This window comes from Phyllostomus discolor, chromosome 4 (genome assembly GCF_004126475.2).
Source record: "Phyllostomus discolor isolate MPI-MPIP mPhyDis1 chromosome 4, mPhyDis1.pri.v3, whole genome shotgun sequence".
Lineage (NCBI taxonomy): Eukaryota > Metazoa > Chordata > Mammalia > Chiroptera > Phyllostomidae > Phyllostomus > Phyllostomus discolor.
Genome location: NC_040906.2, coordinates 37010690 through 37114831, shown reverse-complemented (window position 1 = coordinate 37114831; position 104142 = coordinate 37010690). Strand labels below are relative to the sequence as shown.

Genomic DNA, 104142 nt, shown 5'->3' with positions numbered 1-104142 from the left:
TAAAAACCTGAACTTCTCTTAGTTTCTAAGGGGTTCATGATGAAGGAAAAACTATACAAGTTACAAAATAAATGATAAACTGGTCCTGAACATAAAATTATTCTTACCTAGACTTTAAGGTCCCAAGTCTCAAATACCTTGCAGTTTCTTGTGTACCTTTAAAAAACCTTATTTTGTCAACAATACCAACTACTAAAGGATTTACTTCATTTTAAATTCCTCTTTTCATTTTCCCTTCCTGATTTGAACTGTGTAAAGGCAAGTTAACAGTTATCATAAAAAAGTTTGATGTAAATTGCAGAAAACTATCACAGCGATTAGAGTTTCCTAATCCATCATTCTACCAGATTAATGAATACCTCAAACAGCAAAAAATAATGCTTTCACTTTCACCACAAGAAGGGATTGTGGCTAACTTAAGAAAATGCTGAGGCTGAGTTAATAATACTGAAAAAACAACTTTATAAAAATCTTTCTTTGCCTAAGATTTCTAATGTTACAAAAGGAACACTTCTGCTATAGTAACTCATAATTATTTTTAAACATTTATATATCAAGAAAATTCTATGAGGCATTAACACATCCAAAAACATTCCTGTTTTTATTTTTTATAATCTATACACAGATTTACTTAATCAACATATTAACCACTACCCAAAGCCAAAACTTGAAGCTCCCATTTGAATTAGATCCACTAACTCAAGAATCTCTAGAGACCTTCAAATTTCCCATCTTCTAAATCAGGGGTTGGCAATTTTTTTCTGAAAAGGACCAGACAGTAAATATTTCAGGCTTTGCAGGTCTTACAGTCTCTGCTGTAATTGCTCAAAGCAGCCATAAATAATATGTAAATGGATGCATACAGCTATGTTCCAATAAAGCTTTATTTAGGAATACTAGTATTGGAATCTCATGCAATTTTCACAGGTCATTAAATATTAGCCTTTGATTTCTTTCCCCAACCATTTAAAAATGCAGAAACCATTCCCAGCTTGTGGAATATATAAACAACAGGCAGCAGGCCAGATTTGGGCTATGTGCCATAGTTTGCTAACCCCTGCTCCAAAATACCTTCCAAGTCCAGTCACTTCAAAATTTCAAATCATTGCTTCCCAGAGATTTGAAGAAATTATTTAAATCTTCATCAGTAACTTCTTTTAGAGTGGCTGGTTTCCACTTTGGACTCTGGTCTTTATCTATTAAAACTGTCAAATGAAGACATAAAAAATGTTAGTTTATTTCTTTCTGGTATTGCCAGATTTTAATTACTGAACTGACAAGCTCCCTTGTACCAGGCATATTTTTCTATAGCACTTTTCTGAAAAGTGTGCGTTTTTATGTGTTCTATTTTTCATATAAATTAAGCCCCCACAGATTTTGAAGGGATAGCAATGTAGTGATGATGAGCATGTGGTTATTTTCTAACCTGCTCAGCCTGATTGATGCCTCTAGATTGAATACAGCCTACTGAACGAGTCCAGTGGTTTAAAGCCTAGAACTCTTTTCTCCTTCAAACAAAATAGTAAATGAAATCCCCCCCTCATAAAACAGCTAAAACCAGAGTTGGTGTGGTTTAAAGGGAAGGCAGGAAAAGGTGGAGGGTACAGATCTGCCTTCTAACCTCCTCCACAATGAGCTGAGAGGAAAATTACTTGAAGTAGAGGAAAGCGGGGCTTTGGCATAGTTAAATGTGGACACTGCCATTTTGCTGAGTCCCCTAGTTCACAGAGCTCTGAATTAAAATACCAGACCATCTTCAAGGTTATCATGAGAAACCCTTCTTCTCCTGTTTCAATGTAGTCATCATTTAGTGCAGCCATATAGTAGCCCCACAGGATTAAATTAAGTATGAGACAATCTGTATACTCTCCTTTAAAAAGGGAGAGGAATGTCAGTTTCCTGGCTGTGACAGTATACTGTAGCTATATAAACGCTACCAGGTGGGAAACTGGATAGAGGGTGTGCGGGATCTCTCTTTAACAGCCATTTTCAACCCTTAATCTCATGGCACACATAAACTGATTACTAAAACTCTACAGCACACCAAAAGTATTACTTTTTGTGTCAGTAAAAAACATAATTTTGCTTCATTAACACTGGACAGATCAAGTTGGCTGTTGTCATTTTTATATTTGACAATCTAAGGGAAAAGAGGTCAGGTATTGTATGTTTTATAACTTCCTGTAGCACACCAGTTGAAAATTGCTGCTCTTACAACTGCATGTGAATCTACAGTTACCTCAAAAAAACTTTTTTTTTAAGGGAAGGGGGCTCTATTTAGTATGGCTGTGGTACGGTATTTTAATGTTTAAAATGTGCTTAGTTCTTGTGAAGAATGCAAATTATTTAAACATACAAACTCTACAGTGAACCTAAAAAACTACATTTAGCATTAAAAGGCTAAATAGCTAAAGAAGCAATCTGGGCACCAAGGGAGCAGGCCGTCTCAAGAAGTAGAGGGAAGGGAGCTTCGAGCATAATTAAATATGGACACAGGAGATTTTCCAGGTTTGGCTGCCCAGCTTCAGGATTCCAGTACCATCAGATTGAACACTGACGTTACAATCCCTGCCAACTTGAAAGTTTTACCTTCTCTGAACCGTGCAAGTAAAAATCCTGGAACGTTTTTTCTACAAGGATCCCTTTTAAGCCCTTTAGCCAGTGCTATCTACCTCTCTGACAGTCCAATGAAAGGCAGAAGGACAGGGAATAATAAAATCTAAGTGTTATTTTATTTCAAACAAAATCCTGCCTAGCACAGATATCACAAGCTCTTGCCCTATGGGCAGCTCAGGTTTTTCAGGTCTCATCAGACACCCACTCAAATTCCAGTTGGTAGCTCTCTAGCTCTGAGATAATCTTTTTATTTTCTTCTACAACCAAGAAGTTTGTTCAAGATGTTAAGAATAAAACTTTCTGACAACTACTCATCTAATTTGCTAGTTTATTTAATTGGCTAACATTATTTTATAATTAACAAATTGAAGCAAACATTTGGTTATGCAAAACACCAGTTTTACCCAGAATAAGTACTGCCTTCTGAATGAAAAGGTTATGCTGAAAAATGAGGTAATATACTTTCCCTATATTAAAAAGCTTGATAAGAACATGCATTGTATATCAGAACTTTGATGCTCTTCGGTTTTAACTATTGTTCTTTAAAATCATCAACAGTATACCTAAAACTAAGTTTGAGAAGGATTGCTATAACATATACTGAATACTTGATCAACACAACTCACACAGATCCTCCTAAAATCAGAAATCTAGGCTGATCCACATGCAGTAAGAATTTGCTGGTAATTAGTGGGGAAAATGCATACTTCACTTGGTTTCTGTAAAACATATAGTTATCTCCTCTGACTCAGTTCCATGTGTCCTCTGAAAGGGTTTGAACCTACTGCTTATTTCTGATATTGTATCATGCCATCGATTAAGAAAATTCCACAAATAGTGATCAGTGTATATTGAAGCTTCTATCTCAGAGAACATAACCTTTTATTCAGATAAAGTATATCCAGAGTCTTTACTATATTAAAGTGATCAATAGAAAATATATAAGAAAATTAGATATGCAAAGTACATGCATAAAACATACAACAGAAATAATAGCTATTATTTTTAGGGATATGGGCATATACATAAAAAATTATTGCACATTTGCTAAGAACAAAAAATATCAACCACTTCACTTGCTTTTTCTAAATATGCTGACTCTGAAGATGATAAAAAGAAACTAATAAAACATTAGCGAGTTTTACTAATGATGTCGTATGGTTTTTCTCCACATCAGTGTCTAATTGCTCAGGTACAGGCGAGGAGGGGGATGGGAGGCTGGCCACCGCTGGGCTCTGCCGGGTCTGCACAAAAGGGAGAGGGAGGATGGAGGACCTGAGGGCTTTCTGCAAGGGCATAAATGCACCTTTCAAAGGCCTCAGCAGCCAAATGAGTTTATGAGCTCATATTGCGTCTGCATGTGACCATTAGAAGCAGGACTGCCTCTTACACAGAAATTAGGGAGCTGTGACCAGGTTGTGTGAACTTTTTAAACAATATTGGATGCAAAGATTTATCTCCCCTTATATGCCAGTTGGTAATATTTTTAAATACTTCACAACCTTCACACACGTCTAATTTTCGCTAATAAAACAACTATCATCTTTGATTAACGGTGTGTACCCATAAATTCCATTTCCATAACAGCCAGGAGGGGAACAACTGTCACTTACCTGCCCTAACGCCTTCATGAAAGTCATGTCCTCTCTGAAAGAAAATCGAGATTAAATGGAGAGTTTCTAAGTATCCTCTTTCCTGGTGATCTCTGTCTGCCCCCACGTCAGCCTCCCACTCCCATGGCCACAACCTGAACCACGACAGCAGAGACTGGACCAACTCTGCCAGCCCGCGCTAGTCACCACCCCATCTCTACCTGCTCAAGTGTGTCCACTGCTGCAAATCCCTCATCTGACTCTGGGCTCCACTGGTCCTACCACTTTCTCGCCATTCGTTCTGGCTTCACTTCGCTCTTCATCCAGCCCTGTCCCCCCAGTCCATTAATGTGGTCACTTTTCCTTGAAAGTGTCCTCATCTCCCCCACGCCTTTTTCTTCCTTTTATTCTGTCCTGGCAAAATTCCAACATCAGCTGAACCCTACCATTCGACTGTGCCTGCACTCCAGCAGCTAAATCTCACAGCAGTAAAATCGTACAACTGTGACTTGTTTCATTTAAAATTAATGAGCATAAATCTCAAGCATGGAAAACTGCTCAATGGTCCATGTTCTCTTCCCCATTCCCCAAGATAATGATTTAAACTATCTTCTGTTTCCTCAACCTCTACCCCCAACAAACTCTACGCTCACTACATTCTTAGCTAATGAGTTAACCTTCTACTTCCTTAAAAAAAAGAAAGAAAGAAAGAAAGAAAAGAAAAGAAGCCCTAACACGTGTAATTCCCTTCTTCCTACCACCAAAATGCCTGTAGCCCAACTGCAGCCGCCTGCACCATGATGTCCCTTTCCTGACGCTGGAAGAAGGGACCATCCTCTTTCAAAGGCCAACCCTCCCCTGCATTCACATTCCCACTCCCTCTTACCTCCTCAAGGGCTTTGCTTGAGAAGGTTACCATCTCTTTTTCTTTTCCTGGCCTCATTAATGTAGGCAGTGTAACTTAGTGGCCGAGTGCATGTCAGGGCTCACCTCCTGGTTCCACTACATAGTAACTATGTGATCTTGGCATAGTAAATTCCCTAACTCCCAACTTCCTGAAATGGCAATATCAACACATCCATCATAGGATTATCTGGATCCCAGCACAGTGCCTGATACATAGTAAATGTTCAGTAAATATTAACTATTATATTTATCAGTTCATCAACATAATATGCATTCTCTATTGGATCACTATCAGTCATTTATAAATATGATCTATATCTTCCACCATACAAGATAAAGCAGCCTCACTTGATTCCACAGTCCCAGCTTCTACCCTGTTTCTGCTTCCCCTCCCATTTACTCCTTTCTTCTCCAAGTTACCACACTACCACCTCTGCCCCAGCACTCTGCTGAAACGGCTTGTCCAAATCACCCATAATTTCAGGAGATGGGATGCCTGTATCCTCATCTACTCGATGCTTCGGCAGGATTCTCTCCTCCTTGAGACACTACTGTGTTGCTTTCGTGACACCTCACTCCTGGTTCTCCCACCTCTGCCCCTCCTCATCACTGCTCTTTCCCCTCCAGCCCACTTCAAAATGCTGGAGCTCCCTGGGGCTCGGATCAGTCCTCTCTTGTTTTCCTTCTCTATGACCTTATCCATTCTATACTCAACACATCAGCAGCTGAATGGTCAATTCTGTTAAAACATAAGGTCATGTCATTCCTCTACTCAGAACATCCAGTGGCTTCCCCCTCTACTCAGAACAAAAGCCAAAGTCTCATAAAGACCATCAAGGCCATACATGCTCTAGGCAGCCCCACCCTATTATCTCTGACCTCCCCACCCTCTCACTCATCAACCACCCCCAGCCCACCCATCCACAGCGCCTCCTCAGGGCCTCTAAAACAGGCAGGCCTACCCCTGCATCTGAGCTCTTACCTCCAGGGCCCTCGGCCTGGAAGCTCTTCCTCCAGACACTTGCACAGCTCGCTCCCTCACTTCTTTCAGGTTTTTATGCAACATCTCAGCAAGGTCCTCTCTGGTCAACACATCTACAGTTTCAAACCCCTCCTCTACCCCAATAACCCATATCCCCTTTCCACCCTACGTTTTTCTCCTTAGTATTTATAATCAGTGTATTTTACAAGCTTCTCTGTTTATAATCTATCTCCCCCAACAAAGTAAGTTCCGTGAGGGTTGGGATTTTGTCTGTTTTGTTTACCTATGTATTCTTGGTGCCTCAAACCGTGCCTAGCATATGGTAAGTACTCTAATTTGTTAAGTAAATAAATAAATCTCTACAGGTTTTTTAAATTTTGTGCTCTTGTCTTCCAGATTTAAACCTCTAAGCCACTCTCAGACCTCTAAGCTCCAACTCCTAAATGCATTCTCTCCCTCGCATCCATCATCAAGGCCTATCAATCCTATCTCCTACATTTGCCTCAAATCCATTTATTTCTCTGTTGCCACTAGCCAAGTCTGCGCCACTGCTATTTTGCACCTGGATTATTGCAATAAACTATCTGGCCTCTACATCCACTCTTGAGCCCCTGCAACGCCATCTCCATTTAGCAGCATAATTACCTTAAAACAAATGGAAACAAATCACCACCTGCTGAAACCCAAGAGGCTTCCCAACATACTCATTTCTCACCCTTCAGGTCACAGATGAGCTAACGCCTCAGAGATGTCCTCCCCGACCTACCCATCTAAAGCGGGCTAACCTTTGTCTCCTCACTCCCTCCTGTCTCCGCATCATTCCCTTGTATCATCAACCCATTATATTTCTTTAAGAGCACTTACCACAATTTGTAATTATATTACTTACCTTGTTTACTTGTTCTTTATAGTCTCAGGAGACTATAAATTCCTTAAGAACAAGGGCAGTGTCATTCTTTCAACAATGTAACACTTAGCACCGTCCCTAGCACACAGCTAACACACTTGCTGAGAGAATGAAGGAAGGAGGGAGTCAATTGATCTAGGCAGTGCACTTAGTGTACGGTGGAAAACAGGCACTGTGGGAGGTACACCAGACAGTGGTCAAGAATGCAGACCCTGGAGTAAAACCACCTGGTTTCGTACTCCATGTCTCTCTACCACCTTTGGCAGGGTACTCCCCTATGCCACCGTTTCCTCGTCTGTAAAATGGAGACAGTAGAGTACCTATCCTTCTAGAGATAGTGTAAGATTTAGTAGAGAGAATGCATGTACAAGTACCTAGTACAGTACTTACTCATAATAACAATAGACCTCAACTGCCAGGAGTGACTTTACAACATGACTAATAGATATTAGGGTTAGAGGAGCTACTTTGAATATCTTAATACCTATTTCAGCACATTGGAAGTCCATTAGGGATGTCTTTTTTCTAGTTATTAAAGAAAATATTTTCTTTAGACCATATAATAATCTAAAGGCCTTCTATACATAACACAAAAAGGATGACTCTGCTTTTAAAGAATTTATCATCTGCAAAAAGAAATCACTATGACTCTAAATGTTTCAGAAACCAATAATATTCCATGTGATTACTACCTATTTTAAGTGTTCTTACAATGAGGCTTTCAATGCTAATCAATTAAAACATGTATCAAAGTAATAACGTCCATTTGTCATTATGCGTACATACAAGCATTCCTCATTTCACCAATGCTGGAATTCAGATTTAGAAAGTTTATGCCTTTTGCCCAAGGTCAGAGACCATGCCTGAAAAATGGTTAATTCCCATTTTGAATTCCTTACAAGGTTAGAGGCCTTACACTTACATACTAATGTAACTGCTGTTTCATAAAGGCTTGGTAACAACCTGAGAGCAACACCTCCACACACCTTAAGGCAACTGTCCCATTGTGTTTCACAGAGTACATTTATAGGTAATTTCAGTTTTCTTATTTTTAGTTTTCTGTATTTTACATGTTCTACAATGACCATATATTATGTTCATAACTGTAAAATGATAATACGTTTTTTAAAAAGTCTTACCATACAAGCTTGACTCAGCCGATATTCCATAGTTAATACTTCTTGCAAGGTCTTTGAAGACCCCTCTATGAGTTGCCTTAATGCGATCTTTAGAGATGTTGGAGACATTTTATTAATTACCTATTAAGAAAAAATGTTTACTAGTTTTAGACCAATAGTTCCTTTATTGTCTACAATAAACCAGCTGAGTTTATTGGTTTTTGATATAAATCATATTTAACTTTGCTCCTTAATAGCAGTTTCATATGGCAAACTTCTATAAAAGTGAGATTACACCTTACACTAATCCTGCCAAAGCACCAAACAAAAGATTTCTAGTCCATTATGATAAAAAAACAGATCATACCACCAGTGGAGTAAATTTTATACCTATAACCTAAGTAAAAAGATAAATCTACATTTTGTAGCTTACCTGATATAAATTATGATCCCAACTGGGTAAGCAGAGATTATGCTTAAACAAATGTAATAATGCACATCTTAGAAACCACTGATACATCAGAGGACATTTCACTTTACAATATAAAGAAGGTGAAGGAGTAGAAATACAGTAGCTCTTCCTTCCCATTTTGTGTCTAAACTTCTTTAGAAGTGTCTAAACTTCATCTTCAACTATAAATAAATCCTCTTATCTTAAAAGTAAAGAGAGAAAACTATTCGTGGTATCATGAGGTACTCTTCTCTAGTATTTAAACATTTAATAAAATGAGGATTATAGGCTTAACTCCTTAGCTACAATGCCATCTCACTGCCATCTGAATTTATAGATGCTGGTACCAGCGCTCCAATGCACGTGCTCGGCTGGGGCTACAACGGCTGCTGCCAGAGGCCCATCCCATGCTGTTTAAATCTGATGTCTGCCCTTTCCTTTGTCATTGGAATATACAGTTTGCAGGTGTATTGCTGAGTGACTGTCCCAGAAATATCAATTTCACTTTTGAATTCAAAGAATTCCCCAAGTCAAGACTCCACATTCTTTGGAGCATCCTCAAGTCTGGCACACAGATTCAGAGAACAGACTGAGTGGATAGGAGAGCATCTTAGTTGTCACAGCTTAACTAGATGATTACTGCACAGAGAAATTTCAGGGAAGAAGAGTATCCTTCCTATCTACAACCACATGCAGCTGAAAAGAAGGGAGAAATGACTAAGGCTTTTTGTATCAGGTTCATCTTCTCAGAAACTCATTCTTCTGCCCTTGGTGCTATGTGGAAACCTCATATAATGCCCCGAATAGCAATCCTACTCCATGGTCTTGCCTTTTCGGTTGCAAGCCAAGAGGATGACGGCACAGTATGTCTGGATACTGTGCTAGGAGGCCCCTCCTTTCCACAGGCAACGAGGACAATGGGTCCATTTTGCTAACAAAACCACTAAGTTTCTCTAGCCAGAATAATGTCCATTATTATCACAGATGAAATCCTGTAGGTACCTCACAGTGCTAAAAGGGGTACTTCAAGGAGTGACAGAGCCACCTTCTATCCTGCCAAACCACCTGCAACATCCATGCTGCTGCAAGTTCCCTTCCAACAGTGCTGCGCTGTGTGAGCCCACAGTCGTGCCTGAGTGTCACAGGTGCAGTTACTGCTGGTGTCTCGTTTCTGGGTTTGGCACTTTACTGTCTTACAATACCAAAACATAAAACTCCATCTCTTGCTACCCTTCTTCAGTTGGCTGCCAATTAATTTCCTTTTAAAAAGCCAGTTAAGGGCCCCAGTTGTTTGCTTTGTATCACACACACATACTAGGTAAAAATGGGAAGAAAATTTCAACCAAAAAGGTCCACTGGCTCAGACATTTTGTGAAATAAGTTGACGCTTGAACAACAGTGGGGTTAGGGCTCCCACCCCACCATGCAGTCGAAAATCTGCATATAAGTTTTGACTCCCCCAAAACATAGCTACAGTTGGCTCTTCGTATCAGCAGGTTTTGCACCCACAGGTTCAACTAACTGTGGACTGAAGTCAGTGTTTCTGATCTGCACTTGGGAATGTGCTGATGCAGAGGGCCAGCAGTGCTAAGAGCCTACTGTGGACCAGAAGCATTCCTGATAAACAGGCAGTGAACACATATTTTTGTATGTATTATATACCATATTCTTACAATAAAGTTAGCTAGAGATAAGAGTGTCTTTAAGAAAATCATAAGGAAAATACATTTACTGTATTTATTGAAAAATGCTTGTGTATAAATGGACCCATGCAGTTCCAACCTGTCTTGTTCAAGGGTCAATTATATTAATTAAATATATTTTCATCAGACAGACATACAGGGTGGGGCAAAAGTCAGTTTACAGTTGTTTGTATGGAAAATAATACAATAAAAATTATAAAAGAATAAACTGTTTCACATACAACTGTGAACCTGCATTTGCCCCACCCTGTACAAGGAGAAACAGGTGTAATGACAACCCAAAGAAACTGCAGTTTCCAACAGCTCTATGTACATTGGCAACTGAGCACAGAGACGCAGGTTTAGACGCAGAGTCAGATGGCGCTGGGGTGCAGTCCCAGCAGCACCACTTCCTACGAGATCTTCGTTTCCTTGCTTGTAAAATGGGGATGGTAATACGGCCCACTTCATAAACGGTACGGCAGTACAGGATAGTGCACTGCGTCAGACACCACACAAAACAAGGATGATAGGATGGAACACTTATCGAGCACATTTCCTTGTCTCTAAGGCAAGTACTTAGAGATAAGGCACGTAGGTGTCTTTTACAAATGAGGAAACCAGACTCAGACATGAATTGTCCAAGGTCACACAGAGCAGGAATCCAAACCTGAGCCCGCCTACTCCAAAACCTACCTCCTTCTGCTACAGAGGCTATGAAAGTAGTCGAGAATGTCAAAGGCCGAAGAAAAGGAAAACACAACAAAGATAAAAATAGTAAATTGTGTCAGGTGGAAAAGAGAAAAAGTGAATAAAAACTTAATTTTGATGGCAAGAGGAAAACAAAAGATGGTAGCCCAAGAAAAAAAGAGTCAAGGAAAGGCTTTTCGTTGGGTGAAAGGTTTGAAAATAATGCTAATGTGCCACTAACTCAAGAACGTAGAATTGAAGACACTCCAAGTCAGAGATACTGACACAGTCAGTTCCCGGAGGAGGCAGGAAAACACGGAATGAGAGCACAGCGGGGACATGTCCATACAAGGTAGTGAGATGCGACACAGGCTAGAGGAATCAAAGGGGATGATGGAAGAGAGTGAAAGTTGCTCATCTAATATAGCTTGTTCATTAACAAGGGAGCACCGAGACTGTTCTTAAAGTGTTGATAAATGATTAGGACTTCAGTCTTCAGCTATGCTAGAAATGTATGTGGATATAATCCCGCACCCAAACACTCTAGTGACACAGTGCTACTTCTTGGTAGAATACTGGTCAGTGTGCTAACCAATTTATCTGACACTTTAAATTTTAGTTGTCCCCTGTAGGTCAAAGAACCTTCTTTTTCCTTTATCTTTTATCAAATGATTCACATTCTCATCTTAATTCAACAATATTACACGTCTATTATGCATTAGACACCTCAGGGAAGACAATAATAAACAGGACATGGTCCTTGTGCTCAAAGAGCATTTTCAACAAAAGGCAAACTCAGGATACTGCCTCTGCCTCTCACCTCAGGAATCTACCACAACACCCAATAATATACAGTCTGACTTGCATTATCAAGAGAAAAACAATATCCAACAAGACTGCTGATACAAGTAGAAGAATTATATTCAACAAGCCTATTGATACTATTAGAAGAATTCTACCAAGTAGAGCCACAGGGTTGACAAAGGGCTATATAGACAATAAGCCCCAGCTCTTTCTCCAATTCACTGTAGTCTTAGTGAATTTTTTTTCTTTATAAAGAAAGATGTCATTTATAACCCTCTGAAAGTCTAGGCTCTGCCATACTTAATCACCCCCAAAAGGAACTAGCAGTTAGGAATTCATGTATACTTGTATCATTTTACTTTTTTAAATGCATTTAAAAATAGAGCTGATGCTGACTTAAAGAGGGGGTGGAGACAATGAACAGGAAATGAGCACAGGAAACTAATTAGAGAAAACAAATCAGCTTGTTCTTCACCTAATATAAAAGAATACATAAAGGTATAGGGTAAATATAAGTGGGTGTAAATTTGCTCTCCTCTGAAGGCCACAGTATATTTCAGATCTGCTAACATGCTATGAGAGAACTTTCTAATCCTTCCATTAAAAAACCAAACACTATTTCTAAAAACTTTCTCTGAACTAGTAAAAATGCCATTGAGCAAAAAGTTTAAGCAAGCCACACAGCAGCCACTTAAAAAGTACACAATGTAGTTTCCACATTATAGAAGGCAAGAGGGAAAGGATAAATTATTTGTTCACATCATACGGCAAAAATTGCTTAATTTGAGTTGCAGATACTTTAACGTTTGCAAGGCACAAGAGAAATCAGTGCAAAACAGGTCAAAACAAATTACTTGTAAGAGTATAGAAATTGTTTTTATTAGAAACAATGCTTTCTACAAGAGCAAATGGTGGTTAGAAAATAAAGATAAACTGAGGGATGCTATAGGTAGAAATACCTTATACCACTGGATTTATTTTCTAAAGGAAAAATCTAAAATAGTGTATCTGATCACTTTTAAGTCCATAAAAACATAACAGTTAAATGAACGGGTATCAAAACCCCCAAATAACAAACTCCTGCTTTACATTACAGTTGGTTAATGTGAAGAGTTTATTATTAAATCTACCATTTTGGCTGACCCCAACCTTCTGCACACCTTCTCCACAACTGGACAGTTCCCTCAGTGTCAGTTCTACCTTTCTAGTAGATGAAATTGAATAAACATTTTCTGTGTAGGTATCCCAAAGGTTTTGTGGACTATCTATCCCCATAATAAAGCTCTTTCTTCTTAGAGTACCTGGAGTGGACTGTTTTCTGCAACAAGAATTCTGACCAGTAAAGAACCTGGAACTATAAAGGGAAAAAAAATAAAATACATGGGGATGGTAGGTCAGGGAAAATAAAAGAGGAATTAGTAGCACCAGTTAAAAAGGAGGAACTATAGGTAGTACAAACATTAAAAAATACCATGAATAACTTTCCAATAAATTTGACAATTTAAATGAAAGTGTCATATGCTTTGAAAGATAGTATCAAATCTGACCCAAGAAGCAAATACATCTAAATAGTCTTATATCTATTTTTTTAATCCACAAGTACAAACCCTCTCACAAAGAAAACTCCAGGTCCAGATGGCTTCACTGATTAAAAAAATTAACAGAAACTCTTCCAAAAATTAGAGAAAAGGGGAATATTCCCCAACTTATTTTATGAGTCTGGAATAACCTAATTATCAAAATCTGACATGGAAATTACAAGAAAAATTATAGATCAATAGCTCTCATATATAATGCAAAAATCCTAAACAAGTATTAGTAAGTCAAATCCAGCTTCATATAAAAAGAATTAATACATCATGATCAAATGGGGCTTATTTCAGGGAAATGCAAAATTAGTTCAATATTTAAAAAGTAGTCATTGTCCCTGAAATAGATCCCTGTCTATATGAGCACTTGATCTTTGACAAAAGGCACCAATGCAATCCAACATCTTGCATTGAAATTCTTTTCAACAAATTGTGCTAGAACAATTTTATAACACTATGTGAAAAAATTAACCTGGACCCCAGGGTTTTTATTAAAAAATTAATTTGAGATGGACCTAGCTATACCGAAGCAAAAAAGTGAAAACTAAGAGCTTTTAGAAGAAAGCATAGGAGGATATTTTTGAAGTTGGGAACAGGTAAAGATTTCTTAGGATACAGAAACTACCCATGAAAGAAAAATAAGTTAATTTAGACTTAATTAACAGCTTTTGATCATCAAAAAGTTAATTATTGTAATTACCCCATTAATGAAGGTAAAAGAAAAAAATCATATGATCATCTCAATACAGGCAGGAAAAACACCTATAATAAAATCCAACAGTTACTCAAAATAATTACATACATTGCCCCAACACACCAAGGTTGTGGGCTCAATATCCTGTCAGGACAAATACCAGAATCAACAAATGAATGCATTAAAAAAAAAAATGGAACAAAATGATGTCTCTCTCTCTCTCTCTCTCCCCCACCGCTTCCCTTGGTCTCTTTAAAAATCAATAACTAAAAAAAAAAAAAAAAATTTTTTTAATTATATAACATGGCCCTGGCTGGTGTAGCTCAGTGAGTGCCAGCCCGCAAAACAAAGGGTCACCAGTTTGATTTCGAGTCAGGGCACATGCTTGGGTTGCAGGCTAGGTCCACAGTTGGGGGTGCGCATAAGGCAACCACACATTGATGTTTCTCTCCCTCCCTTCTTCTCTCTAAAAATAAATTAAATCTTTAAAAAAATTGAATCTAAAAACAAAATAAATGAACAAATAGGCAGAAATAGACATACATGCAGAGAATATTTTGATGGTTATCACATGGGAGGGAGGGGGAAAAGAAGTAAAGGTAATGATTAAGAAGTATTGATACAAATACAAATTGATGGTAACAGAATAGTCACAGGGATGTAAAGTATACCACAAGGAACATAGTTAATAATATTTAATAATTATGTGTGGTGTCTAATGGGTCGGAGATTATTGGGATGATCACTTAGCATGTTATGTCTAATCACTGGGGCATACACTGGAAACTAATAAAATATTGCATGCCAACTGTAAATGAGAAATACAAAATGATTAAAAAGAATGTTAGCTAATGTGACCATATTGGAAAGCTATTTGACAATAGCTACTAAGATGAATATACACATTGTTAAACTAATTTAAAAAGGAAGCCATTAGACTGAGGTGACTTTCATGCTTTAGTGGCCTACAGGCAAACCAGAATCTACGCATATAATGACTCAAGGTTAAGAAACTGAAACCTAAGGACGATCAACCACAAATAGCCAACTAGGCTTTCCCAAATAATCCAACCACTTAAGCTATAACTAATCAAATAATTTCTTTGCTTTGTTTCTACTTCTTCTCTATAAAAGTCTTTCTCCAGCTTCTATCAGTGGAGCTTTCCTAACCACTTTTGGTTTGGCCCTGCCTGATTCCAAACAGTTTTTGCATAAATGAACTATTCAAATTTTTAATATGCTTCAGTTTATCTTTTCAACAACATACATGATGACTCTGCAGTACTAGTCCTGGGTACATATAAAAATGTGTATCTGTGTTGCCAAAAGAGGTGGACAAAAATGTTTATAGCAGCACTAACAGTAAAAGCCTCAAAATAGCCCCAAAGTCTATCAACAGTGGAAATGAATGAATAAAACGTGATGTATCACACAATGGAATACCTTGCAGCAATGAGAACAAACTAACTACTGCTGTATACAACATGGGTGAATCTCACAAATACAGTGTTCAGCACAGACACACAAAACTACAGACTTCATTTATATAAAACTTGAAAACAAAATCTATGCTGTTAAGTCAGTGTCATGGTTGCATTAGGGCAAAGGTGGTCACTGGGAATAAACACAAGTGGGACATCTGGAGTGCTTGATGATTGATTCTGGGTGTTGGTTATACTTATGTTGTAATATATTTTTTAATATTTTATTTATTTTAGCCCTGGCTGGAGTAGCTCAATGGACTGAGCGCGGGCTGTGAACCAAAGTGTCGCAGGTTCAATTCCCAGTCAGGGTACATACCTGGGTTGCAGGCCATGACCCTCAGCAACCGCACATTGATGTTTCTCTCTCTCTCGTCTCTCTCTCTCTCTCTCCCCCCCTCCCTTCCCTCTCTAAAAATAAATAAATAAAATCTTTAAAAAATAATTTAGTTCTAAAAAAAAGATTTTATTTATTTTTAGAGAGAAGGGAAGGGAGGGACAAACAGAGGGAGAGAAACAACTGGTTGCCCCTAGCATGTCTCCAACTGGGTGGGAACCTGGCCCGCAACCCAGGCCACTGTGCCCTGACTGGAAACAAACAGGTGACCTTTCGGTTTGTGGGACAATGCCCAACCCATTGAGCCACACCAGTCAGGGTTGCAGTGAAAATTTTTGAGCTATACATGATTTATTTTTCTGTACTTCAAAAATGAATTCTTAAAATACACTCATAAAAACTGATTGCAAGCTCTTTAGCATAACATCAAGAACCTTCACAATCTGGCACTAATCTGCTTTGGGGCCATATTTCTGAAACTTTACTTCTTGTTCCTGGCTCTGCATTTTCCAAATATCTGTCCTTTGAGTATGTGTTTTGCACTGCCTGGACTACCCTTTGCTGCTTGGCCTCTCATTCCCATCTTTTATTCTGTTCAGATATCTCCTCTGTGAAGCCTTTCTGACTCACTCCAATCACTGTCTGGATTCCCACAGTAACTTGTAAAATCTTCTATTTTAGCATCACTTACCATACTCTAATACTTGCATATGTGTTTAGTCCACTAGAGTGTGAACTGCCTGTGAAATGCCTGGGAACAAGTGCTGGGTTGTCATTTCTGTGCCTCAGTGGAAGCATAGTACCTTATTCATTTATCATACCGATCCTGTGAAATGCTCTGTGACAGGTGTCTGGAAATACAGAAGTGAGCTTCTCAAGAGCTTATGATCTGCCAAAGATAGCACTCAATAAAGCAAAAAGACAGAAGATACACAAAGGAACACATAATAGGATAGGCACAAGCATTTTTTTAAAAGAATTAGCTTTACTAAGGTATAATTTACCTATGATAAAATTCACTCTCTTAAGTGCATGTTTCTGTAAGTTTTTTCCTCCCAGCCAAAAACCAGCTTTATTACTGATGCTGGAGTCTTTGAAGACCATACAGTGCACCTGGACCGTTCCCCAGGGCTCCGAGGACTGCCCCCAGGAGTCAGGGACAATACAGTGCAGCACTTACACTGGAATGATGTAAATACAGCTTAGGTGTACACATTTTCAGGAGGACAGACTAACACCTTGAGACAAATACTGGACATAACACCAGCTCTCAGCAGGGACTGGGTTTTTGGCCGAGATGGGTAACTTCTAAGTGATTAGTGCTGGGGCTGCAGCAGCCCGGTGGCAGGGCGCAGCATGTGGGGCCAAGGCTCTGCTTGGCCCAGTCCTTCCGCCTCCTCAATCATCTTCAGGATGGTTTCTCTGTGCACACTGCTAGCCACGTTGGTGTCATCTGGCCGCATCATCCGGCAGATCTGGATGGCGGACTACAGGTTGCCGGCTAATCGGTGGCTGGCTGCTGAAGGAGAGGGCAGGTGTCTGGCCTAGTTCTACAAGTTTTGACAACTGTTTACAGTTGTGCAGCTACCCTCACAATTAAAAATAGAACAAGAGTTCTTCTCTCAACTCCACCCCTAGGAAGCTGATCTGTTTTCTGTCCCTGTAGTTGTGCCTTTTCTAGAATTTCATAAAAATAAAAGCATACAGTAGGTAGTCCATGTCTGCCTTTTTTCACTTGCTTCTCAAATTCATAAAACTTCTGAGATTTATCCATGTTGTTTTATGTATCAGTAGCTAATCCCTTCCTATAGTTGAGTAGTATTCTACTGCGTGACAATCTGGAAGAAGATCTACGAAAGGACATGAGAACCCATAAAATAAAGTACTATGAAAATTCTATAATTATAAAGAATTTACAACTTCATATATATTTTAACCCCCTGTTATCCTAGAGTGGTTAGCAATAAAAACTTTAAAAACCTAAACAAAGGATAAAAAAGAATCCTATGTTTTTATTTAATGATTAGAAAGTATGTTGGAAAAAACTGTCTTTCCCTACAGACAATCCAGGAGACAAAGAAACCCCTAAGACACAGAGCACACGGTTGCAACTTGGAACATGAATGTAGACTGAATTCTTGGGACCTGAGGAAAGAAGACAGGAATCCCTAAAGAGCCCCTACAGGGGTTAGAAGCAATACTAGGGGCTTACTGAAACAAATATTGGAATCTCCTTAACATGTTTTTAAAACATTTCTTTCACCTACAAACCTTTTACCTAAGCACTAACAACTATGTTCTCCTTCAGGATCGTGTTTTGGTGTGTTTCTGATTGACATAATTAAAAGTAATCCTGTATCTAAGTTCCCACTTCAGTGGGAAATTTTTGATTCCCACCTCATGTTACTTGCAGCAGATACTAGTATTTTGGAGCCATGTTCATTCACTAGAGCTAAAGAGAAACTGAATAAAAACGAAAATTTGTCCTTTCAAGGAAGGTACTTACGGGGATCTTAGCTGTGATGGGTGGCTTGCCAAGAGTCCTTTTCTGGGTGCAGATAATCATATTGCCAGAGGAATGGAAGGAAAACTGGAAGACCATCTGCATCCTACCTCAGTGTTTTTAAAATAGCATGGTTAGCTGCATATCTTTACTGGTTTAAAGTGACACCATATAGCTTATTTGGTAAAGTGCTGCATGACTGTTTTCAAATGGAATTGCTAAATGCATACTTAATTGGGCCATATTGCTGAAAGAAAAATAACAGAAATGCTAGTTTTTACATTGTTCTGGAAACAAGAGAATCAAAGTCAGAATCCTTGAAATATAAAATAATTACCTACATTTATGCAAACATTCCTAAAAGTAGTTAATAATGACATTAATTACTTTTGTGAGTTCTACCTATTCTATTTTTTTAAGATTTTATTTATTTATTTTTAGACAGGGGAAGAGGGGAGAGAGAGAGGGAGAGAAACATCCACGTGTGGTTGCCTCTCGGGTGCCCCCTACTGGGAACCTGGCCCCTCAACTCAGGCATGTGCCCTAGACTGAGAATTGAACCTGTGACCTTGGTTCACAGGCTGGCACTCAATCCACTGAGCCACACCAGCCAGGGCTCTACTTATTCTAATGTATGCTTATCCTTAAAAGTTAATAGAATTCTAATACTGAGTAAAAGCCTAAGAGACAAATTAACTTGGGATTTCCTGTTAAGGATACAGTAACAATGGTTTTCATCTTCACAGGAAAGACTTTATCTAAATTTTCTTGTCAAGTTTCCTGACAACTGAAAGGCTATAATCATACCAATAAAATGAAAAAAGGTGCTAGATAAAGACAAACTAAAACAACTTTTCTATTAAGTGTAAGTATACATGTTTTTTTTTTCTTTCCTTTGTCTAGAAGTCTGAAAAACCACGTTTCATAATCATATGATAGCTCTAAGAATGTCAGTACCCAATGTGCAGTCCATTAATACAAAATAGCTTTTCTGCTGTTACCAGTTGAGTCATGCTGTGGAAACGATCAAAGTGTACCTAACCATGGGAAACACTGCTTAAGATTCAGCTATGGCTGTAGATGGAATCTCTGGTTAGTTTAAAAAGGATCACTTTTTTTATTGTTATTATTAAACCTACTGCTTAGATCATATATTGAGCTCCTGCATTTTTTTTAAAGATTTAATTTATTTATTTTTAGAGAGGGAAGGGAGAGAGAGAGAGACAGAGACAGACAGACATCAATGTGTGGTTGCTGGGGGCCATGGCCTGCAACCCAGGCATGTGCCCTGACTGGGAATTGAACCTGCGACACTTTGGTTCGCAGCCCACACTCAATCCACTGAGCTACACCAGACAGGGCGAGCTCCTGCATTTTAATAGAACTTAGATGATCACAACAGCAATATACTGCAAAGTGACTATCCCACAGTTACCCACCCCTTCTAATAAAACCGTCCTGCTGTCTCTCCCACAGGACAAGGCAGACTACTGGAGATGAGACACTCTGACTGAAGTCCTCCATACAATCAAACGGCTTAGCATCACCTTCAGCATCCAGCAGGTAGACAAGACATTTGGGTTTTGGTAAGGTTTTGTGAAACTTATTTCTGAGTTTCAACTGAGTTCAGGAAAACAAAAAACTAACAACAACAACAAAAACCAGTGTGCTATGTGACACCACGGAGCTCTGACACCCCTCAGTGAGGCTTCCCTGTCATAAGAATTCTCCATGCTCAGGACAGAAATGACCCATATATTACCTTTAATTGCTCTAGGGCAAAAGATGAACCATCCCGCTGTAAATTTTCAATAATCTGTTCCACAGTATTGGCGGAGAACCAACTATAAGAAAGGAAGCACGTGATTTCACCAGTATAATATTTCTTCTTTCTGAGATAGCAATAAACCTAAACATAGAGACGTCCCCCACTCCATTTCAAAAATGAAAAATTTTCCAACCTATTTTACAGGATGATGAAATAAAATATTGCTTCTCTGGGTGTTTTCAGTCTATCTCCACTAATATAAAATAAAGCCTAAATTTTCTCTTTTGCTCTCTTGCATCTATTATTTATAAATAAATGATATCTTAACTGTGAAAAATTGAGACCTCTAAAACGTGGAGACAGTTGTCTTATTTTCCAATAGTTTGTCTCTTCTGTGTTCCTTAAGCCAGTCTGTCAATCTCTCAAATCACTGCACAAAACCATTGGCAGATGGGCTTGATAAGACCTTCAGAGAAGATGACTTTACAAAGATAAAAGGTAAGTTAATTCAATTATTTTCTAGCCTCTCTACCCCACTTGGAAAAAAAGACTTTTTTAAAAAAATATAATGGATTTGTTTCCCCTGAAAGAGTGGTCAAGAAGCTATTTTCCAAAGTAAGTGAAAATAAAAGTACTATGCTATTTGACTTCAGAATTAGGTACATTATCAAACACAATGTAATTACAATGTTAGCAAGTTCCAATTAATACAGAATTTCCAAAGAAACAGACATAACTGAGATCTCTCTTTAAGTACCTGTTTATTTTGTCCATGTGTTCCTCAAGTACGAAAGACTTGCCTTGATCAATCTTGGACTGTTTGAAAAGAAAAATCTTTAATTTGAAGTAACATAAATCTTTTTAAAATTCCTTAATAATTCTATATTTAATGATACACTTTGTGACAGATTATCACCTTCACTCAAATTACACCCAACAGTCTCAAATTACTACTACCATATGTTCAAAATTCAGACATATTTTTCAAACTAGCACTTGAAAGTGTCAAAGGCCAAAAATGTTCTTGTATTTTTATTTTCATATCATTATATACACTATATTATCATTAAAGTGTGTCAATAAATTTAAGAACCGTAAAAGGCCTGAGAAGTCACCCTGCCCAAACTTGCATGTGATGTGAAAACTCCAACCACGTCCCTGATACCCCTGGCAGCACTGACCTTCAGGGGAAACCAGGACCTCAGGAAGAAACTCAAAAGTGCTTGAAAACTATAATTAGAACTTCTTTAAAATTCTGAGCCAAAAATAAGGCCTCTCATATTTCTAGTTCTGGTTAATCCTTCTTCTACCTTAATCTTCTCACATAGTGCAGTTTTGTGCCCGGTCACAATCCAGGTCCTTCTTATTCCAGTTTATCAAGGTCACTGTTAAAGTGTGGAACACGTACCTTTCCTGCAGGTGTGGCTGAATCATAAGAAAGTACAACAGGACTGCACATATCCTTGTTTGTTTTGGATACAATGCTTTTACTAATAGAACTAATTCTGGGTTAGTTTGGGGGCAGTCCTATTAGGCTGCTGATTTACACTAAACATTACAACTTTTTTTAACCTGTGCCATTGTAAGCTACATTTTTCCTATCCAGTGCTTAAGAATTTGGTATTTTGGACTAAAATCCAAAATTTTCACTTATCTCTATTGTGATACTGTGATTTAAAATAAACATGTACTTCATCTTTTGTTCATAGCTCACAGCTCCCCAAACCCTTGGAATATCGTAGGCAGAGCATCTTTTGTTTTAATATTTGGCCTTTCATCTTCAGTTCCTGAAATAAGTGTGAAGTGGGTATCTTATTATTCTTAACAAGTCCCTTCCAACCGCACCGCTGTTTATGTGAATGAGGTGACTTTTGGAAAGTCCCACAGGAAGGGGGCTGTTGCCAGGGGAACCAAACTTGTATTAGAGAATTGGAAGTTTCAGTCCCATCCCCCACCATCATCACCCCCACCTCTCCACTTCCCTCCTGTCACCTCCAACTGGGAAAGGAACTGAAGACTGAACTCAATCACCAATATCCAATGACTTTATCAATCATGCCTGTGTAATGAAGCCTCCATAAAAACTCAGACAGGATGAGTTTGGAGAGCTTCCAGGGTTGGTGAGCACAATCACATTCAGGGAGAGAGTGCACCTCAACTGCATGGGGGGGACAGAGCCCCTGCACTTGAGACCCTTCTAGATCTTGCACTTCATCTGGCTATTAATTCATGTCCCTTTCTATACCATTTATAATAAACTAATAAATGTGAAGTGTTTCCCTATTTTTAGGAGCCATCCTGGGACATGGGACTGCCATCTGAAGTGGGGTCAGTCTTGGGGGACTGGGTCCCTAAGCTGGGTGATCTGGTGCTAACTCCAGGTAGATGGTGTTAGCATGAAATGAATTAAAGGACACCCAGATGGTGTCACAGAGAACTGCCCAATGGGTGGAAAACTCACACTTCTGGTGTCAGAAGTGAATGTGGGAGTACAGTGCTAGTAAAGAAAAACACAGGGTGTGTTTTCCTCATAAATCCATTAAATTTCACATTTGTCGCTATTAGATCACTCTAAACTCAAAGGGTTGTTTTTAATCCATAGTCTTTTACCTAATTTAATTTATATTTTTAGTTTGAAGTCAATTTGATCCAAAACGCTGTCAACACTCTCATGCAAATCACGGAAGAAAACACTGAATAAAACAAGGCTGGCACGACTTTTCTTACAGACTAATAGCTACAGATTTAACAGAATCCTTTGGTAAGGCTGTTCAGCCCCCACACACTGCAGTCCACCCCAGGTTTACCCAACTTGCCAGCAGGACAGGCTGTCAAGTGCCTGACAAAACTCGGAAGAAACCCTCACCTGCTGTGCTCATAGAACTACACTGAGCATTCAGGGCCCTGTCTGTGGGGGACGGAGAAGGCTGGCTTCATGCAGCCGGAGCCCGAGGGGGCTGAACAGGAAGGAGATAGATAACTGCAAGCCTCAGCTGAATGCAACTATAACTATTGCAGAAGACACATGTATCAGTTAGCCTGAGAACAGAATGATCTGAGCCTGCAGCATCTCCCTAAGTTTGCAAAACATCCTTGAGCTGTATCTAACCCACCCCTATAAAATAAACGTGGAGACCATGTTCAGGACTCATTCTCTCTCCATCAGAGGACAACGTCCCACCCAGTCCCTGCTCTTCCCTAAACTATCTGTGTTGTCTTTCTTCATCTCCCGCCGACCCCACTCAGGTACCCCGACTCCACACTGGTTCTGGCACCTGTCGATCAGTACTCATATGTGTTTCATTTCTGGGTAAGTTTTTGGTACTATTTCTCTAGATATTTCCACCCCTCTACCTTCTTCTTATGAATTCCTAATAAGTATGTATTAGACCTCATGGAATAATACCTCTAACTTTCCTTTCTCTCCAATTTCCATTTTATTATTCTTTTTGTCCTCAGAGTTTCCCTCAACCATCAATTTCAATCTAATCGGTTGAAGATTATTCCCCCCACTTGCCATCCTATTTTAAATTTTTGTTCTTTGATTACTTCTTTGCATAACATCTGTTCTTAATCATATATGAAATATTTTCCTCTTATCTGATGATAACAATGGTAAGAAATTTCCTTCTTCTTCCTACATCGTCTGCTTCTTTCAAGTCCCTTTTTTGTTCACTTTGGTCAATCTCTGGTTTTTTGCACCTGGCAATCCTGGTTTTTCTATGTAAAGCACTAAAGTTAGGAAGCTTTGTGTGTGTCAACTGCAGTTATAGGATTGTCAATTGTCTGATGCATTGAAGATGTTCAGGCAAGGACCTGGATATTGCACTAGAAGATCCTCAAATGTCAGGATCTACAGGTTTCTTCTTTTTCTTCTAATGTACTGCTTGAGAGCAGGATGATGCTATGGACTGGATGTTTGTGACCCCTCCCCCCCAAAATTCACGTTGAAACCCTAATCGCCAGTGTGATGGTATTTGGAAGCAGGGACCTCGGGAGGTCATCGGGTCAGGAGGCTAGAGCCCTCACGAAGGCTGCTGCTGTTCGTGCTCTGCTGTGTGGGGATACAGCAAGGTGGCTTCCACTCCCAAACCAGGAAGAGGATCCTCACCAGGAACCTACCTGGTTGGCGTATTGATCTTGGATTTTCCAGCCTTCAGAACTGTGAGAAATAAGATTCTGATGTTTAAGCCACCTGGTCTCTGGTATTTTTGTTATAGCTGTCCAAACTGACTAAGGCAGATGGTATGTAATGGTTCTGGAAGCCACCAGGGAGAGAGGCTAGAAGTCTTCCCATTTGGTATGTTTCGCTTCAGTAGATCACCTCACCTGCCCCTGCCCCAGCTGCGCCTGTCTGATTCCGTCTCTTTAAGGGGTCTCTACTCTCCTGCCAGGCTATAAGAGGACAGCTGCTGCTTAGAAAAATGTGCAGAGATCCTCCTATTTTTCTGCCCTGTTCCACAGCCCTGTCTTCAGAGTGAGGTGGTACCTTACAAAGGGTCTACGGCAACAACTGGCTTCCCTCTTATTGGCTTCCCCCACTAAAGGATACGATTTTAGTGTTCTCCCTCTAAAGTCGCTGCCCTCAACCTTCTTTCAGGGATCCAAAATATTGGTGACTCATGCCTGCCATTGTTTCCTCTTCTATTCTATTTGTCTTTGTGGATTCATGACCATTTTATTTCTTATTACTATTTAAGTGGGGTTTTAGGAGACAGTATATATTCCATCCATCATGTTTAACTAGAAGTCATGTAGCATTTTAATAGATTCTTGGCACTTAAAGGTAGATAACATAACTAAGGAATTAAAAGTAAACACTGCAATATACTGTATTATATTTATTTATATACCAGAGTGTCACTTTAGCATCTCCCCAGACAATGTCAGCATTGAACCTCCATTACAGAAATGCCACAGCGTGTTGCAAAAAAACCCTGCAAGGGCCAATCACAAGGCTATGCACTGAAATTCACAAGCAGTGAGAAGACAAGCTGTGTAGTTGCCCAGCAGTATATTCTTGGATGGCTATTGTAACAATCCTTCCATCAAGCTTGGAAGTAAATAAATCCCAGTACATTTATTTACACCCACAAACCATAATGTTCATTAATTGCTATTTTTCAATCACTTACCCTTCCCCATGAATTAAAATCTGAGTTTAGAATATCGTATTACCTTTGTATGGTATGTTTCTAAGACATCTGCAATATTTTCTTTTGAAGGAGATTTCAAGGCTAACAAATCTTCTTCTAACATGCCCAACTAAAGGTAAAAAAAAAAAAGGTGGGGACAGATTTGAAACACCACAGTAACACAAAAACAATTTTTTAGAAACCTTATATTATTATTTTTTATATTATTTTTTAAAACCCCTGTCTTAAAATGATGATGCTCACTCTCCTCAGCTGAGTCCAAGAAGGACATGTTCCCTGAAGATGTGCACACACAGCCCCACACAGCAGATGTTGTCTTGCAAGGAATGAATAAAGGTGGGGAAATGAAAGAGGACAAGTAAAGACATTTGCCTTTGTTTCTCTCTGGTTATCGAGCACTTGAAGTGTGGTAATGCAACCAAAGATCTGAATTATAATGATGTTACCTACAATTACCATGTGTGACTAATGACTACTAGAATCACACAGCTCTATATCATAGCCACACTTAAATCTCCATTTATACCCCTCACATACCTATCCTATGCTCAGCCAAGTGGGGTTTTTTACTGTTCCAAAACATAGCTAATGCCTTCCTGCCCCGTGCGCTTGCTGATTAAATGTTTCCTCTATCCAGAATGCCTTTTCCTGACCATACACATCTTAAAACCCAGCTGAACTGCAACTCTTTGAGAAAATATCCAGTCCTTCAAGTAAGTCCTTCTTCCTCTCAATAACTGCTGAGTACTTGCTTTATATTGTCTTTACACTTGTCATATTTTACTCTGTCCTATGAGACAGATGGTTATTTGCATTTTGGACCCACCTCTGTCCAGCCCCATCCCCAGCGTGTATTGTGTATTACTCATTTCTGTTATCCTCCATAGACCCTGTGAATGGCAATCTACTCACTGCAGATATTACGACTGGGCAAGCTAACAAAGAAGGAACAGGCTGCCAATCAGTGTTCTCTGCCATCCTTAACTAAACTCCACTATAATCAAGAGTGTCTCCGCGGAGTAGATAATGGAGTGCCCATGTTTGTTTCCTGTTACAGTTCAAGAGAAGGATGAGATAGTCACCCACTCAGTGTGACTGAGGATGCCAAACATGGAGCAAGATCTGAAACTTCAGGCAAATGTGATGGAAGGCACTCATAGCAGTGCATAGGGGACAATCTTCAACTTTGTCGACTTCGTTCATTCTTACAGCATTCCTTCTGCTATCCCAAAACACCCCTCCCTCAGGAGCAGATACTCATTAGGAGATCTATATGCTTCCTGAAAAGCTGAGTCCACCCCATAGTTACAGGGATGGAGCACGTTAGCTAGGACAAGCTAGTCAGTGTACTCCACCCGCCATGTGGTTTAAGGGTGATATAAACCAGTCCAATCAGAGTGAGCTAAGTCAGCTAAAGCAGAATAAATCCCAAACACCTTTCTGGGAATTCTGAGACAAAGTCACCTTGAATTGGGTTTTCTGTTATATTTAACACAAGTAGTTTCAACTACTGTGATAAAACCGGTGCCCCCATTTTGGAAATGGGAAAACGCAGGCTGAAGATGTTAAATGCAATCTAGGATTTAAATCCAGGTTGGCTGGCTACATATTCTTCACCACTGTGCTAAGAAAATTGGAACACTATTTTTTTAAAAAAGACAAAGTAACACTGTCCCCTGCAACAGATATCCTTTAGGAAAGTTTTTAAGACAGTATTTTACAAATGCACCAGGGAAACTAAAAACCAAAAGAAACTTTCAAAAATGTTTTTATGAAACAAAAACCTAGCCCTGGCTGGTGTGGCCCAGTGGACTGAGCACCAGCTTACAAACCAAAAGGTTGCTGGTTCGATTCCCAGTCAGGGAACATGCCTGGGTTGTGGTCCAGGTCCCCAGTTGGGATGAGTGAGAGACAACTGATTGATGTTTCTCTCACACACTGATGTTTCCCTCTCTTTCTACCCCCCTCTCCTTCTCTCTAAAAATAAATAAATAAAAAATCTTTAAGAAAATAAAAGCCTATCTTTTATATAACTCTAGATTTTATTTATTAGACTTCCTTAAAGTGTGTGTTTTTTACAGAATGTAATTATTCATTAAAAAACATTCACTGACAGCACTAGACAAAACAGCTCTGAATCTAGATAAAATCATCTCCATTTTGTGTATGAAAAAAATGAAGCCCTGGCTGGTGTAGCTCAGTGGATTGGGGCCTGGGTCCCAGTAGCAGGTGCATGAGAGGCAACCGCGCATTGATGTTTCTTTCCCTCTCTTTCTCCTTCCCTTCCGTCTATAAAAATAAGTAAAATATTTTTTAAAAAATAAAAGAAAATGAAGACTGAAGAGCTTAAGAACCTTCCCTAAGCTCACAGAGTTTTAAGCAGCAGATCCAGGATTCGGACTCATATCTACCAAAGGCCTATGATCTCAACCACTCATACTGCCCCCCATGTAACAGGAGTTATTCCAACAATACCAAATGCAACCATCCAAGTAATTACCTTTTCAGAATCTACAAAGTGTGTAGCAATCCCTGCTGTGTACACATCTCTTCCTTTCAGCCTGAATCCTGTTAATGCAAGTAAGTAACCAAGTTTTCCTTGAAGTCTTGGCAAAAAATAACCTCCACCAACATCAGGGAATAGTCCTGTAATTAAATAACAAAAAAAGATAGCAATGATTCAAATGAAGGATATGAACATAACTTTCTTTACTTTAGATCAGATTGGTATCAAACAATACCTACATATGGGGAAACTACGTGAGGCTAGGGCAAGAACCATAAAAAAGGATTACAGACAAGAGTAGTAGGAGCCCACATAAAGCTGGGAATAGCCCCTGTTCCCACCAGTCAGATTAGAAAGACTCATGATTCATGGAGCACTGAGTAGAATACAAAATGGAAAATAATTTGCACTAGCCTGATTCTCACACAAGATTCTATCAATTTCTTCAACAACAATAGAATCTGAAATGTATCAAAATAAGATGATTTAAAAGTAATTATGAAAAATTTTGGGGTTTTTTATACCTATTGCAGTTTCTGGCATTGCAAAAAGAGACTTTTCAGTAGCCACTCGGAAGTGCCCATGAATCGAGACTCCAACTCCCTAGGGAAATAAGACAAAAAAATGTTTTAAAATACTATGAAAAAAACAAACTCACACACTCACAATACTATAAACCAAGTAAATTATAATCCACGGGAATTTCTTTCAGGAGATAGACTGAAGAGAAACCCTACACCACACAATTTCAGAAAATCTTACTAGGCAAAAAAATCTGTGGGTATCCCTGGTACCTGGAATAGATCTGCTTTAGTTAAGACATTTTTAGTCAGTATTTCTGTGTTACGCTTCATGGCCTCTTCCCCAGGTCCCTCTCACTTCAACCAGAGGCAGCACCAGAGAATACTGACTTCTCAGAACTACTGAGTGTTATTAGTGGGACCAATCTTCAACCAAGCTATTCTGGAAAATTCCAGTAGCTTTAAGTAGAATACTAACACATTTATTCATATATTTTATCAAAAACAATTAGCAACATCATTTTTTCATATACAATGGGGCCAACTATATAACTCTTTAAAAATGGTTACTAAAACACAAGTTTCAGAAACAAAATGAATGGCTGAAAATTCTCTGTCTCTGATTTGTTGAATGTAACTGAAAAGGACAAACTTGATGATCATCTCTGAATAAAAACATATTTGAATGAACATACTTGAATAAACAGACATTTGAATAAAATAAGAGGTATGCAAATAACAAAGTATCCAAATTTATGCCACATTATAACATACATTTCCTATGTTCTTTTCACACTATTCACAGAACTTCTGTTACATTCAGTTCTCACCCTTAACTACCCATTCACACAGTTAAATTAGTTAAAACATAAAATATTTTAAACAATGTCAGGCTTTAAGAGTTTTGCAAGAGTGAGCTCAATAGAAAGCTCAATAGAAAGGGAAATAAAGGGTTATCAGGTCTTCAAGTTTCTCTCAAATGGTTCAGGAAAAAAGTATTCATAGATAGATGTGGGAGAGAAGAAGAGAGAAAAAACAAACGTGGAAAATGAGAACAAGGAACGTGGATGAAAGATATACAGGAGAGTTTTTTTTACACTATTCTTGCATCTTTTCTGAAAGTTTGAAATTGTTTCACAATAAAAAGTTTTTAAAAATTAAAAACAAATGTCCCAAAGTGAACAGAGCCTACAACCACAGTTAAGAAAACAAACTCAGAAAGGTACTCAGTGGGGAGATGTGATGAATGCTCACACAGAGTCATGGATTTAAATTCAAGTCAGAGAGAATGTGTAAGCTCCTGCTCAGAAGAGTACTGCATCAGCATCAGAGAGTATGTGAGAGACTTTCCTCATCATCATTTACAGTCATAAATGGTGCATTATTTTACTAAGCTATAAAATTAAATATCACAAGTTTCATACTGTATCTCTGGAATGCTAATCTAGTCAGCAGGCTCCACAGTAAAAACAAGTAACTTTACTATGCATCACACATTAATGTTAATAAGCTAATACTGAACATAATAACATTAATATATTATATAAATAGTAATGTATTTGCATAAACTAATATACAGAGATCAGCAGGAAACACATTTTTATCCCACATTAAATGCCTATACCAAGGTCTGTCCAAAAAAAGGCCGGCCATTGTTAGTATAACAAGAATAGTTTGCGTGACAGATATAACCTGGTAGCCAAGGAGAGTGAACTGGAACACACGTGTTTAAACAATGACAATTTCACTGTACTAGTCAGTGGGGGCGATAGACACTGCTGAGTGAGCATGTGTACTCTGTGGCCATCACATTCTAAATGAGCAAGTGGAGCAACAAATCTGCATCAAAGTTTGCCTTAGGCTTCAACATTCCTCCACAGAAAGTATTCAGATGATTCCAAAGGCTTTCAGGGATGATGCAATGAGTGCAGTGCAAATAAAAGTATGGCACAAAAGCTTCAACGATGGTCAAGAATCTGTTGAAAGTGATTCATGCTCTGGAAGGTCTGCAACAAGCAGAACACCTGAGAATGTTGAACATGTACAGGCTGCAATCAACGAAGATCAGCGACTGACAATGCAAGAACTAGAAGCTGATCTGGGGCTTCCAAAAATACTGTGTCCGAGATTTTGACACAGGATCTTGACATGAAATGTGTTGTCGAAAAATTTGTTCCATGGCTTCTGCTACCAGAGCAGAAGAGACATCATGCTACATTTGTTCATGACTTGTTAAACTGCTACCAATGAATCACATTTCCACAAGGTCATAAATGGAGATGAATCATGGGTCTACAGCTGTGATCTGGAAACAAAGGCCCAATTGTCCCAGTCATCCCAATGGAAGTTGCCTGGTTCTCCATGCCTGAAGGAAGAAGGCCCGGCAAAGTCACAGCAAGATCAAGACCATGTTAACTGTGTGTTTTGATTGGGAAGGTGTTGTCCATCATGAGTACGTTCCTCCAAGCCAAACAATTAGTAAGGAGTACTACTTCAATGTTCTTCATCATTTGAGAGATGCAATATGACAAAAATGGTTGGTCACAGCTATGGACAACTGGTGACTGGCAGCTTCATTATGACAATGTGCCTGCTCATGCATTGTATCTTGTTGGGGACCACCCTGCCTGGTTTCAGAAGCTGTAACCGCCCCCCCCACCCCTGCCATGGCTAAGGCTGAGTGAGCAACCTTCGGACCAGAATCCACTAAGGAGACCAAGCTTATCTCCCTGGCAGGAGACGCTTCTGCTCCTTTTACTGGCCCCCAATGCTTGGTCAGTGAGCCAATGACAGGCAAGATTTCCCAACGGGGGAAGGATCTAAGACAGGCATGATCACGTGGAGGCCCTCAGGGAAGGACTTGGGGGGCTATGGAGAAAGGGGGTAATGGACCCTCACCCCTTGGCTTTGACAAAGCCTGAGTCTTCATCCTGTCTTCGAGAAGTCTCCTAATCTCTTGGCTGCCTTACTACCTTTGCCTGACTTAAGCCTGAGACAATGCCTTAAGCCTGAAACAATGCTGCTGGTGGGTACCACCCTGTGCTGTAAAGGGCGGGTTCCCTAGGGCAATCAGGCCTAAGAAAGAATATGTAAAATCCTGTGAAATCTGCTTTGTTTAGAGTGCTGTCAATTAAATGATAAGGGTCCAAGCAAGAAGGGAGTTTGTTCCTCAAAGTTTTATTGCTCTTTAGCTATCAGACCCTAACTCAAAATAGGCCCTCAGAGTTCTTTGTTATCTGTTGTTTGACTCTTACTGCCTGACAATGATTAATGAGCTTTACCTGTATTCTTGTGCAAACAAACCCAATAAAAGCCCATTGATGAAAAGGCTCTTGGCCCTTCTCCTTTGAGAGATTGGCTACCTTTCCTCCCCAAGCAGATCACGTCTTGGTAGACTTATTCTCATCCGTGGTGGCTGGGGGGGCCCTGCAGGTGGAGCCCCCCCACAGTATCTTATGCAGAGTTTTTGGCAAAACATCGAATCACCCAGGTGACTCAACCTCCCCACAGCCCACATTTGGCACCCTGTGAATTCTGGCTTTCCCCAAAACTAAAATCACCTTTGAAAGGGAAGAGATTTCAGTTCCTCAGTGAGATTCAGGAAAATACAATGGGGCAGCTGGTGGTAATTCCAACAAAGGACTTTGCAGATGTTTTTAACAGTGGAAGAGACACTGAGAGAACTGTGTGAGGTCCCAAGGTAACTACTTTGAAGGGAACTGGAGTGTCATTGTCCTATGCATAATGTTTCTTGTATGTTCTTCAATAAATGTTTCTTTTTTCATATTAAATGGATATTTTCTGGGCAGGGCTCATGATTCACATTATTTTTGGACAAAAATTATATTCAACAGAAACAAATAATTGAGGCAGAAATATTTACATATAACTGTCTATCATTCTTGAAGGTATCATTTTACTTTAAACAAAAGAACCAGGAAGATATTTGAAAGTTCTTAAGAGAGTAAAACTTAATTTTCATTATAAGAAAAAAAAACTATTAACTATGTGTGGTGATGGATGTGAACTAAGCTTACTGTGGTAATCATTTTACTACATACACATATATGAAATCATTATGTTTTATACTTAAGACTAATACAATGTTATATGTTCATTATATCTCAATTTTTAAAAGGCAAGGGATTAAAAATCTGAATTTCACTGTCCAATGTAGAAACCTGGAAATAATCCTTGCCTCCTTCTCCCCTTTCTCCCTCATATTCAATATCATCAAATCCCACCAAGTCTACTCCTAAATATCTCCCTTAAATCTGTCTAGTTTCCTGCCCCTTCATTATCTCCAACCCAACATGGTGCAAATGGAATGGAGGCAGGGTGAGGATGGCACAAGGGAGAGCAGGGGTCCTGCCACTTCACCAAGGACCTAGGATGCTTTCACAGTTAAAAACAAAATGAACCAGAATCCTGACCAACCTATCTACAGGAAATGGCCAAAGAGAAAGGAAAAGAACTTCTATAGATCTGATCTTTAAAGTGAATCTGTAAGTCATAAAGTTGCCAAGACTACCCATTACCCTAGAAAGTCAAAGTTCTATTTCCCAGAATTCAATACCTTATAAGAGCAATTATCAACTGGTGTGCCACAAGAATTTTTAAAGCATGTAATACTTGACTATTTAGTCATGGGCACTGACCTCTTTTTGCTTAGATTGTCAAATAAAACATGGCAAGAACCAACATGACGATAGCCACCCAATGTGAACAAGTCAAAATTATACCTATTTGTAAGTCAAAATAATATATTTTTTTGGTGTGCCATAGATTTTTAGTAATCAGTTTATGTGTACATGAGATGAATAAGATTGAAAATTGCTGCCTTATAACAAAGGTGGGGGCTGGAGGGTGGCAGCAGGCAATGAAGCCAATTTCCTATTAAGGAAATAGAAGCACATCCCAATTCTGTATTTAGATATCCCTGGGCTAAAAGTCAGGGGGGAAAGAGTAGAGGAAAATGAAAAGTAAAAGGCTCTACCTAATAAGAGAGAGCAGGGTGAGATGGAGTTGAACACCACAGGATTATCTGTTAAAGATAATTATCTGTTAACCATCTGTTAAAGATAATTCATTGCATTTTGAAAAATATAACATCATGCTTACTATGCAAAAGGTTCACTGTGAAAATAAATGACCCCAAAAATTTACTATGAGAAATCCTGCAACTAAAAGCAATTCTAACTCTCCCCTGATATGGCAGAAGGAAATCTAATTAGAGAGAATCCCATCGAAGAAAGGGAGACCTATCCCTCTCTATCAAGAAAAAGAAGATATCCATCCACAGTTGGAGAAAGTTCAACAGTGAACACATAAAAATGAATGGGTATAACCACATTCTCCATACACTTAGAAATCCAAGGGAAATTTCTTCTGTATTCTTCTTTTCATAGTTCCTGTTCTGTTACTAATATTTCAGTCCTAAAGAAGACTATTCTTCATATCCTCCTTTGTCTGATTATTCTTCCTCTTGTCAAAGAACTATGGAGCTGGAGCTCCCATGCCAGAAGAACTGCCTTGCACCTCTTATGCCTCAAACTTTTGGAACATTAAAACAGCAAAATAACTTTGGATTGGACCTAAAGCAAAACTGTATTTGCAAAGATAACAAGAGAGCAGATATTACGACCACCAGACTGATGACTACAGGTTTGAAAAAATTTTTAATTGTCTAGAATTAGCATCACTGTGTTATGTTTTGGGTACCAATAGAAATGCCTTCCTTCTGCTGATGTAATTGCTCCCCTTCCCTTTCTCATAAATAACCATTACCTTCATTTCCTAATCAGAACATTATTTGGGCTTCTATCTGAATCAATGATTTCTGAATAGCTATTCTTACTCTTTTTTTAATCTCAAATAAATGCTTGTTGCCTCTCACTTTGAAAGGCCTTTTCATTTTGTGATTGCACTGCAGTACCTTTCTTTAGTCTCTGACTGGTCACCCTTTATCACTGCACATCCACTTCCAGTCTAGTTTCATCACACTTACGACTGGCAGCTTCCACCCTAAACCTGCAAAGGATCACAGAGCTCACCTCATATATGACATATTCCTGTATCTGAAATCAGATCACCTTGATCTACACAACCAGGTTTAGCAACAATAATGTCTATTAACAGACATGCACACTGCAAGAAAATTATAGGCTAATGTTCCTGATGAACACAGATGAGAAAATCCTCAACAAATTATTAGTAAATCATATTCAATAATACATTAAAAGCACCATACACCATGATTAAGTAGAATTTATTCCTGTGATGCCAGGATGATTCAAAATATGCAAATCATGGAAAACAGTATGCAATTTCCTCAAAAAACTAAAAATGGAACTGCTTTTTGACCCAGCAATTCCGCTGCTAGGATTATATCGTAAGAACCCTGAAACACCAATCCAAAAGAACCTATGCACCTCAATGTTCATAGCAACACAATTTATAATAGCCAAGTGCTGGAAGCAACCTCAGTGCCCATCTGTAAATGAGAGGATCAGAAAACTATGGTACATTTACACAATGGAATTCTACACAGCAGAAAGAAAGAGGGAGCTCCTACCCTGTGCAACAGCATGGCTGGAACTGGAGAGCATTATGCTAAGTGAAATAAACCAGGGGGTGAAAGACAAATACCACATGATCTCACCTTTAACAGCAACCTAATCAACAAAACAAACAAGCAAGCAAAATATAACCAAAGACAATGCAATAGAGAACAGGCTGACAGTGATCAGCGGGGAGAGGGGAGGGGATTACAGGGGAAAAGGGTGAAAGGCTTGCGGGAACAACTATAAAGGACACATGGACAATAACAAGCTGGGGTGAAAACAAGAGGGAGGTGGGGAGGACTGGAGTGGAGGGGAGGGGTGGTGGGAAAAGGCAGAAAACTGTACTTGAGCAACAATAAAAACAGTTAAAAAATAAAAATAAAAATATGAAATCAATGTGATAATGTGACTAGATTAACAAAATGAAGAATAAAAATCATATAATAATTTCAATAGATGCACAAAAAGCATTTAACAAAATCCACTATCCTTTTAGGACAAAAACACTAAACAAATCTGTTACATAGTCATGGACCACATCTCTTATGTTTCTGTCAATGACAGACCTCATATACCACAGCGGTTCCATAAGATTAAAATGGAGCTGAAAATTTCCTGTCGTCTAGTAACGCTGTAGCACATTACTCATGTCTGTGGTGATAGGATAAACAAACCTACAATTGCATGAAAATATAGCACACACTACCAGGTACAGTACATAACACTTGATAAAAGTGATAAATGACTTGAGAAAAGTCAGCAGTTGATAAAACACTTAATTACTTAACACATTTCTAATAAGGCTCACATATTAATGATTAGAAAAAAAGAGTCTACTTACCCCACCCATCGTAATTCCATGAATAAATGCAACATATGGTTTCTGGCAAGAACCTAAAAGAAACAGAGCTGTAATTAGTTGCAATGTTTAATAATTCTTCTTTTTTGTTCTTCAAAAATTACAGGTCACATGAACTCTATTTTCCCAGAGAAATTTTTTTAAAGGTTATTTATTTATTTGTTTATTTATAGAGAGAGGGGATTGCAGGGAGAAAGAGAGAGAAACATCAATGTGTGGTTGCTTCTCACGTGGCCCCCACTGGGGACCTGGCCCACAACCCACACATGTACCCTGAGTGGGAATCGAACCAGCAACCCTTTGATTCGCAGCCTGCACTCAGTCCACTGATCTACATCAGCCAGGGCATCCCAGGGAAATTTTTGCAAGAGATATCAAGGCAGACTAAAGGTATGGCTTGTAAAATGTTCTTTTTAAAACATCAGTCCATAAACAATCCTGATCATCTATCTGTTCATTATCATTTAACAACTCAACACTTCCATGAAACAAATGAAAGCCTTGTTTAATTCAGCTGGTAAGAAATATAGTTAACTACTCTGTAAGCCACTGATGTTTATATACACAGTTGTATTTTAAAGAACATAATTTGTTTTCTAAACAAATAGTAGCTGGGTCCAAAAAGAAGTGTAGCCTAAAGGAAAAAGCATGGACTGGAAGTCGGACAGAAGCCCCAGACTGTAGTCTCAGCTTTGTCATTAACTAGCACTTCAACTATATTCAATAGACATACTAACACTAGGCATAAATATACATATTTACATGTGTGTATAAACACACATAAGTTACATGCATGTCATATTAAGTACAGAGCATATACATAATATATGTTTCCTCATCTATTACATGACAATATATGGACTCAGAAGCCTCTTCCAGCTCAAGAATTCTATAAACATTTACTCTGTTCCTTTTCCTTCCTACCCCCGTTGAGAGAGGGAATTGCTCACAATGTAACAAAAATGTCAAGAGCTGAGCTTCTGTTATAGTTTGTTAGCAATATTACTTCCTTACCAAAGATAAATATAAAACTGCAGTTTTGATCCATCTAGCACTTCTATAAATATTTTCAATTTACTGAACAGACTACCAAAGCACAAATCTAACTTCATATTCACAAGGACATCCATAGCCTTCAATTTTGAACTATAATTCCCTAGAAACTACGTAAAGAAATTTTTATTAAAACAAATTTTTTATTGATTTTTTAGAAAGAGAGGGAGAGAGAGTGAAACATCGATTTGTTGTTTCACTTATTTTATGCATGCATTTATTGTTTCTTGTCTATTCCCTGACCAAGATCAAACCTGTAACCTTGGTATACTGGGAATGATGCTCTAACCAACTAAGCCTCCTGGCCAGGGTAGAAAAAATTTCTCTATTGATTATAGATACATATATTTCAGATATAAAATATCAAAATTGATGTAAGACATGAAGCCAGAATTTGTCAAGTTCCTTATTGACTTAACTGTCATTACAATGTACAGAAATATATTTATTTTTCAGACTATAAGAAGCACCGTCCCAACACCCCCATATTTGGGAGGAAAATGCAGCAGCGATCCTGCTCCTGCTTCCTGTGATTCCGCTCCACTGCCACCTCCCCCCACAATGAGCCATGTTAGCTACATTCAGAGTATAAGATGCATCCGCACTTCCCTCCCAAGTTGGGGGGCGGGGAATGTGTGTTTTATAGTCTGAAAAATATAGTACCTTGAAGGCTTTCTCTCTGTACATTAACAGTTTACCAAACTCTTTTCAAACTACTTAGAGCTCTGTTTTTTTCATCTCCTTTTGTTTAGTACAGTCTACACTGTCAAAAATAGTAGCCTCTAGCTAAAATTAGCTATTTTTATTTAATTACTTATGATTAAATAAAATTTAAACTTCAGTTTCTTGATCACACTTGCCTCCTGTCAAGTGTTCATTAGCCACATGTGGCTAATGGATGTCATATTGCACAGCACACACAGAATATTTTATCACTGCAGAAGGTCCTAATGGACAGTACTGGTACACATTTATAGAATGAAGAAAACATTCTAAGTAAATTTGATAAATACAATTTTAGACTTAAAGAAGTGAGAAATGTTCATTCAATTAGGCCACAAGCAAAAATGGGAAACAGCCTCTTTCTTCCATTCCTTCTCCAAAGACATAGAAATTCCAGAAAAAAGAATGTATAATCAAGTTCAAAGCAAAACAAGGGAAATCCCTACATGCCAGAAATAAATAAGAAACTCAAATCAATAGCTGAGTAGAAGCTATAGCCACAGATTATGAGTTTGATTTTTCAGCTGGGAATAAATTTTGGGCCACATATTTTATGCAATGAGCCACCCACACAAAGCTTCATGTTAGGAAGAGCTATTCAATATGTAAAACATGACTAAAAAAAAGTCATGCCAGTAGAAGAGAGAAAAGTCAGAGAAAGTAGATGCTCAAAACTGGATAACAACCACCTCCACCAGTGCATCTGAACAAACAAAACAAAACATCCCTAACAAATCTAGAATCAAAGTAACACCCATAACCTAGTAAAAAGTATCTACCAAAAGATTACACTAAAGAATGAAATTCTAAATGCTTTCGCATAGACATCAAAAATAAGACAACACTACAATTCTTGAACATTATAAAAGAAGTCCTAGTCAAAACAACACAAGAAAAATCACAAACATAAAAATTGGAAAGATGAGAAAAAATTATGTGCATGTGGTAGAACTGCCTAGGAGAAAAGCCAAATCTACAGAAATACTGGAATCAATAAATTTCAGCAGGGTTACTGAATATAAGGATAAATATTAAAATCAAAGGCATTTCTATATGTCATACATAGTCAATTAGTAAATGTAACAGGAATATTACCATTAAATTAAGTAACAAAAAAATAAGATACTAAGAATAAAACTGTTTTAAAAAAGAAGATCTTCATGGAGAAAATCACAAAACATTATAAAAGGACATGAAAGTCAACCTGATGAAAATGTTCTAAAACTGGTTTATGGTGATGGCTGCACAAGTTTACTAAAAATTATTGAATTTTGCACTTAAAATGGTTGAATTTTATAGTGTGTGAGTTATAATTCATAATTTTAAGTATTCTACATGAATAAGCAGAGATATGCCACATTCATGGGTGAGGAGACTCAATATAAGAAATGTTAATTTCCCCAAAATTAATAAAAAATTCATTATCATTTCAATCAAAATCTCAATAGAATCTTTTGTGGAATCAGACAAAATAATTCTAAAATTCACATGGAAGCTCTAAAGTGCAAGAGCAACCAAGACAATTCTAAAAGAAAACAAGGGCCAATTGTCCTAGCACATAGAGACATATATTAAAGCTGTAATAATTTTGACCCTGTAGTTTCAACTAACGTACAAACAGATCAATGAAAAAGCAGCCCAGCCCAGACACAGACCTGGTTTTATATAAGAACTTGATATATGACAAAGAAATTGTGGGGGTCTCTGCCCACAGAGCCCTCCCAGCCGCCACGGATGAGAATAAGTCTACCAAAACATGATCTTCTTGGGGAGGAAAGGTGGCTGATTTCTCAAAGGAGAAGGGCCAGGAACCTGTTTCTCAATGGGCTTTTACTGGGTTCAATTTGCACAGGAAGTTAGCTAAAGGGCTATAAAACTTTGGGAACCAAACTCATTTCATGCTTGGACCCTTATCAGAAAACTGAGGGCATTCTTAACAAAGCAGGTTTCACAGGATTTTATGCATTCTTTCTTAGTCCTGATTGCCCCAGGGAAACCTGCCCTTTCCAGCACAGGACTGTACCACCCTCTGTCAGTGTTTCAGGCTTAAGTCAGGCACAGTAAGTAAGGCAGCCAAGAGATTAGGAGACTTCTTGCAGACAGAATGAGGACTCAGGCTATGTCAAAGCCAAGGGACAAGGATCCATCACCCCCTTTTCTATAGCCCCCCAAGTCTTTCCCTGAGGGTCCCTTCATGACTGTGCCTGTCTTAGGTCATTTCTCCCTTGAGGAATCTTACCCATCATTGGCTAACTGGTCATCTGCTTGGGGCCAAGCAGGGTGAAATAAAGGGGGCAGAAGTGGCAGGCCCTGCCAGGGAGAAAAGCTTTGTCTCCTTAGTGGCTTAGGGTCCCAAGGTCTCTCACTCATCCTTAGCCATGGTGGTTACAGCTTCTGAAACCAGGCAGGGCAGTTTCCAAAAAGGTATCATTAAAATTAGTGAGGAAGGGATATACTTTTTAATAAAAGATATTGAAACATCTGGCTTTCTAGCTGGAATATAAAGGTTAGATGTCATGTGCAAAAATACTTCAAGTAAATTAAAGACTTGCAGTATAAAGAAACAAAATAGTCAAACTATTAGAAGAAAATATGAGAGAACATCTTAACTTCAGTATTAAGTGCTTTTTTAATGTAAAAAGCAGAAATCGCAAGGGAAAAAAATGGGTACATTTCATCCCATCAAATGTTGATAAACACTCATGTATACCAAAAGGTAACTTAAAGCAACAGACTCAGAGATATGGACTTATAGTAGGTATAGTCTATAAATGTGAAGAATCCAGAATACTTAAAGACCTACAAAGTCAGAAAGACAAGAAATCCAAAAGAAAGATGAATAAGGAATAAAACTGAAAATAAAATCTAAATGCTAATTAACATAACGTTCCATCTAGCTATTGTTCAGTGAAATACAAATTAAAGGCACAATAAAATATTAAACATGCAAGTTTAACCACACACAAAAAATGAAAAGGATGCATAGAAAATAAAGTCTTGGAGTATAGTGAAGAGTTTGGAAACAAACTGAAGATGTATGAACTCTAAGATCCATTCATTCTGCTTCCATTATTTTCTAGAGAAACTTTTGCACATGGGCATGAAGAGGACATATTTAAAGATACAACAATCTGTACTGGTAAAAAAATTGAAATCTAATTGTCCATTATCTCAGAATAAATGATGTGGGATATATGCATAATACTGAATGCTAAAGAACAGATACATTCCACGTTATTAAAAATTTAAGAAATGATATATACAGTAAGATAGTATTTATGTAAATTTCAAAAAGTAATACTATTTTTACTCATAAATATATATAGTAAAAATATAGACTATGGTCTAACAGGATAAACTATAAATTAATGACAATGGTTGCTTCTGAGGAGGGATAATGGTTGTGGGGAGAGAAAGAAATGGCACTGAGGAAAGCAACAAGGTAAGTTCAACTATAATTTTAAAACTTGTAGAATTTCTTTTATATAAATTATAAAACTTCAAGCAAAAATAAAATACTGATGTCTGTTCATTCTGTGCTGGTGGGTACACAAGTATTTATTATATTATGTCTTGTAATTTAACATTTGAAACATGTACTTGGTAAAACTACTGTTTCACTTCCAATCAAATCTGGAACATCAACTATAAAGAAATTTTCATCCCAAAATTTTGCAAGTATTAGGAAATGGTACTCCATTTTACAGAGAAAACTGGGACCCACATTTTTCCCCCCAAGAAAGCCAGCCACAGGATCAGATTCATGTTTTCATATTGACTAAATGACAAATAGTTCATAAGGATAGCCTAGTAATATTAATAATATTAAAGTGTGAACTGTTTTGGAATAAGCAATCAGAATAGACTAGTCAAATATATTTATACCTGAAACATATTATATAAAACATTAAATAAGGGTGTCTATTGATTGCATTTTTAATAATTCATACTGTGGCTGCTTTTCTTGATTCCATTTTCAAAGCTCTCAACAGAGCACACATACCAATGGCATTGTTTAGCATATATTCTTCTCTGAAGAAATTCTGAGATATCTTCTGGTTTCCCTTTACAATTTCTGAGATTGTTAGCAAAAAGAAAAAAAAGAAAGAAGGATTACAATTTTTTTAAAAAAGTGTTTTCCAGTCAATTATAATCAAATAAATAAATTTAAAATATTGTAACACTCAGTACCCGGAGAAACTCTAGAATGATCTGTTAATGTCTTGAAGTTGCCCATGCTACAGATATATTATAATTAGCCCCAGATTCACAGTCCAATGTCAAAACTTCAAAGCAAAAATTCTTAAGAACTTCTTACGAATTGTTACACTTAAATTAGAAGTTATATATTGCTACAAAATACATTTTCTTTTAACTATTTTCTGTAGCACCTGAATAAACATTTGCTGGATATACATTTTCTTTGGTAATACATCTTCATACAAAATATACCTACAGAGAAATATATGTATTCCATGTAGTTAAATATTTGTCACATTCACTTCACCATGACACATTTCCTGAGCATCTACTGAGCATCATGCTCTGTTTTAGATGCTGTAGATAACAAGATAGCAATATAAAATGGCTGCCTTGAAGTTCAGACTAATGAGAAAAAAGATTATTAAAATACAGTCTTAGTGCTATCCTCACTATAAGGCTGGGTACTGTGGAAACAGGCACAGAAGTTAATTAAAAGAAGTCTTCCCAAAGCAACTTGCAGCCCCAGCATTGTGATTAGTGATGATGAACCAGGTTATGACCTAAATTTATTCTGTATACCTAATCATTACGCTACGGATTTGGAAACAGTGTTTACTCTTCATGGACTGATTACAGACAGGACCAAACGATTTGCCCAGTATGTGATGAAGGAGACGGGAGGCCATCACATTGTAGCCCTCTGCGTGCTCAAGGAGGGGCTGTATATTCTTTGCTAATCTACTGGATTACATCAAAGCCCTAAACAGAAATGGTGATAGATACATCGCTATGACTGTAGATTTTCTCAGACTGGAGAGCTACTGTAATGATCAATCACCAGGGAACACAAAAGAAATTGGTGGAGATATCTCTCAACTTTAACTAGAAAGAATGTCTTGACTGTTCAAGGTATAACTGACACTGGCAAAACAATGCAAACTTTGCTTTCCTTGGCCAAGCAGCATAATCCAAAGATGGTCAAGGTTGCAAGCTTATTGGTAAAAAGGACCCCCGAACTGTTGGATACAGACCAAGCTTTGTTGGGTTTGAAATTCCAGACAAGTTTATTGTAGGATATGCCCTTGACTATAATGAATACTTCAGGGATCTGAATCATATTTATGTTATTAGTGAAAATGGAAAAGCACAATACAAAGCCTAAGATGAGAGTTCAAGTTGAGTTTGGAAATGTCAGGAATCCTACTGAAACCACCAATTATCAAATGTTCTAGTTCTGTGGCCAGTTGCTTAGTAGAGCTTGCTGGATGTATCTTCTCAGAATTTTCTGTTTTGTATTTTAGGAAAGTACAGAGTGATTGAATATTGTTAATTATCCCACTGTATGTTTAAGTAAAAAAACAGTCAGGTTTTGTATCAATGACAGCATCTAAGAGATATTGTATCAGATAAACTATAGGTCCTGGAATTATTTTAGTAGTGTTTCAGTATTAACTGTACTTTTCCACCAGTTCAGATTATTTTCAGTGACTCTTTGTCAAGAGTCAGTTCCTTTTAAATACCTATCGATTAATTTAAAAAAAAAAAACTTTTAAAAAAGAAATCTTCCCAGAAGACAGTCTGAGCCAAATTTAAACAATAGATAGATATTTCCTAGAAAATGATGGCGGCAAAGATTTCAGTAGAGAAAGGAGTACCTACACAGGCACACAGGCAAGGAGGAGTAAAACCAAGGAGAATGGTAAAAGGTGAGGCTAGAGAGGTATAATAATATAAAGGAAATACATCTTCTCAAAAATGTTGCTACAGCATACTACTTACTTACTGCCTTAATTAAAAGGTGCTCAGTAAGTATCTGAATTAGAATTACTATCAAATGGTTTCATTTCTATTGCAATTGCCCATTGCAATTGAAAGTTCACATCTACTGTATTGTTACTGCAGTCAATGTCAATATATTATCAGACCATTCTCTTCCATATACATACTACAAGCACATATGCCTTTTCCTATCTTTTAGTAGTAAGAGAATTATCTATTAAAATACAAATCGAATGTATAATATATGCATGTTTCTTCTTTTATGAGAAAGAGTTATGCAAAAAATTGTTGACTATTTATAGAGTTTTAGATTAACTCTAGCACTCTGATATTATCTTCCTTTAAAATGTCCCAAATGTTGACTTCTTTTCCTGGCTTTTAAAAGAAAGATTTACCATCTTTTGTCATTCTGAAGCTCTCCCTGATATATGCCCCTCCCTCAAAAAAACCCTCTCATTTACTGTCTTTTATGCAGTCCTCATCACTACTTCCCAATTCTAAAAAGAAAGGAGTATAAATTGCATTGTATGTTGAAACTCTTTTACCTAGAAAATCTTCTTAAATTTCCTACTAATCTTATTCTAATCAACTGTTTCCATATAAATTAAAATTAAATGATGTTCATAATATCATTTAAAATTTTTTGAGTGTCCACTTATCATCTTCAACTATGATCTTTAAAGAAACTAAATTTCCTGAAATTGAAGTCCACTGCTTTATTTCATGTAAACTAGAATAATTCTAGAATTTGTGACAGTATTTCCAAACATGAAGTTAGACCTTTCAATATGAAGTTAGACCTTTCTACAAAAATAGCTCACAGTCACAAGAAGCTAAAATCAATACCTAAGGCTCTGCCCATCTTTAAGCTGACAAAGATCATAAGCTCAGCTCCAAAGGAAAGGTTAATTCCAGGCTGAAAAACAATGTTTTAAAAATATTCATTTTGTGGGCAAATAAATGTCAAAAGCAATTCAGTTAACAAATCAATCTAAGCTATCAAAGAATGTTAAACTATAGCTTTAAGACTTACTTTTTTCTTTCAATTTAATAAGATATTTGAAACTATGTCCTGAATCAGTCTTGTTTCTTCCTATTCCAAATGTAATGCTTTACAAAAACTTGTAAATTTAGTAACTAGATCAAACATGAGTGTCTTAACACAATACAAAACACAAATATACAAAATAAAAATGCAAGGAAAAACCATCCTTGGACCCCACCAACTCTGTAAGAAACAAAATACAAAATGTAAAAGCAGTTTTTAATATATATAAAATATTGAAAACCAGTTGTGACAGTAAGTACATGACGTTGTTCCTGAGAGCAAACATTTCATCTCTTCTATCTTTAATAGTTAAAAGTGTAAGACAGATTGACCTAAACAATTAGAAAGGAAAATTAATCTCCTTATTATATCATATTTATTTAAACATACATAATATATTAAAAATATATAGGAAAACACTATAATTAAGTACATTCTGGCTTTAGAATCATGAACAGTGGGAAAGTACAGGCAAAGTCATGGAAATATGTGAGAGCATGTCATGCCTGGAGAGTGGCAAGTCACTCGCCCTGGCCAGGTTGTCAGGTTATGTGACATACTGAACTGCTTAATATCTGCTATTCTGAAATAGAAAGTGGACTCACATACCATAACTGGACATTTTGTGTGGGATGACTCAGGGAAAGAGACAAGATATCTGAAGGGCATATGTACAGTATTTATTTTATTTTTTAATCATTTTTTATTTTCCAATTATAGTTGACATACAATCTTATATTAGTTTCAGCTGTATACCTCAGTGACCAGACACTGCATAACTTACTAAGTGATCATCCCGATAAACCTCGCACCTGTCTGACATCTCACAAAGTTATTAGAATATTACTGACTATAGTCCCTACGCTGTCCTTTACAGCCCCATGACTGTTCTAACAATGTGCATGTCTTAATCCCCTCACCTTTTCCCCCATTCCCCCAATCCCCCTCCCACCTGGCAACCATCAAAATGTTCTCTGTATCTATGAGTCTGATTTGTGCAGTATTTTTTATTCACTCTTTCCTATTTTTCTAATATAAACTACAAAAGGTAAGTCTTTAAATTTTTCCTTTTTCTAAGTTAACTATACAAGAATATAACAAAACAAAAAAATTCTAAAAAGTAATACAAACTATGAAGTACTACAAAAACACGTTAATACTTTATCTGATTTAATGAGGAAGAAAAAAACTTTGGGTGAGAGGAAAACGGTTTTTACCTATGATATCACCCCCAGCACAAAAAGCCTTTGCACCAGTTCCCTTTATAATGATCAGGAAAGTTTCAGGATCTTGTTCCCACGTCTGAAAAGAAGATGGTATAAGCATATTATGACAACACAACTCATTAAACAAATATCCACTTGCACAGCTACACATATATACATCTCTGTGTGAATAGACAGATATAGTATATGGATAGGCTACTTCTGCCCCACCCCATGTATACGTATATACGTATATACACATATATGTAAAGCACAGCTTTATAACACATATCCAGAAGAATGAATCCCAACTTCATTTTCTTTCCTGACATAAATTAGAGGCTATTCCAATAAAGTTGCTACATGACTGTATTCTATGATCCAAATTTAATGATGGTATCTGAAATCTTCGCCATGACAACTTTTAGACTAAAGTAAAAGAAAAAATATGGGCTTAATAATAGTACATACTACATAAGCTTAGAAACCCGGTGAACAAATCAAACCAAAGATTGTTGACAAACAGAGCAATAACCTTTTTTCTACTGTGGTAACATAGGGCTCTTTCCTATTTATTAAAAACATTTAAGTAACAGTAACATAGATCAAATCTTGAAGTAATGTGGGGTTGGTAAGAACAGCTAATAATATAATAATTAAGTAGGATGAAAGAATCAAGAGCCAATGTCAATTCTAAAGTCTAGAACAATGGACCAATAAAAAATTAGTTAACAAGAGACAGAAATATTAACAAGGGCTCTATAAATTCTACATTTGAGAATAAAAATATAAATGCACAAGGAAGAAATGTCACTGGACAGTTGTGGTTGTCCAAAAGGTTCATACATGCCCTAGCCGAGTAGCTCAGTTGGCAAGAGTGCCATCCTGATATGCCAAGGTTGTGGGTTCGATCCTGTCAGAGCACACACTAGCAGCAACTAACGAATGCATAAATAAGTGGAACAACAAATCAATGTGCCTGTCTGCCTGTCTGTCCCTTCCCCTCTCAAATCAACAAAATTTTTTAACAGTACAAAAGGTTAATGCAATACTGGACTACACTAGTAGGAATCTGGCATTCTAACATGGAAGTTTCTGCTTTCTTCCACTCTGGCCCAACTCTAATCTGGAACACCTGGTTTATGTCTCGGAATCACTTTTAAAGATATATGAGGTATTCCAAACAGACACAGCAAAATGGGAGAGAGACTCATCAAATGAACAACTAAGAAATAGGTGACTAGGAGAGAACTAGATTTTGTGTAACATCTCTGGGGCTATTAGGTACACTATTTTACTTCATCTTCACCGTCCTATGATATATTATCATCCCTACTGCACAGCTGAGGAAAGACAGACACACAGTGACTGGCACTCCCAATCTACACAGTTAATAAACAGAAACCCAAGTTTCATACACAAGTAGTCCACTGCACCTGCAGTTCACATAGAAAAGCTTATGGCCTTCTCTAATAAAGGCTGGCCAAAGAGTTAAAAAACAGTTGTCTTCAAATCAAGAAGCTGCCATGTGGAAGCAGATTAGATTTGTACATTCATACCCCAAGAGACAGCACCAACATCACTGGTTAAAAGGTCAGAGAAATAAGGAGTGGCAGAACACCAGAAGAAACTTAGAGCCATGTACAAGTGGAAGAGGCTGTCTCATGAGGCAATGAACTCCCTTTCACTAGGGGTGCTTCGGGTTAACCACATAGGGAAAGGACTGAAGACTCAAGAATCGATGGGGCTTGGGAGCTGATCCCAGACAGTCCAATGGTGCAATGGGAGACAATGTCAGAAATGTACTATCAAGATATACATTTAAAATAATCCATACACTTGCTTTAGGAAAATTACAAACCTTTAACTGTGGATAAATTTGCCGGATCATATTCAGATTCAATGCATTTAGGTTCTTTGGTCTGTTCAGTGTTATCACTCCTGCACAACCTTTTCTTTCCAATAGTACTTCTTGTTCTGCATCTGTGTGGTTACTCATTCTCTGTGTAAACATATAACATTAAAATTCATTAAGTTTTTGTCACAAGCCAACATCAAAACATACATATAAAATATACATCTTTCATACGTTAATGGCAGCTAGTCAAATGAATAGCTAAGTACATTTGACAAAGATTTCTGAAGTTAGATTCCAAAACAAACTCTACATACCTCTTAAATCTTTTAATTTTTATTTCTAAGCAAACTAAGTCAACCTAAACTATAAAACCTTAAATCCTCTAATTTATTACTGTATACCAAGCAATATATTAGGTACTTAGAAAGTAAAAATGAATAGAGAGCAAATAATACTACAGTAGGTACCAACAACTTGGGGGGGAAAAAAGATGATACTGGAACTCAGCCTTCATATATATCAAGAAAAACAAGGGTGAGAATCCTAGAGAATAGAACATGCAAAAATATAGCAATAAATATTTGAAAATATTAAGATGTTAAACCTAAGCAGAATAAAGGCTGGTTGAAGAAATGAGTGATGGGTAAATAGGAAGAATAAGTAGTGTAAAGCCAGATTATAAAACGACAGACTTATATGTCACACAGTTGTGAAGAACTTGCCTAGTATGTTTACATAAGGGCCTCACACACCATAACTTAATCATCAGGCCTCACGGCTCATGTCATATAGTACTAATATAATACCTGGAAGTAACATGTTTTAAACTACACAGCCATTTCCCAGGGCTCTGCTATATACAGCTATCAGGGCTAATGGCACAACCTACTTAATACATTCCTTTAAGGACAATGCTTTAAAACTTCACATGGGAATAACATACAATATAAAATTGAAAGCTTAAACTGGAAATTTTTAACTGGAGAATGCATTCTTATTAACAGAAATCTAATAAAACCTTAAAGTCCATATTTTGACAGCATTAAGCAGTATCTTTACATGCTGTTTAAGTCCTCCATTATAAAATCATGTTGTATATTTAATGTTGGAGTTAATTTTACTAACATTAATTACCAGAAAAAGTAATAATTTATATTCACTTAAAGGGGTTACAAGAAAGGCTATTAAACAACAAAAAATAATTGCATCTTTTCAAATTAAAACAAAACTATAACTATTTTAAGATATATATTTTTTAAGATTTTATCTATTTATATTTTAGAGAGGGGAGGGGAAGAGAAAGTGAGGGAGAGAAACATCAATGTGTGGTTGCCTCTTGTGTCCCCCTTCCGGGGACCTGGACCGTAACCCAGGCATGTGCCCTAGACTGGGAATTGAACCCGCAACCCCTTGATTCACAGGGTGCCACTCAACCACTGAGCCACACCAGCCAGGGCTTAAGACATATTTTTAAACAAATTCACAAGTATCAAGAAGCTTGATATCCTCTGATATTTAGAGTATAAGGAAACAGACATACTGCAGGAGCATAAACTACTATAGCCTAGGAAAAAGCCTGATGACACATATTTTAAAAGATTTTATTTATTTATTTTGAGAAAGAAGGGAAGGGAAGGGAGATCAGTGTGAGAGAGAAACATCAATTGGTTGCCTCTTGCATGCCCCCACAGGTCCAGGCATGTGTCCTGCCCAGAATGGAACTGGCAATCATTCCCTTTGCAGGATGACACCCAACCACTGAGCTCCACCAGTCAGGGCTGACAACACATTTTTTTAAAGCATTATTTGAACCAAGTCAGATTTGTCAGCCAAAAAAAAAACTTTTGTGACTGTTTTAATTGAACAATTTAACATAAATTATCACTCAGTGCCAGAAGCAATCTATTAAAACTCTATTATTTGGTTTCAGCTCAGAAATATTGAGAGTAGAAAAGATTCTCCTTCTGATTTTATAGCACGAAGGCAGGGAACTGAACAGACTACAAATTAATGACTTTTGGTGAACTCAATCAGAAAACTGTCACAGGAGCTAACAGGCCTCATAAAATCTGAAGAGAGGTGCCTTCAGAGAGAGACAAAGGACCAGAATATTCGAACACCTCAGGCAGAAGCCTTTAGTATAGTTAAGCAGAATTTTTGATTACTTGCTGGAGGCCAAGTGTGGGCAAATGTGATAGTATGAAGTTCCTGGGAGTCACAGTCAGGAAGAGTTCTCAATCTGGCTGGCTTTTCCTCTGGAATCCAATCAGGCTTCCCCAGGGAAGACTGGAGCAAGCTTCCCTGCATAGTGCTGGGTGGGGGAGGGAAAAAATAAATACAGCTAAATCCTTCCCCCTCATTTTCTATCCAGAACAAAAGGCTAAATATGCAGGGAAATGAGGGAGGCAACGGAGGCCTACAGGGGTGACATAGAAGGCCCAGATGGATGCCTGCATATGCACTGGGCTGTATTATAGGACAGTAGTACTGAATTTGAGGAACCTGCCTGTTCACAGCAAGCTGTAAGCAAGCCTAAGCTCTGTCCCAGAGGGAGGCTGAGACAAATGAATCTTAACTGAGCTACACATATATGACATAACCTCACTGTAATGACTGCAGTGGTAGTGGCAGTATAGTTGACCTAATAATGATTTGATGGGAAACTGTAAGGATAAATACAAAATGAACTATAAAGCAGCATCGTGCTCTAGTTGGTAAATTTGTTTCTCATGGGGGGTGGTTAACAATTTTAAAACTGCTTTGCATGCATACTGGAATTCAACAATCAACAGTGAGAACCACTGTCAGGAGGACAGGTACACAGAGGCAAGTAGAGATAGCTAAAATGAACCCTGCCTTGTGGTACTAAATTAAAGTCAGAGACATCGGTATGAACTCATGACTCATGTTTATACACACATACACAGAACAAATACAGAAACAATTATAGACATGCATGCACACATGGATTAGGATATAGTGTGTATATGTGCCGCTATACATACATTACCCTAGCTCTATCCCTCAAGAGAAAGTCATGACACCTCAGTAGCAAAGAACACTCCCAGAGCTTAGCTCTTGATTTCTAAATGCCATTCACATATAAAGAAAACCAGGGCTCCTTGGAGAAATGGCTGATTCCATGGCTGGGATAGGGAAAACCTGAGAGGAGCACAAGCACATCTTCTAGTACCTTGTCTCCAAATTTCCCCCTTTTATAAGGACAACAGTCATACTGAATTACCCCAGTAATCCTTACTCCAGTATGACCTCATCTTAACTAACTAAATCTGCAACGAGCCCATATCCAACTTGGTGGAAGAAGCCATCTGTCACGTGCCCTGAGGTTCCCTGCACTTCATTGCTGGGCATGCCATGAACCCAAGGGCCTGATCACTCTTTGCCTGGGTCACTTTGCAGGGTTGTATTTGCTCAAGCAACTGAGGAAAAGGTAAGACCTGATTCTGGGACAGAGAGTAGGCTTGCTTACAGCTTGCTGTGAACAGGCAGGTTCCTCAAATTCATTATTACTGTCCTGTAATATAGCTCACTGCACATGCAGGCAACCATCTGGGCCTTCTACGTCACCCCCTGGGACTTGGGGAACATGGAGAGGCAATAAAAACATGATGTTCAATGCTGCTCATTGTGCCACTAATAGCAAAGTCCTTTGTCTCAAACTCAAGAGTTTCATGTCCTCTGCCAGCATGCATGAAATAGTAACAGGCTAACTATTAGCTTGTAACTGGGGTAAAATCGGACCCCAAAGCTGTCCAGCTAGCCCAAAAGCCCTCCACTTGCCCCATTCCAATCACAGCCCTTTCCCTCCCTACAAAAGCAATAACTGTCCTGATTTTTATAATAAATGCAAAATGTGCATCCATAAACATAATCTGTCCATTTTTAAAAAACTGGATATATCTTTCAAGTCTTTTAATCTATAGGTACTCCCTCTATCACTTTGTTTTCCTTACAACTTGTTAGGAAAAAAAACAGGCCATATAATCTGTAAAATTTCCCAGTATGGATTTGCCACATATGACACATATTTATTCTTAACAGCCATGTATTCTTACATATCAATTTATCAGTCCCCTACTCATAATTTCCACTTTTTGCTATTACAATGATGCACAAATATCTTTAAGCACAGATCTTCAAGCACTTAGGCCAAGCATTTTTGCGGGACATTTACAGAGGGTCAGACTTGGAGTAAAGGATATTACAGGATCTTCTACTGTTAATGCCACTAGAATGATGTAAATGAATGAATGAACAGACTTGTTCCTCCTTCTAAAACTCATGTCCTTCTAAAAACCTTCAAACTACTGGTTCATTAATCAAAATCATGCATGCAAAGGTCAGAAGGGAAAAAATGGAAATCTCCACTATATTTGTCATTTATGTGCATTAGTTAATTCTACAAAAAATTAACTCTCTTTTCAGAAAACATCACGAACTTTTAACTAAAAGCTAGAAAAGTTTCCTATGAAGAAAATTTATCATCTTAGGAAAGACACAGAGACTAGAGTCAGAAATTAACTTCTCATATAATCCAAAGTGTGTGGGGGGTGGAGGGACAGAAGGGGTAAGGATAACAGAGAAAGGAAAGAAATGTTTCTAGCCCAGAGCCAGAAAGATTTAATGTGAAAAATTAAGACTTTCTTAAATCTTTATTATACATCCAGAAAAGACAAGAGGATCACAGTTTATTTATATTTGTGAATACTTTAAGCAATTAGAAAAAACTGTTTTTTAATATATTTTATTGATTATGCTATTACAGTTGTCCCATTTTTGCCCCCTTTATTCTCCTCTGCCCTGTACCTGCATTCCCCCACCTCAGTTCATGTCCATGGGTCATAAATACAAGTTCTTTGGCTTCTCCAATTCCCATGCTAGTCTTAACCTCCCCCTGTACCTACAGGTATTTTGTACCTACAATTTATGCTTATTTCCTGTACCTTTCCACCCATTCTCCACCCTCCCCCACCCCACTGATAACCCTCCATGTGATCTCCATTTCTCTGGTTCTGTTCCTGTTCTAGTTGTTTGTTTAGTTTGTTTTTGCTTTTTTCAGGTTCAGTTGTTAATAGTTGTGAGTCTGTTGTCATTTTACTGTTCATATTTTTAATCTTCTTTTTCTTAGATAAGTCCCTTAACATTTCATATAATAAGGGCTTGGTGATGATGAACTCCTTTAGCTTTACCTCGTCTGGGAAGCACTTTATCTGGCCTTCCATTCTAAGTGATAGTTTTGCTGAATAGAGTAATCTTGGATGTAGGTCCTTGCCTTTCATGACTTCAAATACTTTTTCCAGCCCTTTCTTGCCAGCAAGATTTCTTTTGAGAAATCAGCTGATAGTCTTATGGGAACTTCTTTAGAGTAGGTAACTATCTCCTTTCCTATTACATAGTTAGGGGCAGAGCCTTAGGTATTCTCCAGGGTGAGGCAACCCACCTGGCTGCATTGTGGCGCTATATGTGGGGGAGGGGTCCCAGAGGGAACAGTGTTGCTTACTTGACTCTCAGTTGGCTTTCACCCACTTCCTCTGCTACCCACAAACAAATTGGATCCTTCTGGTGCTGATTCCCAGGTGGGTGGGTTTGTGCATGTTCTGGGATTCTGTGGGTCTCCCCAGTAAACTCTCCTATGAAGCTGGGAATTTCTCCTGCCACTGCAACCCCCACACATGTTTTCAGTCAGAGGTTTTGAGGCTTTATTTCCCCATGCTGGAACCCTGGGTTGTGCAGTCTGTCTTGCTCCCCAGTTTTTCCTCCCAGTTTATCTGTACGCAAATGTGGGACCACCCAGTCCACCAGCCACAGCCTCGCCCAGTCTGTCATCAGCCACCTCACTGGTGCAGGTCTTCCAGCCATGTCTCTGCCCCTCCTACCGGTCTGGATGAATGTTTCTTTAACTCCTTGGTTGTCAGACTTCCATACAGTTCGATTTTCCGGGAGTTTTGGTTGTTTTTTTGTTTTTAAATTTGTTGTTGTCCTTCTTTTCATTGCGCAAGGAGGCACATTGTATCTACCTATGCCTCCACCTTGGCTGAAAGTCCAGAAAAAACTGTTCTTTATTTTAACTTACCAGTTAAGGTTTCCATGGGCACTATGTTAAGCAGTTGAAAAACTTTTCACTTAATCCTCAAAACAACCCCATGAGTCAAGTACTGAGAGTTCCTTTCCAAGATATGAAAACTCAGGCCTGGAAAAGTTAGATTACTTGCCAGGAATCACACAGCTCTGGGACAGGACTAAGATTCAAACTTCATTTATTTCATTTCAAAGCCCATGTTCTAACCACTATGCTTCCTAAACTGACTCTCCTAGTCATCTTCTTCAAGTTATATACCACATTTTGCCATGTATAATGTGCAACTTTTTTTGCCAAATTTTTTGAGGGAAAAATAAAGATGCACATTATACATGAGTATAATGACTACATACCATGGGTATAATAACCCCATGTATAATGCACATAAAAACATGAGTCCACATTATACACGGCAAATATGGTAATCCCACCCATTTTAACCCACTACAAAAGTCTTCTGCAGTCCTGCAATGACTGGGTGACCCATCAATTCCATCCACTCAAAGGACAAATGTGAAGGACACTTACTAACGTATCTGGACACCAAATACCACACAGCTCTGTGCTAAACTGAATGCATGAAGTCTGCCCAAATAAAACCCAGGAGACACACATGACTTGGAATATCTGCTCTGCTGGAATGTGGAACTACTCTGGCAAAATTCACAGCAGCATTTTCCAAAGTGTGCAAAAGAGATGTTTATTTCTGCTATGTCAAGGAGAAAATGGCCACTGGTCAAATTAGTTTGGGAAAAACTTAAAACAATATAAACAAATTTCACTTCTATAAGACTTTCTATCTTTGATGCGCAAATACACAATGGAAACTTTTAAAATACAATAAGCAGCAGATTTCTTACTTGATTAAAGAGGTTGTGTGTGTGTGTGTTTTCATGCACTATCTCTTGGGACTTATTTTGCAGACTACATTTTTGGAAAACACTTTACAGCCTTCATAAACATTCTGAGAAATGACCCTTTCCTTTGAGGAAAGTCCAGTGCCTAATACATAGCAGGTATCTCAAAAATGTTTAGTGCGTTTAATAAATAATCCATTATTCTACTGATGCAGTTTTGCTGTAACAGTGGCCTAGGACAAGCTTCACACTGTGGATACCCGAGTTCGAATCTTAACTAAGCATTCACCTTTTACTGTGACATCCTCTGCCATTGAACAGGGTTGCGACTCAAAGACATGCCCAGGGAGGTATTCTACCATTAGCAGAACATGATTCTTTTGATACACTCTGCTGACATTCCTCTTTATCCAGTCTCATATCCTTCCCATTCCTAAGATTTTTACCAATTTCCAGACAACACTGAAGAATGCCATTTAAATTATTATAACACAAATATGATTCAAAGCACAATACAACCACAATTCTTAGCATCAAAAAACATTTAATAAATGCTAATTACTCAAGCATCATTTGAATTATTTCACTCTGGGTCAGTAAATTCCTCTACATATCAATAGTTTAGGGTCCCTCAAATCATCTTTAGCTGTGCTCTATTCTCTCACCTTTTGTGAGGATATCTATTTTCCATCTACAATTGTTACCTCTAAGTAGCCGAATCAAACCTGCACCTGTACCTTTACTGCTCCAGAGGCCCAGGCCCTTATTTCCAAATGAATGCCTACTACACAGGATTTTCTTATCACAGGAGTTAACTACAATACATGGCACCCAAAACTCAACTTGTTAAAAATCAAATTTACCAAAAATCTCCAACAAATCTACCTCTCCTATCCTCTCCACTTCTCCTAACTATCTACAGTACTGCCACCAGTGACATATTTCCATCACTCTTCTCTTTATTGGCTGTATTATTAGAAGGGTCCCAGATGGACTGCTTTGGATACAGCCTCTCTGCCTTTAAAGCACAGTTGTAAAAGCCAACAATGGGACCTCCAACCATTCAGCCCTCAATCTTCATAAACCCATCAGCACTTAGACTTAACTGAGAAACACTGTGCCAGAGGCTGTAGAGTGAAGCAGGTTCAGTCTATGGAGCCAGATGGCCTGGATTTAAATTTCACCTCCTATTTTTCAGCTGTATGACATTAGGGTATATTACTTAGCCTCTCTGTCCCTCCTCCATGTCTAATCCACTAAATAGGAATAAGGCCATGATCCCTTAATCAAAAACCCTTAATTCCAGATATGTTTCAGAATTCAGAAAATTTTCCAGATTTTGGAAAGGTAACAAAGTACATATTAGGTACTATATGAGACATCCCAAGATGAGTTAGTCAGTACACTCTAATCAAACACTTCCGCACCAAACCGTATACATTTGCACTAGTTAGGTTAAAAACAAAAACAGCTTCAGGTCATATTTTGTCACTAAAAGCAATTACCACAAACTTTTGGTTCTGAGGTTTCAGAATTGCAGATAGAATCAACTTAGCTAACACATATCAAGTACTTAGAATAGCACCTGGCATGCAGTAAGTACTACATCAGAGTAACATGTCGTTTTTATATGTGAGGTGCTTTTCAGGCTCTATAAAGGTGCCTTAGTCTGTTCAGGCTGCTATATCAAAAATACCATAGACTGGGTGGCTTACACAACCAAACATTTATGTCTCACAGTTCTAAAGGCTGGCAAGTTCAAGATAAAGGCATCTGCATATTCGGTGTCTGCTGATATCTCATTTCCTGGTTCACAGATGGCAACCTTCTCACTGAGTTCTCCTTCCAAGGCAGTAGAGATGGGAAGCTCTCTCGAGTCTCTTTGTAAGGACACTGATACCATTCATGAGAGTTCCACCCTCCTGACCTGTCCACATCCCATAGGCCCCCACCTCCAATTACTATCACAATGGGGATAGATTTCAACATGAATTTGGGGGTGACACAAACATTCAGTCTATGTAGAGAGGTATAAATATGAATAAAAATTGTTTTCCTTGCAATGTGATAAAGACATAAGCTCTGGAAGGGAACTATTAGTACAATAGTAGTTAACATGTATAAAATTATTATATACCAAGAACTAGGCTAGATTTTTAAATGAAAAAATCTATTCATAAGCACTCTAAGGCGGACATCATTATCCCCATTTTATATAAGTCAAAAAGGAGGATAAGAAAACAAGTAATCTGCCCAAGGTTAAGTAGTGGACCCATTAAACCAGGCATTCCTATTCAAACTTGACTATCCATGCTCTTATCCAAAACCCTATGCTACCTCCTGCAAATTGTATTTGTCAAGTCCAGACACTATAAAATTGGGAGCCATGATATGCCAAGGTCAATGACACCTGCCAGTATTTCTCTACTTCCCAAACAACGACATTTTTAAGTTATATATCATAATCTAATAATGCCAGCAAAACAAAATACAAACTTACCAAATGATGCAGTGTGATATTAATCCTTTTGAAGGAATTAAACCTGAAACAAATGTAGAATACAATGAACAAAGTAATGTGATTAGTCATGTTTAATATATAAATACTTATTCCTGTTTGCTTTAGCCTCTTCTAAAAAGTATAAGAACAAGCCCTGGCTGGTGTGGCTCAGTGGATTGAGCACAAGCCTGCAAACCAAAGGGTCACTGGTTCCATTCCCAGTCAGGGCACATGCCTGGGTTGCAGGTCAGGTCCCCAGTAGGGGACATGCGAGAGGCAACCACACATTGATGTTTCTCTATCTTTCTCCCTCCCCTCCCCACTCTGAGTAAATAAAAACAATCTTTAAAAAAAAAAAGTATTAGAACAAAAAAATTAGAAAAAAAGGTTTAGGTAGAAGAGGGCAGTGAATCTATTCTGTAATAGTAAAGGAAGTGGCTTAATTTTAAGTTAAAACAAGATTTAAGTCATCCAATAAGATCTATTAAATTGATTCAGAAAAAGCTCTCTCTGCATCCAGATACATCCAGATGTCCGGCAGCAAACATTTCATCGCCACTAAAATAATGACTCATTCATCAGAAAGGAACAATTCAGTGAAGAATTTGAGAAAGAAGGAAGCAACTTCAAGGGGTAATCTTAGCTCCTTGACATTTAAGAAGATACTGTCAAGTCTTAAATCAAAAATTACTTTTCTAACCTAGGTCAAATATAATTCCCAAATACACACTCAACAGAGGACAGAGAAAAGGCATCACAGCAGGAATTCCTGATTAGCAAATTAATTTAGCTTGCTTTTTATAACTTATGTTAGGAGATGTGAGGGGCTAGAAATACCAGAAGGAACAAAGAGCAAATGAACCTTTTTCAACTTTGCCAAAGCCATAAGGCAAGACACTAACCTACAATCTCATTGGTCCCTACCTCAAGGCTTTGAGTGTGGTGATTTCAGGGAACCCATTTAGCCAGCACCAACCACAGGATGGACAGAGAGTAGACCCCTGTGGCAAGTCCCAGGTTATCTTCCCAAACAAAAGAAATTGGGTCATACAACTAGAAGCCAAGAAGTAAAACATCACTCACTATTTTTAACAATAGGTGTAGAAAATAGACCTTGCTCCAGTGACTCTAGAGGACAATGTTGATCTCAAATTACAGATCCCCAAAGGGTATCAACACCCTCTCTTAAGTGGAACAAGGTGGGGACTATGAGATACTACTGTATGGCCTGTGACCCAGCAGCATATCTCTTAAGGCATTTTCTCCTTTGTACTATAGGCATGGACTCCAAGGTTTTGGAGTTGCCCAGGTTGAGTAATGAAATCTGGGCTGTTTCCTCTTCATCTCCACCAGATGGCAGTTTTGGAGCCAATAGGAAGGAAAGAGCAGGCCATAATTTCAGAGTTACTTGGGGACTCAGTGCTTGAAATGCTTGAATATGAGTATGCTGAATAATAGAAGCAATATGACTATGCAAAATCTGACAAGGCTCTTAGTTTTTTATTGATTTGAGAGAGAGAAACATCAACTTGTTGTCCCACTTACTTATATATACTCACTGGTTGCTTCTTGTATCTGCCTTGGCCAGATCAAACCCACAACCTTCGCATTTGGGAGCAATGCTCCAACCACGCTACCTGGCCAGGGCCAGTTGTAGTTCAGTTTGTTTTCTGTTTTGATCCAGAGATTTCTGTGACCTGTGAATGCCGTGCTCTGTGTGTTGTACTTGTATTTGGTAGGTTTTTATTAACTTTCGAGTGAAATAAAATTCTGTCTCACAAATAAAACTGGGACTTGAAGCCAAACCTGTTTTTCTTGCTGTTTACTCTCTAAATTGCATGAAATTACCAATCTGGCAGCACAGTCTTTAACCTTGAACTGGCATTTTGGCACTGATCTCATTAAGGTATTCAAAGTTATTCTGGTTTAAAGAAAAAGGACACATGGACAAAACCAAATAGGGGTAGGACCAACGGTGGGAAGTGGAGATAGCTGGGGTAGGGGGGACTGGTGGAGGAAAAATGGAGACAACTGTACTTGAACATTTAAAAAATGGGAAAAAAAGAACTTAGCATTTACATTTTTTGATACTTAAAACTTCCAAAAAAACAAAATCGAGTTATGTTGAAAAAAGCTGTAGAAATGGTACTACAGGGTAGGTATAGTTCAGATTTTAAATGTCTACTTGAAACCTTATTTAGAAAGCATCCCTAACTGTCTGCTCTGCACTGGGAGCAGCTCTTCTGCCACAGCCCATCCCTCATCCCCTGAAAATGTACATCGGTGCCAAGTTTGACTCTACCCCCTCCTTGGTCAGGAGCACCTCAGCTGTGGAGCCGGTCACTGTTTGCAGTGGTGCTAAAACGGCCAGAGACACCGACAGATAAGAGCCTCAGAGCTTGGCGGCCCCACATCCTCCAGCCTCACTTATTTCCAGCCACAGCTTCCAAATCAATGCCATTTCAAGGGACATCTACACAGCAGCCAAGCTCAGCGAAGTTGGAGCTGCCACAGTAGGCCTGGCAGGCTCTGGGCAGCAGTGCAAACTGTTTGGAAGCCTCATCCTTGGTTATGCCAGGGCCCCTTCTCAAGCAACAGCTCTTTTCCTACGCCATTCAGGACTTTGACCTCTTAGAGGTCATGATGGTGGCCTTTCTCATCCTCTTTGCCATGTGAAGAAGGCATCTCAACCTCCCACAGTTCTTTCTCCCATATCTTGTATGTTCCTTTTCCTATAACTCTCCAGGCAGCTTGGAGAAAGGGGTAGGTTCACGGTTTGACAGAGGGAAGATACATAAATACTGTATTAATAAGAAAAAAGAAAGAAAACATCCCTAAGTAAGGTAGAATCTATCACTTCAGTTTAATTTTTATAAAGTACTGATTTTAATGACAACTTGTCTGTGCATGGAATCATTTGGGGATCATTTGGAGGAGTGTCAAACAAAATACCTATGCCTGTGTCCCATCTCCAGAGCTTATGATTTAATTGGTCTTGGATGTCACCTGTGCCTTGGCATGTTTGCAAGAGTCTCCAGGTGCTTCTGATGTGCATACAAATTGTGGAATCCCTGGACTAGAATGTTCACTTGAGGCAAGCAAGGTGTATTTGAAATATGCTAATCCAGGAATGAGAGGCATGACTGACTTAAACCAATTAGTGATTTCCCTGCCCCCTTTTTATGTAGTATTGATTAATTAAAATACAATGTAAAAAGAAAGTAATATAAATTTTGTAAAGTTGGATTACAAATTTTTTATTAAAGATTTTATTTATATATTTTTAGAGAAAAGAGGAGGAGGGAGAGAAAAAACATCAATGTGTGAGAGAAATATCAATCAGCTGCCTCTCATACACCCCCAACCAAGGACCATGCCTGCAACCCAAGCATGTGCCCCGCCTGGGAATCCAACTGGTGACCTTTCAGTTTGTGGGATAAAGCCCAACCCCCTGAGCCACACCAGTCAAGGTAGATTACAAATAAGTTTATAAATTCAGTCATCTAAGATGTGGTTAAAAATGGTAACAATAGTCATACTGCCCCCCCTTTTTTTTTGCATGCCTCATCAACACTACAGCCCCTCAAATAATCTCAAAGTATCCTTGAAAAATCAATAAATTGGCAAGTTTTCAGTTGTATCAAATAGTCTATGTACCTACACATGTGCACAGTGTTTACCAAGTTGCTGCTACTGCTTCCAGCTTTGACATCTCCCCATACACCTTAAATTTCATTTTTGTTTAGCATGCATGCCAGTATATTCTAACTACAGTATTTTCATATGCATCTCTCTCACTGTACTCTTGAGTTTCTCGATGGCAAGAGTGATGTCTTTGGGGGAACTTTTTTAAAAAGGCCAAAAACAAAGATACAATTTGATGAGTTTTCACAAACTGGACATACTCATTTTACTGGCGCTTGGATCAAAAATTAGGATAGCACCAGCATCCCAGAAGCCCTTCTCATACCCCTCTAGTCACTACCCTTTCCTATGTCCCTTTTACTTTCTTATTTAATTACGAAGTTCTTAAATGTGCTATTTTGAGGTCTGTATCTCAGTGAACTCTTCACTCAGTGTTGCCTCGAGGATGTCCCGTCCCGGCTTCCCCTACTCTCCACCATTCTAACTTGCTGATCACTCTTGCCAAACACGTCTGTATTCCTAGCCTCACACTTTTAAAACAACAAATTCAAAAGTGTATTGTACTTACTGTTTTGTAGCTTGCTTTCTTTTTGTATCTTCTGTCATGACTATTTTTCCATATCTTTCATAGTATTTAAGTATTTTAAAATAAATAATTTATTGGCTGTGTAACGTTTGTGTATAGATGAATTTTAAAAATATTACTATAGCCCTGGCTGAGGTGGTTTGGTGGTTACAGCATCATTCTATAACCAATGGGTTGCAAGTTAGATTCCTGGTCCAGGCACATTCCTGCCTGGAATGCAGGTTCATTCCCCAGTCCAGGTGTGTATGATGCCCAGCCTGGGCATGTACAGGAGGCAACCAATTGATGTTTCTCTCCCTTCCTTGCTTTCTAAATACAATAAAAAAAATGTGCTTGGGTGAGGATAAAAAATAAAATATTACTGTATTATTAGATATTAGCTACTAGTTTACTAGTTCACTTGATCAGATTTATTTCCTTGAGGTTATGTGCAAATTGGCTGCTTGGAGCAGCACTCAAAAGTGTGGTTTCTTGACCAGCACCATCAACATCCCCTGAACACTTGTGGGAAATGCAAACTGTTGGCCTCACTCAGACCTACTGAATCAGAAACTGTGGGTGAAGCCCAGAAATCTGTTTAACACACCCTTCAGGTGATTCTGATACATACTAAAGTTAAAAACAGCTGTCTTGGAAGGATAAGAAACTTATTGTAGATTTTTACAATTATCCAATAAAATATACACAGGCTTACAAAATTAAACAACTTTTCATGAAACTGTTTAAGAAGCTAAATTGTTGGGAACTGCCCTGCCTGGTTTCAGAAGCTATAACCCCCCATGGCTAAGGCTGAGTGAGAGACCTTGGGACCCTAAGCCACTAAGGAGACAAAGCTTATCTCCCTGGCAGGGCTGCCACTTCTGCCCCCTTTACTTCACCCTGCTTGGCCCTGAGCATGTGACCAGTTAGCCTAGACAGGTAAGATTCCTCAAGGGAGGGATGACTTAAAACAGGCACAGTCACAAAGGGGCCCCCAGGGAAGGCCTTGGGGGGCTACAGAAAAAGTGGGTGATGGACCCTTACCCCTCGGCTTTGACATGGCCTGAGTCCTCATTCTGTTTGCAAGAAGTCTCCTAATCTCTTGGTTGTCTTACTTTCCCTACCTGACTTAAGCCTGAAACAACGACAGAGGGCAGTGCGGCCCTGGCAGGAACCCCTTACTGCCTGACAGTGATGGATGAGCTTTACCTGTATTCCTGTGCAAACTGAACCCAATAAAAGCCCACTGAGGAAAAAGTTCCGGGACCTTCTCCTTTGAGAGATCAGCCACCTTTCTTCCCCAAACAGATCATGTTTTGGTAGACTTATTCTCATCTGTGGCAGAAGGGGGGAAGGGGTGGCTCTATGGGCAGAACCACCCCCCCCCCACACACACACTAAATGAAGCTTATGTAGCAGAAGTAGGCAAGGTATTAAACAGAATGTGAAATGTAACTAGAGCAAAAAAATCAAGTACAAAGGAAAATAATTCACGTATGAACTGATGAAGTATAGCAGTGGTGACAGAAATGATTTTATTAAGAGTTATTATGAAGTAAAAATTCAATAAAAAAATTATGCCAAAAACAACTCCCAGATTTCAAGTCAGGAAAATATAAAAAAGGTTATAACTGAAGACAGATTAGGCAGGCACGTTCAACATCACTGAGGCAGCTCAATGAGGAAAAACCGAGAAATAGGCTGTAGTCCAAAACTAGTGGCCTGGAGTCAGTCTGGGTCTATAAGTGTGTTTTGTTTGGTCAGCAATGTTTCAAAACTAGAATACAAACATTTAAAAATAAATATTTCACCTAAAAATGCCGTTTTCCAGCCTCCCAGAAAAATTGGTAGTAATGGAAACCCCAGGTCCATACTTTAGAGTGGCCACAATGCCTGGAATTGAGAAGCTGCCTCCTTTAGACAGAGTGCTGCTTCCATCCAGCCGGCAACACTCAGTGCTTCCTTCCTTAGGCTCTGCATGTGGGTGACTCCCAGCATAGAAAAAACACGGCAGAGAATCAAATACTGAGCCTTCAGAAACAACCACATAGAAGTAAAATAAACAGGCAGCTCAAGAAGCAAGGACCAAAACAATGTAGTTGAGAAGAGAAGATGGAGAAGGCAATGAATACTATTAACAACTTAAAGATGAACCTCTTTGAAGAAGGGCCCTGAACCTGTCTTCCTTTCTAACCCTGGCTCTCTCATAATTGTACTTTTCCTTTAAGACATTTATCAGAGTTGATAAGTGTTACTAAGTATTACTTTTGTTTAAATATTTTCAAACTTCAAGGGTCTTACATAAGAAACAATAAGAACATCAACTAGTCCAGTTTGGCTACAGTATAATACAGGGGTGTCAAACTCATTTTCACTGGATCCACATCAGCCTTGTGGTTGCCTTCAAAGGGCTGAATGTAATTTCAACTCCTTAACAGTTAAGGAGTAGTTACATTTATACAGTCCTAAAATTATTACTAATAGCCGTTACCTAGAACAGTGCCTCCCAGGGATAAGAATGAACATAACAGAAAGTATTGCTGAATTCATGAAGTACATTGGGCCAAATCTCGAAACCCAGGCTGGGAATTTTTTAGTTAATTCCAAAGGAAGGAGTGCACCTTATCAAAGGGCTTCTAAGCAGAGGAATAGCAGGTGCCAAAGAAAACTTTACCCAAGATTAACAAGGCAGTCATGTGCAGATTCAAAATGGGAAAGGTAAGTCCACCAATCAAATTTCTGGAAAAAATTGACTAGTGATATATTTGAGAGGGTTGCTCAAATTCTAATCAGCAAGAAGAGATGAGGATCTGGAACGTGGGAGAACTCAGACAACTTCAGGAATCTAGAATGATAATGCCAAGAAGTTGAACATGCAGATGCTGAATAAAGGTTGTACTTTTGTGCAAATTTATAATGTGTTAGTCAAAGTTCATTTAGTTTCTTTTGTACGGTGGCTCTAGTAGTGCTTAGTTGTCTTTAACTTCATTCGAAACAATTTTGTTAGTCTGTATTATGATAGCTGTCATATATATCAGCATGCATTTAAAGAACTTATCAAAATTGGTGAATTTTGTGCAGCCATTTTAATATTAAAGATGGAAGGAAATGAGCAGTATTTTTGGCATATTATGCTTTATTATTTCAATAAAGGTAAAAGCACAACTGAAACACAAACAAAATACGCAGTGTATGGAGAAGGTACTGTGACTGATCAAACATGTCAAAAGCGGTTCATAAAGTTTCATGGTACTATTAAGATTTTGGCCAAATAATTCTTTGCCACCGGGCTGTCCTATGCATTGGAAGATGTTTAGCAGCACTCCTGGCCTCTACCCACCGGAAGCCAATAGTGGGAGATAGCTGACATACTCAAAATATCAAATCCATAAAGTTATTGGTGAAAATGAAAATGTCTTTTTAGTTAATGGAAAAAACTACACAGACTTTTTGGCCAACCCAATATTTGAAGTGCAAATGAGGCAAATAGGTGGTTCTCACTAGCACTAAGATCTCAGGATAAATCAAGTTTAGAATATACAAATTTGAGAGTTATCTTTAGAGAAAGGTGCTTTATTTGGGAACAGTAACAACAAAAAATGCCCAAGGGCTGAAAGGACACTACTTCTAGGTAAGTAGTGGAGAGTGGTAGGATGAAATCAAGACCCAGCCAGGGAACAGAAGCAGACCCGAGCTCAAGAGGGATTACCCAACAACATCAACCACAGCACAGAGACCGTTATTTTTTCTTGGTAAGACTCCCTGTGATGCCCTATTTCTTAATGCATTTGTGGGTTACACTGCTATAGTCTGAATGACCTTGGAATCCGCGGTCTGCTTTGCTAGGATAATATCCACTCCAGGGCTAAAGCCCCAAAACTACTCCAAAACTCACCTAGTCAGTCTGCACCTTGAAATGTGGGATGGAATCAAGCCAACCTGAACTCTGGGACTGACAAATTATTTCCCAAGTCCGTTAATTTTGTTAATAAATGTGACTTCCCAATTTATTTCTCATATAATTTGGCATTTGCCCACAAATTCAAAAAATCAGCAGCAATGGCATGTACCGATTCTCTTAGTATCAACCAAGTCTCTCTCTCTCTGTGAGCTGCTTAGAGGCACAGGCACCACTAATTTCAAGGTATTTTTAAAGGAAAGCAATTCTTTGATTTCTCTTCAAATATTTATTGAGAATCAGGTCTGTGGATACAATGTTATAAAGCAACAGTCATTCCTCTTAAGTCAAAGAAACATTCACATTCCCAGATATCTCCCTCCCTCAAAGGCTGAAAACCCAGGAATTTCAGCTGTTGAGGACACATGATGGATGGTATTGCATGGGGGCAGACAGTAGGCTTCAAGACTCAGGGTGCAGCCTAACTTCCTAAAATGACGGCTCCCAGATGTCCTCAGCTAGCTCAGGCTGCACAGAGCAGCACCGACTCCACCAACCCACTTTCTGTGCCCGCCACACTGGCCTGGAACCCCCCAGGCACCTGTGTTAACGCTTGGACCCATCCAACAGAGCCGAACTATCGAGTCATACCTAGAGCACAGGTGCAATCACTAGCAACGCACGTGCGTTTTGCTAGCTTCACAAAACAGGACACGAAATTCCTCCAGGTTGAAACCCTATGTGCCCCCACAAACTACACTCAACTGTTAAGAAAGGGAAGAGACTGGGGTCAGAAAGGAAAGAAAACCCTATGGGGTCAAGGCTGAGTGAGATCTAGAGTGGCAGAAACAGGAGATGCTCCAAAGAAGTTGCCATAAGGAGGAAGGGGGAAACACGAAGTGGGGCCGGGGGCGCTGAGACCGAGACAGGACTCGAGTCTGAATGTTAGACTCGAGTCTGAATGTTGTGTCGCCAAGGGTGACTCGAAGCTTCAAAGCCAGGCAGTTCCCAGTCCCGACACTTTTTCATCTCCGCGAGCGCAGCCGACGGGCCTGCTCCAGAGCTCGCTCTCTTGTTCACTCACTCACCTAGCAAAGAGGCCCGACATCTCCTGCTGCCTAATCACCGAGCACTCGAGAACCAAACCAGCCGCCACTGCACACCCAGAGGGTTGCTGACGCCTCACGTCAGACCTGCCCGGCGCCGCCGCAGCGTGGCGCCGCCGGAAACAGATGACAAGTCCTCCAAGGGACCAGAGCGGCCGAGGGAGAGATTTTACGCTATGGCGCCGAGGGGCGGGGCGAGAGAAATTGCGTGAAAGGACAGAGGGCGGGAGACAGGGTATGGGAATGGGGGCGCTGGAGCGGCGCCTCGGCGGGCAGCGCGGCTGGCACGGGGGCGGGGCCGGCACGGGGGGCGGGGCCGGCACGGGGTGGGCGGGGCCGGCACGGGGGCGGGCTGGAGCCGCAGGCCGAGAGAGCCTACCTGTGCTAAGGGGGAGAAAAGAGATTTTCTTCCAGAAGTTCTGTCTAGATGATTATAAGTAGTCTACATAGACTTGGCATGTTTAATTTTTCTAAAGGAAATTGACATGACAAAGCCTTATGGAATTTTAATCTTTTTAAATTAAAAATGTAAATTTAATATTCTTTTCTTTCAAAACTCAAACAGATGAACCAGTAGCAGAAGGACATTGATATAGTATATTCCTAATCCAACACAAAACTCCTTTCACGTTAGGATTGGGATATTTCCAGTTTGATCCACCCCTCTTCTTCAATAACAGACAAGCATTGTCTCATTAAAAGCTATGCAGTATGTATGTCTTCACCAACTAAACTACAAGTTACTCTAGCTGTGCAGTGTAATTATTCAGAAAGTAGCTCACTTTTAAATGAAAACAAGATTTAACTCATCCAGCAGGATCCACTATTAAATTGATTCAGAAAAAGGTCTCTCTGCATCCAGATACATCCAGACGTCTCACAGCAAACATTTCCTCACCACTAAAATAATGACTCATTCATCAGAAAGGTACAATTCAGTGAAGAATTTGAGAAAGAAGGAAGCAACTTCAAGCGGTAGTCTTAGCTCCTTGACATTTTAGAAGAGACTGTCAAGTCTTAAATCAAAAATTACTTTTCTAACCTAGGTCAAATATAATTCCCAAATACACACTCAGCAGAGAACAGGGAACAGGCATCACAGCAGGAACTCCTGATTAGCAAATCAGTTTTGCTTGCTTTTTATAACTTATGTTAGGAACTGTGAGGGGCTAGAAAGACCAGAAGGAACAAAGAGTAAATGACCCTGTCTTTTTGAACTTTAGATTCCACAATGAGATACCATCTGTATCTCTATCTGCTATTGAAAAGGGGTAGAAGGGCAAGTGACTGGAAAAATCCCTGTGGGACCAATAGAGGAGTGCTAGAGTGAGAACCTGAATGAGGCGATTGAGACGGCCCTAACATATGGTCTGGTGGGAAGAAAAGGCTTGCATAACAATACATTATTCTCTCAGGTAATTACTGTGACAGAATATTAAATTCAAGGTTTTCACTTAAGATGCCAAGATAGATAAATATCAGCGATCAAATGAGCTGTGAGATAGACCACAATGCAGTTTTCAAGGGATATATTAACAAGTTTAGTAAATCCTTAAACCTCTGACTCATTTCAAGGTGGGGAAATTAAAAATGTTATGAAGATGATTTTAGAAATAAGAATTTCATAGAATACTGTGGATATTCTAGCTAAGAACTTTGTAGAAAGTGTCACTAACTGGGATTTGAAGGACAATTCATTGTTTTTATTTGCAATTCAGTTTTTTAACAGTTATAGGACAGCACTGTTTGACATCACCATCTGACACTGCCAGCATCTCTCATCCTGTGTACACAATAAACAAACTAGTCATCTGATCCAGCATGTTTTACTGGAAGGAGCTTGCCTCAAGATTCTTCCCTGTCCACCTAACTTTGTGTGTGTGCAACCTGCGTCACACCAGGCCTCTTGGTTCTTTTAGCAGCCCTGGGCAAATAATGTAAACCAAGACCTTTTTCAAAAGTGTAGCACTTTGAATTAAGATTTTTACTTGCAGACAACCCACAGAATGGAAAATATTTTTGCATATGATATATTTGATAAGGAGCTTGTATCTAAACTACATAAAGAACTATTACAGATCAATCATAAAACAGACAAAGTGCCCAATTAAAAAATGGACAACAGGGTTGGTGAGGCAGCTGTAGTGGCAGCTCAGCAGATGGGTTGCCGGAGGTGAACAACTGCATCATGGAGGAAATGATCATGCTCAAGTTCAAGAGTGTGGCCACTGGAAACAAACCAGAAGCTATAGAAATAACATTCGAAGATTTTGATGGGGTCCTCTATGATATTTCAAATCCTAACAGTGCCAAAACAAAAGTGACGGTCAGGAACTTCAGGCAAATGGTGCTGATGAGTTATTAAAGAGAGTATATGGGACTTTCTTGGTAAATCCAGAATCAGGATAGAATGTCTCTATGCTATATCACCTTAAAAATCTGCCTGCACCCAAGAATTCCATCGTGCATCAGGGTGGCATGTTGAAACGAAATCATTTTGACTCTGTCTTTGAAAAATACTTCCATTTCTAAGAAGGGGGCAAGGAAGGAGAGGACAGAGCAGTTAGTCCCTATAGAAATAATGAGACCATGTATGTTGAGTCTAAAAAGGACAGAGTCACAGCACTCTTCATCATAGTGTTTAAGGATGACAATGGTCATTTGGAACAGGAGTCCAAAGAAGGACACAGAGCCAGCCACAGTGCCCCTGAGGTCCTCTTTAGTCACAGGAACCTCCTCTGGAGCTGTAAGACACCAGTGCTGCTGTGAGTGACAGCCTTCATGCTGTTCCCTCACCACACCAGTGCCAGTGCTCTGGACAGCACCATCAACCTGATCCACACATTCCGAAAAACTAGCTGCACTACCCAAATCAGGTGGTCTAAAGCCAATACTCACACACATCTGTGGGTAAAAACATCCCAATTCCTCGAGGTGCTAAACCCTGTAGACCCAGGTGCTGAGAAAATAGAAATGAAAACAATCATGGGGAGGATGTTCTCATCCCACTAACTCTTGGGAACAGAAAGTGGTTGGCAACTGAAGCCTGCAACACTTATTACAGGATAATTGTAGCTTTTAATGTTGCACCTCTTCAGATTCTTAGGATATTCTCCATTTTGATTCCATTTTGTATGGGTTCAGAAAATAATCTGCAAAAGCAAGCCATGTTTAAGACGACTTCATAGTTCCCAAGAATTTTTTTTTTAAAGAATAAAAAATGAACAATGGATCTGAATAGACCATTCTCCAAGAAGATATACAAATGATCAAATGATTCATAACCTGATGAAATGATGGGCCACGTGATTAGCCCTCAGGGAAGTGCAAATCAGAACCATAAGGTAATCACACCCAATAGGATGGCTGCAATCAAAAAGACAGATAATAAGTGTTGGTGAAGATATGGAGAACTGGATTTCTCACACAGTGCTGGTGGGAGTGTCAAATGGTTTAATTATTTCAGAAAATGTCTGGCAATCCACGAAGTGGTTAAACATAAAGTTACAACACAACCTAGCAATTCATCTCTTGAATGTATATACCCAGGAGAAAATGAAAACATAATCCACACAAATGTTTATAGCAGTATTATTTATAATAGCCTAAAAGTAAAAATAACCTAAATGTTTATCAAATGATGGAATTTTTAAGGGATATTTCTTTCTTTTTTTTAATTTTAATCATTGTTCAAGTATAAGGGATATTTCATACAATGAAATACTATTTGTCAATAAAAAGAAATGAAATACTGCTTCATGCTAGAAATGAATGAACCTTAAGAACACTATGCTACGTGAAAGCAGCCAGGCACAAAAGACCACATATTGTATCACTCCACTAATATGAGTGTTTAGAATAAGCACATGTGTAGAGACAGAAAGTAGACTAATGGCAACCTAGCATTTGAGAGGAGTGCTGGGATAATTGGAGGGTGATAGCTAAAGGGTATAGGGCTCCTTCTGGAGTAATAAATGTATTCTGAAATGTATTATGGTGATGGTTGCATTATCCTAAAAGTAGTAATTGTATACTTTAAGTGGATGAAGTGTATGGTATGTATGTATGTATGTTATAGCTCAATTTTTTAAAAAAGAAATCTGGTTTTTCCACAACCTCATCAACATTTTGTGTTGTTGGTCTTTTTAATTTTAGCCTGTTGGTGTGTATTTTAATTTGAATATCCCTGATGTCTAATGATATGGAGTACTTTTTCATGTACTATTATCTTTTTCTGTAAAGTGAATGTTTATTTAAATTGGATTATCATTTTATTATTAATTGATGTAGTCATTATTGATTGCTGTTGCCAATTACCCCAAAATTTAGCATCTGAAAACATTACCTCTCACAGATTCTGAGGCTCAGGAATCAGAATCAGGGAGATGCTTAGCTGAGTGGTTCTGGCACAGTCTTTCCTGAGGTTGTAATCAAGGTGTTGGCTGGAGCTGCAGCCATCTGAATGCTCAGACAAGGGAGGCAGACCCACTTCCAAAGTCTCACTCGCAGGCTTGCTGTCAGGCTTTGGTTTCCTGCCACGTGGGCTTCTCTGTAGTGCTGCTCACAAGGTAGCAGCTGCCTTCCTCTAGGCCAAGTGACCCAAAACACAGAACCTCCGAGACAGAAGCCAGTACAGTATTTTTTATAACCTAACCTTGGAAGTGACAAACCATCACTACTGCCTTATTCTACTGATCACGCAGACCACCCCTTGGTGGAAGGGGACTACATAGGCATGTGAGTAGTAAGAGGTAAGGATCATTGAGGGCTGTGGGGAGGCTGGCCACTACTCGAACTTTTTTCCTTCCCCCATTACCAATCAGTCATGAGTGCATACTAGTGATTCCTCTGAAACATCTCTCAAGTTTGTTCTATCCTCTTAACACCTCAAAATACCATTCTAGTACCCTCAAGTAACTCATTGCAGGTCTAATTTCTTTCTCTCTCTCTCTCTCTCTCAACCACCATATCCTTCAATTCACTAGTTTACTGACAACAAATCTTCCAAAGATACCACTTTTGAGCAATTATTTGGCTGCTAAATAACCTCACAATTGCCTATAGCTAGATTGTCCAATACTACACACACGTGGCTATTGAGCACTTGAAATGTGTTTTATGCAACTGAGGAACTGAGTTTTTAAATTTAAAATGAGCAACTGAAGCAGTACAAATTTTTATATTGTTTATTCATTAAAATGATAATTTAGATACATGGATTAGGAAAATATATTATTAAAATTTATTTCACCTGTGTTTTTATTTTTTTAATGTGTCAATTCGAAATTTCTAAATTACATAGATGATATCATTATTGAACACCAGTGGTCTGTAACATTATCTGTCACAGAAGAAAGGTACTGAACAAATTAAAATACAGTATAAGCAGCATATGAGAGATCTACTTCTTGTTTCCCCTCGCCTTTCCATTCTCTTGTTGGCTTAAGATTTGGAACCAGAATGATTTGGAAAAGTGCCACATAGGAGATACTATGGGTGTGGTTTAAGAAAAAAAATTTGTTTTGTGTGTAAGAAATTTTAAGGAAACCTCTTCAAGTTCTATCTTGAATGCTTAAGAAATTAAGAGACTTTTAATACATTATCCTCTAGGAAATTAATTTCATTTTCATATTGGTCACAGAGTGCCCAAAAGATAGATTATGAAATTGTTAACAGTTCTAAAAATAAAGCTAGGCAAACATTCCAAAGCAAAATACACAAAGGAATTAGCAATCAGGATGTAACATTTGAGATAACAGTGGGACCCAACAACAAGCTGACTTTAGGGTCTTCCCTAGATAGCTAAAATGAACAAGAAAATATTCAAGAAAGCTTACAAAGGGAAGGAAATGACTCACTGATAATAATAGGTTTGCTCCAGAGGATAACCTTTGTACTGAACAGCACAGACCTCTACAGCTAATCAGCAGGCGCTGGGCTGGCGGTTCAGCTGCAGTGTCCCTTCCCTGAACTTTTTGCTCTCAGATTCCAGCCTTTAATTCCCTTGAGTTGGAAACTCAGATTTTAAGGATCCATGTACTTCCAGACTTTGATTATATTTTACATCTGGCAATTCAATTCAGTAAGCAGCACTTCTGTGAAAAGTTAAGTGGAAAAAACAAGATAACTTGCATTTTATGAAGTTTAACATATATACACTCTGTGTGTGCATCTGTGGTGTGATAGAATAAAGAAAATTAATTACTCAGGCTCAGTGAAACCTTGTTAGAGAGAAGGTTACACACCTACATATTGCAAAGCGACTATAAATATATCTATCTGCATGACTTGTTCTAGAACTATATTCTTTGATTTAAATATCTGTGCTACTTGTTGTACTCAGTACTACATTCAACTCCCCCTAGTTTATATAATTTAGTAAACTTGCACTTTAACTTAAGAAAAACTCAGAGTTTTAAACATTTTATCACAAATGTTAAGGATTCCTTCCCTAAAACTTTCTAAAAAATAATAGACATGCTTTGTCTTCATGAGAATGATTTCATCTTTTCTAAGGCAAGTATCAGTGATTTATATTAGTTAGTGCCTTAAAAGAAACACAAAAGTAAGATTGTGCAATATGGATGGTGCTAGGAATCTTTTACAACTAAATCAATTCAAAGCTAGTCCTTGTGTGGGCAACCTACACTTCCCCTGTTTGTTAACTGCCTACTCTCCCCTGTTCAGGTCAATTTCGCGAATGCCTAACAAAAGACATGCAGGGGGCAAATGCTGCAACACTCACTTTAATCCAGTGAACTACAGTCAAAAGCAAGTTCAAGTTCCCAGCGGCTGGTGTCACTGGCAGCCATGCAATGTTGACCTGTGTGACAACAACTGGTGACTTCGGTGCTAGTTTGCTCTAACAGCAAAGGCTGACACTGCTACCATTCCCCGTGTAAAGGCCTTGGCTAAAATGTCATTAAAAATCGTATTTCAAGGGTATATTTAATACATGGTGAAATGCTCATTGATGATGATCAAACAACAGTTTACAAATATGTTTAGTAATATTTGTAAAAAATACACATATATACACAGAGAGAAGATGGAAAGTTATACTCTGTTAATGGTTATAGTATTTAAGGTGGGTTTTGTTTCCTTCTTTACATATTTTCACATTTTTTCAAAGTTTCCACAAACGTTTCTTTATAATGCACTACTATTATAACCAGAAAGTATCAATTAAATATAGTTAATAAATTTTATTTATAAGTACAAATATTAAAAGTATTTTGAAAAAGTGAATTTTGGCAGAGAGCTGTCCTATTGCTATTAAAAAGCTATGCCACTGGCACAGTAGCCCAAAGGAGGATGCAGGAAGAAAACAGAGGACCTGGAAATAAATATGGCCTAGTGCATAAATGAAGTTATTACATGATACACTGGCCATTGAGGATTAGCGGGAAAAGGATGTTTGTTTAATAAAAATATTAAAAAAAAATTCCTAGCTATTTGGAGGGAAAATCAATTTAGAACTTCTCAAATAATTTCCAGATTAGTAAAGACTTAAATCTTAAAAATCGAACAGGAAAAATATTAGGAGAACTATAAGAATATTGACCTAATATTTTGGTTTAAAAGGATATAGGCATAAAAAACAAAGGTCCACAGATGTAGCTATGTAAAACATTTTTAATTTTGCCAATAAAAATCCTTCAGTAAAATTAAAAGGCAAACTAATACAATTATTCACAACAAAAATGACCAAGCATTGCCATCCTTACTATACTGTTATTTGAGTTCAATGAGATAAATAGGAAGACTACGCTATTGCTAGTCTGAAGAGCTCGGGGAGGGGGGCAAAGGCATAACTGTGTTGTTTAACATTCATATCCATCAGCATAACGCTCAGATACAGTGCAAGGAATTAATGTGTATTGAATAAATAAAGTGCTGGTTAACCATGAAAGGCCACGAAAAGTGGGGGCAGGAGGAGAAGAAAGGCAATACAAATGTCGATAAGAAATGTAAAATATCCTTTCAGTAATAAAAATGCAATTAAAACTATGACAAGAAATTAGGAGAGTTTTTGTGTGTGTGTGTGTGTGTGTTTGATAATAGATGCAGTAATGAGACAGGCAACATCATTCAGAGTATGGAGAGTTTTGAAGGACCATTGGTGGTCATATTCTTGACCATGGTAATTCTAGACTCTAACCTAAAGAAATACAATAGATATTTGATATTTATGAAGGGTACATATTCTAGACTCTTGGACTCTGCTCTGCAAATCAGTATTTTTGTGTTGTGTTCCAAGGAGTCCTGGGGTCTGCAGGCGAGTTTCAAAGATGAGGCAGGAGGTTCCCCTAACCTTGCATGTGACTTTTATCTCATTTATATATTAAGTCCGATAGAAGAATATTTTCTTAAAGATTCCACTAAAAACATCAAAATTTGAACACCACTGTCCTGCAGTATATGATTTCTTCAATAAAGTGCAATGGAGCGTTATTTCTCTAAAAGAACTAGAGAAGTGAAGAACAATTGTGTGTTGCATTCTCAAATGCTGGCCTCAACAGTAACTCAAATTCCTGCTCCAGGAAACTTGTGAATTATTCTATAGTTACATTTCAAATAGTCAAAACCCCAGATGTAAAATCTGACACTACCCAGGGCCTGTTGCCTAATAAACAGAAGACTTGTTTTCTATGGTGTTCACCAGTGTTCTTTGATACATCAGTCTATCCTAACAGGAGCTCCCACTCAGATGTTTCAACAGAAGAGATTTCATTGAAGGAACTATTTACAGGAATTTTGGTTAGATTTAGAGTTTGGGTTGGGTGAAGGGAAATAACCCTACACTACAAGGCCATGGGACATGGAGGTATTCAAGCTCTTACAACAGCAAGAAGCTGTTACCCCCATGAGGGCTGAAGCAATAAGGTGAGGAAGTCCAATTAGCAGAGCGGTGAAGGGGGAGCTGCCTTGCAAGAGCCTTGGAGAACGAAAACAGGAGAAAAGGTGGAAAGAAATACCCCAACTTTTCTCCCTTTTCACCCTCCAACCTATTGTGCATATTACCCCATTGGTCTACCCTGCCTGGAAGCCAGCTGGCAAGGGAGCCCAGAGAAAATAATCTATGGAAGTTCTGCCTTCTGAGGCACAGTCTAGCAGAAAAGTATGGAACATGGTTCTGGCAGAGAACAAGTTGAAAATAGCCAGCATGTTTATAATAGTGGAATACTGAGATCCCAGGTGCCCACTAAAAGAGGAATGCTTAACTAAATAATGGTATCAATCACTCTCCAATTAAGTATTAATGGTGCTTAAAAGACCATTATGTGTTTAGGGAACACAGAAGAGTGACCAACTTCATTGTGGGATCAGGGGCAGAGAGGAGATTCAGGAAAGATTTTTCTCAAACTGAAAGTTAAGGTGCTTGGTGGTCAGCAAAGCAAAGTTTCTTGTGTCTTTGTTTTGTATAAAAACAATGCATATTCAGTCTAGGAAACACATACACAACAAAAAACAAAATCTACAGTCTCACGCCCCCACCCTCAAGACCACTATCAACATCTGAATGTGTTTATGGCTTTTAGATCTTATTCTATGCATGCATACACATGTGATTATGCTCTATTTGGGATGATAACACATTCTTCTGTAAACTGTGTTTTTCCACTCAAACGACAAATACATTCTCATACAATAAATATCATTCTGTAACTTATAAAAACATGTAAAGCCTTAAAAAACTTGTTTCCTCCTCTCTGGTAACTAATGTCTATCTTCAGATACTTAGTTTGCTCTCTCTTTTGGCAATTACCAAATGCACCGTTTAGTGAGCTTCCTTGTAGCCTACTCTTTCACACACTACTGCTCTCAGGCCCATTTCAGACCACAGCCTGTTTTTCTGCAGCCCTCAAACTAACAGCTTTCATATTTCTTTTAAAGATAAAAAGAAAAGGACACACACAAAGAAGAAAAGCAACAGAGACATATGTGGCCTGCTCTCTGAGCTTTTATAGAAAACATTGTCAATCCCTGTATTATGAATGCCAAGAAGTGCTATTTTCGAGTCAAAGGATGTGAACAGTTTTGAGGCTTTTACTGCATTCTGCCAAATTGCCCTCCAGAAACACTGAAGCAATTTATGTCCTTCTCAGTACTAGCTTAATTATTTGCCATGCGCTCTGCCTCCAAGATCACTGGCCCAACACGTTAATTAGCTCTGAGTATTTATTCTTTTGTTCTCAGTTAACTGGATGGTGCACTGTCGTTTTAAGTTTTCACTTCCCTTAAAAAATACGTTTGGCCATTTTCTTTCTTGACTTTAATTTACATTTTTGCCCATTTTTTTAAAAAACAGGGTATTTATCTTTCTCCGTAAGACCTCTATTAAATAAGGATGACACTCTCTTATCTTTCATATATATGCAAATTTTTGATAATTTTTACTTATCTTTTTATTTTATATAATAGGATTACTTGATAAAAGAAGTTAAAAATTCTGTAGTCAAGTCTGCCACTTTCCTTTTGTAATTTTCCCCTTTATTTCTTGCTTATTTTTTTTTAATCCTCGTCCAAGATTATGTTTATTGATTTTTAGAGAGAGAGAGAAAAAAACATCGGTGTGAGAAACACTGATCTGTTTGCCTCCCCTTATGTGCCTCACCTCAACCTCCACACCCCTGACTGGGGATCCAAGAAGAACCCTCTGGTGTGCAGGAGAATGCTCAACCAACTGGGTCACGTGGCCAGGGCTATTTCATGCTTACTTTGAAATTATAGGCAATTCACTTATATTTTCTCATTGCACTACTAAGTCTTTTTACGATTTTAAATCTGTTAATCCTGCTCAAATTTAGTGTCTGAGAAAAGGATTTTAAAGTGTGAACAGGTAATATAATGTGAATCCTGGAATTATATTGCAGGGTTTAATTTGGCCTCACTACATACTACATATTTGAGTAAATTACTTAACCTCTCTAAGTCACAGTTTTATTCTTTATTAAATGGAGATAATAGTAACACCTACCATAGGGTTGATGGAAGAATGTACAGCTATATATAAAACACAAAAAGCACTTAGCCTAATGCCATTAGCTATTACTATAGCAGTAGGGAATATTCCAGGCAAAAGAAATAACACATATAAAGGTAGAAAGTTATGAAGCAAGTTTGTGCATTTAAGAAACTAGATGTGGTGTGGTAAAATGGGGTGTCAAGTGTGAGGGGCAAGGTTGACAGTTGGGAGAGGGAGATGGCCTTGAAGTCCAGGCCTCGGAGCTAGGTCTTGGTATTACCAGAGATTGGAGCCAAAGAAAGCTTTCATGCAAGCAAGAACCCCACTGAAACATGTGATGTTGGATGAGCTCTGTGGTAACAAAGTGGAAAATGGACTAGATTCAGAACGTTAATCATATTGCTGTGTCACAAAAGTAGCAGCCTAGTGCTTCATGCTCCCCTCCCCAAATCCTGCTAGAGCTCTAGGGGCAAATTCTTTTACTTTCTAACTCTTCTGATATTTGCCTCTTTATTTCTAAATATCATATTTAAACTATTTCTTTTTTCACCTTTACACTTTATTATTTTGTCATCATAGATATGATTATTAAACGAATTAATAAACAATGACTCAGAAGAAAGAATCGACTTGCTTGTGAGTGAAAGCTTGGCAATGAGATGGGGGAGGGGCAGAAGAGGTGGCGGAGTCCCAAGTTAGAGACCACACAAGCAGCCTGGAAGCAGACAGATGACTTTGGCTTGGGAAATGTGAAGTTTCAAGCACCATTTCCTGTGGTGTGACAAGTCCATTATTGCCCCAGGCTTCTGTCTTGGTGGTTCCTCACTGCTCAGAGGACCAAATGTTGACAGTTCAGGAGGCAGTCTTGGGGGCTTTTGGAAAGTGCAGGTAAAGAAAACCTGCCAGCTGGAACTTTAAACAAAGCTTTCCAATTTTATGCCAAGGAAGGAGTTACAGACGGTAGATACTGCTCTTCTCAGCACCCCGGGTGGGAGGGCCCAATCACTCCTGCACAGCAGCCTCTTCTGTTTACCCCAGTTTGCGCCTTTCAGACCTTACCATTTCCTGGGTGTGCCACGAGGTGGGTGTGTGAATCACTGCTTTACAAGGCCGGTGCACTCCTAGTCAACAATCAACCTGCTGGGCTGGCTGCCGGGCCCCTTTTACCGAAAACTTCTGCTGCTCCTCACCCACCCTATCATCGTCACTCATTCCTAGCCTCACTCACTGTTTAAAACCACCTTTAAAGCATACTGAGTACCACCGTTTAAAGGGTTGGAGAGAAGACTTCCTACCCGTGGCCTACTTACTTCAAGGTGACACTAGGCCCACACCGTATATATAAGGCAAGCACGCAGGGGACACTGCTGTGTTTGAAGAACAACCGGCACGCTTGACATTTCTATTAGAACAATGGGACCTGATTGCCTCGGGCAGGAAGTCCATCTTCACAGCGGCCAACTCTCTTTCAAACCCATACCCGCCCCCGCAAAGGGTACAGAAGAATGAAGGAGGATTTTTAAAATGGAATTTATGGGCAGCTACAAGAACAAAGAAACAGGGGATTAGGTGGATTAGGTGACCGTGGAGCCCTTTTCTTCCTGGCACTCCCCTCTGAGTTGTCCCCGCTTCACTTGTGACGTCGTAGACGCCTGGCTCCTGCGGGCGTGGGATGCCCTCGCCCGCCCGGGGAGACTCAGGCGTCACCAGCGGTTCCACGCAGCGGTCCCGGGGGAGGCGGCCGGGCGGATGCGGAGGTCAGCGAGCCAGGGCCCAGGGAGGCGGCGCGCCACCGGCTGCGCCTTCCCCTCCGCCGCCGCGTTCTCTGCCCCTGCCTGCGGCCAGACGCCTGGCGCCCCTCGGCTAGCCTCCCGCGCCAGGTCGCCTCCTCTTTCTCCGCATTCCCCTCCTCCTCCTCCCCCGCCTCTTCCGTTTCTAGAGGGAAAGGCTGCAGCCTCCTTCTGGGCTCCGCATCCCGTAGGTAATACGATTTCCTCCCTGCGCCCCCGCCCCTCGCCCCGGTGCCACAACTCCCTCCTCCTCGGGTCTGCGTCAGGGTCCGGGTGAACAGCACGTCCCAATTCGCCTCTCGGGACCACAGGTGAGTAAATCTGGGCCTAGAGGGCTGCCTGCCTCTCCGCCCGGCCTGTGATGACCTCGGTCCGCTGTCCTGAAGCTGCCACGGGCCGGCCCTCCTGCGCTGCTGCTGCAGCCAGCCGGTCGGAGGAGATCGCGGGTCCCGCGGCTCCCTGGGCTGTGCAGCGACAACCCGAAAGGAGCAGACAGTGGGAAGAAAGGGTGGCAAACAACTTTCTTTTTTTAAAGTCATCATCAGCATTTCTGGGTCGAAGCTGATCTGACAGTTGTTGAGGGCAGTGGCTTAGGTTCAACAGGTAGATGGCGTAGCTGTCAAGCGCCCCTGGATTTTGCTTTGGGAGATGCTTCTGAGTGTTCAACTCTCCTGGCTGCCGCTACTGACCCACTAGACCATTAGATGGGTATAAAATAAGCACGATGGGACTATACTTAGAAAAGTCTGTGTCTCCTTGCTTTTAATTCTCTGCATTATGAAAGGCGGTTTTGTGAGATGTGCATAATTGGTGTGGCCAGAGTAGTAGGTGGGAGAAAATATTTAACGTGGGTTTGGCCAAATCATGTTTACTGTTAGATACAGAGAGCAGGAAAGTCCCTAGATTATTTAATATATCCATGAGGAATACACATAAACAACCAAGGAGTATATCTTAGAGATTTCCAGTTTTTAAAGCTTATTTTATTTTAATTGATTTGAGAGAGAGACAGGCAGAGACAGAGATCAATTTGTTGTTCCACTTATTTGTGCGTTCATTGGTTGATTCTTTCACGTGCCCTGACAGGAGCTGGAACCCTGATGTTTGCATATGGACCCCCACACTCTAACCAACTGAGCTACCCTGCCAGGGCATTAAAGTTAATTTTAAAGCTGGTTTTAAAGTGGAATAACTAAGCGTTTGCCTACTGTGTGAATGCCATTTCACTTCAGAAGGACAGTGGGTTGCGGCTATAGGGGTGTTCCATTTAAGTGCATCCCATATGTTGAATAAAACATTTTTTGGCCCCCTTTTTGTGATGCCTAGCTTTGAAACCAAAGAAATTGATAAGGATCATCCTTGCTCAGTGTGACAATAGTCTAATGGTGAATATAATCCACTGAATTGATATGGGCCGATGACCTCATTTTTACTTTTTAAAATAGGGACTATCGGGAAAGTAAAGGCAATGGAAGAATTTATTTTTTCAATGCAAATATTTGTCTGCGTTTTAATTTAGAATCTACTTTACTTTTAAGCTTTTGTCAATTTTTATACTACTCTTGAAGTCAATTCTTAGTCATGAAGAGGATTATGTAAGGTGCATAAAGTTATGCTTTACTTCTTGCATAGAATAAGCTGCCATTTTTTTTCAAGCTTTTGGGCTAAATCACCACTTGCTTGGAAATTGCATCTTGGTCTCATGCTATTTAATGTGAAGTATCTTATTACAGATTTAATTAAAGCTATACTTGGGGTAGGCCTGGAAAAAAAAAGTGAATATGCCTCATTTGACATATATGGCCTTTGGGAAAAAGTTATAAACTTATTTATTATATAAATATTTCCCCTTTTATAGTAGTTCTGGCTCCGATAACAATTAGAAAATATCTTACTTAATTTCATCTTGTAGATAAATTGCCTAAAAGATAATTATGTTAAATAAAGTGGTTAATAAAAATATGTACCTTCTTTTATTAAAGATGAGGATGGTCTACGTGAGAACTTTTTCTGGATGTGTATCTTTATAAATGTTCTTGTTAAAATACAGGATGGGGCAAAAATAGGTTTACAGTTATGAGTACATGAAACATTTATTATTTATTATTTTCCATACAAGTGTAAGCCTACTTTTACACCATGCTGTATTTTGAATTTTGTGATGAAGCTAATAAAACTCTCTCTTGATTTTTTGGTTTTTGGTTTAGAATTTAGAAATAAAAGCAGAGTTGACAGCACTTTGCTTCCCTCTCATGATTAGTGTGCAGCTGTGTTTCCCAATCTTACCTAATTTTAAAATTTACCTGGTGGTAGATAATAGCAGCTTAAAAAGACTCCCAGGTTGCAGCTTGGGAACTCCTGAATCAAAACCCCTAAGGGAATGAGGATACTTGTCCTGGCAGGTATGGCTCAGTTGGTTGGTGCGTCATCCTATAAACTGAAAGGTCGCGGGCTCAATTCCCAGTCAGGACACATTCCTGGGTTGTGGGTTCTATACCCGGTTGGGGTGTTTGCAAGAGGTAACCTATCAATGTTCCTCTCTCACATTGATGTTTCTGTCCCTCCTTTCCCCTCTCTAAAATCAATAAGCATGTCCATGGATGAGGATGGGAAAAAAAATTAATGTAGGCCAAAATAATAACATTTTAAAAGAACAGACCAAAATAAACAAAAAAGGCAACATTGCCACACACAAGTGGAAAAATAACTGTTGCTGGAATGAATACCTGACATAATCTGTTAGCATTCCTATATATTTTCTATTAAAAAAAATCAAAATGGACTCAAGGATGAATAAGATTCTAGAACCTGGCTAACAGTGATTAAAACTATAAACAATATTCAATGTGAAAGACTCTTCTTACAAACCACACATGTGTGTCTTTTCTTTCTGCCTTAAATTATATTAAATTTGTATTTTTAACAATATTCTTTCCTATAGTTAAGAGGTTATGCTGAATCTGGTTTTTTTTTTTTATTCTATGTGATTTCAGGATTCATTTGTGACACCATGGTTGTTCTAAAAACATCTCTTAGCATACTAAGTTTAAGCATATAGTTGGAGCATAGCAGATAGAAAACTATCTAAATAAAGTGTTTCCATTTAATGAATATGTTACTAACTATGGAGAAGATAAAAAGTGTCACTATCAAATTTAAAAGTATATTTTTACTTTTATTTTTTAAAATTTTATTTATTTATTTTTTAGAAAGAGGAGAAGGGAGGGAGAAAGAGAAGGAGAGAAACATCAATGTGCAAGAGAAACATCAATTGGTTGCCTCTTGCACACCCCCAACTGGGGACCTGGCCCACAACCCAGGCATGTGCCCTGACCAGAATCAAACCTGCGACCTTTCAGTCTGCAGGACAATGCCCAACCCACTGAGCCATACCAGCCAGGACTTAAAAGTATTTTTAAGTGGAATACTTTTTTATAATTTTCAAATGGGTTCTGGGAAGTCTTTGAAATGTATACCTTATACAAGTATTATGCTAGTGCAGAATTCTTATTATGTGTATCAACTTAACCTTTCTCCGGCACTTAATTTTTGCTATGAAAATGACAATACAAATTGACCCTTAGCTGACCAAGGCTAGCATTCTTAGCTGCAGTAGGTATATGGTTCTCTGTTCTGCTCCTAAGTGACCGAGAGACAGCTAACTGTTGTACCTGGGGTTCCTTAAAATTTCAGAAGACATTCCCTGTATTTCAACCCAGATCTACTAAATCAATATCTCCAGGGAAAAAGTCAAAAAAAAAAAAAAAAACCAACACAAAAAATGATGTCTTTAACAAGCATTCCAATTAATTCGTAATCCCACTAATTTGGAAAACACTGCTTTAGCATAAGCTCACATTTATAATCTACCAGAGCAGCCTTTGAGAACAGAAGACATCTTTGTGGTCTACTTCTCTGCATAGCATCAGTGAGCAAAAATGTGGGCTAATGTGGTCCATTAGTAGCCTTAACAGAGCTAGGGTGAGGTAGCCTGATCAGCTTAGACACTGCATGTATGTCAATACTATTTGAATGTTAGGAAGGGGGGATGGAGGAATATTAAGGTTAAATGGGTGGATTTAGTGGATTTATATATTCCATATTTAATGTCCTTTCTAACAAAACTAAATTAAACTTACTATTTTAATCAACCAAATTAATCTTGTCAAGATAGATCACCTCTAACCCTGGCTGGTGTGGCTCGGTGGGTTGAGTGCCAGCCTGTGAACTGAAGGGCCATTGGTTCAACTCCCTGTCAGGCTATATGCCTGGGTTGCAGACCAGGTCCCCAGTTTGAGGGTGTGCAAGAGGCAATGATCAGTGTTTCTTTCCCACTCTTTCTCCCTTTCTTCTTCATTTTCCCCAACTGAAAATAAATAAAATCTTTAAAAAAAGATAGGTCACCCCTAGATGACAGAGCATAATTTCAGAATCTGAATTGTGCTTTTAAAAAAATGTGATTCAGTTGCTAGTCATCTGCAGAATATATGTAGACTTTTATATAAATATGAGGCCACATGCTTAACATCACCTGAGTAATGCTGATAAAAATCCAAGTATAGTAAATAATATGATGATGAATTCTGTATTTACAAAGCTAAGAAGAAATTCATTAGCCAAGTTTGAGCACCTCTGAGGTATGTGCTAAGAGTCTGGAGAACCCACACACATTTAAACCTCTTGCCAGACAAAGTGTAAATAAGCAAACTAACATGGACTGTGTTGGAGAGCTGGGACAGAGATCTGGCCTGCCTCCATGCTCCCAGGGCCCAGGAGCCCCGAGGGAAGAAGGGTCAGGAATGGCTCCCAGGTGAGCCAGCTGCTGAACTGACTCTCCAGGCATGCAAGCACATGCACACACATGCATGCCCATACAGGCGCACACACACAAATGCTCTCTTTAAAAATTTTTTTATTGAATTAAAACTATGTACAGAAAAGTATGTAAGTCCTCAATGTATACAGCTTGATGAATTTACACAATCAACCCACCCATGTAACCATCATTCAGATCCAGAAGACACAGTGGGGCAAAAGAAGGTTTACAGTTGTGAGCATGCGAAACGGGGTTTATTGTTGCATTATTCATTTTCCATAAGAACAACTGTAAACCTCCTCTTGCCCCACCCTGTATTATCAGTGCCTGAACCCCCTTCATATGCCCCGTCAGTAGCCTTTCCTTCTTCTCCAAGGGTAACCGCCACTGTTACTTCTAACACCTTAAGTTAGTTTGACTGTTTTTGAGCATCAAATAAATTAAATTGCACAGCACATTTATTTTACTCGACAGTATTTTTTTGTGTGTGAGGTTCTTCCGTGTTGTCACCTATAGCAGTAATTGTTTCATTTTCCCTGCTGTATAGTATTTTCTTATGTGACTATGCCACAGTTAATTCCATTTTATTACTGATGGTTATTTGCGTTATTTCTAGCATTATGTCACTGCAAATTATGCTGCTCATAAATATCCTGCACTTGTTTTTTTAATGCATATGTGAATCAATTTCTATCAGGTATATATCCACAAGGGAAATTGCTGGATCATAGGTTTTGCTTATATTCAACAAATTACAAATGGTTTTCCAAAATGGTTGTACCAGTTTTATTCACACCAGCAGTGTATCCTTACCCAAACTTGAAATTTTCCAGTATCACATTGGTATCTTGTTGTGACTTCAAGTTGCATTTTCCTGATTACTAATGAGGCAGGCTATCTTTCCATATGTTTATTGGTCATTTAAACATCCTTGTTTATGAAATATCTATTCAAGTTTCTCGCCCTTGAACTGATTCTGAGAAGGTGAGTAGACATTAGGTAGAGAAAGCAGGAGGCAGGCCAGTTGACCAGAAGGAAGAGCATGTGCCAATTAATGGTCTCTACAGAGTGTGAGAGTAAATGGACAGATAGTGAGAAATCAGCTACTAAAGTGCTAACTTTAATCAGAGGCTATGGAGTGATGACAGCAATATCACACAGATCAAAGTAAAGTAACACCAAAAAGATACAGGCAGTCCCATACTGTACTATTTAATGGATTCTGGGAAATGTTTGACAGTCAAATATCTGAAAGTTGAACAAAGCTTATATACTAGAAGGACAATTTTGTTTCCAATGAGCTAAAAGATAGTATTTGTAAGTCCCCAGTAATGATTATGACACAATTTCCCTCTGGCCTAGGTAACCAGGTGAGCAGACAAGCATCTCACGTTGATTCATGGGAAGCTACTGTTACCACGTTGCACTTCATTTGTCCCTGGTTGCTCCAGAAGTTGAACAAACTGAGCCCCTGACATACATTATATGTTCCCACTTATGTTCCCCTTCCTTTCAGCCTGGCTGTCTGCATTCTGTAAACTACTCCCTAAAGCAGGGGTCTGCAACACCCCGCCATGCACCAGTACTAGTCCCATGACATGTTAGGACCTGGGCTGCACAGCGGGTGAGTGGCAGGCCAGAGAGTGAAGCTTCATCCCATTCCCCATCGCTCACATCACCATCTGAGCTTGCCTCCCACAAAACTGGTCCCTGGTGCTAATAAGGTTGGGGACCACTGCCTAAAGCAGCCCTAAGTACTGGAGCAAAAGGGGAGGGGACCAAGGTCTGTGTTTACCCTGCAATGGTAGTGTGAGCTAAATGGAGCCTTGGGCCAACACCTCAGCATGTGCCCACCTGAGACTCCAGGACAGCTGCACCCCCTGGAGAGAGGTCACCGTAAATACCTTCTTGTTAAACACCCAGGTATTTTATGGAAGTCCGGCCTTTTCCCTCAACAATGATGTCAGGCAGTGCCACCATACAGTGGTACTGTAGCTTCAAATGGCCACTCCCTAGAGCACAGGTGGCAAACACAAGGCCCACAGGCCAAATCCAGCCCTCCACCTTGTTTTATCCAGCCCAGCACCTTGTTTCTACCTGACAGCAGCACCGAGCTCTCACTTAAGTTAAGGAATAGTTACATTTATACAGTCCTAAAATTACACTTGGCCCTTTGAAGGCAACTGCAAGGCTGATGTGGCCCCTGGTGAAAATGAGTTTGACACCCCTGCCTTAGAGAATGAGTGGAAGACTGAATTCAGGATGTGAATGAATAGTGAGGGGGCGGGAGGGTGGAGGGTGAGTGGAGTCACTGTTTAAGGGGCAAAAATGTGGGCTCTGTAGAAGCAGTGGATTATCTTCAGGAAGAAGGGAATGTGAACGGAAATGCTTTGACCCACTTGCCTGTTCATTAGAGAGCAGCCCTAGTTTGTTGAGGGCACTTATCTGTGCCGTCACGCTTCTGTCACTGTGAGCAACGAAAGGGCACAGCCAGCTTCTGGAACAACCAGGCTCTTCACCCACCACCTCTGGCCCTAGAATCTCCACAAAATTTCTTGACAAAATATCACCTTAACGGCATAACGACCTTCCAGAGCCATCCACAGGTGGCCTACCATGGAGCCAGAGTAGTCTTGCAGCTTCCAGGAGCCAAGTTTCCACCCAGACGCCCAGAAACTGAAGTAATCAGATCTGGCCGGCATAAAGGAACTTTATTCTGGGTCGTTCCGAGAATCACAATTAGGTCCCAGCCTTTTGGATTTAATGGACTAGTAAATATTCAGAAAGGATTTCAGTGACCCGTATAAAGCTGTTGCCTCTTGTTTTCTCAAATAAAAACACGTAACTGGGGTTTCTGTGAAGTTGTGTTTAATAGTCATATGTGTTACTTGTTATCTGCTACATGCAAGGCTGTGTGCTGGATCCTTTTCCAGAAATACCTCATTTGATCTTCTTAATGTCTCTGCATGGTCTGTGCTGCCTTCCTATTACAGATGAGGAAAGAGGCTCAGAGAGGGGAAGTAAATTACCTGATGGCACACAGCTAGTCAATGGCAGAGCCAGGATTTGAACCCAGGTTTGTCTGATTCCAAAGCCTATGTCTTTCCCACTCTACTGTTTATCACATCTAAAGTATGTGTAAGTTATTCAGAGGTGATTTTTAAACTTCTGGTGTTCTGATGAGATGATGAAATGGTCAGAAATTAAAATAGTTTTATCATTGTAGAGAGATTTGGGCTTCCGGGAAGTCTTAAGCACCTTTCCTCCTCGTTTTTAACTGACCTCCTTCAATGTAGTCAATATTTCTCCAACTGGATATGAAAATCCCACAAACACTAAAGAGACTGTTTATATCTGACATTGTGATAGATACACATTTTAGTCCAAGATAGTGAGGAATATAACTTCTTTAAACCTACTCTGCTCAACTGTGATTTGGAATACATTGCTACAAAGTAAGGCTTATGAGATCTTATTTTAATGTTCATGGCACCTTTAATGATTTGGCTGGTAAATAATTCCATGTGGGAAAGATTGCCTCACACAGTTAAACTTACTGACCACATGAGTGGGAAAGAGAGCCCTACCCCATTTTTACTGTTTCGCTGGAAAAAATACAAAGGAGTAGGTTGTGTTAGCATTTGCGAAGATTATCAAGGTCTCTCTGTTAGGAGAAGTGCATTCCCTAGAATTTGTATGGTGAAAGCCTATCCCCCAATACTTGAGAATGTGACTGTATCTGGAGATGAGCCTTTAAGGAAGTAATTAAGGTTAAAAGTGGCCACATGATAGAGCCCTAATCCAACCTGACTGGTGTGTTTATAAGAAGAGGGAGGTACACAGGGGTGTGAAGGGCAAAAGGGAAGGTGACCATCTGCAAGCCAATGAGGGAGGCTTCAGGAGAAACCAAACCTACCCACACCTTGGTCCTGAACTTCTGGCCTCCCAATCTGTGGGACTTAAATTTCTGCTGTTTAAGCTACCCAGTTGGTATTTTGTTATGGCAGTTCTAGGAACTAATACAGGAGGAATTAGAAATTGGGCCCGAGTTGAGCCCCTCTCTCACCACTGATGTCTTAACAGCCTGTGAGGCATCAGTAGAAGAGGATGGGTGCGCTTTTACTGTCCAGCAAAGAAGGTTTGCAGTAGGGCTGAGGATCAGCTGGGGCGAAGGTTCTTCTGCGAGAAGGAAATAAGGTGTCCATTAAATAGTGATTTATAATAGTCAAACTAGTAACAGCTATTAGGCATGTGTTCTCTACTCTTTGCTATATAAGGTACCTTATAATAATAAGTTTATGATTACTTGTCCAATAATTACTCATTTCTTCCCTTAGTTAACTGTTAGTAGTTTACGAAATAATTTTATTGGCCGAAGTACTGGCTAACAGAGTGGGCTTCTGCCAGTTTGCCTGGGCTAGAATCTTGCCCCAGCCACTGCCTAGCTGTGTGACTTTGGGCAAATCATATAACCTCCTGTGCCTTGGTTTCTCGATCTATGCAATGGAGAGATTAGTGCCTTTTTCATAGGGTTGCTCGAGAATTAAATGGGTTAATATATGTAAAGTTCTTAGAAGGATATAGTAAGTAGCTAATAAATGTTAGCTCTTCTTATTTTAACTTGGTCCTGTTTCTACACATAGATAAGTGATAGAACCGCTGGACCTACGTGGTTTCACCAAGATATCTGCCACCAGGTGCCACACTCCCCCAACCCCCCTAAAAATTGCCAGTATAGTGTTTAATGAGCACAAGCAACCTGAAGAACATTAGCTATTAAATCTGTCATCTAGAGGATGACAAAAATATGGATTTCTGGGCCCTGTATCCCAACATTGATTCACTAAGTTGAGATGGAGCCCAGGAATCTGTCTTTTAAATAGTCACATTGGGTAATTCTGAGTACCTCCATTAAAAAATACTAATCAAAAGGAATTCTTTTGTATTCAAAGCTATTAAATTATGGTAAATGTCATAACTTACTAATCATGAGTTCCTATAATTTTCATTCTAAGGTATTTGAGATGTTTAAATAAAATTTAGGTCAATAATGAGGTGTAAGATTGCTTTTAAAAATCATCTAAAAGGCCCTGGCTGGTGTGGCTCCGTTGGTTGGGTGCCATTCCACAAAGTGGAAGGTGGCTGGCTCCATTCCTGGTCAGAGCACGTGCCTGGCTCGGGGGGTCAGTGCCCAGATGGGGCACTTAAGAGAGTCAACCAATTGATGTTTCTGTCTCTCATCGATGTTTCTTTCCCTCTCCCTCCCTCTCGCCTTCCCTTCCCCTCTCTCTAAAAATAATAAAATCTTTAAAAAATCATCTAAAAGATAATTTCCACAAGTATTAATAAGAGCTGCTGCTAAGCCTGAAGAAATTCTGTACTGGATGTAGTCCTCAGTTTCTCTGTAGACAATCTCAAGTTGTGTCATTCAAGGGGAGGGTGAATTGCTCACTACTCCCCTCAGGGTTCTGGCTTGCCTGAGTAAATTGAGTTGAGGACAGATGGAGAGATACACAGTATAAAGAAGCAGTTTACAGAGAAGCGCAAAGAATGGTGGTTGTTTGGAGAAAATGGTCCATTTAGTCAGAAAGTAGCAGGCTAACGAGGCAAATTAATTGGAAAGCTTTGCATGTAGATGCTAAGAGCTATAAATGATTTGTTTTTTACAGGGCTGGGACCCAGAGAAAGGTAAAAAGCTGAAGAAGTGCTGGGTTCTTACAGGACGAGGGCATAGCATGGCTGGAGAAGACCTAGTCTCAAACTGACTGTGGGCAGCCAAGCAGGAATTTGACCAAGTATAATATTGTTGCTTAGTGTCAGAGTAAATAGTGATTAAGGTTGAACTCTGGGATTACTTTGGAACTGAAAACCCTGACTATTGTGTTACAACAAATTCCTAAAATCTGTGTATCAGTGTAACAGGGTACAGAGTGGGAGTCCCCTGAAAATAAGAGAAAACCCCCCACAACCTTGACTGGAGGAAGGGGGAGGTAGATGATACAGTGGATAGGATACTTGACATAACAATGGCAAGTCAATAGCTATGCCTTGCTTGAAGGAAGAGGTCTGCCTCCCAAGGCCAAAGGTGTATATGACTCTGACAGCATGGGGACTGGTGACATGGGGTTGGGGGAGAGCTTATATAATGCCTGCCCGAGGAGCAGGGGGCATATGCCCACCTCGGAAGTCACTGGGAACTCTAGCCCTGATTCAAGTTGGCGGCCAAAAGAAGGCAGAAGATACAGGGGAACTGGCAAAAATGGCACTTCATAGGAGGGGCCAGTTATGAGGTCATGTAGGAAGTTCTGGTCCAAGCATTTAAAATGAGGATGGGCTGAAAGAGAAGGGGTCTGTTCTGCCATGAGGTCCAGTGTGTAAGGGAGAGAGTCCTCCACGAGGAGAAGCCGTGCTGTCTGTAGTGAGGAACTTCTTCTGTGTCTCTGAAGGACGTAAGGAGAAGCCACGCTCATAGGACATGTGCTCTCCCTGGACTCACCATGATCCAGTGTAACATGGCACATGTTTTCCTGAACCACTGCAGGAAGCTGAGAACAAGGTACCCCAAATCCTGAAGGAGAGAGCTGCTGAAAGAGGTTCAGAGGTTCAGAGCGACTCTGAAACCCAAGTGCACATTCTAGAGGGGATGGAGATCTGTTTGTGGGACCAGCTTAGGAACAGATAAGGATATGGGCAACATCCAGGCGTGGTTTTGGCTTATAGCCTTTTGGGGAGCAAGGGAAGTGCCTGTTCTGGAGGGAGAGCAGGGCTTGTAGCAGGAGGGCTCTCAGCCCCCACCCCCAGGTTGGAATCTGTCAATATAAACCTATTTCCTTCACCACTAATCATTGGGTGATGTGACAAGGTGCCACGTGACCAAGCCCCGGTGTGCTTGGTTGCACCAGGACTGCAGGTCAAAGCAGGCATTTCTTCCCCAGTGGTCAAGCTGCTGGGTGAGAGAATGGGTGGGGTGGTTCCTGGAATTTGTAGCTGTGTGAGTCACCCCCTTGAGTGTTCTCAGGGCACTGTAGAAAGAGTTTCTTAGGTTACCCAATGGTGTTTCTTTTAGGAAAAAAATGAATTGGTTTTAACAAAGGTGAGTAAAATAGATAATGCTTATAGTGTTTATCTAGAAAACTTTCAAATTGGACTCCTTAAAATGTTCATGCTGCTTTTAAGATAAAAAGCTATTAAGGTAACTATTAGCTCATTGATTCTTTTCCCTTTGCTTTGAATAATCTCAGAACGAAAATCAAAATTATCGAAGTTAGTGAATTTATACTCTTGGGACTGGTTTATTTTATATATATATATATATATATATATATTCACAGGTTGCTTTTCCATTTAACATTATAGCATTAATATATTTCCATATTAAGTATTCTTCAAAAACATGAGCTCAATGACCACATAGTAGTCTATCTTATCTTACATTTCACCAATGTTTAAGATTATTTTCAATATTTTGCTATTGTAAATAATATTAATCCTTCTTGCACATAAATATTTTAACTCTGACTTTCTTAACAGAAATTAAGGCAGGACTGGGGTTTCTAGCTACAAAAGTAGTGACATCTCTAAGGCACTTGACACATTTTTCTCAAATCACTCTCTGGAAACCCACTGGTGGGCACAGCCATTAGCAGAGGTCAGCAACAGCTTTCTACACCTTTTCTGAGAACGCATGCTAGCTTCAAAACAGCCTTGTCTATTTAATAGAGAAAGAGGGTGTCTCATGGCTTTATTCCTTTCCTTTTATTACTGTTGAGGTTGGACGTATTTTCTCATGGCGATTGACCCATAATCTCAAGAAAATAGCATATTTTCATAGCAATTTGTTTCATTTAAACCAGCTATGACACTTCACAATTAACTTCATTGCATTGACTGCTTTATGTGGTACTATTTCTCAGCCTTGTAATATCTATTCAGGAACTTTTTAAAAAAGAAGTTCAGTGTTTATTATGATAATAAAGAACACGGGCTGCTGCTGAGACTATGTTCTTGTGTAAACCAGAAGTTACTTCACCTCCCTAAGCTCTAGTTTTCTTGACTTTAAGACAGGACTGATAATCTCCAACATGATTCTCACAATCATGAGAGAGCAATTATTAAAGCTTTCAAGAAAATGTAGCTACTATTGAAAAATGAGAACTGTTTCTCTCCTAATTACCCAATAGGATATCAAGGTGTGATAGCATATCTCTTAGAAGCCAGAACTTCTCAAGTCCCAACAAATTGCATGTTTCACTTCACTTTATTACTTAAACTTTTTCTGACTAGAAGAGCAGCACAGACAGTGGGGCTTTTTTATGGGGTGGGGAAGGTGGCTGGGAGATTGCTTGGGTTCCGAGCCCAAGAGTTGCCTCAGTCTTGCGGAACACTACAGGGCTTACAGGTGCTTAGTATTTTAGGAAGTTGCCCCAGAACTCATAGGATAAATCCTCTCCAACTTCCCCCATGGGGTGAAAGGAAGACCACTCCTAAGCTTGTGTGATCATTCTAAGGTCATTACAAGAATTTGACTTTCCTTTTAACGTCATGCTTGTGTGTTCACCTGTCTGTCCAGGGATTTATAAGTATAAATGCCTAGAAGTCCATTCTTTGGCCTAATGGATTTTTGAGACTATAAATATTTTGTTTTACATTTTAGATGATATCTGCTCTTCCACGCTGAGGATGTGACTGTGATATACAGGGTGGAGCAAAAGTAGGTTCACAGCTGTGAGTGCACGAAACAGTTCGTTCTTACATTGCTATTTATCAGTTATTGCACTGTTGTCCATTCAAACAGCTGGAAGCCCACTTCCGCCTCACTCTACACGAGCAGTGCAGCCACACTGACCAGGCTGACAGACATCACTCTGAACTGCTTTCTCATTCGAATTCTTGTATTTTTCCAGCTGACAGCAGAGGGTAGGTGCTGATTCCACCCACAGCTGCCACTGAAAAGCAAGGTTCAGAAATGTCAGATATCCTCCGGGAGCTGCTCCACGTCTCTGAGAAAGCTGCCAACATTGCCCGGGCATGCAGGCAGCAGGAAGCTCTCTTCCAGCTGCTGATAGAAGAAAAGAAAGAAGGAGAAAAGAACAAGAAGTTCACAGTTGATTTCAAGACCCTGGCTGATGTACTGGTACAGGAAGTTATAAAACAGAATATGGAGAACAAGGTAAGAAAAGGTCACAGCCAAGGTAATTACAAAATATTTGCCCTTGTGGCTTCTGTTCTCTGTTAGAATAGCATGTCTTTTCTTCCCCCCACCCCCTTCAGAATACAAACACCTTGGATTCAAATAAACAAACAACTGTTCCCCGCCCCCCTTGTTTTGACTACAATATACTAAAATGCTCAATGCAGAAAAATTTAAAAATACAGAAAAGCAAATAATGAAATAAAAATCACTCAAGTCTAATAAATAGAAACATTTTAGAATAGAACTTTATATTGAGCTTCTTTTAAATAAATAGTACATATTCTATGGAATATCAGCAAATATAAGAATCCTCTTCATCTCACCACTAGAGAAAACCGCAGCTACATTTTGGTATATATTGTTAGGATGTTTTCCTTCTGTGTGCATGTGTGTGCACAGCACATATTTATTTCAGTAGTCATGACAACTATTAGTTATTTTATCACTGAAAGTTATTTCATAACTTTTAAAAAATGTTGATATGTTAAGTCCCATCTTTTTGACATATTCATGTATCTAATTATTGCCTTGGTCATGGGCTTGTAGACTTAAACTCCCCCTTTATTTTGGCAGAAAAATATTGTTTATAACTAACAATGATTGTGATTCTAGGTACCTTAAGCTAATTGGGGGAAACTGTATTCATAAATAGTAATAATAAATAATTATCAAAATAGACACTTATAAATGCTTAGTATTATCAGGCACTGTTCTAAAGGCTTATTTAACTTTTAACTCATAACAATTTTATGAAGAATAAAATGTTATATTAATTAATGAGTGGAAAAAGACTGGCACAGAGAGATTAAGCAACTTGCCTGAGGTTACACAGCAAGCCAATGGCAAGGCCAGTTTTGAACACAGGCCACCTGGCTCCAGAGTCTGTACTCTTTGCAACACTAGATGGCTTTTTATATGATCTACTAATTATATGTATATATTCTAGATTCAGGAGGATAGAACTTTATGACAGAAGGTATTATAAAATATTGGAATAGTATTCTGTCAAATTCTCAAAATATTAGGAATAATTTAAAATCATTTAAGTAAATACTTGACCACAGGCAAGAAGAAAGAATAAATGACCCTTTGAAATCTCTACCAACTATACTTTTTCATGCTCTCTATTGTTTGGCTACAGTACACTAAATGAAGCAAGTTTCTTTTGATAGTGATCAAGAGAATTGGTTGCAAGGGACTGTTGAGCAACTGGATTAGAAAGGCATCAACATTCATTTTTATGGGTTAATACTTGCCCCAGAGCACTATAACAAGTTCAGGTGATTGTTCATTGATGAGGTACATGCCAAGAATTATGAACAAACAGGTGATGTTCAGTTTTGGCTATATGGAATACCTTTGTTTCATGACTGACATCTGGCACTTTGGAAACAGGCCTAGAAGCAGCCCTGGGAACTGAGCCTCGGGCCCTGTTGACTTGCGCTGTTCTTCAAAACTGAACAAATAACAAGGGGTTGCAGGCATTATTAAAGCTATTGGCCACCTGTGAATGACTGAGTTCAAATATTTAAAGCATTTCCTTCCTTGTTCCCTGAGAACATCACACATACTATAATTCAGCACATATTTTGAGAAAAATTATCTTTACTGTAGAGAAAGTCAGAAGCAAAATATATCTGAATGCTTTCTGGTTATACAAAGATGAGAGAAGATTTTTTTCATTCTATATTGATGCATACATTATTGCTCAGTAAAATATTTCCCTCCGCTTTTTTGCTACATCACCTTCCTACCCCGAAGGTGAATGATACTTCCAACAGGTGCAGAAAACACACCTGAAAACAAAAATGTAATGTTATTTGCTTATCCTTTCTGTCCAGTCTCAAGTAATAATTTTATATACTTGATGAATAATATTAACCTGTGTAAGCCAGTAGGGTGCTATTTAAAAGCAACAATTAAAATATTTCCTTTGAAAACATTCTAACTCTATGGTCCTTAAGTAGATAGGAGTTGCCAGAAATACATCTGCAAACTCAACAGGACATAAGGAAACAAGACTTCTACCACGATTTGGACTTTTTGTAAGGGCAAAGGAGCAGGAAAATACTAGAAAACTAAGTGCTGAACCAAGCTGATTTCATTTTTTTATGCTTAGATTGATTTCTGCAATTGTAAATTTCTAAATTTGAGATCTAATTGTGCTATTTACAGTAATTTGAAATACAAAATGGAAATCTATTCAGAATTGAACATGTATATAGGTTTTATTTTTTTATTGTTATTGTTTTGGTTTGTTGTCATGCTCTGAATTATTCAGTTTCCAGGCTTGGGAAAAAAAATTTTTGGAGAAGAATCCAATGAGTTTACTAATGATTTGGGTAAGTATAGAATCTTAATGTATTTTTGTATCTTAATTAACATTTTCTACTCTGATTTTCAATTTACATTATAAACTCAGTGGATGTTTGGAAGCCTTTCATGTAAATGACAATATATTAATATTGGAATGTTAGACTTTATTCAGAATACCTCAGAATGGCCCCAGAATACCAGGTCATTTAACTTAGGGAAATACGATATCTTAGAGTTACTTAACAAAGCCACATGGATTATTTTAGATATAAATCTGTAGTATTTAAATAATGTATGACTTAAGCTTTCAAAAACTTGCACAATCCTTTGGGAACCTAAGGGACGTCAGATGCCCCAGAAAGATGGACATCTACACAACTGTGCAGACAGTGTTAGGTCCGAGGTTTGAACCTATCTGTGGCCCCGCTGGGGAGTCGTGCACTTGGCTGAGAATGTAGAGGACACCTTGTTCCTAAATCCTGTGTGATCTTGAGCAAATCACGTCACTTCTCTCTGTTTGCAAACCTCTTGAAAGGGGGTTGGACTAAATAAAAATGTTCCTTTTAATACCAGGTTTTAAGCCTTATTTAATTAGCTTCCTGTGTGCCAGATTCTCCTTTGATGGATCTGCACATTCCCTGTGGTATAGAGAAAAATATATCAAAATCACCATCTGATTCTTTTCAGAGAAATAAATTATTTTTAGTTTGAGCTTTTTGTTTGCTTAATGGTGGGAGATTAAAATAGTGAACTCTAAACACTTTCCTGTGACACAAAGTTAAACATCTAGGGGTACATTTACAAATGAAAAACTAATTTTTGGATTAACTCTGGAAAAAATTTTTGTCTCTGCATGGGCTATGTAAGATGCAATTAGTTCTGTGACACACTGAAGGAAGGAAAATCCCATTTAAACTTCTGAAGGTTAAAAAACAAACCCATGACTAATCTATAACAAACCCTACACTTAAAATCCCATGTGTGACCACTTCATAAACAGCTACTGTATTTTAATATTTTACTTATCTAGAATTATAGGGGCAAAAAGGCATTCCACATCCATTTTCCTGAGAACTGAAGGAGATGATGGGCTTAGCATGTTGGAGGGGCTGACATGTGGAGAAGGGGGAGGACTGTTGGGTGAGACAGGATCATGGAAGGCTGTAGGAAAAAGTTTGGATTTTCTTCTAACATGATGCAAATTCACTAGAGAGTTTTAAGCAAAGGCGTGATGTGAGATGACTTGCTCCTCTGAATGATCCCAAGACTTTACTGAGCCCAGAGTAAAGGCTTAATAAGTGGCAGTGACCAGTATTATTATTCCTCAATTTTAATACTCAAATTTAATTTGAATTTAACAGGACTGAGTTTAAGTGAGTGATTCTGGCTGCTTCACTGTAACAGATTTATACGGTGCTTCCCAAACTTTAGTGATCATGTCAGTCACCTCAGGATTTTGTAGGTCTGCCACGAGGCCTGAAGTTCTAAATTTCTGTCTTATTTTTCAAAGAACTCTAAATTTTATTTTTCAGTTATAATTTACACTCAGTATCCTTCTACATTAGTGTCAGGTGTCAGGCAGGTTCCAGGAGAAAGCACTTAGACAATCATGTGCTTCACCAAGCGTCTCCCTGACACCCCAGTGCCCGCCTGGCACCATGCATGGCTGTGGACATATTATTCACTCTGCTCCCTGCACAGCGTTTTACATCCCCGTGACTGTTTTGTGCCCACCAACTTGTACGAAGTTCTTAATTTCCAGCAAGCTCCCAGGCTGTGCAGACGCTGCAGGTCCTTGGAATGCCTCGGGCCGCTAGGAGAGTTTGTCTATATTCCTAAAAATCCCCGAGGTGCCATGTTTCCTTAATATTTAAAAGTTTATGTTCTCCGTTGCTGTCATTTTTTGTTGCTATTAACTGGCTTATTTTTGCCAGCCTCTTTCCTCACTTTTGTCAGGAGCTGGAAACCACATTAACCAAGGGGCTAAGAAGCATGTTTAAAGTGATGGCAAAGCACCTGAACTTGGTAAATTGTGGTTTCACTCAGAGAAACAACTGGGCTTACGTTCTGATTTCCAGTGTTTCACAGAGGAGAGCTATTCTATGTATGCCATTCAGAGCCATACAGTTTTACTACATTTAAAGATTAGTATACTTCATCTTAGTACTTTACTGAGCATAAACATTTTTCATTAAAAACAGCATCATAGAAGAGGTAGAAGCACTCTGAAGTGCTGACAAAAGTACCATTCTTTGCAATAACATATTTAAGCACAACCAGGTAACCTATGTACATTACAAAGTCAAAAGGACTCAGGATTCAGGGGTTCTTAACTGGTCCATGGGGCCCCTTCAACTGCATACAAAATTGTACACATATGCCCCTGCAGGCATTTTTCTGGGGAGAAAGTTTAATTCCTGGAAGCCATCCCTCACTATTCACATTAAGTGCATGGGTGACCACTAGGCATCTGTGACTTCATGACCCCCCACCCCAGTGTGACCCTGGCATTTAGCCAGGTTAGGAACCACTGATATGGATGGTTGCTTTCACTCAATCTAAGTGCACAGCGTTTGCAGCCCCCTGAACCCCATGTTTCTTTCTCCCCTGCAACTCTTAAAATTAATGACTTTTAGTTTGTCTCTATTCTAGGAGAAAAGATTATCTTGAGACTGTGTTCAACAGAGGAAGAAACAGTAGAGCTTCTTAGCAAGGTCCTAAATGGGAACAAGTCGGCATCTGAAGCATTAGCCAAGGTTGTTCATCAGGATGTGGCCCTCACTGACCCAACTCTGGATGCAATAGAGATCACCATTCCACAGGACACTTTGGGAATTTGGGTGGATCCCATAGGTTAGTAGAGGATAGTGTTTTTGCTTTTATTCATTTGTCCTTATCAATAATCCTTTTGGGGTGGGGAGGCTTAGAAAAATAAAAATTGAATGTAGTTTAACTCTCCTGGAAGTTAAAATAATTTTAAATGTTTAAAGTGATAAATTAAGAGATGTGTATGTTATGATGTGCTGTTATAAACAGATGTGTATCTGTAACATATAAATAACATATGTGTTTGTGGCATCTGTGCCACAAAGTTGAATGAACTCATCTTTCAAAGACTTCAGGGGCCAGGCTGCTAACTTTGAGAGAAGAATGACGAGACAGCAGCTGGACCTAACTGAGCACACGTGCCAATTAAAGAGCACTCAGCTTCAGCAGATATTTGCCACATGAGAGCACACACCAGATCTTCAGATTTTCAAAGAGAAACTAAAATTCAGGTTATTAAGTAAGGTATCTCCATTTTTTAAAGTGCTGCCTACTAATTCAATTAAACAAGCAATCAAAACCACTGTACAGGCCAAACAAAGCACAGCTAAATAGGATTCGTGAGCAGTGGTTTGTAAGTCCTGTATAAACTTCACCCATTACTTATTTTTTTTGGTCATGATTGTGATAAAACCAAAATCTGTAGCTCAGCATTTTAAAAGTGTAGGCCTCATCTCAAAGATGCTGTAAATACAATGCCCTAGGTATCGATTTTCAGAAGTTCCTTTGTTCCTTTCCCACCTGCCTGGCCTATTCCACCCAGCACAACTGGCACCATTCATTGCACTGTGCAGCAAACTCCTCCACACTCTCCACGCTACAAGCACCTTACACAGTGCTAGAGAAGGGCCTTCAATCATGTAGAATTACACTGGGTTGGCCAAAAAGTCCATCTAGTTTTTTTTGTAAACTAAAAGACATTTTTCATTTTCAACAATAACAATTTATTTGAATATTTTGAGCATATCAGCTATCTCCTGCTATTGGCTTCTAGTGGGTAGAGGTCAGGGGTGCTGCTAAACCTCTTTCAATGCTTAAGACAGCCCCACAGCAAAGCATTATTTGGCCAAAATGTCAACAGTACTGAGAAACTTCACAAACTACTTTTGACATGTTCGATCAGTCACAGCACCTTCTCCATACTCTGTACAAATCTTTTTTTGCATTTCCATTGTGTCTTTACATGTCTTGAAATAACACAGCATAATATGCCAAAAATGTTGTGTATCTTCTTCCATCTTAAATATTAAAATGGCACAAAAATTCACCAATTTTGTTTTTAAAACGCACACTGATATGACAGCTGTCACAATACAATCTAACAAAATTGTTTCAAATGAAGTTAAAGACAGCTAAGTGCTAATACAGCCACCGTATGGAAAAGAAATGAACTTTTTGGCCAACCCACTAGAACATTCAGCCAATAGGTTACAAGTGAAGACTAAGACTCTTTCCCACATTTTTGATCACTTAAAGCATCAGCGTCAGTTAAGATTTCTGAGGACAGGGATCTCCCATTTCTTGGTTCTATCCTGAACTGACTCTGTGAGCTGGCCCTCTCGACCTTTGGCCCAGCACATCCTCTACTGGGCGTCTCCTCACTCGATGCTGGCAGTCGCCTGCTGGCACGCACCATCTCTCGAAAGAAACCTAGCTCCTCAGCTTCTTTTTCACATGAGCCCCATTAATTTTTTTTTCCTTTTGTGCTACCACAATTGTTTCTTTCCTCCTAATTTGAGTGACCAAAAAAAAATGTAATTTCATCCCAAACAGATTCCTGTAAGGAGCCTTTTTCATCCACATTGGGCTTGTCCCATGATTAGCAAGAGCTCTAAAAAAATCTCACCAGTTGTCCTGAGCTAAAAATCTCACCAGTTGTCCTAAAGCCTGAATATTTGAGTGCTTATTAGATACACGGTGCTATGCTAGATGCCACAGGAACCATAGACTCCCTTCGAGTTCCTCCTGTATAATCAGGAAAATCAAACACAAGTAGCTTAAAAGTGGAGTACAAGAGGTCAAATAACAAGTGACACCCAGAGATAAAAAACAAATGGTGACTGTCTTAGTCCGTTCGGGCTGCTATGACAAAATGCCATGGACCAGGTAGCCCATAAACAACAGAAATGTGTTCCTCACAGTTCTGGAGGCTGGAAGCCCAAGATCAGGGCACCAGCATGGTTAGGGGAGTGCTGAGTTCCTAGTTCACGTCCAGTACCTCGCCATGTCCGCACACAGTAGAAGGTGCTAGGGACCTCCCTGGAGCCTCCTGTATGGGCACTGATCCCAGTCATGAGGGTTCCACCTTCATGACTAAACACCACCAATAGCCCCACTTACTGATACCATCCATTTTGGGGGTTAGAACTTGGGGTGGGGGGCACAAACATTCAGACAACAGTAGTTAGTAAATTAGAAGGAAATGACATAGGGCAGAGTTTATAGATACATTCACTATTTTCTCAATAGTCGTTACCTGAATCCAAACAAATTTGCTTCATCTGCAGATTCAACTTACCAATATATAAAGGGTTCTGCTGACACTGAATCCAACCATGGAATCTTCCCCAGTGGCCTTCAGTGTGTCACCATTCTAATTGGTGTCTACGACATACACACAGGGGTGCCCCTGATGGGAGTCATCAACCAACCTTTCGTATCACGCGACCTAAACACCCTCAGGTAAAAGATGAACACTTTAGGAATGTGATGGTTTTTAGAATTCACCCTCAGCTTTGCTTCATGTCAAGATTACCACTCCACGTGACATCCCTATGACTTGATATCTTGGGAGTGTTCCTACTAAAAGTTTGCGTGTTTGAGTTAAAGTTCTTTTATTTGGACTCATTTTATTGGCATATTTTATTTGGGGCTAAGAGCATGCTGGTAGGAACTTTTAAAAGAAATAGTATCTTGGAGAAATCATTGTTTCGCTGGAATGTAGCAATCCTGTTCCCTGTGCCTAGAACCCATTCAAAACCAGAGTATTAGAGCAGTGGTAACACTGTGTTCTAATACATTTGGGATAAGAAAACTGCTGTCACTACACAGCCAGTGGAACTTTTACACACTTTTAGAAGAAATTCAAAACAAAATGGGCAGATTAGAACCCGACTGTTGGGTGCTGTCCTCATAAACGGCCAGCCTCCTCCCTCGTCGCCCTTCCGTGGACTCCTGTGCTGGGCACGGAGGGCGGCCAGTTGCCTCCGATCCACGGCCTGTGCTTTGGGATTGACTCCAGGGCATGGCAGAGTCCAGGTGGAAGCAAGCAGCCCTTCTCCTGTGGTTTCAGAGTTTTCACTGACATAGGTCTTACCATTCTATTTGTATGGGACTACGTAGTTTCTACTGAACTTTGAGCTACTTTAGGCAACTAAGAATTGTTTGTTCTTTAATAGTCATAAACTACGCCTCTGGAATTTTGACATTTTTCCTCTTCCCCTGCCTTCTTTCAAACCGAAAATGTATGTTATCTTTAAAAGGTCATTAAGAAATTAAAAAGAATTGGGACTGGATGCAGACAGAATCATGGCATAGAATTAGTTGGTGAAATAGTGGCACAGATCCTGGAGTAATACTTAGATTCTTACATTCTCTAAGCCTCAGCTTCCTCCTCTGTAAATAGGGTAAGTTACTAAACATGCACAGTAAATCAAACATTGAGAAATGACCGGTGCCACTATTATATTTGTTGCCAAAGATTAGTCCATCTTTCCTGGTGTTAAAGCCGAAGTGGAGCTTGTGAATAAGACAATGAAAAGGAGTTACCAAGTGAAAAAAAAAAAAAACAACTCATGAGGATTGTAAACAACTTGCAGATTGAAAAAACAGATTATCTATCTGTTCATCTTCTTTTCTCTAGGAAACTTTAAATGCCAAAAGTGGCAATGAAATTTTGCTGTGTTCCCAGAGGCCCAGAAATCCCACAAATATTTCAGCGTCACCTGGACTGATGTGATGGTGCTGTGACACTGAAAGCATTTCTAATTTGCAACTGCACAGATAGCTGCATGCAAAGTAACTTTTAGAAATGCATTAGCTACTTGATAACTAAGTCTAGGCTTAAGGGCACTGAGATATGTTACATTAAATATTTTTTTCATATCATGAAGTTGGAAAGCAAAATGACTAATAAAAAACAAATGCGATAACCTACCTCCACAAACTGAAAGTTCTCTTCCACAGGTGGAAAGGACAGTGCTACTGGGGCCTCTCTTACATGGGAACCAACATCCATTCACATCCGCCTCCCATCTCTCAAAGAAACGGTGAACCTCGCCGGCAGCTGACTGAAAACACCAGCTCTGAGGCTGAATTCTCTCACCATTTTTCAGCTGTCATTAGTACAAGTGAAAAGGCGGCCATCAAAGCTGCATTGTCTCGTGTATGTGGAGACCACATATTCCGGGCAGCTGGGGCTGGTTATAAGAGCCTGTGTGTTGTCCAAGGCCTTGTGGACTTTTATATCTTTTCAGAAGATACCACGTTCAAGTGGGACTCTTGTGCTGCTCATGCCATACTCAGGGCCATGGGCGGGGGAATGGTAGACTTCAAAGAATGCTTGGCTAGAAATCTAGAAACGGGGCTTGATTTGCCGCAGCTGGTGTACCACGTGGAAAACGAAAATACTAGCGGAGTGGATCGCTGGGCCAACAGGGGAGGACTGATTGCATACAGATCACGCAAGCAGCTGGAGACATTCCTGAGCCTCTTCATCCAAAACCTTGCACCTGCAGATACACACACATAGATGAACCTTTTCCTTGCTGTAATTATAAACCAAACTGTGAAACTGTCCTACATCTCTATTGTTTGAAGATAGCTTTGTCCTATTGATGGTCAACATTCTCCTTCCTCTTTTGAGGAGCATTTTTCCATTATGTGTTCATAATAATGTTTATTTCAATAAATAAATGACATTCATGCAACAATAGATGTGTGAAATTCTTATAGTGAATATTGTGCTATCAGTGTTGCTTGAAACATTTCATTAACCTATCGAAGAAAGAGGAAGAAAACCTGCCCAGTTAGTAAAACTCCTCTACACATCTGTGATAAATCAAATGCTTCTGAAATAGGAAGAGTACAAGAGGGAGTTGTGCTTGTGTTTTGTTTCCTGTCTTTGAGGGAAAGTCTGCAGCTTCAGCCTTTGGCGGAACATTTAGAACTGTGAATTTGATGCATCATTTAGCCAAGTTCATACACTTTCAACAGTATCCTTGTGTTTGCTATAGGAATTAAAGCTGGGAGCCTCCTGCTACCACCTCACTCTCACCACACACACATACTCACATACTCTCACACCCTCTTTCACACATACACATACTGTAATGCTCTTACACACACACACACACACACCTGTCCTCTCTAATTCTCTCTAACACTCTCCATGCACAATCCATCTTGGTAGTTAAAGATAGAAGGAGACAGAGTAGAGGTTTCTGCAATTTTTGCATAGGTATGACACTTCAAAAACCAGAAGTAGAGTCCCTTGAGGAATCCAGGTCTTGGGAGTTGCAAGTCTTCTCCCCGCTCCTCGCCCACACACACATACCCGGTAGCATAGCACACAGTCCTGGACAAAGTGGGAGAACAGCCTCGACTCACCCTGCCACACACTGGATGACCCACGGCAGCCTTCTTTATGCTCACCTCAGGACAACACCCTTTTAGAAATGAATTAGCTACTTGGTATCTAAGATGACAAGCGATATTTTCTTAAGAAAAAACTGGAAATGGAGCTTGAAAAAAAAAACAAAACAGGTCGAGTTAAACATATACAGTCCCTGCGTCTTCTAGCACCCCTTACTGAATGTCTTTGACCACTTCCTATTGTCTTCAGCAGCCCTGCCTGGGAAGGGGGTAGTGCTGCCATCTAGAGGCGTCAAAGCTCAGCTCCGACTTCTTCCCACCCTGCGCCCTCTGGGGGCCAAAGTATATTCCTGCAGCATCTTTTTTTTGACCATT

At 39.1% G+C, this 104142-nt stretch overlaps 2 protein-coding genes and 1 pseudogene across 8 annotated transcripts; 2 read left to right on the top strand and 1 right to left on the bottom strand.

Moving 5' to 3' along the window:
- Positions 1–588: 588 nt before the first annotated feature.
- HIBCH (3-hydroxyisobutyryl-CoA hydrolase) lies at positions 589–66375 on the bottom strand. Of its 6 annotated transcripts, none has more exons than XM_028510115.2 (14): positions 66248–66375; positions 57052–57094; positions 47598–47738; positions 45749–45833; positions 41505–41576; positions 35708–35760; positions 28307–28385; positions 27777–27922; positions 25299–25385; positions 20878–20936; positions 20115–20196; positions 8143–8262; positions 4230–4263; positions 589–1205 (listed from the first exon to the last, which is right to left on the bottom strand). In XM_028510115.2, the coding sequence occupies exons 1-14, from the start codon at positions 66265–66267 to the stop codon at positions 1090–1092; spliced, it is 1137 nt and encodes a 378-aa protein (XP_028365916.2). In that variant the 5' UTR covers positions 66268–66375; the 3' UTR covers positions 589–1089. The 6 variants fall into 6 exon arrangements, with proteins under 6 accessions (XP_028365916.2, XP_035879064.1, XP_035879067.1 ...); XM_036023171.1 differs by lacking the exon at positions 66248–66375 and adding an exon at positions 57976–58115; XM_036023174.1 differs by lacking the exon at positions 57052–57094 and having other exon boundaries at positions 66248–66356.
- On the top strand, positions 58670–60243 carry LOC118500047 (annotated as a pseudogene).
- A 12472-nt stretch (positions 66376–78847) lies between the features above and the next one.
- Positions 78848–103182, top strand: INPP1 (inositol polyphosphate-1-phosphatase). Of its 2 annotated transcripts, XM_028510788.2 has the most exons (6): positions 78848–79335; positions 92744–93009; positions 95315–95375; positions 98002–98202; positions 100683–100857; positions 102361–103182. In XM_028510788.2, the coding sequence occupies exons 2-6, from the start codon at positions 92806–92808 to the stop codon at positions 102923–102925; spliced, it is 1206 nt and encodes a 401-aa protein (XP_028366589.1). In that variant the 5' UTR covers positions 78848–79335; positions 92744–92805; the 3' UTR covers positions 102926–103182. The 2 variants fall into 2 exon arrangements, with proteins under 2 accessions (XP_028366589.1, XP_035879063.1); XM_036023170.1 differs by lacking the exon at positions 78848–79335 and having other exon boundaries at positions 91251–93009.
- Positions 103183–104142: the final 960 nt, after the last annotated feature.

What these genes read in the sequence shown, in the direction of transcription:
- HIBCH (XM_036023171.1), bottom strand. Translation starts at nt 58,100, where the DNA reads ATGACCCAATTTCTTTTGTTTGGGAAGATAACCTGGGACTTGCCACAG. An exon ending in TGCTGGGGGTGATATCATAG is followed by an intron (nt 41,577 to 45,748) that starts GTAAAAACCGTT and finishes TAACAATCTCAG; the next exon opens with AAATTGTAAAGGGAAACCAG. An exon ending in TAGAAACATACCATACAAAG is followed by an intron (nt 20,937 to 25,298) that starts GTAATACGATAT and finishes CTTTTCAAACAG; the next exon opens with TCCAAGATTGATCAAGGCAA.
- INPP1 (XM_028510788.2), top strand. Translation starts at nt 92,806, where the DNA reads ATGTCAGATATCCTCCGGGAGCTGCTCCACGTCTCTGAGAAAGCTGCC. An exon ending in AACAGAATATGGAGAACAAG is followed by an intron (nt 93,010 to 95,314) that starts GTAAGAAAAGGT and finishes TGAATTATTCAG; the next exon opens with TTTCCAGGCTTGGGAAAAAA. An exon ending in AATTTGGGTGGATCCCATAG is followed by an intron (nt 98,203 to 100,682) that starts GTTAGTAGAGGA and finishes CTTCATCTGCAG; the next exon opens with ATTCAACTTACCAATATATA.